Genomic DNA, 143,398 nt, shown 5'->3' with positions numbered 1-143,398 from the left:
GTAATCACACAGTCTGATGCCTGAGATGTACAGGCGAAGTCTTTCAGAGACTCTACTCATCTCAGCCACTCTCTCCTCTCACAAAAAAAAAGGAATGTTGTGGAGACGATGGGGCGTGATTAATACCAATAATTAATAATGGCCTGAGAGTGGACCCCCAGACACAGAAAGGAAATACAGAATGTGAAATTGGATGATGGGATTTCAGCCTACTGAAAAATCTGGTCGCTGATGCAGGTCAGAGACTTGGTAACTCTCATCTTCCCTTGTCTCCTGTTTGTGCCTTCCCTTTCTTCCCTAAGTAGCACCACAAGGGTATTTGGCAAGTGTAGTGATATAGTTTTTGCCTTGCATGCCTAGGTCCTAGGTTCTATTCCTGACATCTTCAGGTAGGGCTGGCAATATCCTCTGCCAGTCCTAGCAGACCATACTGAACTGGATGGAATGATGGTCTGATTCACAGAATAATAGAATTGTAGAGTTGGAAGGGACCCCAAGAGTCATCTAGTCCAACCCCCTGCAATGCAGGAATGCAATGGCAATAAACCATTATTTTTATGGGTTTGCTTTGCAAGGCCAACATACTGTAGAAAAACAATGTATAGTTCATGGTCTTGGAGAAAGCAATAAACTAAGACAGGACACTGTGTCCTATTATGACATGAGGCGTAGATTATCTCAATCTCTCCACATCCCATTGACATGAACTAGGACCTTGATTTCTTGGGAGAAAAGCAATGACAAACCTAGACAGCATCTTAAAAAGCAGAGACATCACCTTGCCAACAAAGGCCTGTATAGTTAAAGCTATGGTTTTCCCAGTAGTGATGTATGGAAGTGAGAGCTGGACCATAAAGAAGGCTGATTGCCGAAGAATTGATGCTTTTGAATTATGGTGCTGGAGGAGACTCTTGAGAGTCCCATGGACTGCAAGAAGATCAAACCTCTCCATTCTTAAGGAAATCAGTCCTGAGTGCTCACTGGAAGGACAGATCCTGAAGCTGAGGCTCCAATACTTTGGCCACCTCATGAGAAGAGAAGACTCCCTGGAAAATACCCTGATGTTGGGAAAGATGGAGGGCACAAGGAGAAGGGGACGACAGTTGGACAGTGTTCTCGAAGCTACCAGCATGAGTTTGACCAAACTGTGGGAGGCAGTGGAAGACAGAAGTGCCTGGCATGCTCTGGTCCATGGGGTCATGAAGAGTCGGACACGACTAAACGACTAAACAACAAAGGACCTTGATTAAACAAGGGCACTTCTCATCTCCAGGAGAGCTATGTGAACTATTAGCCCAAACAGACTGAATGCCTCTTGTTAGCTTCAGGCAGAACTCATTGGCTACAACTTGAAATTTTCATTAAATTGAACAAAATAACAAGGCAAGGAGGAGAAGAAAAAATAGATTACAGAGGATTCCAGTTTAAAGTTGGAAGATTTACATTCTTGGAAGTCGAACAGCTTAGTTTCTGAATGTTTTGGCTCCCGAACGTCGCAAACCCTGAAGTGACTGTTCCGGTTTGCAAACTATTTTTGGAAACCAAATGTCTGGCGGGGCTTCCGATTGGCTGCAGGAGTTTCCTGCAGCCAATCAGAAGTCGTGCTTTGGTTTTCAAATGTTTTGGAAGTCGAACAGACTTCTGGAACAAATTCCGTTCGATTTCCAAGGTATGACTGTATTAGGCAACTTCCTATATATCTTCAACATACACACCCTACAAATAAATCACACTCCGGTCTCCCTTTCCCACCCTGCTGAAGTAGCCCCTCTGGGAGCAAAGGCATAGGGGTCAGTAAAATTGCTACAGCTGAGTGAGACAATTATCAGACAAATGCAGAGGCCACAGAGAATTCTTCAGCTATTGCAAGATCCCAGCTTCTTTCTGCCTTTGCGTGATACCAGCAAACACTGGGCAGGTTTGACCTTTACCCATAAGGACATAAGAAGAGCCCAGGTGGATCAAGCCAAAGACTCATCTAGCCTTGCATCCCATTCTCACAGTAGCCAACCATAGATGCCTATGGGCAGCCTGCAATCACCACCTGCGTGCAAGAAGACTCTCCCCACCTGTGGATCCCAGTAACTGGTATTAATCAGTCAAGTACGAAGTTAGTGCCTGCTTCAAGTTTCAAAATCATTGTTTACCAATCACTCAGTCCCGAAGGAGAAGGCAACATTTGGAATGAAAGCAGCAGCAAGAGAAATCCCCAACTGACCTTGCCAATCAAATAATATTGAGTGTGTTCACCTTAGGCTTCCTACATTTTTCCTTGAACTGCTTTGCCCATGTATGACATGTGTTTTGCTTCCTCAAGACCTATGCTCTATCCTTTGCTGTATCCCATTTGTCTCACGTTGCTACTGCTTCTGTACATTATGTCCTCTAAATACCCCTTCAGGTCCTGGGATGGATGGAGCCATCTATTATCAGTTTGTGTCAGTTTCTCATGTTTTCCTTCATCGGTCTGTTCTGTCCTGTTTCTGCATTTTTTTTAAATCAACATGAAAATTCATATGTAAATACCACTTTATCTCACTGAGAGTGGGAGGGCAAATTAGGAACTAGTCTTCATATAGATAAATTGTGATCATTATGACCATCCTTTATCAGCAGCTGCAGATCTCTGTCTTTCCAGCAAAAGTTGTCTGCATAACCAGTCTGTATGAAAATATATCATTCAAAACTTCATCCTGTTAAATATAGAACTCTTGCTACTTAATTTAGCAAACACTGTCTGCTGACCTCTCAAATAATAGCCAGACAAAACTGAGCTGAGGCATGCACATTCCCCAAAGCCTGTCAGGTATTATGCAAAATGACTGGATTATTACAAAATTCAGTTGCTATGTGCACATTTCCCAGGGTGTGTTGAAGTTTATGCTTATTGACCAAGAAATGTGTACAATTCCTTCTTCTGGATTATATGCACATTATCCATGAGGCTTGGTGAATGTGCACAATGACTGACTGTTATGCACGTTAACTGTTCTATAGTGACCCTGGCACCTCACTCTGGGAATATTGCCTTTAGGATATATCTGTTCCAGGGCTTCTCTGTGCTACGGAGCCATCTAGGGAAAATCTATGACTCCTGTAGCGATTTAGCTGTGCAGAAATGTGTGGAATCAATGTAGGCCATGCAAAGATGCCATGTAGCTTGTGTGTGCTGAATGAGTGCATATGAGCAAGGAAAAATTGCTGTCAAGGAAGAAAATAAGATATTGGTGTGTCATTCTTAGAGTGGACCCACTGAAATCAATTTCTACATTTACACATTTAAATTTAAATGGTAGGAAAGAATTGTATGTGGGATACTGCCCCAAATTTAATCACAGGAAATTACAATGCAAAACTTCCACCATTTTCTGAGTTAGCAGGGCTACAAATTGACCCCCACCCCTGGAAACAATTAACATGGAAATTAGCACAGAACTTCCACTAGATTTCAGGAAGTGGCTTTTTCATTGTGTGAAAGATCACATAAAACACAAAAATTATCAGGCAAGGAAACATCAGGAAAATGAAATGAAGGCTTTCTTAATGCAGCCTAAGTCTGGCTCCAACCCATATATAGATAGATCTCCCTTCCCTTCTGTTTAGAAACATTGGAAGAGATAATGCAGAGCAGCTCCAGCACCCTCTAAAGTTTGTAAGTGATTGTCTGCTATCTGTGTCAGCATCTCTCTCTTAAATATTTATTATTATTATTTTTATAGCCCTCATACTGGACCTATTCTGCAGCAGTTTTCAGGGCCAAGAAGAAAGGGTAAAAAACCCCACAAAATGAAATCCTTGGCTTCTGACAAGCCTACTCAAGACAAGTCAAGCTAACCATTGTTATTTCACCTGCTGAGAGTCCCAGCAGAGGGTGGAGAGGTTAATTAATATATTTGTTTTTCCAATTTACAATGATGTGGTTGGAGTGATCTCTAAGCATACATGCAAAAAATGATAAAACCAGATATGTACATACTGTAATGAGCGGAGACAATGTCAAGTATCGATGGTAACAGAGCAGGAGGAACAAAACTTAGCAACATAGGAAGCTGCCTCACTCTGAGTCAGACCATTGGTCCCAGCTGCCATAGCCTCTACTTTGACTGGCAGGCTGGCCTCTCTATGGCCTTCCGCAGATGTTCTGCTTTCAGAGTGCCTTTTAGCTGGACATGTCTGTGATTCAACCTGAAACTTTATGTGTAAGGGATGGGGAACCTCTGGTCATCCAGGTGTGCTTGGACTACAAGCTCTATATGAAAGTCATTTGCTCTACTACTGATTCATAGGCCTGCTGCCATCATCTCCATCATCATCAATAACAGACTGCTTCACAGCATTAAGTCATCAAATAATGATAATAATGTTATTTTTTTAATATACCGCCCATCTGACTGGTTTGCCCCAGCCACTCTGAATGGCTCCCAACAAAATATTAAAAACACAGTAAAACATCAACCATTAAAAACTTCCCTGAACAGGGCTGCCCTCAGATGTCTTATAGTTGTTTATCTGTTTGACATCTGATGTCAAAGCAATGTACAGGGTAGAAACAGAAGGAAACACAGAAACAGAAACTCAAAGAGCAATGGCATCTGTTCAACAAACACTAAAACAATGAAACTACCCATACAGACTCTTAAAAAAAACCATGAAAACATTTCATCAAATATAGAATTGGTCTTCCATAAATGGCTGGGGAGAAATTTCCTGGGCAAAATGTATTCAGTTGGCCCTAACTAAACTTGGAATTAGAGACCTGGGATCCAAAAAGCAATTTAGCAAAATAAATTCAAGGTCCATTCATTCAAGGTGTATCCATCACTCAGTGAAATGTTCAACTTACTTTCTTTGGACAGCAGACTTCAATGCAATATCATCAACTTCTTTATGAAGCTGCCTGAAAAGCAGTTTCCTGTGTGGGACGAGGGGCTGTTGTTCCAGCAAGTAAGTTTCAACTTTCTATGGACACACAGGGTGAATGTCACAGTTCTTTAGCTACTGCTTCTTAGTCTTCCTACCACATGTGTCCCAATTGACAACATGTTTAAATGAAGAAGGGAACAAGACTCAAAGTCAATGACCTTTCAGCTACCCCATCTTCCTCCCTATTTACACATTTAAATCACCTTCTAACCAGGATCAGGGTGCTTTACAATTGTTGCATAATGTATATAAATTGTGTTGTTGTTTAGTCGTTTACTCGTGTCTGACTCTTCGTGACCCCATGGACCAGAGCACACCAGGCACTCCTGTCTTCCACTGCCTCCCGCAGTTTGGTCAAACTCATGCTGGTAGCTTCGAGAACACTGTCCAACCATCTTGTCCTCTATTGTCCCCTTCTCCTTGTGCCCTCCATCTTTCCCAACATTAGGGTCTTTTCCAGGGAGTCTTCTCTTCTCACGAGGTGGCCAAAGTACTGGAGTCTCAGCTTCAGGATCTGTTCTTCCAGTGAGCACTCAGGGCTGATTTCCTTAAGGATGGAGAGGTTTGATCTTCTTGCAGTCCATGGGACTCTCAAGAGTCTCCTCCAGCACCATAATTCAAAAGCATCAATTCTTCGGCAATCAGCCTTCTTTATGGTCCAGCTCTCACTTCCATACATCACTACTGGGAATCACTATATACATCACTATATAAATTAGTATCTCATAAAATAAAGTCAGATGTGGTATAACTCAATTCCAGTGATCTAGGTGGAATGGAATAATGAAGAGATCAGGATTTTCCAAAGGCACGTACATGGGTGTTTCCATGTGCAAAGGATATGGTATTCAGCAATTTCATTAGGTGTGAATTTGACCCCAAAAGGGGCTTACAGGCTGGTTGTCAGGTCTGCCAGAGGGCTTTGAAAGGCACTTTGTAGGCTGCACAGTTTGATCTCAAACAGTACAGGCAAAAAGGGTTATGTGATATCATAGTGACACCTGTCAAATTTGTCCCTCAGAGCTGGGGGAAATAATGATCTGATCTCCTGACCAAATCCAGATCCCCACCCCTTTTATAAATGACATAAGTATCCCTAAGGCTGCAATACCCACAGTGGAACTGACTGCTGAGAAGACTTGACTAGGAGTGCACCATAAGTCTTCCTTAGTCTGTGATGGTCTGAGTTGGAAAGATGATAATATAAAACAGGGAAGGAAACTCAATCCACAAACATTTTTGTGGCACATCTGCACAAAGTACAGAACTGATCTGGCTAGGTTTCCATGTGATGGTGCCCTAAGGGCCAAAGAAGACATAACAGGGACAAAACTGTTCAACAAAGCAAAATTGATTCTTTAAAACAACAGCAGGAGTGGAGTGGTTCTGATTTTTAGAGCAAAAGTAGTATGTGGGTCAGAGTACCCAAATAACTTCAGAGTTATGGTTCCAACTTGGTCTTCAAAAGACTTGAAGGCTGCAGAATTTCTTTAACCATCATTAGCTTCCCTGCAGTCTCTCACCCCAACACCCATCTCTCAACCAAATTCACTTATTGTAATTTTAGTGACAGACTGGGGGAGGGGGTAGTCATGGGAAGGGAAGACATTTTGCTATCCATGCCTCTCCTGCTCTAAAATTAGACACACCCACTTCATCAGTATCTGAAGCAGATCTGGCTTTAAACCAGGGGACTTCAACACAGCACCCACAGTTGCCCCTGGGTGTGCAAATACTTCCCCTGGTCTAGAAACCTAGGTAATTGTCTTCTGCTGAGTTTGACCACAGCCCTACCTTGCTCAATATTGCCTACACTATCAGCAGCTCTCTAAAGTTTCAGCGAGGGTCCTTTTCTATCTCTCTGTGAAGAGGCTATGCATCAAACGTGGACCCTTTTACATCCAGTGAGTTGTCAATTCATGAGCTACTGTATTATTTTCATTATTTGTGGGGGGGGGGGTTGAGGAGAGTTTTCACTGTTATATGGATCATACTGAAACAGAATCTGGGGCTGTAGCCTGTTTTGCCTTAATACAGCACTTGAACTTCACAGCACAATATGCACATGATTCTGATACACGATAGTGGCGTTAACTATTTGATCTTCTCACTTCCCCATTCAAACCAAACCATTTCCATCAATAGGACCAAATAGGCTGGATTGCAAGTATTTTGGGGCTTAATTGGATTGTAGATTGGGCTGCCCATTACAGAGCCCTACTTACTTTCACAGCGCTGGAAATGGGAGTGCAAGTTTGCTGTGCCCTTTCTATGCGCTTTGACAAACCGGGTGAGTTTTTGAGACATAACGTTAAGGGGAGAAAGGGAGAGAAATCGAGGCCTGCAAAAATCCTTGCACTTATTTGTTTCTTCTTTCCCCAACCCATCTGTAAACATTTTGTTTTATCCATTTTCCTAATGATTTCATTGACAGGCAACTTCAAAAGGCAAGCTCCAGCCTTCTTGTTGTACAGGCTGCAAAGGGATCTGTCACCCTCAGCAAGCCTCCCTGCCACGAGCCATTTATCGCAACAAAAGGCACCGTGTTAACGACATGGCTCATCATCAGTCAGTCCTGGTGCAGAAGATGTCAAATCCACTGCTGGAGAACAAGGATAATGTGGTCTTTGCTTTTTTTGAAATGAAGAGATGGCAGGGGCTGGGAAGAAAGTCATCGGCAAATTGGTTGATGATTCTCTCCACCGTCAATCCCCACCGCTGACCCCATTTTGTGCGAGAAGGTTCGCCGGCTTCTTAAATCGACGTTTTATTCTCCCCTTTAAATATTTGAAGGAAGAATGTAAACAGATAATATCTCCGTGGCGAGCTGTAGAAAAGGTTACTTTCGGTTGAAAGTTCCTGGCAAAATGCAGAAATTAAAAATAACTGTACAAGCTGATGCTGGGAATCCCCCACACATTATGTCCCTTTTGAGAAAGTGGTGCGGAAGAAGGAATTGTCCTCCCAGGCCCAATCATGTTGACAGACAGACAAGAAATAAATTGCATTAGAGGGTGGCTATGCTTGGCCCATGGTTCTCACACAAATTGCCACTGTGAAGCAGTGTCTGTCAGTCTTAGTTTTGTGCAGAAATCTGGGCTTCGGTTTCTCAGTTTTCTTCATTTGCAAAAGGGGCCTCCATTTTCCTGTCCTACTCTCAGGGTACCTTATAGTTGTGGGGTAACCCAAGGGTCTTTATGGTAAAGGTAAAGGGACCCTTGACCATTAGGTCCAGTTGTGGCCGACTCTGGGGTTGTGACGCTCATCTCACTTTATTGGCCGAGGGAGCCGGCGTACAGCTTCCGGGTCATGTGGCCAGCATGACTAAGCCGCTTCTGGCGAACCAGAGCAGCGCACGGAAACGCCGTTTACCTTCCCGCTGGAGCAGTACCTATTTACCTACTTTAACGTGCTTTCAAACTGCTAGGTTGGCAGGAGCAGGGACCGAGCAACGGGAGCTCACCCTGTCACGGGGATTCAAACCGCCGACCTTCTGATTGGCAAGTCCTAGGCTCTGTGGTTTAACCCACAGTGCCACCCACGTCCCTTTTACTTTCCAGTAAACGTTCTTCCAGCACTCTCCAGCACTCAGTTCTTTATTTGATAAAGCCCTTCATAGGAAAAGGAAGCTCATGATGTCTTCCCCTGAGCTTTGATTGCTGCCCAGGCACCTGGGAGGTGTGCAGAGAGCAGGCCAGGGGTGGGATGATTTGTAGAATGAAAGAAAGTCCCAAAAAGAAGGTAAATGCAACAACTCCCTTGTATCCCAAACAGGAATATCTCACTGAAATGTTATTTTGCCTTGGGAATTTTTTGAATGTAATCTTTGTTCTTTTTAACTGATGGTAAATGGTTGGAGGGGGTTGGAATTTCAGCACAGTGCTGGTCAGAGTGGCTCAGCCATTCATTCTTTCATGCTACCGCACTCACAGGGACACCCCAGGTCAAACTAGGTATGACATTGATTACGTGATTGCAATTAACATGGCCATGGGGGGGGGGCATAAATAGCCTCCCAGGAAACCCTTTGCAACATCAGGGCAGTGGAAGTGAGGGGTCTGTGGTGTGTGAGAAGAGTTTATCCCTTTCCCTTCTATCCTAGTCATGACAAAATGACTCCCCAAAGCTGAATGAACTTTATTACGGTCATAGACCAGGATTAAGAAAAGCATATAGATAAAATAGCAGTTGGGATTTTTGACCAATAATTGTTAGGGCAAAGCTGCTTTTGGGGTTTTTAAGGGAAGCCTCCACTGACACAGTGGGAGGTATCCTGAAAATGTGCATAGAAGTGGCTTTTTTGTTGTTGCTCCCATGTCAGAAAGACAAAGTGTTAAATCCTTCTTCCTACCCGCCAAATCCTGAGGCTGCTGACATCTCCCTGGGACTGCAATTTTCATAATGGGGAACCATGGCCATTGATTCTGTTCACACAATTAACAAGATGCCTAGCTTTACCCTTTAGCACTGTAAAGGATCTATGGGTATTTAATACAGGCTTAGGAGTCCCATTAAATGAGGACCAAAGGATTGACTCCTTAAAGACAGTAAAAAGGAATTTTCACCTAACGAAGAACTAGGACTTGCTTATTGCTCTGTGGCTAGAAATAACCACAAGTGCTTTGAAATAATATATTTGCCCACCTTTCCAATTTACCATTTCAATTGTACCATGTATATTAGTCTAACTTTCCCCCTCCATTGGATTAAACTGCTGGGATAGCTCAGTCACTTTAAGCCTCACGCTGAATGAACGATTCCTGCATTGCAGGAGGTTGGAGCAAATGGCCCTGTAGTCCCTTCTAATTCTACAATTCCATGAAAACAAACCAAAACCTCATTTCCTCCTGACATTTGTGTGACAATTAACCACAGTAGGACAATAGCTGGCCTATCCATTATGGTTGCTATGGGGACTTTGCCAGGCAAACATTATGTCAGCAGAGGACTTCGAAACCACTGGTGAAGTACCATGTGCTGATAAGATGTTTCAAACATGTGAGAGAGGGGGGCAAGAGGGCTTGTAATGGAGGCTTGCCCATTAGGTTGAGTGGGACAAAGACTCACAAACTGCAGGTTGCCTTCAGCCAGCTTCCACCTGCCTGCCTTCTGACTTACAACCAGTCGGCGCTTTGGTTATTGGTTCTGGCATCATCTATGGTTAGTCTCCCTGCCTTCTACCCTATCAATCCCAATGGGAACTAGCCTCCACTGTTCCACCACACAGAGGAGCCCGATGTCTCTTCTTGTGTTTGATCCAGACTACATTAGTTGCATCTAGCTCCCACTGATTTCACTAGGGCTGAAGAAAATGTGTTCAGGATTGCAGCCTTAGTTCGTGTCCTACCAATGATAGCAATCTTGCGAAATGGGAAGTCTGAAATCTGTTGTGCATGCGAAAACAAAAAACAGTTTCACTCCAAATACTGCCAACCTCAAAAAAGTAGAAATAATAAAAGAGCATTGTTTCAGAAGTGTTTTGCAGTTCTCTGCCACCATAACCTTTGGCGTTAACAGTTTTACTTTTTAAAGTGAATCATAAATGCATAAACTGAAAGGTAATTACATTAGATTTGGTTACCCATCTGAAGTTTCCCAGGGCTGAATTCATGAACAATTGATGGTGAGCAAAATCTGGGATCCCGCTTGCGAGATTCTCCCAGGAAGATGATTTTCTTTTATTTATGAACTTGTGAGAGTGTTTTTCAAAAGTGAATCTGTGGCCACAAAATGTCGTGTTAGAATCAGCACTTCAAAAAACAAATATCTTCCCTGGCTTGTGATTACTACTTATAGTGTGATCCATCCTAGCCATGCTTACTTTGAAGCAAGCCTCATCAATTAGCAATGGGACTTTTAATTAAAATGTGATTTCAGAGCTGGATTCTGTGTATGCTTAGTTAAAAGCAAGCCCTGGTGAGTTTACTTCCAAGTAAGCATGCACAGGATTACAACCTTAGGCTTAAATAAATGCATATGTTTTTGGAGAGACAGAGGTGTTAGAAGATAAATGAAAGGATGGATGTAATATATTTGGATTGAGCTAATGCAATCGAAATGATGTCTCCTGAAACTGTTGTCTTTTAATGAATTCAGTTTGGTTTCGATGTGCATTCTTTCTTGTGGCTGGAAGATTGTTCAAAGAGCTTGACAATTTAGTATTTATCAAGTCGAGGTGAAGCGTCTTGTGAGCCACAGTAGGGAATCTGCATTGTCTTCTTTATTTAATATTGTCATTAAAGTTCCGGGATAATTCTGTTAGTGAATAAAAATGATAATGGTTACATAATTCAATAGACACATTATACGAGACAGAGACGAGTGAGGACAAATCATACAGGAAAACATAACCATAGAGACAAAATAAAATAAAATGATAGTTGGCTGGAGGGGGGATCAAAGCTCAGATAACAGGAAGTAAAACAAAACAAAACAAAAACCTACAGTCCAAAATGCAGATGTTGCAAAGTAATAATAAAATGATAATACAGAAAGTGATGGTCAAGTGATGGTAACCAGCAAATTAAAAGCAAGTTATCCTTTTAAGATGGATGGTTAGAAAAGCATTGCCTGTTTATCAGATACCCATCTTTTATTTATATCTGTATATCTGTCTCTGTCTTCCTCAGCCTAGTTCCCTCCAGATGTGGTTGGGTTGCAACTTCAGCCCCAGCCAACAAAGTCAATTGCAAGTAGTGATAGAAGTTGTGGTTCAACAACATCTGGAGGGCACCTGCCTGATCTATACCTATGCATAGACAAGACTTTCCCAACTCAGTGCCCTGCAGATACGTCAGACTGCAACCACCAGCCGGCATGGCCAATGGTCAAGGATGATGGGAATTGTAGTCCAGAAACATCCAAATTGGGGAACCCTAGCAAACTATTGATCTTTGAGCATGTTGATAGGTGTTAATACAGAAGTGAAATTGAAATTAAATTAAATAATACAATGCAACTGTATCAAAAGCGGGGGAGAACTGCATGAATCAGACACACAGAGACACATGTCGGCACACACACGAGTCTGTTCTTGGAGTCCTTTCTGATTGTATGCTAGTGTTGACTTTAATGCACAGATGCCCACTTGTGTGAGCGGTTTGCTCATATGAATGGTCCAGCAACAGAATAACTAACCTCTATGAGACTGCCCTTCTCTTCTGTGAACTGGAAAGGAGTCAACATTCTCTTCAGTCCAAATCTTCTCTCTGCTTTGTCACAATAAGAATGGCTGGTGCCAGGGCTGGCCCACCCATGAGGCAAGGGGAGGTGACTGCCTCAGGTAGCAGGATCCATATGGGCAGCAGATCCTGATGTAGGTCTTTATTGCTCTCTTCTTCCTGCTGTAGATTGTCACTCACCCCTTCTTCCATGGTGGGGAGGGAAGTGCTACACTTTGGTCCACCTCAGGTGTCAAAACGTCTCAGGCCAGCCCTGGTTGGACCCTTCTTCTTTTCCTTGATGGACCTGTCAAGCAGGCTGCCAAAAATACCCTTTCCCTAGATCATTGGAATGCAGCTTTTCAAAAGCAAGTAAAACTTTTAGGCATGAATTATGCCTTTGGCCCTAGCCCAGTCTTCTCACACAACTTTTTAAAGCAATTCTCTCTTGTCTATTGCTCATGAAGCTTAATTATACCCCTTTACTTACTGTTCCTCTGAATTCCAACATGTGTTGAACCGACGTTTCTATTAATAAATTCTCTTACTTTTTCCTGGTTCTGATTTTTCAGGGTGGGTTCTCTCTCCCCCCCCAACGCTTTCTCCTTTTAAATTGAGATAATGTTTTATAAGGTATGCCGGGGGATGGGGGCGGGAGGAATTTCCTCTGAAGAAGGATATTCTTACACAAATACACACACACATGCATGCATAGGCCCATTACTTTTGGAGGTCATGATCACGCCACTGGTCCATGTGCAGCAACTTCCACATGTACGCCGGAAGGAACATAGAGATATCTGTTTACATGAGTAGCTGGGAACTGCTTAACCAGAGCACCCTATTTTTCCAGAACACCATTCGTTTGATTCTAATCTGGACAATAGGCCACATATTGCATATTCTCTCTGATGCACGCACATCTGGCACATGGAGAAAGCAGAGTTTGCTGTCATGATCGAGAACACCCACTCTGTGTGTAAGTCATATGGGGCTCTACTCTCATACAAGTCATCTGGAAGAAGAATACAGTTTAACGAGAAATAAATGGCTAAATCCTGCCTTTTCAAAAAGCCTGTCTTTGGTAAGCTCACCAGTGTCCTGTGGTTCATATCTTTGTTTTCCTCCACCCAAGTAATTCATTGGGGATAAAAAAAGAAACAAAGCCCTTTGAAAATCAACAAAGAAGGACTGAAATTGAAAGACTACTTGACATTCCAGGCTGTTCAGATACCCCCCCCCCTGCCCATGTACCCAACATGGAGGGAGAAGTAGAATGATGCCCAATGGCACTGCAAATTTGGGAGACAATCAGAAATTTGGGAGACAATCTCTCCACAGACTCTCCATGCCAGAGGGAACCTAGATGAGGTTCCGCTGATGTAGAAAGACTAGACACATGCAGTTACACAAGCATAGGCACACTTTACTCAATACTCCATTGACTGTTCAGTGGTTGGAAACAGGGGATATGCAAATATCAATTCCAACAAGTAGGGATAGGCAAATCTGCCAATTTTGGTTTCTCGTTTCTTCCTTAAGTTCAGTTCTCCACATCTGTTAGCGATTTTATTGATATATTTTTGAAATTTGCCTTTTGCTGCGACTTTCTCCTAACAGACACGTGCTTGCATGCAGTTCTCCCTTGTGTACACATTTCTACAAAGCCATTTCTCCAAATATAATGCATTTTTTATCAACACACACATTTTTATGCATGCTTCATTCATTGTTGGGCACAGTGCTTGGCTGGATAAATACATTGCAAAATTCAGAGAAGTGTGACTTTTGAAGGGCGACTGTGTTTTGGCTCATATATTTGTCTTGGAAGTTGCGAATTAGGTGACTTTGCTTTCAGGTGTGAAGCCATTTGAATTTCTCCCCAATAACTCCCAGGAAGCACAGTCACCCCCCCCCCACACACACACTACATGCCTTAGGTATGAGTACTAGGTATATCATCTGCACAGCCCATCACTATGTACAGCTTGCTAGGAGACAATGGAACTCCTCTAGGGAAACTGCAGCGTAAGAGGGTCCACTGTTGAGGCTACATTCTTGCAACTTCACGTGATGAAAACTGGGGCAGTGTTCTGGCAAACAGTTATTTCCTGCCACTGAAAATTGAAGACAACATGGCGGCGCATTGATTAAAAACAGCCACAGTTCCATAACACAACAGGCAATGCAGTGTAAAGGGAATATTAGCACCCAGGATGGAAGTGTGTAACCTGGAAAACTAACACAATAACCCCCATGTCCGAATACATCCTCAGTGTGTCTCTGGCTCCCTCCTCCAAAACCTATGTCTATTCTTTTTGCAGACCTAGATGACATCATTCTTAGCTGGAAGGGAAGTGTGTTCTCTATCCCCTTCAGAAACCTCAAGGAAGATCCAGCTATTTCCTGGCAATTCTGGGTTATTTATTTGTAATTTTCCTGACAAAAGATCTGGCTGCTACACCTGGTTGCTGTCTGTTTAAAATGTCCTCCTGGCCACATTAATTCTCCTCTTCTCAAAACCCAGACTCTTTCACAGCAATCATGAAAATCCTATAACAATACTTAGCATAATGGTTAATCCACTCTTGACAGTGCAAGGTTATATCAGTCAACTTCTCTGCATCAGATCAAGATAGTTCATCCTTCAGTCTTTTTTAAAAAAAACCCTATAACAAGCAATAGACTTTTTTTATATATAAAGCAAAAACTTTTTCTCCTAACCATCCATTTAGGAATGCATGGATCTGAAATTCGTCCTAATCCTGAATTTAAGGTTGAACCTTATTTTTAATGTCATTAGAATCCTTGCACAAAGCTTCTCTAAACACTTGAACTGCAGCTTTGGAGGAAAAAATACAGTTGATCCCAGACTAAAGCTCCAACTTTGGGGGCAAATGATTCAGGTGCGTCAGCTTGCCCCGAGATTGAGGGAGCTGTTGCGGCGCGATGTGCCCGTGTTATGCGTGCATGCCACATAATGTGCAGACGTCTCTGTGGGATACTGAGGGGACTCACCCCCTTCATGAAAACTTGGGGGAGGCCCAAGGCCCCTCAGCCCTCCATAGATGGCACCTCTGATTTAGCTTATATGGTTCCTTCTCAGCTTCATAGCCAAGTAATTCATGTTGATCCATTTAGTACCGTTGTTAAACCTCCACCTCCTTATTTTTTCATTATTCATTCATTTTTATCTATTTAGCAAATGTGCCTTCCACCCTTCATCCAAAGATCCCAGGGCAGTTCACAGAATAGAAATACAAAATAGAAATACATAAAACACTCCCTTCCCCTTTACAAGAGTGCATGTTCTGCGCATTGCCATCCCTCTCTTGCGCAAGAGTGGGGAAACTTGCAGCTCTCCAGGGGTTGTTCAGCAAAGCCAGGCATCCCCTGACCACTGGCCGTGCTGGCTGAGGCTGGTGGCGTTGGGAGCCATGGGTTCCTCATCCCTACAATCCAAAGGTTTGAAGGGCAAACACTCTGGAGAAAGGAAAATGTGGCAAAGTAGGGAATGGAGGGTGGGGAATGGCGTGTTACTTCTGTTTTCTGTTTCACTGTTAATGGCACAAATTATAAGACCTTGTGGGTATAAGTATCTACATGTAGCTCAGTGTGGATTAATCATATAATAGTTTGATCTTTCCAGCTGTGTTGCACTCTAGCCCATAAAGCAAAATGCTTTAAAAGAGGCACTTAATCTTAATTGATGAATCGCATGAAAGCCACCCATAGCTGATAGGCCTGGTGATATGCTGAGACTGCTCATTGACTTTGGAGATGATAAACCTGCCACTCAGTTCATAGCTAGGATGGCAGGGCCATGAAATAAGTTCAAATGGACACAAGCCAAAAATTACATATATTGGAACGCAGAAAAACCAAGGGCTAAAAGTCTGATTTAGGCATCTGTGGATTGGATTCCAGCAAAGGCTGCACTCCTATGTGCATGTATCTGAGAATAAGTCCTGTTATATTTTGTGTGTTTCATTCTGAGTAAACGTGAATAAGGTTCACTGCAAGTTCACTGCAAGTCCCATTGAAATCTGTGAGATGATGACGAACCTGCAGACTTGATTTCAATGGGGCCTTAATTTAATTAACTTACTCTGGATCCAACCAATTGCATTTAAATGGCGGGGGGGACACCATTCAAATTAGAATGGGAGGAAGAGGATTCAGAACTGGAAATCCACTCGTTTTAACTGTGATTCCCGGGAGCTGAACAAAGATGTTAGGTAAGTAGTTCTCTTCTAGTAGCATTCATTTTTGGTTGGTATATAGATCATGTAAATGAATTAATAAACAACTGCCTCCCACTTGGTAATATATACTTCATTCACTGTTAGCATTCCAGAAGTTGTTTAAAATTTGCTTCTGTTGCTAATCTAGGGAAATATTGGGGAGAAGCATGAGACAAACAGACAGACACGTTCTTTGGTAATTGAAGTACTATTTGTAGTCCACACTTCTTCCTTAATTAACTCCCTCTTCCTTCCCCCCTCTCTAATATATACACTTCCCATCTGACTGGGTTGCCCCAACCACTGTGGGCAGCTTCCAGCTGTGTGTGTGTGTGTTTGTGTGTCCACAGTCAATACATACCAGACACCTCCTAAGTTCGAGTATCTGGCAAAGTCAGCTAGCAATGGCCAACTGCTAAAATGCTGCAGGATCATGGTCATTGGCAGCCAGCTTTTGGGAGGCAACAGTTAACACACTTTTCTGAAGGAATGGGAGGTCTTTTCAACTGCTCGGGAAGGTTTTAGTTGATCCAGTTTTTATTATCCCAAGGCTGCAAGTGTTGGAGGCTCACTATCCAGGCTCAAGGAAGAGATTGCTGCCACAGGGGGACAAAGTGTGGGGAACCAAGCGTAGCCTGGAACTTCAGCAAAGACCCCCTACAATTTCAAAATAATATTGTAGACCAAAAATCACCTCACGGGTACCAATTGCCCATCCCGGGTGGAATTACCTGTGAAAGTTCGTGCCAGAACAAAACAAATAGCCTCTACGCTGATACAGGAATGTTTGCATTCCAACACCAGACAAGAATATCAGCGAGAGCTTGCTGAGTTTTTCTTTTCCTTGTCTGGAAATGAAACTTAAGAGAAAAAAGCAAGAGGAAGAGTTCTGCTTCCACCTCCTGGATGCTAGTGAGCACTGCATGCTCTGCATGCTGTGTGAGCAGAGGAGATGATGGGTGGTGGTGGGTAGCAGCCGTACATGTGTGGGGAGAGTGAGTTTTGCAGGGATAACAGATTTCAGAAAGTCATATTAAGGGACCCCAATTCATATACTTTGGTCCCCGATTCAACCCCTGGCATCCCATTTATTAAAAAAAGTCAGCTAGCAAGAGATGTGAACATCCTCTGCTGGGAATTGACTGTCAGTCAGAGAGGATAACACTGGGACAGATAGACAAATAACCTGACCTAGTACCAAGCATCTTCCTGTTTTCCACAGATGCTCATCTGTCTTAGGTCATACCCACAGCATACTTTTCAAAGCACATTCAACACACCTTTAAAGTGCATGGTTTCCTCCAGAGAATCCTGGGAATTGTAGTTTGTTAAGGGCTCTGGGAATTATACTCTGTAGGAATCCTACAGTTCCTAGGATTCTTTGGGGGAAGCAACATGCTTTCTAACTCTCATTTCTAACTTAGCTTAGCATTTCGTATGAACCAAGCCTATTTACTATTGAAATTCTGGGGAGCTCTTGAGAAGGTGGTGGAAAGAATTAGGAAGATCTGAAATTATTAAAGCAGGGCAGTGGGTGCAGGAATGGCTCGTGCCTGTTAGGTTAGGCCACGAGATACCATGATTTACTAAGGACCACTGCAAGCTTCTTGTTTGCACAGTTCAGAGCAGGAAATTCAGGAGTGATGGAGACCTAGCATTGACTGGCAGACTGAGATAATGCAGGAATAATGTCCAGGGACTATAGGCCACCTGTTTTTCTCAACAGCCCACAAATCCTCACAAATATTATTTGAAAGTGGTCTACCGTAGTCTTAAATCTCGAATAATTGTGAGAATGCAAGCTGCCTGCTCTGGCATGCTGGGTCCCCCCTCTCCCCAGTGTCTTTTAAAATAAGAACTTTAAAACTGATAACTTCCAATGGGAACGTTACTTGTTGTCTACCTTCTGCTAAATGTGAGGTTCTTTTGTTTCCCCCACAGCTGATCCACCCAATGATATTCTGGCAGATCAGCATTAACAGAGAAGGGTGTGGGTTGATTTGTGATTTCGCTGAAGGCAATTCAAAAGGAAATTATGAATCAGATCTTTGTTTCAGTCCTCAAGGGACTATTTCTGAAGCTCTTATCTTTGGGTTGCAGGAAACAGTTAAGGTGAAGAGGAGATTGTGCAACTAAAAAAAAAAAATGTTCTGGTTCCAGGCAGCACTGCTTGAACTCAAGTGTGCCAGCCCCACTGTTGGCATGACTGAGTCAGTGATCTTGTGCTGGTGGCTGCTAGCTTGCCCTTTGCACTGTTCCTGTATCTTGCATGAGCCTGGGGAGCCTGGCTAAGCTATGTTGCAAGAGGGAATTGACCAGATGCTTGCCACATTGGAGGTGGATGCAAAGGAGTGGCACAATTCCTTACGTTGTATCCTACAGGCCATGGACTGCAGAAGGGCTTGCTCTGAACTGTGTGCCTGGCACTTACCGTATTTTTTGCACCATAACACTCACTTTTTTCCTCCTAGAAAGTAAGGGGAAATGTCTGTGCGTGTTATGGAGCGAATGCCTACGGGTGGCGGGGGGATCTGCTGCAGTCATGAGCTGAGGATCCATGGTTCCCCTTCCTTCCCTCCTCCGTGGCTACAAAGCATGGATCCACATGGATCCTCAGGATTTTTGCATTGGGCTACTCCAAACTCACTGTCAGATCACATGTCTGTGGCCACAGCATGAACCACAAAAATCATATATCCACTATTTCGTTTAGAATATTTTTTTTCTTGTTTTCCTCCTCTAAAAACTATGTGCGTGTTATGGTCTAGTGCGTGTTATAGAGCAAAAAATATGGTATATTTTCAGCTTAATCATTTGTGTGCTTTCCCAGAAGTAGGGTTTGCCATACATCTGGAATTTCACAGACATATCCAGAATACTGCAGTTGGCAGCAGTGTCCTGGCAGAAATCGGCAGAATGGCTGGGGAAATCCGGACGTATAGCTGCCCATGTTGGCAATGTTGTTTTTGCCGATTATCCATAAAAATAGCTCTAGAACGGCAAGCTCAACAACTTTTCTTTCCGGATTGTCACTGTTTGAAATATGGCAACCCTACTACTGAGCCTGTGGTGAAGGACAAGATAGCTCTGCCTCCCAGTGCCAACCGGAGAGGCAGTTGACTCTTGCTTTAGTTAATGTAGGAGGCCTGGGACAGGCTGTGTCCAGCTCTGTCCTCCAACAGAAGGGAACAGCTGTTGGCTGAGAAGGAACATTCAGGAAGCTGCCATGGCTGCCTCCCAGTAACTGATGCCTGAAGTGGTTGGTTCTTTCTGCCTAATGATAGAACCATCCCAACAGGCCTGGGGGTGCAATAGTTAGCAAAATGGCATGATTTTGGGGGGTGGGGTGGGAAAGACAACATATTCCCACACTACACTAGGCATGAGTGCATCAGTGTGCATGAAGCAATATGGTGGAAGGGCTGTAATATCCATTAAAATTAAATGATGTCCTGATTTCCTTTGGGCTGGTGCCGTGTTCTCTTTGCGAACGATGTTTGTCAAGTGTGCTGTGCTAGTGTTCCCAGAGGTATTTTGCTGCTGACACACTGATGGTAATCGCTGTCAGGATAAAGGCTGCATCTGTCTCCATATCCTTGGTCCCCTGCTTCCTCCTGTAACAGTCATGGCTTTCCCTCTAAAGATCTTGGGAATTGTAGTTGGTTGAAGTTCTCCTCACAACTGGCATACACTACACTTCCCAGGACTCTTTGGAGGAAGCCATGACTGTTAAAGTGGTCTAATAGTGCTTCAAATGTATGGTGTGAATGTGACTCTGGTTAGAATTTCCTTCGATGATAATATAGTGATTCCTTCTAGAAATAATTTGGTTGCTGCCGTTTAATGGCAGTGACCAATGTTTCTTTGGGATATCTGTGTTCTTCTGCCCAGTACAGAGACACTGAGCTGAGCTTAATAAACAGGAGTAGCCCTGGAGCCTCATTTCTCCCAAACAGACTGCTTATTCAGTTTGTGTTTTATATATGTGCGTGTGTGTTTAATCACATCATCCATCACAAACATTTGTTGCCGCTTGTCGCTACAGTTTTCAAACTGTGCTGGTTCACTTCATTACATGGCTTCACGTGCACAAAGGAAGTTTTGTGGTGTTTTATCATTTGTTTGGCGGACATTTTTCAACCCAGCGTAATTGGCAGTCGTTCTGCTCCAGCCTCTTGGGTGGGGTGAATCAAGGCAACGACGCAGCTTGTTACAGCACTGCTAAGCAGGCCTTGTTTATTTCTTTCTGGGTGAAACATCATGTAAAACAGAAGTCCCTATGCTGCAAAAACAACCCTGGGCATATTAACGTGCAGCCTGACCTGGAGCCAACTTGTTTAATCAAGAAGCTCAGTAAATATTATGCAGTCTCTTAAAAAAAAAAAAGAGGTCTATTTGCATACTAGCATCCTCATATTGCATTTCAGCCAGTGCTGGTCTTCATCAATCTGTATAGCACTGAATCTGTTTTGACAAAAGCTAGTGCTGGCTTGAATACTTAGAGCACCCATTATGGGGCTGCTGTGAATGCCTAGGACAAATATATTGCTTTTGAGACCATTAGTGAGCTTGATAGTCAAGCACGTAAACTGCATAGCACAACATTTTTAGTATGAAGAATAAACGAGTACGCTTTAGTTTTGTAAAGAACTTACATCCTTTCTTTTAGCATATGTGCATATGCTCCAAGTGTCCCTATTTTCCAGGGACAGTCCCAGAAATATGAAAGCCACCCCAGCTTCTTATCTGATCCCAGAATATCCCTATTTCCCCCCACAAACTCCAGCACCACCACACTTGGGAAGGAAGATGAGCCAGTGCTTATCCTGAGCGGTGACAGAAGCAGCAGTGGTGGTTGTGAGAGAGCATCCTGTTGCCTCTCCATTGCCTTTCCACAGTGTCTCCATGACCATTGCTATTGGCCTCCTCTCTTAGGCCATTTGCAGTGGCTACTGGAGAGCATGCGAGGCGGTGGGGAGGCTGCCTCTGCTGAAGCCCAGCCTCGCATGACACGCCCACTCCGAGGTGTAGGTAGAGGGCAGGGCCCTGGTTCATCTAGCTCAGTATTAGCAGCAGCAACAACAATAACAACAACAACAACTGATTATTTATACCCTGCCCATCTGGTTGGGTTTCCCCAGCCAGTCTGGGCGGCACCCAACAGAATATTAAAAACACGATAAAACATCACACATTAAAAACTTCCCTAAATAGGGCTGCCTTCAGGTGTCTTCTAAAAGTCAAATACAGTGGTACCTCGGGTTACAGATGCTTCAGGTTACAGACTCTGCTAACCCAGAAATAGTACCTCAGGTTAAGAACTTTGCTTCAGGATGAGAACAGAAATCGCACGGCGGAGGCATGGTGGCAGTGGGAGGCAACATTAGCTAAAGTGGTACTTCAGGTTAAGAACAGTTTCAGGTTAAGAATGGGCCTCCAGAACCAATTAAGTTCTTAACCCGAGGAACCACTGTAGTTGTTTATTTCCTTGACATCCAATGGGAGGTGGTGCCACAGGTGGGCACCACTGCCGAGAAGGCCCTCTGCCTGGTTTCCTGTAGCTTCGCTTCTCCAGTTTCCAGGAGGGCCTGGTCAGAAAACACAATAAGGGGGCCCCGGAGTGTGCCCTGCTGCAACACTGGGACCTTGGCTCCTGTCCCAAGTGCTGGTGCTGGTTCTGCTTGGGAATAGCAGCATATACTAGTCGCTGCTGTAGCATTGGGTTCTGAGAATGTTTAAATGGAGCATCTCCTTAGGAAGTTTCAGGTATACTGGGCCAAGGCTTCACTGCCTGGAAGCAGCTCTCCAAGAACTGAGACTGGAGTCTCTCCTAACCCAGCTGGGGATACCAGGGATTGAACCTGGGACCTTCTGCTTGGAATGCAAATGCTCTGTCGCAGAGCTGCAGGGTGGCCCTTTCCAACGATGCTGAATGGACTTCTGAAGAAATGACTAAATTAGGTTACAAGCAGCCATTATACAGATCTCCATTGTCAAGTAAAAGCTCAGCCAAACAAGTCCATGCTTGTATTCAGGGTCTTGCACTTCAAATGGTCCCCAGATCCTAAGCATGTGCCTTGATTTCAAATGGATCAGTATGATTACATTGTTTGTGGTATGTGCTACTTCATCTGTCAATGTGCCTCTCCCAGCTCCTTATTTTCTGGATTATTTGGTTTGAACAAATGTATTTTCAAGAGTCTGAGGTTTATTCTCTTATCCTGAACACAGTTGCATCAATGCCAAGTCCCATTGTTGTGCTCAGTGGAACTGCTTCCAAATAATAGGTTTACAAGATCATGGCCTACGTTTGCATAGAGAAAATCCGGTTGAGTAAAATAATAAGCAACAGAATATCTTGCGCCTAACAGGATTAGTGGGCAGGGGTGGAGGAGAGGGAAAGGAAGTACTGGCCTCACCACAGAATATTTCAATAACAACATGAACAAGTAAAAATGCCTAATGACATTTTTAAAAGATAGTATGTTTCCATTTACTTTTATTTTGATAATCTTTCAATGTATTAAGCAATTATGACTTAGTCTTATACTGTAAGATCAAAAGGGTCTCTGTTTAATATTTTACAGGGGCAAGTGTCCATGTGGTCTGAGATTAGGTATTTGGAACATCAAAGTTGCTTTCCTCCAGCGTTGCCCTTGGGCAGCTCCTATGATCACATGGAAGCTATTGCTAGGACTTAGTTTCTTTTTTATGTGCATGAAATACCTCCCCACTAGAATGGGCTCTCAGGAGAAAGAAGGAAGGGGGACTAAGGGATATGAAGACTCAATGAGGATCCTACATGGACCTTGCCATTGGCAAAAAAAGGAATTTACTTCTAAATATTGTTTTCAAAAATTGTATTTTGAAACTCACTCAATATTAACAGCATTTGGTATCCAATAATAATATAATTTCTGGTTTCCTGTACAGTAAATCAGGAGTGATTGGGGAGGGGGGCAGGATGCTGTTTCACACCCATCCTACCAACTTATTTTACAGAGTGGATCATCTATGGGTCTCAGTATTTGTGTTTGATCCCCTCTAGCATTTGTTAGGTTAACCGAAAACAGTAGAAACATTTAGAAAATTTACTTTCAGATTAGTTTTTATTTTATTTTAATCAAAAGATTATAATTAAACAGACAACGGCAGGCTCCAGAAAGCCTCAGAATTTTGTTTCTGTACTTTTGTTTTGGATTGCATCTTGGATTGGGTGCTTTACCCTGAAATATTATTATTGTTACTGTACTTATTAAATTTGTTAGACACTTTATATTGCCCAAGGCAACCCAAAGCAACTTACAACCAAGATGGCTCTCAGTGAGTCACATAATAGCCTGTGGTGAAGAAGAAGAAGAAGAAGAAGAAGAAGAAGAAGAAGAAGGAGGAGGAGGAGGAGGAGGAGGAGGAGGAGAAGAAGAAGAAGAAGAAGAAGAAGAAGAAGAAGAAGAAGAAGAAAAAGAAGAAGAAGAAGAGAAACTATAGCAGGGATTATGGGAAGTGTCGGACTCCTTTACACGAAGCTGGCTTCAGGCACCAGGCCTGCCGGCAGACCAATTCTGCATTATAAAGATGTATGCAAATGTGACATGAAGGCTGGCAACATTCATCGCTTGCAGACAACAGCAGTGCCTGGAGACAGAAAGACAGACAGTGTGTATATTCATAGCAGTGGCCAGAGGAAAAACGGCTACTGGGAGGAGCACAAAGAGAGAAAATGCCATGGTGCATCTGTAGCAATGAAAGCAGATGTCTTCATCTGCCCCAGAAACATATATCTCCCATATTGGTCATTACATCCACAGCAAGTGCTGCAACTCTCCAACAGTTTGACTTTACTCCCAATGGTGCATTCATCCATTGTCTCTCAAGACAGACTGATGCCAGTGGAGTCCAATTACATCTGAAAGGCCTCCATGTCCTCACTCCTGCCTTATGCGTTTTGGTTGCTATTCAGTCTTATCATGGAGCCCTGTTCACATGGAGACATCCACAGTAATACAGCTCCCTTCTTGTGCGTGGTACACAGACATTTGGCTTAAATTAAATATCCATTATAAATTGGATGCTGCCAACGTGTGCAATTCTAAAAGTAAGGTTCTCGTGTACGGTTTCTGATTTCGCTTAGTAAACTAATGTGCGTGAGAAGTGTGAAGGACTCTCAGACAAAACAATGCAGGACTTTCTTTGCTGTTCATTTTTCCAAAATACCCGTAGGCGCTTGACCACATTATCAGAGCTAAAGCAATACAGCTAAACATCTGCTATTACTATTGTGTATTTTGCCTCTAAGCATGTGTGTGTGGTCTGATAAGTTGTAGACATGCAACATTATCGTTTTTCTCTGGAGGCAAAGATTCTGTTACAAAGCTTCTGCCTACAGAGATCTGCTTAAAAGCCAAATTATTAACATATGGAAAAGCAAGAATGACACATAAGCCAATGCATAGAAAGAGCATCACTGCAATTCATACTCTGGTCTTACTGGAGACTGGATGTCCAGTGACCAAGTCAAGTCCTTAGAGACTACCATATAAACCTCTGAAATCACCACCATCTTGTACTTTATTACAGTCCATGCATTCAGTTGGCTTCATGATCATGCCCTCTACCATGTGCAACATCTGGATGCTGATGGGACATTGAACAATGTAAGTTTTATGTGACTGCTGGTGAGCTTTGAACTTCTCTTCCTTAACAAACTGACAACGCAAACCTGACTATTTTCTAGAAGCTGAGGATCTAAACCAGAGGCCACAGGAGCTCAAGTCCAACAGCATCTCAATAGTCATAGGTTTGCTAGCCCTGATCTAAACATGAACTGTCACTGGACCTGTAAAAGGGTAAAAGAGTATTGGGAATAATCCATAATGACTTGAATTTTTTTTTAAGTACTTTTTTTTATAAAAACACAAAAATCCAGAGTCCTTTTCGTTGGGGATAATTCAGATGTAAATTCCTAGGTGTCAAAAAAGGTTATTTATGTATGCCACTACTGCGGCCCGTGTTTTATTAGCCTCAAAATGGAAAACGAGTGAAGTCCCAACTAAAGAAGAATGGCAACTTAAGCTGATCGAATATGCGCAGCTTGCAGACTTAACATATAGAATATGAGAACAAGAACAACATACATTTAGAGAAGATTGGAAAATGTTTATTGAATGTATAGGGGGAAATTGGGTACACTTGAAAATGTTGACAGCATTAAGATAAATTCAACAGTTTAAATAGGTTTTGATTGATGTAATGATAGAATACTGAATGGTTTAGTTTATGTAAAATATGCAAGGATTTATGATATGCAAAATGAACCAGGGAAAGAGAAGAAGGGAAGTCGTTGATATTTTAAGGATGTTTAAATGAGTATTCTAAATTGTAAAACAAAAAATTAATAAAAACTATTAAAAAAAACATGAACTGCCTGTTCTCTAATGCCCTTCTCCTGTCTTCATAATTTATGTGCCCATGTGCTGAACATGTGAAGTGTGCATCTGTGTGGTCTGTAACGTGTAAGGGTGTGCTTGTGTGTACACACATTAATTTGGCATAATGCAGAAAACTAACATGGATTCCTCACAATTTTAACTGGCCCCTCTTCCTCTTCTTGTTTATCCAGTTCCCAGATGAAAAGCCAGCTCGTGCAATGGACAGGCTAACATTCTACATGAGGGACAGTTCTATATTAGGGACCAGTTAGATCTCACAGTTTTCAAGGCAGAAGGGTGGGAAGGGAAGAGCTTTCTTGCATTCAGTGCAGTATAGGAGAAACAAAGAAGATCTCTGACCTCATTAGTATTGAGATGAATTTACAAGAGAAGAACTCAAAAATATACCAATCAGTCTACTCCAAAGCTCATCGAGGACTGGAATCAGTAACACAGGGATATGTTTTAGGCATGGCTGAATATCTACACCCTGCATAAACTTTACACTGCTCATTGTAACTTGGTGCACCATATAGACATGTAGTACATGACAATCTTTGCATAATGGAAGCAGCCTTCTATTAACCAAAGAAGAGGAGATGTGTGTTTCTTTATTTTGAAACAACAATGTGAGTCAAACAACAAAGAACAGGCAATGGTTATGCATTGTCTCCCTGAGTTAGTATCATTGATTGGCTATTTCTTTTTATCATTTGTGATATGAGTATCATTCAACATCCTCTAGAATGGCTATTTACATATCATCTACCCAACTTACATGTCATCTACCTCTTCATTTCTCACTGTTATTTAATACGCATTTGACACTCAGAAGTCTTCTTGGCAGAGGATCCACAGATGACACAGAGGACACGGTGGAGGGAGGACGGAGATAAGCATGTGAGCAAAGTTGGGTGGTTGAAATTGTGAGAGCGACCTGTTGATATTGCCTTCAGTGGTTGCATAACAAGCATTGACTCTGAAGTTCTGGTACACGTTGGACCCCTTCAGTATCTTCTTGATTGCCTACCATAATAACATCAGGGAGGGGGAACATAGTGTTATGCATTTGTGGGAGGTAGGCTGTATATCTGAGCCCCCTTCCAATTCCTGGATCTGGCATGGATTCAATTCCTGGAATAGCCAGGCTAGCTTCCTCGTGATGTAATGGCCCCCTAAGCACGGACCATTAAGGTATACATGGGTGCCTCCCACCTCCCACAACTGTCTGTTAGTTAGAAAGAAAAACAGTTAGAGATTGAACTATGTGAGCTTTAAGCTGGAAGCAAGGGCTGGGAAGCCAGAGAGACAGAGCCATGTCTGATCTCTGCTTGTATCCAAGGCTGTGGCGATGGGAGTAGCAAGACCCTCTTGGGGTGCTAATGCTATGAGTCCTTCCATTGTGGGTTCAGGTTGTACATATGTGTAAATAAACAATATCTCTTAAAGAAACAACAGTCTTCGGTTTTGAGGAAACAGAACCCTGAGTAAGCACCTGGAACCCCTAGAGTCTCACAACATTTGGAGACTAGGGTGGCATGCAACAATATTGAGAAAACAATGATGTCCTGAACATATTCTGTGCCCCAGTTCATACATTCAATCAGAGGAGGTGCCGAGACAGTAAAGAGCCCTCCCTACCATTGGACAAACTGACATTGTGAATTGGACCCTTCATATGAGCAGTCAACTGCATGTAAACCTGGGTCCTGAAGTTTTTTCTTCTCCTTTTTGAGGGAGAGAACTGTGCAGATTTCAAGAACGTTACCTCTGGCTTATACTTTGGCTCCCTGGAAATCTTTTCCTTCTTCCTCTTCAACTGCACATAATTCTTCATCATCATCATCATCATCATCATCATCATCATCATATTTTACCTTTGTTTGAACCAGCACATTTTCTGTCTTGCTAATCCATTCCTTAAAAAATGTGGACATCATCATTTGTTTAGGCAGAAATTTTTCCTACTAGATAAACTCATTAACACAAGCCAGAGGGCTGGCTACAATAGTCTGTAGTTTTCATTACAGTTTTTTATAATATTATACTTCGTGCATTAAAATTCTGCACCAGATGTAATTTTTTCTCTCTTCCTTTCAAGATGTGGTTTTCTATTCCAGTATTTGGGTACCAATGTATTACCATTTTCCTATAACTTTTCTAACAACATTTATTTCTCCTAGTATGACTATGGGGTCTGTACTTAATTTATGTCCTGAAATCTTCTCAATTTTTATCACCTCAATCCAAAACATTTTTTTACAACCTCTCTAAATATATCTAAAGTTTCTGTGGCTTTACACATTTGTAATGTTTACTTTTTGCAACTTATAAAAAGTACAAAATCTTGTAAAAAATAAATAAATCTTTAACTGCAACATCCGTAAAGTATTTTGGGCTTCCTTGAAAAATATTGATCCAGTGTTTTTTGGTAATTGGTAATTGCTTTATTAGGCTTAATAAAGATGTGAGTCCTTTGTTGCAGCAAGATAAAACCATGGTTCTAGATTTGCTTTCCTCTCAATAGTCACATATTCTCTGGGGTATTAAAAATCACTAAATGTGCAGCTGGGAACACAAAAACGCATGCATATTTCAGAGGGATCAAACTAAGTTTGAGAAAAAGAAAATCAGAATACAAGGGAAAGAAACCTAGAAAAAATATGATGCTCTACCTGAAAGTTCCCATTATGATCGCTGAACAAATCATAATATAGATGTTTGGGGTCTGGTACAGAAGGCATTAGGATCTTCCTAATTCTGTAAAAAAAAAGAAATGAGTTAAATGATTACAATAAAAACCATAAAAGAAAAAGAAAAGCTGTGTTCAAAAAGTAGACATTAAATATAGGATCTATAGCATTTAAATAAAAGCAGAAACAGACATTTTATGCCCCATATAATTTGAAGGGTCCTTAAAAACAAAGAAGGGAAAATAGTTTATTCTAAAAATTAATGGCACATATAGCAAATGGGATGGGGAATGGCACCTTTCAGCTGATGAAAGACAATATGCCAGGCTTAGAGATTGAAGTCAGAGCCTAGTTCATTTAAAGGGATTTCATAGAACCAGGCATGCAAATTCCCTTACACTTAAAGTCAGATTGGGGACAAACTTGGCCCAAAAGTTCAGGATTTCACTCTCCCTCATCATGACCAGGACAAACATCTTTGGAAGTGAACATGATTTTGGACCCCACATATATGAATCCACCACAATCTGATCATATGGCTCCATCACAAAATCATCATACTCAGTAATATTTTCTTACTAGTAAAGTGTCCATCTATTATGATAAACAGAGTCTGTTGAGTTTCTCCAGAGAGAGTACTGATTCCTTGCCAAGGAAGAATGGACAGCTAAAAGTTACATCCACTGCAAATGCAGTTCTAAAAAGAGGGGTTTTAGATACACGCACCCATAGAGCATGTTAAAAAGATGGGCAAGGGTGGTTACACTTAGGAATATAGGTAGCCACCTTAAAACGAGTCGGGCCTTTGAGCCAACTAGCTCAGCGTTATTCATACTGACTGTCAGTCGCTCTCCAGGGTTCTGGATGGGAAGTCTCTCATACCTACCTGGAGATGCCAGGGATTGCTTGCCTCCCCCCAACAGTAAACAGTGGCTCTTGTTCTCCTGTCCTGTCCCCTTTATAAAGATCTGAGGAATGAAATCATTACCCCACTCTTACTTACCATCCCAGGCCGCCCATCTGAGGCCACATTGTTCTTTCTTTTATCAGATCAAAATGATCAGACAACAGCAAAGGTTGCTAGGTTTATCAAGGGTGCAATGAGATTAAGGGCCACTATCTGAATGATAATCTTGGTCATTTGATTGCCCTCTTTACCCATTTCTGTCTTTTTTATTTGTATATATTTTATTTGTATATATTGCTTGTTTTATGTTGCTATGGCCGTTGGCTAATGCGAATAAAGTTTACCGATCTATCTCTCCCCCAACACATGCAGCTGCAATGCCCCGATTGGTTGGCATGTGAAAGGACTCTAAGCACACACATCAGTATTCGCACAAAGCCCCTTCACACATTGGCCAAAGTGTGGAGGCATGCCTTCTCCAACTATTGGTGGTGGGGCTAGCCAAGATGGTTTCACGATGCTCCTCATGCATTCTTTTATGAACCCAATCCTTAATTTTATCCAGGATGAGTGAAGGGAAGCCACTCCATATTCTGATTGGCTAGAAGACTTTACATAAACTTCCTGTACCACCTTGTGACTATTATGTTACTTGTTGGCCAGAGGGCTTCCATTGAATCTTCTCTAGAGTTCCACCCTTTGTCGACGCCCCTTTCTTTGCCTTCAGGCTCAGCTCCTGCCTATCCAATCTGTCCATTCTTACCTACACACAAAAAACTTCACACAGCTTCTCCGGTAAGGATTTACACAGTAAATCCTGAAGACATAGTTGGCCCCACTCTGACTCAGATCCCATGCATTCGTTCTCTACTATTCTCAAAATTATAAACCTGGAAGACCCACATCATATAGTGTATATAGCAAATTCCAAACATTCCATCCCATAATCTGTAATATGGGAGTAAAATTCCTGGGGGCGGGGGAGTAAACTGCTGAAGGTATATCTGCCACACCTTGATCATCCTCATCTCCAACAGCCAAGATCCAATGGATAGGTGCAGTTCATCCTTTCTCAAAATGCACACTGTACTCATTAGATCCCTGAAATGTGTAGGCCTTCCCGCCACAAATATTGTTCTGCCATTTTGATCATTTTGATCAAGGGTTTGTGAGTGCACAAAGCAGCATTTACCTTTCCCATCTGCAAACGCACAACAGAAGGGCAAATATTACCAGGACGCCAGCCATCACCAAAGTCAAAGGAATTACTTTAATTGATTTGGGTTCAGAGACATCTATATCACAGGAATCTTTGAGGAATGACAAAAAGAAAAAAGTTCAAAGTGTTTTCTAGTATATTTGAAAAAAAGAAACATCAGATTCTTTAAAGCATATTTTGGCCAACTCTTTCTTTCGAAAAGCAATTATTAAAAAATGGAATAATATATACTATTAATCTTTAGGCCACCATTCTTTTAAGCTTCTACATTTCACAATAATGTGGAATTTTGTGTTGTCCACTGAAGTACCCTTCTGCTAGGATGAAAGAATACAAGAATACCGGTATGAGATTTTTCTGCTTTGTGAATAAAAATTAGCTCTTTATATTGTCATTTAGCTCTTTATATTGTCATTTATATAACTAACCTTCTTCGTTCCAACAGAAAGCGTGACTATACTGGAATAGGAAATATAGTGTCATGTACATGTGCTGATGCCTGCTAATGAATGCTTTTAAAGGAATATATTATAACAAAATGTTGTCTGGAGAGAATATCAACTGAAATTCATTTAAAGTCCTGTGTCCAATTCTCTGCTGTTTCCCAGTTGTGAAATGGGCCACTGGGATGTCACTGAAAACAGGTCCCTGTGTTGACTAATCACCATCAGTGCTGTAGCATTTGGAAATAAGGCTTGGGACCGTTATGGGAGAACTCTGCTCAGTTTGGATCTTGACTTTTATAGTCACTTACTGGGGTTGATGGGGATTGTAAATCCACAATATGTGATGAATCAAAGTTTCCCTCACTAAAGCGTGCCCCACTTCTGACGCCCTTCCCCAAAACACACCCTGAATGGTAAGGTAGCAGTACAGTGGCATGGTTTCGCTGGAGTTGTCTGTGCAAAACCTCCCAGCCCCTAGAATACTGCAATGGCAACTTTCCAGCGGAGAACTACATTTCCCAGACTCCTCAGTGCCTGGGAAAAATAATTGAAGGGATTTTGGCATTGCCCTGTTATCACTGCTAATTTGGGAGTGGGGGGATTTGACAGCAGGGCAGGGGAGGGTTAGTTGTTGGTTCTTAAACAATTTAAAATCAAATAAAACAGTGGATTTGTTGTGTTATGGTGACTGCGGAGTATAAATAAAATGATGATGATGATGATGATAAACTTTAATTGTGCAAACCTAAAACTTATGTGCTTGAATCTGTACTGCAGAAGAGTGGCAGTCTGGGGACACCCTGTATATAAGACAGCCTACCCTGAACACTAAATAAATGACAAGGAGTAGGTCTACATGTTAGCATTATCTAGAAATAGAAGTTTCAGAAAGAAGATTTACAGTAGCAGTGTATTTTATTTTATTTTTACCTACAGAGCTGCCATTTTTCCAATGTGTTTCTGCTCCCCATTCACTGGAATAAGCAAATACACTGCAACTGTGATTCAGCCTGAATCGAAAGGAATAGCATTTCGCTGGATCAAATCCTTGGTCTTTAATCTCACAACATTCTTTGTCCCTAGACTGAACAGCAAGAGTACCAGTCATTAATAATTTTGTTCACTGTATATTTTCTAGGCTATTCTAATAGGTTTTCATTAGGCATTAGGTTTCCATCTTACCTCCCTTTGTATCATATTTTGTTCTTTATTTTTCCCCTCATTTCTTATCTCAGCCTGTGCTTGCCTTGCACAGAGTGGACCCATTGAAATCAATGGACATGATGAACTTAGTTTGATGCAACCCTTAGTTCATTATTCTGGCAATGCTTTGAAAGAAAGAAGCTTGTACACCATATGAATTAGAACAATGAAGTAGCAACTTGGGGATTTCCCCAGCTTTCTGGCATATAAAGTCCCCAAGGAATTATCAGATCTTTAGTTGCCTAAACACAGCTACAGTGGTGCCTCGCAAGACGAAATTAATTCGTTCCGCAAGTTTTTTCGTCTAGCGAATTTTTCGTCTTGCGAAGCACGGTGTCAGAAAAGTTTTGGAAAAGCTTCAAAAATCGCCAAAAACCTCAAAAAAGGCGTTCTATGAGTTGCTCCTCGAAGTCAAGTCGCAACTGTATTAAGGGTGTTAAGAAAAAGGAAACAAACTTGCAAAAAACGCAAGACGTTTTCGTCTTGTGAAGCAAGCCCATAGGGAAATTCGTCTTGCGAAGCAGCTCAAAAACCGCAAAACCCTTTCGTCTTGCGAGGCATTCGTCTTGCGGGGCACCACTGTACTTAAACACAGTTTGTGAAATTAAGTTCCACTCAGATAATTGGGACTGTGTGTCAAAATACACAGATGAGGGGGATGTGAGCAACAGTCCACTGGCAATCAATTTAGAGTGCACTGTGATGTCATTGCATAACCGCCAACATTTCTCCAATGAGAATTTTTGTTATTTATACTCCACCCATCTGACTGGGTTGCCCCAGCCACTCTGATTGGCTTCCAACAGATATAAAAACATAATAAAACATTAAACATTTAAAAACTTTCCTATACAATGGTACCTAGGGTTAAGTACTTAATTCGTTCTGGAGGTCCGTTCTTAACCTGAAACTGTTCTTAACCTGAAGCACCACTTTAGCTAATGGGGCCTCCTGCTGCCACCACGCCACTGGAGCACGATTTCTGTACTCACCCTGAAGCAAAGTTCTTAAGGTACTATTTCTGGGTTAGCAGAGTCTGTAACCTGAAGTGTATGTAACCTGAAGCGTATGTAACCCGAGGTACCACTGTACAGGGCTGCCTTCAGATGTCTTCTAAAGGTTGTATCCCATTGGATCAGGAGTCATATAACTCCATACCCTCCAACATTTCTCCGGTGAAAATAGGGATGTCCAGGATCTAAACAGAAACCGTGACGGCTTCTGTAAATCTGGGCCTGTCCCTGGAAAATAGGGACATTTGGAGAGTCTATCCTTGCTCAGATACTGTATTTTTCACTCTATAAGACGCACCTGACCACAAGACGCACCTAGTTTTTGGAGGAGGAAAACAAGAAAAAAAATATTCTGATCCTCATAAGCCAGAACACCAAGGGGGATCGCTGCGCAGTGAAAGCAGCAATCCCTCTTGCTGTTCTGACTTCTGGGATAGCTGCGCAGCCTGCATTCGCTCCATAAGACGCACACACATTTCCCCTTACTTTTTAGGAGGGGGAAAAGTGAGTCTTATAGAGCAAAAAATACGGTAATTGTTTTCCCTGCATTCTGTGTCTTGCATAAGTTCCAAGTTGAAACCAATATCAACTAGCCAACAATAAAGCTTACAAGGTTGAGGCATGAAATATTAGGTGCCAAACTGCGGCAAATGCAGGAGAATTGATCTGCACAATAATCAGCCCACTTTCCACAGCTGGGCCTCAGCGGTCCATTTGCAATTCTGGACATCTCAGCTTTGCCAGGCTTCAAGGCCTTCTTTTTTGCTGCTGGCAACCCAAGATGATGAGTTTCAAATTCATCGATTCAAGACTACGTTGATGTGGTGGAAAACTCCTAACAAAAAACACCCACATTTATTTCTGCACTGCAAAAGAAAAAGTCCCTTTCCAGGTTTCCATTCTGCAACGCAAAGCTGCACTTATCTACCCACCTGCCAATCTTTGTCAAGTTGGCTTTTGTACTGAAGTTCAAAGTGAAAACAATGTTCCTTGTCAACTCCCTTGCACTGCACAGTTACTTTGTCATCTGCCCATTGGAAAGTAACGTGTTCAGGTGGGTTGGGCTTCACTGGTGAAGATAACATTAATACACTCAATTACACAGTCGAGCTACAAAATGTTTTAATTGAACATATTGTACTTGTTAGCATCTCATGATTGAAGCCTGCTCAAATAACAACAAAATATGAAATCACATAAGCTATCAGTCAACTAATAACTGCTACGGCATGTTGTTGCATGCTATATAAGGGTAAATATGTGGCGAGAATACTTCTAAATGCAGTCAGATAGCAAAAGCTACTGCATACTGAGAATCAAATGCTGTTGTGTGTGATAGTTATGAACTGATTCCTGGGGATTCCTGGGTTCTTTGAAAGCATGAAAGGCAGTCCCTCATTGAAAAGATGAGTGAGAGAACACAAGGTTCTTGGAAAGACACTTTGTCCCCGTCATAGATTTTTCCCCCAATATGGTAGTCGTATTTGTCACAGTGAAACTCCAAAGCATTCTGTGTTAACTGAGTGTGTGCCTTAGAACATTAATCAGAATCCTCTACAACACTGAATTCCTAGGCAGAGATTGATGTGGAAAGGTAGAAACAGCAGAACAGCTCTCCGTACTATGAAAAACAAGGTACTACTGCATATAAATGGCATCAAAAATGGTAAAAAATTGAAATTAGGCAGCATTGGGGATAGAAGAAGGAGAAGGAGAAGGAGAAGGAGAAGGAGAAGGAGAAGGAGAAGGAGAAGGAGAAGGAGAAGGAGAAGGAGAAGGAGAAGGAGAAGGAGAAGAAGTAGTAGTAAAGGACCCCTGGATGGTTAAGTCCAGTCAAAGGTGACTATGGGGTTGCAGCGCTCATCTCACTTTCAGGCCAAGGGAGCCGGCGTTTGTCCACAGACAGCTTTCTGGATTATGTGGCCAGCATGACTAAACCACTTCTGGCACAACAGAACACCGTGATGGAAGCCAGAGCACACAGAAATTCCGATTACCTTCCCGCCACAGCAGTACCTATTTATTTACCGGTACTTTCACTGGCGTGCTTTCAAACTGCCAGGGTGGCAGGAGATGAGACAGAGCATTGGGAGCTCACCCCGCCGTGGGGATTTGAACAGCTGACCTTCTGATCGGCAAGCCCAAGAGGCTGTGATTTAGACTACAGCATCACCCATGTCCCATTATTATTAATAATAACAACAACAACAACAACAACAACACAGATATTTACTAAGCAGAATTTGAAGAAGTCAAATTGCTGTTGCTTCCCCTTTTTTTCCTTTTGTAATCCTAGTGAGGCACTGACACCTGAAAAGATTACTGCCAGAGTGATAATAGTTGTTAACTTACACAAATTGCTGCTCTCTTGTTCATCAAAGTAAGCCTCCTCTGTCTGATTTGGATTCCTAATATAAATGTGCAGATAACTCCCTTCAGTAGGAAATAGACACCCACTGTTGTATCCTTGGTCATGCAAATATTCAATGCACTGCTTCTCTTCTTGTTCATCAAACCTGCAATTGAAATAATCATACTCAATAAGATGGCAAAAATATTTTCCATTGAAAATCAGGATATTTGGAAATGCTTTAAAGGGGATAATCCTTGCCTAGCCCTCTGCACTCTAGAGCAGATTCCTGTCCTGCCAGGTCCTGTCCATGAAATGTAAGATACTTTTATTTTATTTTATTTTATTTAAATAATAGAATGCAGTAGTGTTTAGTTGGCCTCCTTTGAAACACTTTTTCCAAAAAGCAAGGCAATTGACAGGATTTGACAACTACAAGTCATGTGTTGTTCCTTTGAGGTAGGGACAACATGATTTCCAACTATACTGGTTTTGACCATCTATTTAATTTCCACCACTTCAATATTAACAGCTTCACTCTACAACAGTTCACAGTTTTAAATAAATAAAGTTATTGTTTTGGATATTTACAATTCTGAGAGTTCAGCCAGCACAAAGATGCTTGTCTTCTATAGTAACAGGGCTCATCTGCCGCTAAGTTATCAAAAGACAGTGCTTACATCTAGAGCAAGAAGAGTGAATAGCAAGGTTACTGCAAGAAGTCTTGCCTGTTCCAAGGTAGCCTTACTCTGCTGGTTCTGCAGCTTCAACGGGCAACTTGCCAGAGAGCATGAAAAGCCCCACCAGCCAGGAGAGAGGGGTGTTGTGTGTGACATATTCCAGCAGCTCAGCCATTTATTCTTGTACTTTTTGCACTGTCTGGAGGCTCTATATTCCACTCAGTGGCTTTAGATACCACCGACTATCCTTCGGGAGTGACTGTTCGAATTAGGGATGGGTGGCACCACTTTGTGGTAGTTCCAGTCCTACTTGGATGGTCATTCCCAGAAGTTGTTGCTTGGGGAATGCTTTTAGCCCCCTCGAACCTTCAGTCTGGGGTTCCGCAGGGCTCAATCTTACCCCCTACATTGTTTAACATCTACTGTACATGAAACTGCTGGGTGGGGTTATCTGGAGGTTTGGAGTATGTTGTCAGCAGTATACTGATGACACTCAGTTCTATTTCTCCTTTACATCTGCAGGTGAGGCAGTGGAAGTGCTGGACCAGTGTCTTGCCTCAGTAGTGGACTGGGTGAGAGCCAACAAACTGAAGCTCAATCCAGATACGATTGAGGCACTGTTAGTGGGTTGTTCCTTAGACTGGATGGGTGAGAGATTGCCTGCTGTTGATGGGGTTACACTTCCTCTCAAGGAGCAGGTTCATAGCTTGGGGGCACTCCTGGATCCTTTGTTGTTGCTCAAGGCTCAGGTGGCCTCAGTGGTCCAGAGTGCCTTCCATCTGCTTTGGCTGCTGGCCCAGCTATGCCCCTGTCTGGACAGGGATAGCCTAACTACTGTTGTCTATGCTCTGGTAACCTCAAGGTTCTATTACTGCAATGCGTTATACATAGGGCTGCCTTTGGAGACGGTTCGGAAACTTCAGCTGGTGCAGAATTCAGTGGCCAGGTTACTCACCGGAGCAAGATGGTTTGAGCATATTACACCGAGCCTCACATGCTACAAGAAAGTCCAGTGAAACCAACAGTCACATTTAGAATTGGCCACCAGAACTGGCCATAGGTTGTAGGTTTTTAAAAGTGTTGAGGATACAGCTTTCTCCCAACAACCAAACAGAAAAGCTATTTGTGGCCTCCAAACAATATGGAATGGACAGTGAATATGTGCAATAAGAAGGAAGCCAGATCAATGTTCTCACCAGCCTGAGTTCAGAATATAAATATAAAATCTTATCTATCTCATGCTTTAGTTCCTTTGGATAAAAGGGAGGGAAAGGAAAGGGAAAGGGGGGGTGCATTTATAGACCAATTTGTTTGAAAATTCCCAGCATTCAAACCTAGAAATCCAAAGAAAGTCTGTTTGCCAGTACTTACTTATAAGACATCGTCATGTTCCTGCCTGGAAAATTTTTTTTTGCATGCCATGAAATCTCCATCCTCTTACCATTGAGATTCTGTATTTCGTATTCTGGGCAACCATCTAGCAAAAACGAAGGGTTGTAATCGTTTAAAATAATCTGCAAAATAAATGGCTATCAGTCTCATCCAAATTAGATCTTCTAAATATACATGTTTCTGCTGCACCTCTCGGTACTAAAAAGGAGAAACTTTGGGCTTGGATTTATCGTATAAGGCTAGAAAATAACCAAGCAAGCTTAAGTGCATATACTGGACAACTTGCATACATTAGACCACCCAGAAAAGGGTCAAGTACTTCACTAGGTAATAGTAATTACCATTTGCCAAAAGCTCTTTGCTTTATTTCATTCCCACCACAGCAGAAAAGGTCTCCTTTTTTGGCACTGCACTTTCCATGCTCCTCAGGAAGTCCTGAGGGACTTCCAAGGTATTTAGTGCCATTGATGTAACATTTTCACACAATATTATTTGACAGCTCAAGGTTTGATATTGCTTAATACAATAAGAATGTCCAAGCATCTTCTGCTGAGAGATTATTCCTCCCTGTCCCTGCTAGAATGAATGCTCAGGTCCAAATGCGAGTTGTCCTAAAATGGCAACACCAAAGAGAAGCCTATTCTGCTGAAGCATGGAGATTAAGAGGAGGGTTTCTAGGTTGTGTGTGAATATATCTGAGAGCTCTGTTTTTGTATCATTACCTGCTAAGACGTCTTCAGAACCATTAAATTGATTGATGGGGTATAGACCTTGAAAACAAAACAAATAATAAGACTGAATGTGAAAGGAAGAATGGCAAAAAATCCCACACTGCAGATGAAAAGCATGGGGGGGGGGAGGGAAATCCATGTAATTTTGTACAGTATTAACTAGCAGATCATTATTTCCCATCATAATCGTGATTTTTAAATGGTAGGTTGTTGTTTTTCTCTAGAATTCATTTAAAAGAAAAAAGAATAACCAGACCATGGATATAACATTAAATTACATTTATTGAACTACTTCCAGAACACAAAAGACACAAATTCCCATGGCTTTTAGTTATAAGTAATGCTGCTTAGAATTTTTAATGCAAAAAAATCCCACCCCAAAACCAAGTAATAAGAAAACACTTAATTTATTTAACATTTTTTAAGAAAAATATTTGTTGCATGTTACATATCTCTGTAGTTGTAATGAGATCTTCACCTTACGTAACTATTGCATAACTACTGTGTTCTGTCCTGAAAATTGCAATATATACTATACTGTTTGAGCTTACTTTATATCGAACATTATGAATTTTGCCTCTGACATTTAATGGTACAAAGACTTGGTTCAAATAAACCTTTACAATTGATTTAGCTCTAAATTTCATTCAAGTCTTTGTAATTTTTGTACATTATAAAGTGAATGGTTGCTAATACTGAGTTGTTAATACTGGTATGTGTGCTAAAAATTCATATTGTCAGATTTTAACTTACATGGTGCCCATGACTGAGAAACCCGCAGGAGGATGCAGAGCAGAACAGCGGCAGAGGACTTAACACTCAACCCCATACCTGGAAATATAGTGTATGATCAAATTATTACCAATATAAACCACAGCAGTACTTCTCTAGGACTGATCTTTACTACTGAATAGCTTTGTATCAAAAATGAAAATCTAGAGGAAATGACTATAGGAAATATTTGCAAATGGTGAGATAATTATAATCTGTTCTCACAGATCTTAAAAGTTGCATAGATTAGGCTTCCTTTTTATTAAGTGACTATGGGTGTCAAATATAAGTCCTCTGAAGAACCTGAACTGGAAATATATCTTGAACAACTCAGCCAGGAAGTTTCTTAGGTATCCCAGTGCCCCTGTCACAGCTTAGTAGGGGAAGGCATTTGGTAGGATCCATAATTTAAGAGGGATTATCATAAGGGATATTAGCTGTGGCATAGCAAGTGCCTAGCTCCAGTCAGGGGAACAGCGACTGGATTCCACACATCCAAGTTGCTGTGGGACCCACCAGATCAGTCTGTGTTGCAGAGGGAATCTCCTGTTGGCAATTCCTATGGGTTACCCAGCAGGCAAGCTGGGAAGGAGATTAGGCCAGCAGTCAGGCTGCCCGGGCATAGAGGAGACAGATCCTTATGTCACGCCATGCCCCAATGTTCCCGTTACCAATAAAGTTGTGGCCTTGTTATACCCTGCATTGCCGCTGCTTGTCATTACTCCCCACTGTGGCGTTTGCGCTCCTAGGTGTGTGACATCATACTGGGTTCATAAGGAAAGGGTTAACTATTTTTTTAAATAACAATTTTTATTAATTTTAACATATGAAGTATAATACATACCACAAAACTTCACCACTTGTACAATTGTTTTATGGACTCCCATCAGCACCTCTGATGATCCCCCGTTTTGACCACTTCTTAAATTCATATTGCCTTTAATTATCTTAACTAATCATCCTCCCCTTTATCCATTTTTGCAATAATTCCAATAATTCACCTCACAAAACTTCTTGCAAACCTACAAACATAGTTTGATCATCACTATTACTTTTCAAATAGTCTGTAAATTTACACCACTCTTCTGTGAATTTCTGGTCCCGCAGATTTCAAATCCTTCCTGTTAGTCTGTCTAATTCTGCATTGTCCATTAATTTCATCCTCCATTCTTCTTTCGTCGGTAATTCTTCTTGCTTCCATTTTTGTGCTAATAATATTCTTGTTGCCGTCGTTGCACATAAAAACAGCTTACATTCTTTTCTATTTATATCACTTCCTACCATGCCCAGTAAAAGTGCTTCTGGTTTCTTTATGAATGTATATTTCAACATTTTTTTCATCTCATTATATATCATTTCCCAGAAGCTTTTCACTTTTTTACATTCCCACCACATGTGATAAAATGTTCCTTCTTTTTATTTACATTTCCAACATTTGTTGCTAACTTCATACATTTTAGCTAATTTAACAGGTGTAATATACCATCTATACATCATTTTCATCACATTTTCTTTTAAGGTGAATGCAGTGAACTTTAAACCTTCTTTCCATAGTTTTTCCCAATCATTCAGCTGTGTATTATACCCAAAATCTTTAGCCCAATGAATCATAACTGACTTTACCTCCTAAGGAAAGGGTTAACTAATTGTAAAATGACTAAGCAATGGGAACCCAAGGGGCAGAGTTAACTGTGTATAAGGTTTTAGCACAGAGGTTTTTTTGGAGTGAGAGAGTTAGAGTTAGGGTGGTTGAGAAGACAGTCTGGAGTTACAAGAGACAGAGAAGATAAGTCTGTGGGCTGGGCTAGTCTGGTGTGAGAGAGTGAGAAAATTTGTTAAGAGGAGTCAGTCAAACAGTTGAGATAATCAGTCAGAAGGTATTAGGAAGGTATAGGCCGGTAAAGAAACTAAAGTTAAGATACTGACATGAATATTATACAATAAACTTGTTAATATTTGTAAAATAAACTTGTCTTTTTGGTTCACTTTTAACAACTGTTTGGACTCAGTGTTTTACCAGAGAGTAACAGGTTGGTGGCAGCGGGGAAGCGAGCACAGTGGTGGCACAGGGATCAATAGACCGTTAAACGTCCGGGAACCCTGTGTGATCTCCACACCCACCCACGTGCTTCCCTGTGCCTAGTGGTCAACTGCAAGCATGGTTTGTTGTACACACAGACGAACAAACTCAACAACATAAGTGAATGCTGTTTTAATAGAATGTATAGGATGAAAATCTGATTGATTAGGGTAAGAAAGCAGAAACGGGGTGGAAGAAATTCTAAAGTATGGTTACCAGATGTCCCCATTTCCCAGGGACAATCCCTAGATTTACAAATCTATCCCCAGACAAAATCCGTCCCCGGATTTCATTTAATGTCCCCGGATTTATATTTTAAGTGTTGTAGATTTATTAGCAGGGAATGAATGTTGTGTGATTGGTTCAGTGGCACAAGACACATCATATGGGGACTTCTGGTGAGGCAAAATGGCGGGTGCCATGGCAGTGAGCAGCTCCTGAAGCCAGCCAGAGCCAACTGCACTACCAGGCTGGCTCTGAGCTGCTGCCACTGCCACTGCCAAGGGGGAACCAGGGATGCCCAGTGCATCAACTGGGGGAACTGCTGGCCCCCCGTGATCCAAATCAAGCTGGGAGCGAGAGCACCCAGCCACCCGGCCGATTGCCCAGTGACGCTCCGGGGCCAAGAAAACCCCGGGGCTGAAACACGGAGAAGGAGGAGAGGAGAAGGAGCCCTGACCTTGCCGCACCACTGCTGCCACCGCCACTGAGGAGGAGAGGTAGGAGAGCACCGGGAGGGCAAGGACACGTGGCTGAGCCCAGGCCTGACCCGAGCCTACTCCATGGCAACTAGCGTTCCAAGAGAGCAGGCCGGGGCCCAGAGAAAGGCTGCATGACAGAGGAGACCACAGAAGAGAAGATATTACTTCTTAATTACTATTATTTTAAATAGCTTTTTTAAAATAACTTTTTTTTCTCTTTTCAAAAAAAAAAAAGTGTCCCCAGATTTTTTGAAAAAAATCTGGTAGCCTCATTCTAAAGACTATACAGATGCAACTTGCTCCAAGCAGCTAAGGACAGGAGGCAGCAGGATGGCTGATTCTAGATGGTTCTATCCAGTGGCGTAGCGTGGGGGGTGCAGGGGGGGGGGCCGGCCGCACCGGGTGCAACATCTGGGGGTTAGGGTTAGGAGGCGCAAATTACTTGCCTTGCCCCGGGTGCTGACAATCCACGCTACGCCACTGGTTCTATCTGAAGTAAGAAATTTGAGAAGCCAAAGGAAACATCAGTGATCTCCGATAAGTTCACATGCGTACAGTAATCAGACAGAAAATCTCCAAAGGACCAAAATTGTGCTTAGTTGTAAGTTTGAAAGCTTAAACAGCAGGCAGGCTGTTTTATCAACGGGGGGGGGGGCATTTTCAAATAAAGAACACATTTCTGATATCTGAGAAAAACCACATCAGCTATTATTTATTTATTTGTGTGTGTGTTTTTCAAAGGTATATACTGCACCTTTACCTAAAAATTGGTTTCAGGGCAGAATGCATAAGAAATAGAATGTAAAACATAACCAACAGCAATGCAACAAAACTAAAAGGAATAAAACTATTCAACCAGCTTAAATACACCATAATTCTCAATGCCTGGGTTAATGAAAAGGTTTTAACCCAGCAGTTGGAAGAATACAGTGCCAGCACTAGGCATACCACTCTTGGAGAGCATTCCACAATTGGGGCACCAACACAGAGAATATTGTCTCCTTTGTATATGTGTGCTTTCCCTAATGATGGGACATGGGAAAGGACCTCCCGCGACTCTCTCAAAGCGTAGGCAAGTTGATAAAGGAAGAGGAACATCTTCAAATATTTGTGTTCAAAGCCTTTTATGTATCTATTGCAACATACATTTTCCTAGGAATCGCCCCACTAAACACAGTATGTTTTACTTCCTAAAATACACTGAAAGTTCATTTAAAAAAAATGTTCCAATTCAAGTTCACTCACTCCAAAAAGGAATGAGTTCAAGTTCAAGTTCACCCCCTTCAGAAGGGAACCGATTCTGCTCCAGTTCAATTGACAGCTTGACCCTCAATGCATCCCTGTCATCCTTGGCATTTTTATTTCAGGCCTTCCTAATTTTATAAGCTTCTCTGATAAAGTGTAAAATATACTTGAAAAGACCAATTAAGAAAACATCAAAGCACACACAGTGTACTGTGAACAGCAAAGATGCACTACAAAATGAACTTCATTCTCATTCAGTTCTCATGGAAACTTCAGAAACTGCATCAAGTGGCTTAGAAAATCATAGAATCCCAACTATCACCCCTTTAGCTTTGCTTTTGCCTTTTCAAATTATATCTATCTATCTATCTATCTATCTATCTATCTATCATCTATCCACACACACACACACACACGTGCACACACACACACATATACACACACACACATGTATATACATATATCTCACATTATTTTCTTGGAGGAAAGAATCCTCAAATTCGGGTGTCCTTTTAAGAAAGAATAGAATCATAGAACAAGCCAGTTCAAATGATACAAAGATCTATCAGACCCAAAGTCATTTAAGATCAATCCAAACATTGAAAGTGTTTTAATAGAGCGTTCCATATTTACCAAAGAATTGATGCAGTTTTACTTAGAAATGAAAGAAGGAAGTAGTAAAATACCACAAGAAGGCGTTTGGTTTTTAAAACATTTGTGCGCTCTCTCTCTCTCTCTCTCTCTCTCACACACACACACACACACAATTTAAAAACAGATTTGTGTAAGAGCAGCTTTCCAGATACAGAACTGTCTGTTCTTATTTTATCAGTTAATGATGCCCCTCACCACAGAGATAAGTACACACACAAAGGGAAATACCACAATTATTTGGCTAAAACAAGTGGTGCTGTTCCTGCTGTGTTTCCATGAACTTTAACTTTTAGCAAGAAATTTCTCTTTTATAGTCCCACTCAAACTCTGTGAAACGTTTCCGCACCCAAGTGCTAACAATAGTTCAGTCACCAACCTCTTTGAGCCTGTGGGCACAATTGAAATTTTGAGAAAGTGCTGTGGGCGTCAGTAATAAAATGAATGCAACTGAGAAAGTAGAAAAAAGACAAAGGACCACAAAATGGTGCAGACATGTTGCCACCTCATCTTCAGGTCCCAACCATGTGGAAAAGGTACCTCCAACAACCACCACTGTGCTCACTCATATGAAAGCCTTTGCACCTCACCTTTGTTCAGACTGAGCCCTATGTGTTCAGTCACTTCATCAGAAAAATGTAGGCATGTTTAAGGTGGCCAGTTCAATGGAGAGGAGGCCCCCTTCCTTGGAGGTTCTTAAGCAGAGGTTGGATAGCTGTCTTGTAGGGTTTAGTTGAGATTCTTACATTGCAGGGGGGTGGACTAGATGCACCTACCAACTTTATGGTTCTATGATTCTATTATAAGGAAAGCATTAGGTGAAGTATTAACTCAGCTGGGTTATTTATTGTGCGTGTTATTCTTCATGAACCTTAAAATCACCATCAGCAAAACATTTTGGCAAGGACCTCTCTAGGGTTCAGTGGGCCTGTTTAGGGTGAATTATTCTTCATGCACCATCAAAAACATAAGGAAGTCACCAGAAGCAAAAGAAAGCGCTCCATTATACTTCCTTGTGCAATGGGATTGGAAGCGAAAAAGGAAATTCATGAAAGACTGATGCAACACTCCTCATGAGAACAACATATATACCCTCGCTTTCTCAGTAAAGCACACTTTGCAAGTGCACTACCAAAGCTTCTCTCAACTACACATCTCTCTGAGCCCATATGAGGAGGAGGTAAGAATAACACTCATCAGAAAAGGGGCTACATTCACAACCTTTACGACAAGCTTGGTGGAGAAGGGGTGGGCAGCAGCAAGAGTAGTTCCCGTAACCCCACCACCCAATCCCTATCTGCTAACCTTCCATATGCTAAGTGCCCAATCCCTCCATCAGCATGGCAGCAGTCACCAGTCCTGTCCCACCCCAGGTCTTTGCCACTCTCAATTCCTCCTCATCAAAGTTCAACCCCCCCCTTCAAACTTCCATTGTTTTGGCCCTCCAGAATATTCCCACAGACCCAAACAGGTGCTTCAATCTGTTCTGTCAGTCTCAACATCCCTGCCATCCTTCTGGCCTCAAACATCCACACATCCACCAATCCTCTAAGCTGCCAAAACTGTTCAGTTGCAAGTTCTACACTCTCTGTACCCTTAGATTGCAGCAGTTTCATGTTGGGGAAATGCTTTCAGGTTCATTTGGTCCTTGCTTGTGGGGGGGAAGGTTACTGCCATGTTCTATGAGTATTTCTTTCCAAAGCTTCATTGCTCACATGAGCAGTCCCCATCAATGTATTTATTTATATTCAAATATTTATAAATGACATTTTCATATAAAAGATAGCAAGCACAGCAGAATACTGGGGAGGGGAACACATGATAAGAAAACTGCCTGGTAAATAATCTATCATCTGTCTATCTGTCTATTTGTCTATCTATCTACCTATCTTATTAGCCAGCTCTAACAAGAAAGAACATTTTTTAAAAAGCTGAACTTCAGTATTGCATGTCCCATTGAGGGAACATTGTAGAACATTAAAAAGAAACCCTCTTTATAAAAGCTACTGAACACAAAACACAGTAGCCATCAGAGTTGCTTTGTCCACAGAAAGTCTGCACAAAGTCTTTCATTTATACAACAGAACTCCTCCCCTTCACTCCTTTCCTAACACACCCCACAAATCTGTTCTGGAGGCTTTGCTAACCCTCCAACCCAGATTTGGGGAGAGCACAGGAAAAGGGAAGGCAGTTGTGTTACACAAATGAAAGTCCTTGCGGCGTGATAACAGAATGGCTTTGCAGAATACCACTCAAAGGAAAAATGTACCAAAGCAATGAAATAAAAGAAATCCTCCTCTTTCACTTTAGGACTCATTGCTCCCCACTTTTAAAGAAAAGAAAAATAGCATGGTAGCCACTCTAGGATTTGCTGACACAGTTCGGCTCATTGTTCTGTTGTACTCTATTTTCTACAGAACCTTTGGACAGGAGGAGGGTAAGTATATATTTTCAAGTTGATTAGCAGGTTATATTGCAGGTATTAATATTGCAGAGATCGAAGTGGCTGGGTGCATAAGAACTGACTACTTTTGGAAATAAACATTGTCCAATCCCGTAAAAATATTATTCAAAGCTTACTTGCAGAAATTTTTCGAAAACAGAACAAAATACATCAAATGATACATCCAAAACATCCGTGCAATGTCTTGTGCTGTCCAGCACAGGCTCAGCATCTTAGAAATGAAAGATAATTCCAAAAATCCAAACTGTATCTCTGTTCCACATTCTAGCCCCCAGTGGCCTTAGCCTATGGATGTCTTGGTGATCCATCTACATCCTTTTGTTCTTTGTGGCATCCAGAGAAAGGCTAAAAGCCACCATTCTTTCAAGATGGTGATTTTACAACTCAGTAACTTCATCACATGCTCAAAGGTTACATTCAGAGTAACAGGATACATTAGAGAAACAGAAAACACTCAATGGGTAATTATTGTCCCATTTAGGATCTTAGAGTACTTTAGAAAACTGTGGGGGAAATCCAAATTAGAGATACACATTTATCCATTCTCCATGTTAAACTATCATTAATACACAGGCATTTGCTCATTTCTGTGTAAATAAAACCAATTACTGTATACTTAACAGATGATACCGGTATACAGGTATATGAGTCATTCATTCCTATACCATCATGTTTGAGTACAGAACTGCTGCTAGGGTATGCATAACTCTGGTGACAAGCGGTGTGATATGGGGTTAGCATTCTGACCTCATATTGATTGAATTTAGAACACCCTAGGGTGAACATTGGTAATGGAACTTGTAGAGAAACGCCACTTGACCTTAAAAAGGAAACACTTTCATAGAATCATAGAAATGTAGAGTTGGAAGGGACACCGAGGGTCGTCTAGTACAGCCCCCTGCAATGCAGGAATAAGAGCTGAAGAATCCCTGACAGATGGTCATTCCATCTCTGGTTAAATGTCTCCAGTGAAAAAGAGTCCACCACCTTCCAAGGTAGTCCATTCTATTGTCCAACAGCTCTTGCCATCAGAAAGTTCTTCTTCATGTTTAGTCGGACCTCATTCAAACTTATAGGATGAGCACATTAACTTAAGGTTACCAGATTTTTTCCAATGAATCTAGGGACACTTTTCAACCAATGGATTTTGTATGGGTACTGATTTGTAAATCTGGCGACTGTCCTTGGGAAACGGGGATGTCTGGTAACCTTACATTAACTCTTCTCAGAAGAACCCATGAAGGCAGTGGCGGAGCAAGCCGATCGGGCGCCTGGGGTGGCGAGCGTGCCCTGTACCCAGGGGCGGGGCCAGCCGGGACAGGACGCTCTGCAGGGCCTCCAAGGAGTCTGCCTGCCTCCTCCCACTCAGCTGCCCTACAGCTGAGGGGGAGGCAGTGGGCAGACTGTTTGGGCCGAGCGGAGCCTGCGGGTGCCCAAGCCACCGTGTCACTTCCAGGAGAGACGTGTGGCTCGGGAGCGCTGCAGGCCCTGCAGTGAATGCCACCCAGCATTTTGTCACCCCCCTCAGTGGTGACACCTGGGCGGATCGCACCTACCCGCACCCCCCTTCCTTCACCGCTGCATGCAGCTACTCAGACTCAGAACCAAACTCATGCACATGGATGACACATATATGAGATGGTGATAAAAGTACTCTGAGCACTTCAATGCATGTTACTAAACATGATCTTTCCTAATTTTTCTCCCCAGGACTGGAAGGGACATCAGCTGAAAATTTATCCTGTGTCATTTACACAGTTCATGTTACCTCAATGGATTGCACTTGGGAAGCTGGCAGGAATGCCCCTAATGACGTCCAGTATTTTCTCAACTTGATATATTTGTAATTCATTTTCATTTGTTAAACGGGGGTGGGGAAGGGAATGGTTAGAGTATGCTACTCCTGGTTGGACTTTTAACAAAATATTTTTGCATGCAGCGAAAACGATGGAGAAAGCATTGAATGTCCCCAATACAAAAATAATGAACTTGGAAGACATGTTGGGTGCCATTTTCCTAATATGAAAGTTCCTGAGAATCATATTACCCTCCAGGTGACTGGCTCAAGCAAAGAATCACCAATTCAGACTTTGGATCACCAAGCCTGGCCTTTCGATTATGGTAAGAGAGGGTGGAGTATATTGGTTTACTTTTTTCTGCCAGCAGTACTAGAAATTTTGATATAGCTATAAATCTGGGATGGGAAAATGTGGCCTCAATATTAGATTCTGACTCCCATCGCCACTGATCACAGGTTAGGTTGGCTGGGGCTGCTGGGAGTCCAACCACATCTGGAGAGTCAGATGTCGTGCAACCCTGCAATAGGCCTTTAATTTAAAATGCTTGTAAAATTATCATTAAACAACCTCAAAAACATATCTGACTGCTTCTACATCACAGCTTTTCAGTGGCAGATACACCCACTCCCATCCTGTATCCTTGCATGACCTCACACCATAACATTCCTGGCTATAAACCTGGCCACACTCACCCATAGTGTATGGGAATCTAAAATATTTAAGAGAGGGATGGAAGACTGACCACTCTAATGCCCTTGTAATCTCTACCGTCAAGTAAAAGATGGGTTATTTCATTCCAGAAAAACTTGCCCCACCGCAATTTATCACTGTGAATTGTCGTGAACTGCTATTGTATTGTAAAGTAGAATGGAAACGTCCTCCAACTGTTACTACAAATGCAGATTACTGTTTTAAGTACCAGATAAAGGTAAGAGGCCATTGTGGTTCTCTTCGTTGAATTGTTTTTTGTCATCTTTGCTCGTCCCATGTGCATATTTCAATTAGACATCCAAAGGGGGGGGGGGGAAACGACCATTTCACATTCTGAAATTGTTATGAGTTGAATAGAATCCAAAATGCAGCAGTCTGATTGGTCCTAGAACAATGCAGCAGTATGATTGGTCCGCAGGAGCCACCCAATCCAGCTCCAGGTGGAAGTGAATCCACAACCTGATTGGCCTACAGGAGAATCCTGGAATTAGCCAATCACGTGCAGCCCATTGTGTAAATAATGTATATAAAGCAGATATTTGGGGGGAACTTTCATTCCTCCTCACCACTATGAGCTGAATAAAGAGCATGAAATCCACTCTCGGCTCCGAGTATATTTCAGAAATATGTCCAGCTTTCAAATGTATATAGAATTCAGTTTTGCAGAGGACCCAGTACTGCTACTCTGGGATTGGTGAGGCACATGAGGAATCAACAAGATTCAACAAGATGGATGGGCTAAGAGAAAAGGGTCTAGCTGCAGTGTAGAATTACCATCAGCAAAATGCCCCAAGCCAATCCAGTTTGTCATGTCAAACAGTGGAGCAAAGAAAGGATTGGGAGGAAAGTTAAACCATCTACCCACAAGTAAGTCACAGATACATGTAATCAATTGCTGTTGACAACTTTTGCCTTCCTTGCTGATTAAAGTATCCAGCTGAATTTGTGAAATCAAGCATACTTTGAAAAAACCACAAAGAAAAATTGACACCAGTACCAACTAAAAATGTTACCTTTTTCCCTTAAGGATGAACTGAGAAATGGAATTATAACAGTAAGTATTGTTACTTTATATAAACACTTACACATGGGGGAATGAATTTAGGAATGAGACAGCCACGTGTATGTTGCCGTGGGTTACATACTGGAAGAAAAATTGGGTATAAATGTGCGGTATGGTAAAATTTGGTCACAACATTCTGAAATAGGGCCAGTCTAGAAGTTCTATCTAGGTGTCTCCCTGTTTGTTTTGGTTTTTTAATCTACTTTGCTTTCTGATGTCTTCTAATCTGGGTTAAAGGGGTGCGGGTGGTGCTGTGGGTTAAACCACAGAGCCTAGGACTTGCCAATCAGAAGGTCTGCGGTTCAAATCCCCGTGACGGGGTGAGCTCCCGTTGCTTGGTCCCTGCTCCTGCCAACCTAGCAGTTTGAAAGCATGTCAAAGTGCAAGTAGATAAATAGGTACCGCTCCGGCGGGAAGGTAAACGGCATTTCCATGTGCTGCTCTGGTTCACCAGTCATGCTGGCCACATGACCCGGAAGCTGTACCCCGGCCCCCTTGGCCAATAAAGTGAGAAGAGCACCACAACCCCAGAGTCAGTCAGGACTGGACCTAATGGTCAAGGGTCCCTTTGTTGTTGTTGTTTAGTCGTTTAGTCGTGTCCGACTCTTCGTGACCCCATGGACCAGAGCACATCAGGCACTCCTGTCTTCCACTGCCTCCCACAGTTTGGTCAGACTCATGTTTGTAGCTTTGAGAACACTGTCCAACCATCTCGTCCTCTGTCGTCCCCTTCTTCTTGTGCCCTCCATCTTTTCCAACATCAGGGTCTTTTCCAGGGAGTCTTCTCTTCTCATGAGGTGGCCAAAGTATTGGAGCCTCAGCTTCACGATCTGTCCTTCCAGTGAGCACTCAGAGCTAATTTCCTTAAGAATGGATGCGTTTGACCTTCTTGCAGTCCATGGGACTCTCAAGAGTCTCCTCCAGCACCATAATTCAAAAGCATCAATTCTTCGTCGATCATCCTTCTTTATGGTCCAGCTCTCACTTCCATACATCACTACTGGGAAAACCATGGCTTTAACTATACGGATCCCTTTACCTTTACCTAAAGGGTCCCTTTACCTTTACCTAATCTGGGTTAATGATAGATGGCTGGTGAAAGAGGAAGAGAAGGGAAAATCTCCCAGGGTGGGAGACTGGGAACATATAGAGGGAATCTCCCAGGTAAGAGCTGGGAGGGTCCACCCCCTACTGTGTGAGACAAAGGTTAAGATATGCTTATGAGAGAGGCGTTTGTATTCTCCACCCATTTCTATTTCTATTATTTCTATTATTTCTATTATTTCTATTATTTCTATTATTTCTATTATTTCTATTATTTCTATTATTTCTATTATTTCTATTATTTCTATTTCTATTATTTCTATTTCTATTTCTATTATTTCTATTTCATTTCCCTTTTTTCTTTTTATTCAGATTATTTTGCTTTTTAATGTATGGCATAATGAAACATTTTAATAAAAATTTCAAGGCAAACCCCCTCCCCACAAGAAGGCTTGGGAGAATCACAGAAGTAAGGCTGTGGACCATAGTTTGAATTGGCTATGCATACTCAAGTAAATCTAGGAAGGACCACAGTTCTCCTCTCCCTTGCCCTTAAGACAAACATATTGTGACTTTTCTTGAGTTTCGACTTCTAATCTCTTAATAGTAGTTGTAAAACCGAAGAATTATTAATATCCTGCTACTGAGCATATTTACTTAAAAGGCAGCTATAGTGATTTTCCAAGGGGAAAGTATTTTCCTAGTGAGTGAATTAAGGCAGCAGCTTGTTGAATGCTTTTGCACAAGAGAAATAGCCGTCTTTACATTACACAGTGGAATTGGGTGGGCACCACTAATACTATTTAAAAAATCAAATCGTTGAATGCAAATTGGCATGTAACTTCACCTACAAAGGAATAAACCAGATTAATATCTTCCTTTTAAGAAAAAAACTGGGAAAACCTACCACTTGTTTCCAAAGGATAAAGAATATATCTTGAAGCTTCGTGTAGCTGGACAGTATTGCACTGTTGGAGAAGAATGGAGTGACTGGAGTGAACTAATTAAATTTGGTAAGGTTACAGATTTTTCTCTCTCCGTGTTCTTCTTCCTTTGCCCTGATCTCTATCATTCTGCCTAAGTGGCTAACTCAGGTTTGAGAAGTGCCTCTATCAGTTTGGGAAACAAGGCAATCGAAAATGGTTTTTTGCACATTAAACAACATCCTTGGTATTCAGAAATATATATGGGTTTTTAAAAATAATAATAATCATTGTTTAATAAGCAAAAACAGCTTATTCTTCCAGTTTCCAAGATTTATGGAGACCTGTGTCAGGTATCAGGGAATCCGATCCCCCCCACGGTAGGCTGCCAGGAACAGATAGACAAGGAAAGTTGTTACCAATGTCTTTTATTCAATATTCACAGAGAGGCTTAGAAATGCAGCCTCTTGGAGTAATGGCATTGCTCCGAGTAATCTCCACCCCCTCTCTTCTCTCCTCAATCGTCAGCAGCAGCACCCACCCTACGGTGGCTGCTTAGGGCCATTTGCCGCCAAGCCCTTTGCTCTCCTACTTTCAATGTTCACCGGGTTCTGGGAGAAGGAGTGTCTGGAATGCTTTCTAGTAATAATGTGTCAGCCAGCTGTTCTGGCTCTTCCTCCTCCTCCTCCTCCTCTTCCTCTTCCATTATTCCCCAACTTTGCCCCTCATCTGTTTCTGAGCCGTTACCTTCCGCAAACCACTGCTGTAAATCTATACTGTCTTCCTCTTCTCTGGAAGGTTCAGGAAGAGGGAGAAGCGGTCTCCACCATTCCTCCTCTGTCCAGTCCCTGACAACTTGATGCCAGTTGAGTCTACTTACTTATTATTTAATTATTTCATGGAAAATGTACACTGCTTGCTTGTAAATAAAACCTTAAAGCAGTTCACACACACACACACACAAATATTTATTAAATTTTGATACCACCCTTCAGTCAAGGGTCACCGGGTGATATAAAAATATAAAATATATAAACATAAAAATATGTAACATAGTAACAAAGACAGTTTAAAAGGCCATAGATTGTTTAATTAGCCAAAGGAATTTAGTTTGGTCACACAAAATCCGCTCCCAGTTAGTCAAAGCTTTCTTTATCTGAACGGTGTAATTTTGGACCAGAGGGTGAGTCATTTCGTTGATCCTACTGTTTGGAGTCAGAAAATTTCAAATGGACAGTCCCCTTTAACTCCAATGGGATTATTCTAGGGTACAAAGTTTAGAGCTTTCACTTTCCAATAGGTGAAGGCTGCAACGCTTACTTTACTTATATGAGAGCATTCCCCCCTTGCTATTTTGTAACAGAACTTGGTGTTTTGTAACAATTGTCACTGGATTTTCAGGATGCAGAAAGAAACTAGGAAAGAATACATACACCTGTGAAGAAGGTTAAAAACTCAAAAACAATGCTAAAAGATGGATCACATCAACAAAATATTTACCATAGTCATGCAAAGTCAAGAGTTTAAAACTTCTATGGAAACCTGAGACCTGAAGATATAGGGTGGCATACAAATTTATTAATAATAAAGCACTGAGATTTCTTGCTGCAAGTGGTGTTCATTAACTTATGTCTGAGTTCCATCGTGAAATGTATCAGGTTTAACAGTATGCCATAGAGCTCGCAAGTAAATTTGTGATTCTTTCAGAAATATATTTCATATATTTTTGTACCATAATGGAAGATCTGTATCTTATAAAGTTTTCAGTTTCTGTACAATGGATAACCAAGCAGCTACCAATAAAGAGATCAAGAGTTATGCAAACAAAATGTATCTGATGTTTCCCTCAGTGATTTGGAAAAGGGACAGGTTGAACTATTTCTTATATGATACTCACTATTTTCCTTTAGGGACGCGGGTGGCGCTGTGGGTAAAACCTCAGCGCCTAGGACTTGCCGATCGCATGGTCGGCGGTTCGAATCCCCGCGGCGGGGTGCGCTCCCATTGCTCGGTCCCAGTGCCTGCCAACCTAGCAGTTCGAAAACACCCCCGGGTGCAAGTAGATAAATAGGGACCGCTTACTAGCGGGAAGGTAAATGGCATTTCCGTGTGCTGCGGTGGCTTGTCAGAGCAGCTTCGTCATGCTGGCCACGTGACCCAGAAGTGTCTGCGGACAGCGCTGGCTCCCGGCCTCTAGAGTGAGATGAGCGCACAACCCTAGAGTCTGTCAAGACTTGCCCGTACGGGCAGGGGTACCTTTACCTTTACCTTTATTTTCCTTTAACCCAGTCGACCCAAATCAAATAGTTGGTGTGGCTGTCCATAGTACCTATCAGGGGCCATATTTGACATAATGCAAGTTAATTCAACCAGGGTGTAACAGGTGTATTATTTATTTGGAAAATTGCACACCTTAAAATTTCCTTTAGCTATCCTTTGCCAGAACTTTCCTCAAAGTGGGCTCAAAAAGAGCAGGGTGACAATGTAACCGTGTTAGAGGTGAACAGACTGGCAAAATGCAAGACTGCCATTTCTCCATGTCAAGAAAGTGCACAAAGTAAATGGGTTATGTATTTTTGAAAGGTGAACCAAGGTGAGGTGACCTGCCTCAGGCAGCAGGATCCACAGGAAACCTTTCCTTTCAAAATTGTTTTTGCGGGTCTTTGTACTGTCATAAAGAATGTGTGTTCACTTCCTCTTTCCTGGAGGGGAGGGACGTCAATTTGTTGTTTGCCTCAGGTGGGCAAGCCCTGGGCCAGCCCTGTTGAAAGGCAGTGTCCACAAAGGGCCCTGGCCTAACATTTTTTCCTCCGAGGCTACCCAGGGTTTTCGTACCGTCATCAACCTAAGAGAGGTTTAATGAAGCTTAAAAGCTTCATAATATAGCATATTGTTTAGGAGCACCCCATCTCCTTCCATTGGGTTTTTCATACAGAATTTTCCATGCCATGTGTGGATCAAGCATTGTAGATCAAGCACTGAATCAAATGAAGTGGATTAGCTTCTGCACACCTACAAATTAAGCTTTCAAAACAGGTATTTTAAAAGGAAATTCACTTCAATTGCCAGACAGCTTTGTAACAGTCAGCTGTCATCTGCAGATATTTTCATCCATAAAACCACACCGTCAGAGCCAGCAAAATTATGCAACACTGGCTTGTTAAGAGGCTTTCCTCATCAGATAATGATAATCATGCTTGCAGAGAGATCTACAGTATTCTTTAGACTGTGGTGCAGTATAAATATTTTAATCACTTGGGAGTGATCTCTGAGTGTTGTGAGCTTTCAGGGAAACACTTACCCAGGGTTCATATTTCTCTTTTTTATATATAATTTTATTTATACAATTAATTTTACAACATACAAAAATTCAAAAAAAGAAAAACTAAAAAAATCAAACAATGTATCATTTACTGTATATATATGACTTCCCTCCTCCTCTTTCTGTAGTTCATTTTTTATCATATTTTACTGCATTTCCAAATTAAACCAATTTAATTTTTATCCCCTATGTTCCATATACATTTTATTCTACTACTGCACGTTTTTATATTAAGCCTGCTAAACTCTTAATGTGTTTACAATAATTCTGAATATACTCTATAAATGATTTCCATTCTTAAAAAACTTGATCATTTTGATTTCTTATTCTTCTGATGAAAACCAGCAGCGCAATGAAAGGGAAGCGCTGCCACGGCGGCATTTGACCCCGCCCCCAAGCCTCCGCCTGATTGGCTGGCTGGCTGTCAGGGGGCATGGCGCAGCAGCCCCGGGCAGCTGAGCAGGGGCCAGAACACCCCCTGCCAACGCGGGAAATGGCTCCCGCTCACAACTCCTCCCCTCTGGAAGGAGGAGAGGCTTTGCCTTTATAGCTAACAAATAACAAGGCACAGGTTTTGAAAAGGGCAAAATTGGAGCTGTGCTGCTCTGATGATCGGTTTCTGTGGCTCACTGGGCTTTTCGATCACCCACACAGGTCAAGATGTTGTTCCATCTCTCTACTTTTTTCTTTTAGAATGGCCATTGTAAATAGTCATCATGACACTGTCTGTACTTTTCTCACCTTACTGTTTCATAATTCTACCCAGCATGTAGCTACACATCAGGATAATGCTTCATGCATCCGAAGACATGGACTTTTGTATGCCATCTTCCCCATTACAAATGGCCCAGAATTTTCCCCTCCCTGTACTTTCTCCATCTTCATACTCTCTCTCAAACACATACATTTTCTTTCTCTTCCCCCCTTGGCCTGTCTAGACATAAGGAGGTCAGGGTTTTCTTTTCCCGTATCAGAGAAGCCAAACCCACAGACACAAGTTATCCAGAAAGCTTTACCTTCCTCTTCCCCTCCCACACCAGCAAAATAATGATTTTGTGGCACCACTCCTCTCATTAAATAAGCAATTCATAACACTCCAGCTTAATGAAGCCTATCTGGAAATGTGGGGGTGGGCGTAGAGGAGGTGGTTCACATTAGCATGAGATTGGCCAAATATATCCTTCTCAGTAAGCAAGCACAAAAGATTGCTGATAAGTAAAAAATAAGTTTTGGCTGTCTACACCAATGAAATTTATCTGATGGCAATGTTCAAGGGATTCCACAAGGCAAAAATCTGAATCTGTTACTCCTTTAAGAGAAATTGCAGCAGTGCATTTGAATGTCCTGCAGATGTAAAATAAATGCCCCCATGTCTCTATTTTCCTTCATTTTCCAATGGCATTCAGATCAGCTTTTTCCTTTTTCCAGATACAAATCATTAAGATTTCAGGAGGCTTTGGCTGAAATGGAGGCAGTACAGATTACCTTCCCTCACACACAACTGCAACTTTTTAACTATATGGCACACATGACCATCACAAAATAATTAGATTTGTTTCATGAACAATCCTGCCAGTGTTTCTCTCTGTGTGTGCATATCTATCTATCTAATCACTCTAGGACTTTTGCCACCCTGAATACTGCACATCTGAAAGTACTTTGACTCATGAAACGTCTTCCAAACTTCCTAAGGAGATGTTCCATTTAAACATTCTCAGAACCCAGTGCTAAAGCAGTGACCAGTGTATGCTGCTATTCCCAAGCTGAACAAGCACCAGCACTTTGGACAGGAGCCAAGGTCTCAGTGCTGTAGCACAGCACACTCCAGGGCCCCCTTATTGTGTTTTCTGACCAGGCACTTTTGGAAGCTGGATGCAGCTGCTCTTTTAATTTCCTACCATGGCCCCAGCTCTAAGAGTTCCAAGGCATTGTGTATGTTTCTGAGCACAATTCAAAGTGTTGGTGCTGACCTTTAAAGCTCTAAACAGCCTTGGCAGTATATATCTGAAGGAGCATCTCCACCCCCACCGTTCAGCCCAGACACTGAGGTCCACCTCTGAGGGCCTTCTAGCAGTTTCCTCACTGTAAGAAGTGAAGTTACAGGGAACCAGACAGAGGGCCTTCTCAGTAGTGGCGCCCACCCTGTGGAACGCCCTCCCTTCAGATGTCAAGGAGATAAAGAACTACAAAACTTTTAGAAGACATTTGGAAGTTTGATGTTATGTTTGATGTTATGCTTTTATTTGTGTTGGAAGCTGCCCAGAGTAGCTTGGGCAACACAACCAGATGGGTGGGGTATAAATAAAATGATGCTAGACTCAAATAATTGATAGGCACAGTGCCTGAACAATGCCACTGCAGCTAAATATGCCAAGGCCACCTGAGGCAGGTGATACCAGAAGACATTTTGACCAGCCTTTTCCCTCAAACCTGGAGCCAGGCCTGTTCTCAAGTGGAGCTCAGCTGGGTGACAGTTATGGAGGAAAGTCAGTGCACACACCACCTGACTTCCATAGCATTGCCATACAAACTGGGCTGCCAGCATCTGCCTCTCTTGCTCACAACATGTGATGAAGCTGATTGGGGTACCATTAATGGGGACGCGGGTGGCGCTGTGGGCTAAAGCCTCAGCGGCTAGGGCTTGCCGATCGAAAGGTCGGCGGTTCGAATCCCCGCGGCGGGGTGCGCTCCCGCTGCTCGGTCCCAGCGCCTGCCAACCTAGCAGTTCGAAAGCACCCCCGGGGGCAAGTAGATAAATAGGTACCGCTTACCAGCGGGAAGGTAAACGGCGTTCCGTGTGCGGCTCTGGCTCGCCAGAGCAGCGTTGTCACGCTGGCCATGTGACCCGGAAGTGTCTCCGGACAGCGCTGGCCCCCGGCCAATAGATGTGAGATGGGCGCACAAACCCCAGAGTCTGGCAAGACTGGCCCGTTTGGGCAGGGGTACCTTTACCTTACTAATGCCATTACATAGTTTATTCACTAGATGGCACAGGCCTTAGTTGTTTCCTGAGTTTGTTCTCTTTCGCTGCTGTATATAATACAATAATTATTGTCTTCTTCTTCTTTGGCGATCACTTGTAGCCAAGTCTTCCATGAAAAATGTTTTAACAATGAGTCCATAAGTGACTGTGGAGGCCAATTCTGGATCCACACGTTCTTCCACAGTGGGGACATAGGTTTCTGGGCAGGAGTTGATCATGGTAAGGGTTTGCTAAGTATGCCTTCCTCTTAGCACATTTCTCCCTTTCGTCATGGGTGTCTTCAAAGCCCATGACACCTTTGGTAAAGTCTGTTCTCCAGTTGGAGCACTCGCAGGCCAGGATTCCCCAGTTGTTAGTGTTTAAACTACATTTTTTTAGATTTGCCTTGAGAGAGTTTTAAACCTTTTTTGTTCACCACCAGCATTACGCTTTCAATTTTTAAATTCAGAATAGAGTAGTTGCTTTGGAAGATGCTAATCAGGCATCCGCATAACATGACCAGTCCAACAAAGTTGATGTTGAAGTCAATGAAGTTGATGTTGAATTATTGTCCTGCCTTAATGATTGGAATTCCCTCTGAGCCTTCCATCAATAAGAGTTTTGTTGTCACTGCTCCAAGTTGCAGAAGGATGAAAAAAGTGAAGAGAGGTAGGTAGATTCCCTTCTTCCCAAACCACTCCCCAAATTATCAGAAAGTTCAAACTTTCAGCCCACCTTTAGTTTATATACCCAGGGATTTGCCTAAGGCTATCTTCTAGGAATGTAGTTTTGCAGCAAGCATGTGATTTGAAGAGATTTTGAGATTATAATTCCTGCACTACATTTACTCAAGCATTCATGTGTATTTTTTATTATTAGTAGTAAGTAATTTCCATACTGAGATTTGAGTTGATTAGTGTCAGTAAGAAATGTAATTTGTTGCAATGGGATTATTGTAGTGAAATTTAAAATGCCATGTTTCTAGGAGGGGGCAGCAGTGGGAGAGAAAAAATAAGCTGCAAACTAGTTAAGTGTTTTTATAGGTGTTTCTGTATCAACAATGGGTGTGTGTTTTTATTTATTGTTTTAGTTTTGTTTAGTTGGGTTTTAAAAAGTGGGGGGTTGTATTCTCATATTCTGGTACTTGCATGGCACTTGGGCATGAAAACCTATTGGAGAGAACAGCTGCACCATCTTGTGGTGAATGTTGAAAGTCTCACCAGTTAATACGAAACTGTATTGCAGCTTCATAGATACATGGCTGTTTTAGCATTATCAAACTCCTGGAACTGCTTTTAGGGTTTGATTCTACACATAGCAGAACACACAACATGAAGGGGTATTTTTGTAATACTTTAAAAAGCATTGTGGAGGTTAGTAAGAGGAGTTTAATAAGGGGTTGGGTTAATAAGCCTCTTAAGGCACACAGAAAAGAGCCCGAAACAACTGGGAAGACGAGAAGTGATAAAATTGCACATCCATAACTATATCAGCACCAATTGCATTCATTCTGAATTAATGTACTAATAATGAAGTGGGCACGTGTATATGAATAGCTCCAAAGAGTAGTGTTTTATCGGTTTGGGGCCACATTTACCTTCTGCTAATTTGCTTTCTGTGTACAAGGCGAAAATATTGAGATTAAGCCAAGTAGAAAGCAGATTAACAGCTGGATGGAAATACAGCCTTGAAATGCAAAGCTATAGATAGAAATTACATGGAAATTCAGCTTCTTAGAAAGATAAAAACAGGAAATCAAACAGTGGCCATTCAATTAGTTTTGTACTCAGAACTAGGTTTTCTGTAATTAGACCAGGATATGAAGAAAGACGCTGTTCTGTGAAAGGAGGAAAGAAGCCTCTTTCTCATGACAAGTTCGTCTCAGAACAAAAATGAAGCAAGCTTCCATGCAAAGTTACACCCTCCTCTTGCTTTGCATGCAAATTCATCTTCTCTCTTGCCCCACTTTTTCATTCTTGTTGGATGTGTCATTCCCTATGTCCACAGCCTGTGCCGTGGTTTATTTTAGATTCAATTCTCAACCCTAGCTAAGATTCAAGAACAGTTGGACTGTAGGACAGTCCATGATTGGAGAAGGACTCTCTGTCTAAAGGACTCTCAAATGACCTCTATTTGAAAGAGCCCTCTTTTTGAAACACTGTCTGGTTCAAGTCCAGTTTAAAGACCAGTAGGGAAAGCAGGCATGCAGGCCACCTGGCTATCCGCACCCCAAGGTGAGTTGTGTTGTTTGGATAAAAGTAAAAGTAAAGGGACCCCTGACCGTTAGGTCCAGTCATGACAGACTCTGGGGTTGCGCGCTCATCTCGCTCTATAGGCCAAGGGAGCCGGCGTTTGTCCGCAGACAGCTTCCGGTCATGTGGCCAGCCGCTTCTGGCAAACCAGAGCAGCGCACAGAAATGCCATTTACCTTCCTGCCGGAGCGGTACCTATTTATCTACTTGCACTTTGATGTGCTTTCAAACTGCTAGGTTGGCAGGAGCAGGGACCAAGCAACGGGAGCTCACCCCGTCACGGGGATTTGAACTGCCAACCTTCTGATCCTAGGCTCTGTGGTTTAACCCACAGCGCCACCCGTGTCCCATCGTTTGGATAAAAGTACTAGCTAAATTTGCACCTGTACATATATATGTACCTTTGAAGGTGACTCGGAAACTACAGCTAATCCAGAATGCGGCAGCTAGACTGGTGACTGGGGGTGGCCGCCGAGACCACATAACACCGGTCTTGAAAGACCTACATTGGCTCCCAGTACGTTTCCGAGCACAATTCAAAGTGCTGGTGTTGACCTTTAAAGCCCTAAACGGCTTCGGCCCAGTATACCTGAAGGAGCGTCTCCACCCCCATCGTTCTGCCCGGACACTGAGGTCCAGCGCCGAGGGCCTTCTGGCGGTTCCCTCATTACGAGAAGCGAAGCTACAGGGAACCAGGCAGAGGGCCTTTTCGGTGGTGGCGCCCGCCCTGTGGAATGCCCTCCCATTGGATGTCAAGGTGATGGACAACTACCTGACATTCAGAAGACATCTTAAGGCGGCCCTATTCAGGGAAGCTTTTAATGTATGATATTTTAGTGTTTTTTGGTTTCTGTGGAAGCCGCCCAGAGTGGCTGGGGAAACCCAGCCAGATGGGCGGGGTACAAATAATAAATTATTATTATTATTATTATTATTATTATTATTATTATTATTATATTAGCAAAAGTAAATTTGATGGCAATGCATAAGTGCAAGGGGCAGCCCATCCCATTTCGCCGCCTGAGGCAAAACAGGAAAGTGTCCCTAGCCAAAGCCTTGCTTACCCTGCTTGCACAGCAGTGGCTTCCAGGGAGATCTCTCCTACTGCTCTGCATTCCCCAGTGGCGGTAGGGGCAGGCGGGGTCCCTGTGTGGGCACTGCCCCATGGGATTCCACTGTCCAAGATGGCTGCTTCAGCCTGCCTCGTGGGCAGGACAGCCCTGCATAAGTGGCGACCCTTCCCCATTCCTAGTCTTCTGCTGGACCAGTGGGCCAGGAACACTCTGGAAAGAATGGCTTCTGTGGTTTGCTTGTATAAAACTGGAAACAATAAAACTATCCAACATCTTTTTAAAAAAAAAAACACACACCAGGCCTTTATTATTTCTGAGGCTCCTTGTGTATGGCAGCACTCCATTGCCCACCCAGTGTCCTATCACTACCCTGAAAAAAATCTGATTGCATTAACAAAACCTCCCCTCCACTATCATATCCTCACGCCACACCTACTACTAACAGGGGCAGGCACTTATCCTATCTGGAAACAGGTCCTCTGGCTACAGCAAGGGCTGTAGCTTAGTGGCAGAGCATCTGTTCTGTATGCAGAACATCTGGGCTGAGGTGGGAGAGAAACTTGCCCTCAGCCCCAGAATGCCACTGTCAGTCAGTGTAGATAATTCTGATGTAAATGAATCAATGGTCTGGCTCAGTAGAAGGCAGCTTTCTGAGCTCCTACGCTTCTTCCTAACAATGGTTATAATATAAGCTCGCTCGCATAGAAATAAGTATTTTCCACTTAACATGCTCCAAATTAGGTTATTGTCCTGTCTTTGACAGAGTGAATCACTGAACTCCAAGTCAGGGCTCTCAAACCGGCTGTGTCACATCAGAGCTTCTCTATGTTCCTATCAGAGTTCCTATGTTCCTATGTTCCACATCAGAGCTTCTCTATGTTCCTGTCAGACCAGAGGAGCTTTGCTCATAATCCAGCCAACCACTTCTCACCAGTTCCTTTTCTCTTCTCAGTAAGAAAGCTCCACCTTTGCCCTGCTCCCTTCCACGACTCTGTCTGAGGCTTATAAATAAGCCTTTAGGACAGGCATAGGCAAACTCGGCCCTCCAGATGTTTTGGGACTACAACTCCCATCATCCCTAGCTAACAGGACCAGTGGTCAGGGATGATGGCGGGCAGCGGCGGCGGGACCAGTGGCAAGAAAGGGCTCCTTACGAGCCACTTGTCCCTCTGCTGCCGCCTCTGCCGCTTGCAAGAGCAGAGATAGGAGCCGCAGTTGGGAGAGGCACAGCACAGCGCAGCGCCTCTCCCAACCACAGCTCCTGTGCCTGCCCTTGCGAGAGGTGGGAGGCAGCAGTGGGACCAGCAGCAAGAAAGGGCTCCTTTCGGGCCGCTTGTCCCTCCGCCGCCACCCGCCTCACTCAAGTATAAGCTGGGGGGGGGGCTTTTTCAGCATAAAAAATGTGCTGAAAAAGTCAGCTTATACCCAAGTACAGTCATACCTCAGGTTGATGTAGCTTTGGGATGAATATTTTCGGATTGCGCCCCGCAGGTAATGGAAGTAATGGAGTCCGTTACTTCTGGGTTTCGCCGCTCGCACATGCGCAGACGCTCAAAATGACATCACACGCATGTGCGGAAGCGGCGAAACGCGACCCGCGCACGTGCAGTCGCGTGTTACGTTTACTTCAGGATGCGAATGGGGCTCTGGAACGGATCCCGTTCATATCCAGAGGTACCACTGTATATACGGTAGACAGAAATATTCTTCAGCTTTAGCCACATGTTCCCCACTGTTTGAGTCACAGCTGTTTCCTATAATTTCTGCTGCTTCCCACAAAGAGGAAGAGGTCAGTTGGGGTCTATCCATCAATTGTGTAACTGTGTGGTACCACACTACCTGATGTTACGTTAATTTGGGCATGGGTTTTAATCCAGGGAGATCTCCCTAAACTCACGTTTAGAGTAGACACAGTGAAATCCATGGATTTGTTAGTTAATGAGTCTACTCTTAAATATGATTTAATTAGATCCAACCCTATAGTTATGGGAGCGGTTTATTATGCAAATCACTGAATATTTTGTTAAAACAGCTCAGTCTTGTGGTACCTTATAAAACTTAGGACCAAAATAGACACGAAACAGGAGATCCTTATCTTCCCATGGGGTTTTTTGTGGGGTGTTAATAGCAGCTGTGGAAGATGGAGCTTATTCAGATTGGGACAATGACACTTCCAATTGAAATCATCCCTTTTCCATCACCACCCAGCTTTTATGCACCACTCAGAACAAAACTTGCAGGTTCTCTACAGGTTGGCAATTTTATTGTGCCAAAGTAAACCTCTCTATGTCTTAAGGGCAGCTTCAGAGGTCTTGCTAGTAGTCCAATTGGTAAGATCAATTAGATTGGTGAGCATGAGAGAAAGGAGCTATTCGGTGGTGTCCCCACAGTTATGAAACACCCTTCAAAGTTGTTCGTGTACAGCTCCATCAGGACAGACTTTTAACCAGGCATTGGAAACCCACTGAGTACAAATACTATTGGCCTGTTTGGGTGAGTTGGGGTTCTATCTTATTATCTATCTATCCCCCCTATTTTTGGGGTTCGGCAAATCTTAGAATTCTTCCAAGCTTGCTGATACCTCTCTCTTGTGCATCAGCTACATAAGCAAAGGCTGAATATCAGAAATAAAGGGAATGGTGACTAGATATGATACACGTCGTTTCTGTTGATTAGAATATTATTTTCCTGAGCATAACAGTGGAAATATCCTGGGTTGAGTTCCCAGTGGATATCCATTGCAGCCTCAGGAGTAAAACTGAAGCTCTCCCTCATGAAGTATACTATATTGACAGAAACTTGTTTGCAACTTCAGAACGCCATGGTGACAACTGTCATTCAACGAAAGAACACTCTGCAGCCCACAAGCTATTGTCTTTCCTGGGCTAAGAAGATGTGAAAATAGGAACTCCCCAAAAAGGAAACTTTTGGCTGACATTAAAGACAGGAAGTGGTTGTTCTTAGTGAGGCAACTGTGACAACTGAGATGGCCTGTGATGAGAATTTCCTGAATTTCCCCATGTCTGTTACTTTAATTAGAAAACTGTGGGTGTGAAGGCTTCAGACACTTTTCTCCAGGTCCCAAGGATCCTCAGAACACCAGGAGGTCTCTTATGTCCAGAACCCCTTGGTGAACCCCGCCCATACACTGAATTTGGAGTTTTTAATCATCATATCATTTATGAACAAAAGCTTTTGACAATGATCTCTCTAGGAGATATATTTGTTCAGTGGGCCTGTACATGGCGAATTCTTCTTCAGGCAGTATCAAGAATATAAGGAAGGCATCAGAAAGGCCTTCAAGAGTAAGAGAAAGCATCCCACTACTTTGTTCTTTCTTATTCACTTACTGTAAATTGGAAGTGAAAGAAGGAAGTTCATGATGCAACGCTCCTTATGAAAGCAACATATATATCCTTGCTTTCTCTCTGCACTGCCACAACTTCTCTTCACTACAACCTTATTGAGCCTGTAAGAAGAGACGGTAAGAACAACTCCCCACCCAGCAGATAACAAGGGGCCACATTCATAACCTTTCACAAATACATCACCCATTTTTCATTGGTGGGGGTGGGGGGAAACACAGCAGGGATAATAGAATATATCTACTATCCCAATCCTTTCAACATCGTGAACCTTTCATACCTTTCCTGGGTTTCCCTCAAATCCTCTGGAGCAGATTTAGGGAGGGTACAGGGTGGACATAAAGGGAGATGAGAGGGAAAGAATGTTCCATTCTCCTAATAGAGTAACTTCAAAGAATACCACTCCAATGAAAATGTGGCAGAACAATGAAATAAAACAAACTCTTTTTTTCATTTTAGGATTTCTTGCTGTGTATTTATATAAAAAACGAAAAATCAGTATGGTGCCCAATATAGGATTTGTTCACATGAGTTGCCTCACAGTGTTCTGCTCTGTTTTCTTTATTACTTTTGCGAATAATCAGGGTAAGTATACATTTCTATTGAACTGTGTGGGACTTACTTTAGCATAGATATGGTTAGAATTGCGGAAGGTTGGAATTGTGGAAGCTCAGTTGAGTAACAGTGGAGAGCAGGCAAAGTCAGAGTGGAAGGAAATGTATTTATTACCAAAGTAGTTCATTAATGTGTGGGTGAATGAGGCATTTTAGTTTTGGGGTAGGGTTGGTTCTTATGTGGGTGTAAGATGGAAAATGAGGAGAGATAAAAAAGCATGTTTTCTTGAAGATTTCTCTCTCTCTCTCACACGCACACATATATAATACACATATGTAGGCACACAATACACCTCAGGGCAGATGGATACTTGAAGAAGATTAGTTAGGTACCATAAACAAATAACATATTACAGTAGGGAGCATTTGTGTCTGCTAAAGATGATACAAAAACAACTATGAGATATAAAACAAATCATGAAGTTCCCAGAAACTGCAGCAAACAGGAATGAAATTGCCATGAAATTACATGAACAAGCAGCTACATGAACAGGCTCAACGGAAGCTGAAATGAGCAGGTGTCAGACTTTAGGGACTCTGCTTCCTCCCCTCTTGGCTGTAGTTAAGCAGTACAAAGAGAAAGCAGTCTCTTACCAGTAACAGAAATGTTTAATGTACAGAGCAAAAGAGCAAGCGACCATTCTCAGAGTGCAGGTGATCCCAATTAAGGTTCTGTCCACTTCCCTCTAGTCACATCCGTCCTCTCGCCTCCTAGCCACCTGATCTCTCAACCTTTGAGCCTTTTGCGCAGTCACCTTATCTAATCTCAGAGCCTGCACAACTTCCAGTGAGAGAGTGTCAGCTAGTTCACTCTCTTCCCATTCTTCTTGCTGTTCACCTCCTAGTTCTGCCCAACTATTGTCTTCTGAACTGTGCCCCTCAGCAAATCATTGTTCCTAATCAACACTACTCCACTGCTCCTGTGGAGTTTCAGGATCCTGGCCATGAGCAGGGGGAGGGGTAGGCTCCCGCCATTCGTCATCAGAGTTGTACTCCTCAACCCAGTCTCTGACAGCAGGTAAGCAATAGAGAATCACATCCCCACTAGGGATAAACATTGGTGGTGGAAACTGTGTTGAAAAGCCACTTGACATTAAAAAAAGGAAGCACTTTGCATTGTTTGATCTCATAAAACACATATAGGATAATCAATGCAGGTATGCAGCCTCAGAGCTACACACACACACACACACACACACACACACACACACACTGACCATTCCTATTTTTTCTCCCCAGGACAAAATGGGACATCAGCTGAAAATTTATCCTGTATCATTTACACAGTTCGTGTTACCTCAATGAATTGCACTTGGGATACTGACAGGAATGTTCCTAAAGACGTCCAGTATTTTCTATACTTGATATATCAGTAATTCATTTTCATTTCTTAAATGGGGGTGGGGAAGAGAATGGTTAGAGTATGCTGTTCCTGGCTGGGTTTTTAACAAAATGTTTTGGCATGCAGCGAAAACAATGGCGAAGAGACAGAATGCCCCCAGTACAAAAATAATAAACTTGGAAGGCATGTTGGCTGCCATTTTCCTAATATAAAAGTTCCTGGGAATCATATTACCCTCAGAGTGAATGGATCAAGCAAAGAATCACTGGTTCAGCCTTTGGATCAGCAATTCTGGCCTTTCGATCATGGTAAGAGAAGGAGGGTGGGGTTTGTTTGTTCGTTTACTCATAGTGCAAAAAATTAGATATCTTGAGATACCTTATAAATCAGAGATGGGGAAGCTGTGGACCTCCAATATTGTTGTTGTTGTTGTTTGGTCGTTTAGTCGTGTCCGACTCTTCGTGACCCCATGGACCAGAGCACACCAGGCACTTCTGTCTTCAAGTCTTCACTTCTGTCTTCTACCTCCAATATTATTAGACTCTAAATCTCTTCACCCCTGATCACAGGCTAGGCTGGCTGTGGAGTCAGAAATCCCTCATCCCTTCTCTAGTCCTTTTTTAAAAAAATGCTTGTAAAATTAAAGAAACCTCAGAGATGTATTTGTCTGCCTGCATTCACATACCCTGTACCCCTTCAAGACCTCTCACCACAAAATTCCTGGCTAAAAGCCGAGTGACACCTACCCACAATGTATGTGAATATGAAATGCTTAGGAACTGGAAGCAGGGAAGTTGACCACTCAGATGCCCTTGAAATTTCACAGCTCTCCACCTGTCAAGTAAAATACAGGCTATTTCATTACAGAAAAACTTACTCCACCAGCAGATATCACTTGGAATTGTCATGAACAGCCGTGGGGGTGCAAAGTACAATGGAAACCCCCTCCCTGTGCCTTTAAAGATAACGCAGACTACTGCTTTAAGTATGAAATAAAGGTAAGAGGTTAATTGTGGTTTTGCTTGTTGAATAGCTTTTTGTTACCTTTGCTAGTAACATGCGGATATCTGATATAGAAATTCATGGTGAAAGAAACATTTCACATTTTGAAAATTTTTCCAATTTCAAAGTACATGGAATTTAGTTTGACTGCTATTTCCTATCTACCAGGGTGAATGGTAATTCTTAGATAGGTTTTGGTTGGTAGAGATGGAGTAGCGTACAGTTCTTTCATGAGTAAAGAAAATCCTCAGATAAAATAGAGTGATACTTTTCTTGTGGGATGACCTCCCAACAAATTCTGCATTGCAGCCTCGCTTTCCAGTTCATTTGTTGAGCCTCCTTATTAGAAAAAGCTTAAAGTATTTTATCTGAATCCAACTAATGTTTCTTGGCTCTTTTGTTCTCAGTCAAAAGCCAATGTCTGCAATATAGTCTAGAAAGTCCCCAAGAGGATAGACACATCATCCGTCTTTCATGGTGATGTCAAGGTTGCAATGTGTGAGCTACATTGACCAGCATATACCATCACCCCATACATGCAGGTGCCTCAATGTAACCATGTGCAGAAGCATCCAGCAACTATGTTAGTTTCTGAAATCTCACCCTTCCTAGCTTCATGCCGTGTGGCTCAATTTAGGTATGCATGTTGGTACACAAATGCCAGGTCTATCCTACATATTTAAAATAACGACTGGATTGTGGAGATACATTTATTTGCTGAGTTCCTATATACATCACAAGCTGGTCTTCCAAATCCTTGCACTATAACAATGGAGGCCTATTTGTGGTCCTCCTCTTAGCCCCAGTTAGCATAGGCCAATAGATGACAGGATCCCCCTACATCTGGTGGATCACAGTTTTCCCACCCTTAGTCTATAGGAATGCAAAATGGTTTCCTGGTGCTTTATGGTCAGCACTTGTGGGAAGCCAAACACCATTTTGTAAAGTTTCACATCTATTAATGTATGGAAAAATGTGAACTTCTATAACTCATTTGTCTTCTTTTAATATTTATGTTTATAATGTGTGTGTGTGTGTGTGTGTGTGTGTTACACAATGAAAAAGAGAGAAGATTGTGGGGGAAGTTAATAATCCACCCACAAGGAAGTCAGCCCTCTCTCCTCCGATATTATCGGTTACTCTTGACTACTTTTGCCTTCCTTGCTAATTAAGGTATACAGCCAAATTTGTGAAAGCTAGCATACTTTGAAAAAGTACAATGAAAACCAACTAAAAACGTTCCTTTTTTGTCTCTAAGGATGAAATCAGAGGCCAGATTTCAACAGTAAGTATTGTTATCTTATATAAACATGAGGCATGTGAACTGAATTTTAGAACGGGAGAATCATGTGTATGCTACCTTGGAAGAAAGCTAGGCTATAAATATTAAGAAGGCAGCATAGTATTCTTTGCCCACAGCATTCTGAAATTAATTAATTAATAATATTTTATTGCTTATACCCCACCCATCTGACTGGGTGTTCTATCTAGGTGTCCAGATTTGGTCCAAAAGGGAAAATATAGCAAAAAAAATATCCAGAATCCTCAAAAGATGGGCAACACAAAGTAAAATAAATATTTGGTTTGGAACCTGCTTCATTGCTTCAGATATTCAATGTGACATTGTGCTTCAGATCTGATTACCTTCCATTTCCAAAGCCTTAGGCGACTTCCCCATTATCTAGAATGGGGAAGTCAACAAGTGCCTATATACAAAATATAATAAACATACACCTAAGATGTGGCTGCTACAGGTGCCACATAAGACCCCTTCTGCATTTGTAAGAACTTAATCATTTAGTGTAGTAGCACTTGTACCTTGGAACTCCCTGCCTATTGAGATCAAACAGGTGTCCCAGAATTACAGACTTGTAGAAGGTGGGAGGGACCCCAAGAGTCATCTAGTCCAACCCACTGCAATGCAGGAATCTTTGCCTCAATGTAGGGCTCAAACACACAACCCTAAGATTAAGAGTCTCATTTAATCTGTTTCAGTATGCTTTAAAACATGCCTGTAAATTGTTCTTGATTTTCTTGTTTTATTTTTCTTAACTGTTTGAGGTTTGTTTCCTGGTGTGTAAGTTTATGAAATAATAAGTTGATGAATGTGAATTGGCATGCTATTTCACCTACAAAGACATAAAGCAGATTAATCTTCTACTTTTAGTTAACAAGTGGACAAACCCACCAAAATTACACAGTACGTGGGAAATACTCACTGAGGCTCCGTTCAGCTGGACAGTATTGTCCCATTGGGACACAGTGGAGTGACTGGAGTAAACCAATTGTGTTTGGTAAGATTACAGATTTATTTATATATATTTTTTTCCATTGGCCCTTTCTCTGTTATTCTCTCTAATGGTAAACTCAGGTGTTTGTGTGCCTCGATCAGCCTGAGAAACAAAGCCATCCAAAAATGTTTATATATATATATCTATTCAGAGGACTCCCTCAGCATGCAGAACTATATAAATTTGTAGATTAAATATTTTTTTGAAAGAAAACAGCCCATACTTCCAAGACTTCCAGCTTCTAGGACTTACAGAAAGTTTCTGGCAGTTGAGCCTTACAGACATCAAGAATGATATTAGTGTCAGTCCCCCTGTTGCTTAGAAATGGAACTTTAATAACAACGACAACAATTTATTTTTTTATTTGTACCCCGCCCATCTGGCTGGGTTTCCCCAGTCACTCTGAGTGGCTCCCAACAGAATATTAAAAACACGATAAAACACCAAACACTAAAAACTTCCCTAAAATGACTACCTTCAGGTGTCTTCTGAAAGTCAGATAGTTGTTTATTTCCTTGACATCTGATGGGAGGGAATTCAAGAGGGCGGGCACCACTACCAAGAAGGCCCTCTGCCTGGTTCCCTATGACCTCACAGTGAGCGAACTGCCAGAAGACCCTCAGAGCTGGATCTCAGTGTCTGGGCTGAATGATGGGGGTGGAGACGATCCTTCAGGTATACTGGGCTGAAGCCATTTCATGTTTAGAGATCAGCACCTACACTTTGAATTGTGCTCAGAAATGTACTGGAAGCCAATGTAGGTCTTTCAGGACCAGTGTTCTATGGTCTCGGCGGCCGCTCCCAGTCACCAGTCTGGCTGCTGCATTCTGGATTAGTTGGTTTCCAAGTCACCTTCAAAGGTAGCCCTATGTAGAGTGCATTGCAGTAGTCCAAGCGGGAGATAACCAGAGCATGTACCACTCTGGCGTAAGGTTACCAGATTTTTTCCAATAAATCCAGGGACACTTTTCAACTTCAGTGGATTTTGTATGGGGACTGATTTGTAAATACGGGGACTGTCCTCGGGAAACGGGGACATCTGGTAACCTTACTCTGGCGAGACAGATCAGTTGATTGACACTGCCGTACGTGTGTGCTTATATAAGACTGATGCTTGATTTGCAAAACACCATCCTGGTTGTTCCCCAAAAGCACTACTCTGGAAGCCCCCATCCCAGCAAGCAATGTGGACAGAGCCAAGGGGCAAGAGAGGCTGTGGTTGTTACCAGGTCTGGTGCTCCTTTAAGGACCAGAACCACATCACAAGCTGATGCTGGGCCTGTGTTTATGATACACTTAGCACTAATGCCTTCCTATCTTTTCAGGTACTGACCCCAATCCTTTTCCTACAGAATTATTAATATTTGTAGTACTTGGGACCGTCATAACAATCTTGCTCCTGATTTTGATCTGGAAAAGGTAAAACACAATGCATTTTACCTGCATCTAGAAAATGGCTAGCATTTTTAATTACCATTGTTCTGAGATTTGACAAGCCTGAGTATTCTTTGTTAGGATTTTAACCAAAAGATCTGAAAAATTCAACATTTCTAGAAGACCTGAAAACACTAAATGAAAATCTAACGTATTAATATTCTAATCAAAATGCTGAATGAATCTGTTATAGATTTAAGACAATGCAGTACATATAGTGCATAATTCAATATATGTCCTATCTGTGCATGCTGTTTGGGTGAGTGCTCCCCTTCTAAGCATGAAGCTCTCCATCTGCAGGCAAGAGGATATGGATTAGGGAGAACAGGATTTGAGACCCTGGTCAAAGCCCTACATTTTCCTCCCTGCAGATTCCACATATGGAGATGCCTAACTTTTCCAGTTCCACAACCAAAAGATGTTCTTTGGCAATATGAGAATGTGGTAAGTTCTAGAATGCCTTGAATGCAGTATTCTGCCAGTTTTTAAAACAATTTAAAGATGAATGGCTGTAATTCACAAAGTAATGCTATGTGATTGCTTACTGCCACATGGAAGGTGCCATGAAATTGCTGATCTAGCAGTTTCCCCCATTCCTAGAGATGTTTGCATGCTAGAATTTTGTCTAGTCTAGTAAAATATTTCCACAATTGTGTAATTATTATTATTTATAATTTATATCCCGCCCATCTGGCTGAGTTTCCCCAGCCACTCTGGGCGGCTCCCAATCAAGTGTTACAAACAGTACAGCATTAAATATTAAAAACTTCCCTAAACAGAGCTGCCTTCAGATGTCTTTTAAATATAGGATAGCTGCTTATTTCCTTCACATCTGAAGGGAGGGTGTTCCACAGGGTGGGCACTACTACTGAGAAGACCCTCTGTCTGGTTCCCTGTAACCTCACTTCTCGCAATGAAGGAACTGCCAGAAGGCCCCAGCGCTGGATCTGAGTGTCTGGGCTGAACGATGGGGGTGGAGACGCTCCTTCAGGTATACTGGGCTGAGGCCGTTTAGGGCTTTAAAGGTCAGCACCAACACTTTGAATTGTGCTCAGAAACGTACTGAGAGCCAATGCAGATTTCTCAGGACCGGTGTTATGTGGTCCCAGCAGCCAGTCCCAGTCACCAGTCTAGCTGCCGCATTCTGGATTAATTGCAGTTTCCGGGTCACCTTCAAAGGTAGCCCCATGTAGAGTGCATTGCAGTAGTCCAAGCGGGAGATAACTAAAGCATGCACCACTCTGGTGAGACAGTCTGCGGGCAGGTAGGGTCTTAGCCTGCATACCAGATGGAGCTGGTAGACAGCCGCCCTGGACACAGAATTAACCTGCACCTCCATGGACAGCTGTGAATCCAAAATGACTCCCAGGCTGCGCACCTGGTCCTTCAGGGGCAGTTACCCCACCCCATTCAGGACCAGGGAATCCCCCACACCCACCCGCCCCGTCCCCCAAAAACAGTACTTCTGATTTGTCGGGATTCAACCTCAATCTGTTGTTAGCCGCCATCCATCCTCCAACCGCCTCCAGGCACTCACACAGGACCTTCACAGCCTTCACTGGTTCATATTTAAAGGAGAGGTAGAGCTGGGTGTCATCTGCATACTGATGAACACCCAGCCCAAACCCCCCTGATGATCTCTCCCAGCGGCTTCATATAGATATTAAAAAGCATGGGGGAGAGGACGGAACCCTGAAGCATCGTGTATGAACGATGGAAGTCTCCAAACACTGTAACCACTTCCCCAAACCTATCTGTGTGGTCATAAAAACAAAAAATGTAAGAGTTTCTAGTTATAATGGGTGGGATTCACCTAACTAGCTCCATCAGTGGAAGGCCTGTGTAAGAAACTAGTAATTTTACTGACATTTTAGTGCCAAGGGTAGTTGCTTAGTTTCATCTAAAAGAAATGGGACTTTCAAGTAAGTTTTAATGTAATTGGAGATATTGAAACCATAATAATTCTACCCCACCCACCTGGCTGTGTTTACCTAGCCACTCTGTGGAAATTTGAAACAGGGCTGAACTGAAAATATATTACAGAGGAAAAGCTGCATTGCAAAAAGTGTTTGCTGCAGCTTCCATTTGTCATTTTTGTCATTTTCTAAATGTTGAAGGAACTGTGGAAAACTCAACCACCAGCACACCATTCTTCAATACTGGCTATGCTAGCAGAACTTTGTGTTATGAGCTGTAATAAAGAAGTGAAACTGAAGTGGTCACGCGCCTTAGGAATTAACCTTAAGGGGATTTTTCTTTTCCCTTTTTGTAGAAAACATGGGTGGACCTGATGCCAGCAGCAGATGAAAAAATAACAGTGGTTGAAGAAATGAATTGCGAATTGCAAAAACAATGAGATTTTCACTAGCCAGCTGCTACCCCAAATAAATTAGGGAAATGCTATTATTTTGGTGCTTCCTTTCGTCTCAGCTGCAAATGCATGTATACAAGTACAAAAGCTGCTACTCAAGCACACTGGAAGACAATGCCAAGGATAGGTTTCCTATGCAAGTAACAGCTAGAGAAAGAAGCTTGTGTGTGTGTGTGTGTGTGTGTGTGTGTGTGTGTATACACACACCCACACCCACACTTGGATATATATATATATATATATATATACACAGTGGAGCCTCGCAAGACGAAATTAATTCGTTCCGCAAGTTTTTTCTTCTTGCGAGTTTTTCGTCTTGCGAAGCACGGTTTCCCATAGGAATGCATTGAAAATCAATCAATGCGTTCCTATGGAAACCGCCTTCAGACCAGGTCCGGGGACAGTCTGTCCCCCGACCTCTTCTGAAGGCTGGGGGGGGGACAAGGGCTTTTCTTCCCACCCCCAGCATTTTAAAAAACCCCAGGACAGCGGAGGACTTCTCCGCTGTCCGGGGCGATTTAAAAGCCTCTGGGAAGGCAGGCAGGGGGGACAAAGACTTTCGCCCCCCGCCGGCCTTCAGAAGAGGTCCAGGACCTCTTCTGAAGGCCAGCGGGGGGCAAAAGTCTTTGCTTCCCCCCCCCCGCCTGCCTTCAAAAGCCGTCCGGGATAGCTATCCTGGACTGCTTTTTAAATGCTGGCGGTGGGGAGCAAAGCCTTTCGGCCCCCGCCGGCCTTCCTGGACCTCTTCTGAAGGCCAGAGGGGAGGGGAGGCTTTGCTCCCCACCGCCAGCATTTAAAAGAGGTCCCCGGAGATTTCCCTATGCGAAGCAAGCCCATAGGGAAATACGTCTTGCGAAGCAACTCGCAAACGGAAAACCCTTTCGTCTTGCGGGTTTTCCGTCTTGCGAGGCATTAGTCTTGCGGGGCACCACTGTGTTATATATATATATATATCCAACTCTAGGGGCCAACACAGAAATCAAGTCAGGTGTCATTTTGCTACACAAGGAAGTGGCAATGATGACAGCAAGGTAGATGCAGCTGAACTATCTACACAAAATTTCTGTCCCCTAAAATATAAAGGGTTATAGATTGGGTGCACTAAATTCAGAAGGGTTGGGGAACTTAACTGTTTGGGAAACACTACTCTAAAGGACAGGGGCTACTGCAATGTTTGTAGTCTATCTTTGCCATGCTTCATCGAAATCAAGATCTCAACATTTTCTTAAGATGCCCACTGCTCCAATAAATGAGCCTTATTGGCCAACAAGGCTTTTTGACGACAAGCCTGTTAAGACACTCAGTTGATTAGCTAATCTTACATTTTGCTGGTTTTTATTGCCAGCCAAGCTTTAAGTGATCATTATTGTGATACTTCCGCATTCATGTGTTGTGATTTTAAGTTTTAGTGTATTAATGTCTTGTGCCCTGCACTGAGATTTTACAAATATCATTAGCGTTTTTAGCTCTTAATTCCTCTTGCTAAAGGAGTTAATAAAGGTTTATAAAAACCATTTCTAATGTACTGTGTAATCCTAAGCATCACTAGAATAGTTGCATCAGAGCTAGTCATGCTATAAAATATTACTGTGTTGCAGGGGGTTAGAATAGATGACTCTTGAGGTCCCTTCCAACTCCACAATTCTATGATTTATCTAATGTTTTTCAAAGCAGAGAATCATGAATTTGGGCTATTAAAATGCTCTTCTTGTACTATGCATATACAAAGGAAACACTGAATATACCTTATCTATTTATGAATGAACTATATTGCTCTGAAGTGCTGCTTCATTCACTTTGTTAATTTGACAGCTGATGTCAAATTACAACCACCAGCTGTACAAATCCAAATTATTTCAAATCCACCTACCTGCTTTCCAATGTGGTTTTATACTGTGCTTCCCACCACTTCTTTTTTGGGGCCCAAATTATGTACATAAGCATTGCCAAGCCATTTTTTAAAAATTATTTTGCAGGTTCTAGCGTTACCATATTCAAAACAGGTTCCTTGGATTCTAAATCAAACTATTTTGCCCATTTGTCATAAAGATGTAGTCAAACCTCTGGAAGTCTCAGAAAGTAGATCTCATTTAATTTAAAAGTGGAAGTTCAATCATTAATGTCCAGTGATCAAATGTGGTATTTGCAGTGCCAAGCCAAGTCAAATTCAAATGTTACCCACCCCTCAGCTAGGCCCACTCCTCTACAAAATCCTGCTGCACCAATTTAATTTTTCATCCGTGTTCCCTCCCCTATATGAAGCTGGTAGAAGTACCATACTGCATAGCAGGCATGACCCTGAACATCAAGTTATAACAGTAAATTCAATACATCAGAGTTAATTTTGTTTATTTCACAGAATGCCTCAATTCTGAGAACACAAATGCTAGATGTTCAGCTGTGCAAACAGTACATAGTGCTTAAGTACAAGTGGAAAAACATGATTTGTTAAATGAATACTTCTCAAAACATGATTTTATGGTCCTCTAAGATAGGACTTGAAACTTCAGGCTGCTCTTCAGTGAAGTTCAGCTGCCTTGGACCCAGAACTGCTAGCACTACGATTATCACCAGAAACAGACAAACTCAGTAAGCTGAGTTGTCTGTTTCAATGCCGGAATAATGGTATCTCAAAGTGTTATCAGTTCACTGAAGGCAGTTTCTAGCCCTACTTAAACACAATCTGGCCCCGATAAATAAGACTCCACACAGGAATTTTTCAAAGATCAATGGTCCATAATGGCAAGTTATTCTACATGATCTGTCAATTTAACTTACAATTCTAGTAAGGGTATTTTTAGATGACTTTCTTGAACTCATCATACAACACAAGCACAAAAGCACCACCCATGCCTCGAAGAACATTAGACCATGCGCCCTTGAAGAAAGCCTTTCCACCTTCATCTTTTGCAATCTTCTTCCAACAGTCAATTGTTCCAGAGTACATGATGTCAGCTGTAGGATAAATAAGTTCATTATTTGAAGCATTTATTCTGTGAACCAACCTGAGATCTTTTGATGAAGGGCAGTATATAAATTTAATAAATAAAAAGTTTCAAGGACAGCAGGACTATCATGTTAATTTCTGTCCAGAGAAATGTAAAAGCAGTACAGAGCTAACACACTGTAGAACCTATGCACAGAAAGTTGTTCTTCAAATATTACTCTGAAACTAGATAATATACTGCTTTTATTGGGGGTGGGTGTAGGGTAGAAGAAGGATCCCAGTTGTTACTACTAAGCCGATTTTACAATGCTTATATGAGGGCAGTCTCGTCCGGTGACCCCAGAAGAACTAAATTACAATGAGTATTAACAGGAGTTAAATATTAACTACTTATGTAGAATCAATGCGAAGTCTATATATATGGTGTCTGAAGCTTAGTAGAACAGAAACAAATTTGAAACACAGCGCCAGATTCACCTAAACTAGTGTGCTAGTGGAAGCCAGAGCAATCACTTCCACTAGCGCAATGGGGCGTTTCCCCTCTCTCTTCCCCCTGCACCTCTCCCGGGGGGGGTTGGGAGAACACCCAGAACAGCACAATCAAGAGTGTGGTATTGCATTCCACCCAGCATAAAAGTGCTCACATATGCCACCAAAAATAATCAAAAGCCACATAGCCCATAGGTAAAGGGGTAAAGGTACCCCTGCCCTTCGGGCCAGTCTTGCCAGACTCTAGGGTTGTGCACTCATCTCACTCTATAGGCCGGGAGCCAGCACTGTCCGCAGACACTTCTGGGTCACGTGGCCAGCGTGATAAGCTGCATCTGGCGAGCCAGCGCAGCACACGGAACACCGTTTACCTTCCGGCTGGTAAGAGGTCCCTATTTATCTACTTGCACCTAGGGGTGCTTTCGAACTGCTAGGTTGGCAGGCGCTGGGACCGAACGACGGGAGCGCACCCCGCCGCGGGGATTCGAACCGCCGACCATGCGATCGGCAAGTCCTAGGCGCTGAGGTTTTACCCACAGCGCCACCTGCGTCCCCCTTAATAGCCCATAAACATTACTTATTACCCTGTTAAAGATGGCAAGTTCTGACCTTCTTGCAGCAACCCAGTGATTTCAATGTGGGAAATGCAGAAGAGATCTAGCACTCTGCTCTCTCCTCTGTTAGCCTGCTCACTAGGTTTCCATTCAATTTCAAGCAAACATCTGCATGAAATTCCTTGCAGCACAGGACTATCAGGCTGATGCTTAATGTAAAATTGGCTTATTTTTATGTGCTGCTTACCTGCTTTACGTCCAGACTGCATCATCATTCGACGTCGCACTGTATCAAATGGATAGGAAACCACACCAGCTACTGCAGTCACTGATTGTGCAATCATCCAGCTTATAAAAATGTGAGTGTTTCTAGGATCTGGGAGCATACCTATAATGAAAAAACAAAACTTCTGCATCATTTTGAAAATTGAAGAAAGGATCTGTTTACCATTACGCAACATTTGAATACGTATTTTGGGGCACTTTATGGTGTATCATGAAATAATGCTCAACTGTTGAATTTTGCCTTCCTGGTTAATATAGAAGATCATATTACAGGCAACTCTGTTTACCTCTGTTTTATCATTCAGCCATTAACACACAACTAATGGAGCCTTTTCTCAATATCTAGTTACTAGAGAAGGTGTATAATCCCTTGTGACTAACACTGCAGCTAGTATGTATGGTCAAATCTGAAGTTCTAGTCTGCTTGCGTCCTAATGGACAGTAACCTCTTTTACTCAGGGAGTGAATCCATATACAGTGGTACCCCGCAAGACGAACGCCTCGCAAGACGGAAAACCCGCTAGACGAAAGGGTTTTCCGTTTCGGAGGCGCTTCGCAAAACGAATTTCCCTATGGGCTTGCTTCGCAAGACGACAGCCCATAGGGAAATCTCAGGGACAGCGGGGAAGCGCAGCGCGTCTTCCCCACAGTCCTCGGACCTCCTCCCGCTGCCGGCTTCGGAACGAAGCTCCGATGCCGGGCGGGGGGGGGGGGGCGCCTCCTCCCGCTGCGCGGCACCGGAACGAAGCTCCGATGCCGGGCGGGGGAGGGGGAACGCCTCCTCCCGCCGCGCGGCACCGGAACGAAGCTCCAATGCCGGGCGGGGGAGGGGGAACGCCTCTTCCCGCCGCGCGGCACCGGAACGAAACTCCGATGCCGGGCGGGGGAGGGGGAACGCCTCCTCCCGCCGCGCGGCATCGGAACAAAGCTCCGATGCCGGGCGGGGGAGGGGGAACGCCTCCTCCTGCCGCACGGCATCGGAACAAAGCTCCGATGCCGGGGGGGGGGACACCTTCTCCCGCCACCCGGCATCGGATGGCTTTCCTGAAGACTTGGGGTGGGAGGAGGGTTTTCCTTCCCATCGCCAACATTCAGAATGCTGTTCTGAATGTTGGCGGTGGGGAGGAAAAACCCTCCTCCCACGCAAGCCCCGGGAACAGAGGGAAAGCGCTGCGCGCCTTCCCCTCTGTTCCCGTACCTGTCCTGAAGGCTTGCGGTGCGGAGAAAAGCCCTTCTCCGCACCGCCAGCCTGGCAAGCGGTTTCCCTAGGAACGCATTAATTGATTTTCAATGCATTCCTATGGGAAACCGTGCTTCGCAAGACGAAAAACTCGCAAGAAGAAAATACTTGCGGAACCAATTAATTTCGTCTTGCGAGGCACCACTGTAGGGGAATTCACTGACTGCTAGTTATGACCTACATTTTAATGTTTTGCTATTTTTCAACGACACCTCTGATCAGGCAACCTCAGTTCTTTTAGTAAAGTCTTGTTTTGTTTTTAAAATATGCTCCTCCCTGTCATCTCTTTGGTAGACAGTGAGATATGCGCTCCTAGAAAGATACTCCATTCAGGTGTCAACACCTTATTTAATTAACAAAAATCCAGAACATCTAAATACAGAATCGCCACTAAAATCCATCTCAATAATATGAGCTTTGGGATTACAGGAGTTAAATTTAAGCTCTAGTCCTCTGCCCTAAATGAACAGCCTTGGGTAATTTACATACTTGGTTACAGTTAAAATTATAGGAACAGTTAATGTAACCACTTTAGCTTTTACAACTTTCCCTTTAGTATAAGTAACATTTCATTTGATCTTTTTCCTCCTAGTCTCTTTCATAACCCTCTTCAACCGTGACTGCCCAGGGTTCCACTCCCTGCACTCCAAGAGAGGTTTCCATCATCGAGTACAGAACCAAATAGTGACACACAACCTAATGCCTATTTAAAGATAGTTCATTTTGTCAAACTGATTCACATGGAGTTTTCGTCCCTAGATAATCTGTGTGGCTTTGTAAACCAACACTTTCTGTGGTTTAGCTCCTTCCCCCCGCCTCTATGTGGATAGTATAGCAAATGAGTCTATCAGTTTTACTTGTGCTACTAGGCACATCTCAATAGTTACATGGTGCTATGCAAAAACACAAGGCCTGTTGCTTGTCAGTATCAGCCTGACCATCACATTTACCTTTTGCTGTGTCATAGATCCCAAAATAGGCAGCTCTATAGATGATTATTCCCTGGACAGAGACATTGAACCCTTGATATAAGCCCCGCAGACCATCAGACCTGAAGATTTTGACTAGGCAGTCCCCCAGGCCTTTGAATTCTCTTTCAGCGCCAGCTTTTCCAACATCAGCAGCCAGTCGGGTTCTTGCAAAATCCAAAGGATAGACAAAGCAGAGGGAGGTTGCTCCAGCTGCACCACCAGAGGCCAGGTTACCAGCAAAATATCTCCAGAACTGTGTGTGCTTGTCTACTCCGCCTAAGAATACTTGCTTATACTTATCCTTGAAGGCAAAGTTGAGCGCCTGAGTTGGGAAATATCTGATGACATTGGCAAAATTCCCACGCCAAAAGGACAGCATTCCTTGCTCTTTAGGAATGCGGACAACACAATCAATGATTCCTTTGTACTGCTTATCAGCAGCAATCTGTTGACTTGCATGTTGTACCTGCAAGAAAAAGATGTTCACAGTTACTCTAAATGAGAAATTGTATGGTTCCAAATAAGCTTTATTCTTTCAGGTTCAGTCTGAAGTATACATTTCAAATATCTGAAGTCACAATGGGAGCTAGAGAAAATGGGATAGAATAATTTAATCCAATTAAGTCATTAAAGGAACAAAATTGACTTTCTACTCAAACTATACTTTAGTATAGTGACATTAGTACACCATTCCTATTGAAATCAGGTAGGCACCTACAATTCTGGTTATGTTGTCATTGCTGAAAACATTTGTTTCAACAAGTGTTTCCAGAGAATTAATTTAATTCAGTGTTGGTTATTAGTTCTCTAATCATTTTAATTTCCCCTCATATTTTCTATGAATTGGCAGTTTAGAAATGCTCTTATTAGCTCACTATGTAGTTACTCTTCCAATGAGTCTTGTTAAAGCCACAAGTAGACTGTGAAAATATCAGCTTACTGTAAAAATTTAACTAATGAGCAGGGATATAACTATTGCAACTTAATTTCTAAAGGAAGTTAAACAAGTAGTACAGCCATTCCTCATTGCTAACTGTGGGATTTTCATTTAAATAAATATGTTTATATTTCTAAACTAAGTGCCCTTTTGCTTCCACTCATAAAACTGACAGCTTTGGTTACCATTCTGTACATCAGTGGTAGAGAATCTTTTTGGTCTGGTAGGCCAGATCCTTAACTCTCCCACTCATGGGTCAATTTTGTGTGGTTCAAACCCCACTGTCAATCACCTAACATCATAATGGTTCCCATGTGTGTCTGAGTATCAGCTGGCTGTTGAGTTCTTAGGAATCTCTGTATAATGGAGGAATTCCAGGCACTGCTAACTGGCAGGGCCTACAAAGCCCTGTTTGGCAAAGCCCCACCTTTAACTTCCCCACACCTAACATCAGATGCACAGCAGGTAGCTATAGCTTGCCCCAAAACAGCTTTGTGGGCCAAATGGGGACTTGTGGCAGGTTCACCATCCCTGCTGTATGCAGTTACCACAGAGTGAAGACCCAAGGAACTCAGTTGGGGTCGGCTTTTTAAAACAAATGTGCATAGGATTGTACTGTTCATCACAGGTTCTGAAGCTACCAAAGAACAATCTCTTCCGCCTTGTCCTTTCGTGGTTTTTGCCCATACTGGTAGCGTAGGGTGTAGATGCAGGACACACCTTATACCAAGTCAGTGGCAGTGTGGCGTAGCGGTTAAAGTGTCAGACAAGGACCTGGAAGACCAGACTTCAACTCCTCACTCTGCTAGGAAGTTGACTGGGTGACCTTGGGGCCAGATACTGTCTCTCAGCCTAAGCTACTTCACAGGGTTGTTTCTGGACATTAAATGAGGATGAGGAGAGACATGTAAGCGACCTTGAGCTCATTTGGGGGGGGGGGAGAGAAAGTGGGATATAAATGCAATAAATTGAAAAAATAAAGTCAGCCACTGGGTCAACTGTCTACAACGGCAGGCAGTGACTCACTGGGATTTCGGGCAATGCCGAGGTTTAGCATTAAACTCATGCCCTTCTTCGTGCCAGCCGGATGCTCTGGACGGCCCCTCTCCGTCCAGAATATATCCTCCCCATTTCAAAGGAGAAAGTGATGTCCTTTGGATGTACATGGCGGAACTAGTCTGGAAAAGGTCGCGCTCTATGTGTCTCTGTGCAACGCGAGGCCTGCTCTGCCCGCCCGCATAGGGAGTCTCACAGCCCGCCCCGCCTCAGTCACGCATCCGCCCGGCTGCGGCCCGATGGGAGGGGCTTGGGCTTAGGCCCCACTGCAGCACAGGCGTCGGTGACCTCGCGCGCTCCGCAGGGGTCACCCGCCCAAGCCTCGCGAGACGAGAGCAAGGGCGGGACCCGGAGGCGGGAGGCCGGTCGCATCCAATCGGCGCGGACGCCCTACGCCGCCGTCGCACCAATCAACGACACGTCGCCGCAAAAGAAGATGGCGGCGGCAGCTTCCTTCGACCTCTCATTGCGTTCCCGCCCTCTACATCTTAAGTACACCGCTACACAAAGAGGGGGGGGCATAGGAAATGAAGCGGGCGCGGCCCCCCCCCCCAGCGCATGAGGAGAGAACCCTTTCATCTGCGTGTTGGTTGGGGCGGGGGAAAAGGAGGGGAACAACGCCGCGCGCGTTCAAACTGCCGCCAACGAACTTTCTACAGCGGAACCGGCCTAACGGCAGCCATGCGCGCGCGCGCAGACACACACAGAGACTCACACGGGGCGGGCGCCTCTCTTGTCCTTGCCGCAGCCGTCGTCACGAGCGGCCTTTCGAGGGCATAAGTAGTTCCTCACAAGCATACACACATGAATGCGTATTAAAAACAAAATAAAGCAGCGCAGTGGGGGGTCTGGGCCGCGCACCCCAAACGCCTCATTCCTAGCCCTGCCCCCTCTTTCAGACTCCCCCCTCCCACAAATAAAAGCGCCCCGCGAGGAGGCCTGACCTGAAGCAGCAGCTTGACCCGCTCGATGGGCGCCACGGCCGTCTTGCTGATGGCTGCCGCCACGCCGCCTGCCAGGAAGTCCTTGGCGAAGGAGAGGGCCTGGTCTGCCATGGCGGTGGTGGTAGTGCTTGGTAGCGGCGAGTGTGCGGGGAAAGGGGCTTGCGAGGCGAGAGACCACAGGCGCTGTCGCAACTCAGGCCGCCGAAAAGGGAAGGGCCAGCCCGGCTCGTGAGCTAAATGGCCGGCTCAGGAGGCTCCGCCCGCCGGGCTCCATTGGCGGGCCAGCCGCAAGGAGGAGGGATCCGCGGCCTCGCAGACGCCGGTGGAGGAAGAGGCGGCCTCTTGACGCGCTTCCTTTGCCCAGGAAACCCGCCCATGAAGAGCTGTTGAGTGAATTTATTATTATCATTATTCTTTATTAAATTGGAATGGCGGACCCCGGTGGGTGTTATGACTGGGCTGCGGTCCTTGTCGGAGCTATATTCCCGTTGTGGCTCGAGGGGGAGTTACAGCGGACTTACTCCCGTGTAAAGTGCACGTGTGAGCGCTCCAAGTGCTTTGGTGCGGGGGGCGGGGAGCGGAAGCGCGGGCTGCATTGTGTCAGCTCATGTTGACTCGGGCCTGATCCCCGCTAATGCCCCGAGGTTGCAGCACCAAATTCAAGAGGTCAATCCCACTGAACTCGTCGGGACTTAATTTGTGTACCCGATGTGCGTTGGGTCGGGAAAATATTCCGCATTGGGCTTGCTGTGCCAGCAGTTCACCCTGTTGGTTATCGTGGGTTACTTTATCAGGACTCTTTTAACCTGGATTGGAGGTAACTTCATCCTTTGGCCTGAACGAGCAAAGTTGAAATGGGTTCTAAACGCATTACAGGAAAGCACTCTGAAATCCCTAATGTTAGTAGACTTCGTTGTGCATGACAGTGTTGCAGTTTAATTCCTTTGTAGAGTCTATCTGTATATTACATCCGTTTTAGATTATGGTCCCGAACTATTAATATTACACTGCAAATAGTGCTGAGGCCTGACAGCTTCTGTTTCAACAGGACATGACAGGGAAGGGTAGAAAGATTACAGTGTTATCACTTATGAAACACTGCACTTTCATATATATTTGTTGCAAGTCCTTGGATATTTCCCTTTTGTATGTAATGTTTCCTTATATACTCAAGAGGACCAGCCTGTTTGTAGTAACCAAAACAAGAGAGTCTGGAGGCACAGCTAGAAGACTAATAGATTTATTGTCATGGCATGTGTCTTTGTAGACTTTAAGATGCTGCAGGACTCTGTTTTTACATACAGTATTAAAATATGTACACATTCACATTGACAGTTACTGCTTTACTGAGCTGTGATTCCACCCCACAAGCTGGGATGGTTCAAAGTTTCACGTAATATTAGATTCTCCTTTACTATTTTTAATTAAGCACATACACCTAATCTTCATCAGCAGATGGGCTTGGCTTAAGCTTTATCATTTTCACTTGTTAGCTTGCTTTCACAATTTTTTGTAAAACCCTTATTTTTTCAGAAGTACCCTTGGTTTTATGGGATTTCATAACTAGAAAATAACACAGGATTGCAGCCAAACTACTAAACAACCTTTTTATTTGAAAGCTGCAGTTACCAAGAAAACATCTCATTTAACTCAATGGGCCTTCTGAGTAAACTTGCCTAGGTAAAAACAATTTATCAAAAACTGTTGATTTGTTTTGAATTGATACTTTGAATTGATACTCTGACTGTTACTTAGCACTAACAGTGAAATGATTACCGGTAAGTGATTTCAAAAGAAAAAGGAAATTTAAACATAGGCTAATTGTAAACAATGATAATTTATAGTTTCGCTAATTTGCACAGTGCTTTTCAAAGAACGAAAGAGACTCCTTTTGTATTAATAGTAAAAATATCAGGAGGCTCATTTTTTATTTCAGAAATGGTTATGCAAATATATGGTAATAAATCATTTTTGGAACTTAAATCGTTAACACACTGATTGGAAAATTTCATTTTAGATATCTTTGAACAATCTTAAAAGGAATAAGAACTAAGTTTTTGACAGACAAATAAACAAGTACCACCACACATTCTGAATATATAAGTTGCATGTGGAACATGAGGGTGCACAGAGAGGAAACACAATGTAAAAAACAAACAAAAAGCTTTCAGGAGAAATTTTCTATGGTTGAAATGCAAATTAAATGGTTACAATATAAAGTGTTCCTTGTTTGATTCATCAGGGAGACCTTTGCTCTGCACATTGCATGTTGTATGAAGGAACTTTGCTAATGCTTTGTATTTATGGTTTCAAGATTAGCTCAAGAAAATAAAAATCTGTAACTCACCTGCTGATAATCTTTGGAAAGTTACTATAGTGAGCTTTGAGTAGCCCTCTTCCCTCCTTTTATCTGATGAGAGGAGATAGTATTCTGAACGATTGTATAGCATGGTTCAGGGGGTGAACCAGAGGTCAAAGAGAAAACTTGCATGCCTTCCCTGAAAAACCCCAGTCCTGTCAATTTTAGCAAAGTAAACTGTGTATATAATCATATTTTGAAACCCACAAAACAATAGAACTAGCACAAATTGTTTTGGCAGATCTAGAAAGCAATTTATACCTATTGTTTTAAATAAAAACGGTCATTTCTCTATACAGCTTCCTAGGACAGAGAACTGGGAAGGAATACTGCACTGAGAACATTTGATTGAATTCATTTCAAGTTCTCTGAAAAGACATTTTTGAAAAAATCAAAGAGATATGTATTCATGTCTTTTATTGAAGTGTTATTTAACTAAATTATTCTGGATCAGAGAGGAGGGCCTCATCACCCACCTCCATCTGCACATTTTGATGCCATTACTGAAATGGAGTGGGATATTTTATGGTATGAAGTTTTATTCCATGCTGACCTACTCCAAATACGGATGTAGTTTCTCTTACATGCCCACTAAACCTGGCAAGAATGTTCACAGCAAATTGCTAAGTCACTTATACCTGTTCAGTTTGGGTCCCTAGCTGTTGTTGGACTACAACTCCCATCATACTTGGCCATTGGTCCAGCTAGCAAGGGTTGGTGTGAGTTGTAGTCCAACAACTGGGGAACGCAAGTTTGAGAAACACTGCACTAGTGAAACATTGCTGCACAAGAGAATGTGTGATCTGGTTTTTGGCAACTTTGTTGCACAATAGATTTCACAATCTGTTGGGCAACAAGTTTCCGCTAGTGCTACTGTTGCATTGGATTCTTCTTCTGTGCCACATTTAACATTACACAGACAGACAATATCTGATACAGCCCTGAATGCACACCTATCCCTTTCAAAAACTGCTGTACAGATTGCATGAAAAACTACATAGTAGTCCCGCTGAAGTTAGTGGAACTGTAGCTTTATGCACAGTTTGTTCTCTCTTGTTTCCTTGATGTTTCCTGAGTTTTAAAGAGTGGTTGCAAGGGGCACATGGTAAGAAAAAATAAGCATTGATTTGAAACTAAATTGTCATCAATTATATAAAGGGGCAAGCAATGCTTTTCCCAGATAGGGAAAAAAATAGGTCACCGGATTTTCTTAGTACTGTTTTAATCAACAAAATAGGACAAGCTTTTATGCATAGTTCAAACTGTAACATGACAACCATTAGTGCAACCCCAAAACAGAAACATGTATACTAATTCCAGCTGATGGAGGCAGTAAATCAAATTACTTGCTCCATCTAATTTAATGGGTAGATGTTTTCTTAAAGCACAAAATTGCATCTAGCAGGTTTCCTGTTATCTTAATCTGCACATTGGTGAATCCGTGTTTCTCCAATAACTGCTTATACTCCAAGCCAGTTCTTTGCTTGCCTTCCGTCATACTAAGGGACTGCAGGACAGCTCTAGCAGGGCTTGTTCGTTTCTCATCAAGCACAATTTCTGCTACCAGCAAAGCACTGCCTGCATTTAAAGGAAAGAAAGAAAGCAACAACACCGTTTAGTTACAAATTTCTAACTTCAAGTTAGCATTTTTTCTTCTCTTGCTCTACAGGAAGGTTTTTATTTTATTTTATTAAGAGTCAGGAGATTTGTTTCTTTTCCTAAACTTGCTCTATCTGACTAGAGGTGTTTGTACAGCTAAACTAGAAATGTGCAGTTTGAGCTAAAAAGAGCAACTGCTGCAGGAAAGAGTCTCACCAGGACTGGGATTGCTGCATGTATGTATGTGTGTGTGTGTGTAGGGAATTCAACCCTTTCCTCTGCGCCAAGAGCAGCTTCATCCCACTCTCAATTTTTACCTTGACCCCTAGTGTGGGAAAATCCTGATTACCTACAGGTGTTTAATTGTTGTGGGCAGCGGGTGTGTGTGTGTGTGGATGTGCTTAAAATTTACATTCCTCAAAATTTACATTGCTATCTGAAGTGCTGTAGGCACTTTAAAGGTACGCTTCACTGTCACAGACCCTAACTTTTTTCTTTTACATGACGATTTAGTTTTAAATATATTGTTCTTGATTCAAGAGACTGACTGCTTTGTACTGTACCACTCCAGTGCCTTTAACCTTGAAATTTTAAAATAACAAAGTGCCAGTGATATAAGGCTTCATTATCACATTCATTCCTTCATTCACCACACTCTGGCAGGGCAGTAAAAACCTGCTTTAATTACTGGCTGTACTTGTCTCATTTCCAGCTCTAGAGTTTACATCACCATGTCTAGATATACCCCCCCTTTTTTTTTAGGTGGGGGAGAAAGCAAGTGATCTCCCTGCATCATAATCACTCCACTTTTTCTTTTTTCTTTTTTGAGAAGACAAAATATGTAACGCACAAAGTTAGGTGTGTTTAACAGAAGTCCTACTGCTTTCATTTGCAGATAAGTGTGCACAGGACTGCAACTTAAGATATGTCAAGGATGTACTTCAAAGCCATTCTGTGAAGCTCTAATCAAAACTGTCATTAGAAGGATGTTAATGGTTCTTAAGAGCTAATATTCAACTTTTACATGTTTGCAATTGTCCTTTGATACACTACTTACTGCAATTTTACAGTGAAAAGGACAATTCTCCCCAGAGACTCTGTGTGGAGTTAAACATCATAGGGGGAAACACAGACAAGAGGTGGCCACATGTAATAGCAACCTTACACTCTCTTTCAGTATTTAATTTTGCAATCTTTGGGGAAATGACCCTTTTCACTAGTGCTAAAATAAACTTATTTCATGATATACTAATACAAAGGAAAAGGGGAAAGAGCAGTCAAATCTTACCTGGCTTGCAAACAGCATATATTTTGCTAAAGAGTATGGAAATCTTCTCCTCTGAACAGTCATGTAGAACTCGTGAAAGTATATAAAGCTCTCCTTTTGGAAGATCATCTTTGAAAAAGTCACCTGTTTGAAAAATGCATTTTCATCAATTCTAAAACGAATGAACAAATCCTCATCTCAGCAGCCTTATATACACATCAATACCCCAAATATCAAGTTAGTTTTTGAAATAGATCTAACAGTCAGGTTCATTAATTTTAGTGGACCTACTCTGAGTTAAACTTGGTTGAATATCACTCTATATGTTATAAGCAGCCCTTTAACACAAATGTTCATCACATATATTCTTTACCAATAATACTTTCACAAGAAACTGAGTATTCAAGGAAGGAAAGATGACTCAACATACAAACTTTGCCTTGTGATAAGCCTCATTTTTATCCACATATGCCAAGATTCTATACACACTGTACCTAAGAGGTATGTTTACCTGACATGAAGGAAACCTGAGCTGGGTTTTGTCTTGAAGGCTGACAGCTGGAGACACTTGTGATGATTTCAGGAAGGTCAAATACTGTGACTTTCATCTCTGGGTAGATATGGACCAGCTCATAAGCTAAAGCTCCAGTGCAACCTGAAGAGAGCAAAATATTATCACAATAGCTCCTGTATGTAGTTCCTCATTTAGTTAAAACTTACTTCTGATGATATTAGCACTCAGTGCTTACCCAGCAGCAGCTATTAAAATCTGCCTAATTATAAAACTTGCAAGATGCTTTCACATATATTCTTTTAGAAGTGAGAAAATGCATTTAAGCTGGTTGTATGGATCATAACATCCTCAACCACTGAGATTTGCTTATAGTGGCTGTCAGGCTGTAAGATTTTCCAAGAAAGATCTTAGCCACTCTCTCTGAAAACAAGAAAAGTACTCCCAACACTGAGCTGTTCCAAGCTGCTATGCATTTGCTGTTAATTCTAGAAAGTAATAGCTTCATTTCCATCTCAGTAGCTTCATATGTACTTTGATATTCCACCATTAAGTCTGTATTTAAAATTTACCTAAGTGAACCATGAACAGGCTTAACTACACCCACAAGAAAACAGAGAGTTTTCTTTTCTATTCCACGGATTCTCTTTGAAGTTCAACACTTATAATAGGACCAAAGTTATAAGGAAGGATACCCAAGAGGAAACAAATAATAGAGATTACATATTCAATGACAACAGGAATTATAATGAAATTTTCCATCAATGCACCTCGATGTTGGAATGCCTACCTCCCAAATCACAAGCAGTTCTGAACTGTGAAAGGTCAAAAGCCACGGCTACATCTCTTGCTGTTAGTTTGGAAATGCTGTGCATGGCACTCATAAAACGTTGCTTCGCCTCTGTAGTTTGGCAACAGAAATCCTTAAAAACAGCAGACCAAAGTTTCTAGACTCATTCAAAAGAATTAGGATATAAGCAGAACATATGCAGAGGTGTTAAAAACACACACCTTGAAAACGACTTGCTTTTTCATCCTAAAAAAGAAATAGCCATAGCCACACCACACAAAAGAGAAATGTCATATTTATTTTTATTAATCTTAATATGACCCAAAAAGTGAGTTTCCTTCGCAATTTAAGAGTGATAATTCAGACATTTCAGATTATTCTGAAGACCATGTCGATAGAACAGCGAAGTCTACTCTCTGGATCATGTCAGAAAGCAGTGTTCACTGAATTCACTATATATAACATTAGGATTGTCTTACACAACTATTTGCTGATGATGATAATTTACTATGATGTAAATAAAATTTTTGTTGATAATTATAATAAAATTCATTTGGAAAAAGTAAGAAAGAACCCAGAGTGTTTCTGGAATTCCTATGGTTTTGAATAATCTTCCATATAAAACTTCTTTCCACACCTAAGAACTAGATGACAGGGAGAAGAAGATCTCCTTAACATGTCTGTGTCCTACAAACATAGCTGGTTTGTTTTCTGTTATACAGGAGGGGGCATTCTACCACGTGATGGGCAGAAGTGGTACAGCCCAACAAAGTTTCCCACCTCAGTAAGAACTAAGATAGGACTCCACTTCATTGCCCAAGAGCTCCAAATAACTGATGGAGGAAAATAGTTTGCAGATCATAGTAATTTTAGGATCTGACATTGAATCCTTGATTTTAGCTTGCATTCAGAGTCAGGTATTTTCCTCAATTTAACTACTTCAGTGGTTTACACAAAGCATTTATTTGTCCACTGCTTAAACCTTACCAGCATAGGATTTTGGGATTATTTTTTGGCAGTTTTCTATTAATAGATAAATAGAAACTTTACTTGCATTAGCAAATTAACATATACCAGCCCTTATGGTACTATACTGGGGGGGGGGGTGACAGAAAGCTATTTAATTCAGTTGTCTTCTGTAGGTGAAACAAGGGTCAAGGTGATCTTCAAAGATTTGCCATTCCTGCTACAGTTCCCTGCACATCCCCTGAACATCAGTTCCAGAGGTTTGGGAGAGCATACACCAGGGAAGGTGGTGAGGAGAGCTGAATGGGAAGAAGGACTTGACAAAATGGCCACCTTCCCTTTTCTTCTTATGGATGGCTCTGCTGGCTCAAAGAAATTTTCCAGCACAACAGGAACCCCAGTTGCATTATAGGCACCCAGCTCTTCAAAAAATTAATTCCTGAGCATACTGTGGCAGCTCACAATCAAAAAAATGAAAGTTAAACCTGCCCAGTAGTGACCATCTCCAAAGCATGTAATGTTTTAAACCAAAGCTCTATATAAAGAATGTGTGGATTCTACACTACCTGAATACAATCTTCTGCTTTCTTCTCAAATATTTGGTTCAGCGGAGTCCCCTCTTTGACTGCCAACTCCAAATGTTTATACAGAGGCCATGTGTGATCATTACAGTAGAGAATGTAGTCATGAAGTGAACATTCGCCATCTGATGCTAGATATAAATTTGCCATATCTGTATTGCTGTAACCTTTGAAGACAGAGAATTTTGCAAGAGCCGTATTATTTTCCCTTAGTGTCTCTTTTTTCAATTCAATAAGCTAAACCTAACCAGCTGCAAGGGTTTCACAGCTCAGTTGACTTCCACAGATCATCACAGCTCAGTAAAGAATTTAATTAAACCCAATATTATAATTGCTTCTTATTATCAGTTTGCACATTTCCTTGCCACTGAAAGATGCAATGTGATGTTAAGAAAACGACACTGCAGCCCTAAAAACGCATTGTTTTCAAATGACAAGTTCAACCTGAGTGCAGTTGTGTAAAAGTGGAAACATGGGAAGTGTCGCAGGGCCAGACAGGCAACTTCTACCCACAGGACATACTCGCACTGACCAAAGTGTTGGCTGGGGTAGGAAATACAACCTTCCTACTACATGCCCCTAAGTTAAGACCCCCACCAAGCTGTGATTTATCTCTGAAGAATGCCAGTGTAGCATGTTTGAAGGCAATAGCACCTTTTGAGAAACTTAGGAAATGGCTTCTCCTCCCGCTATCCTGAATAAGATCAGGAATCCCTGTCCCCCATGGCTGCTATTTAAAAACAAAAAAGGGATTCACAGACACCAGAATAGTTTGGCCTTAAGTGTTGCTTTCTCTAAGGCTGTGCTAAGTTCACTTGGAAATCATATTTGACTCATTTCTCTAGACACACTTTTTTGTTCTTCTCCATTACATATGCCCGTAGTCTAGCCAACAATCCAATTGCATTAAGGTCCTGCTACAAGTTCCTTTTCGTTCCCCACCCCCAAATGTTTTAGAGAAGAAGACTCACCTAGATGGTTCTTGTCCAATAGGCCAAGAGAAGTACAGGCATCAAGTAATCTTTCTGTGCCACACACCGAGGTTTTAAGTTTATTAGCAGCTTCCGTAGCTGTCAAGGTGCCCTTATCTTTCAGAATATCAAATACTTTCAGTTTAGATGCCACAAACAAAGCCTGGGGACATGAAATGTACATTGATTACTAAAAGAAAAATTAATCAAGGCAATCCATAAGCTACTAAGTCACATCAATGCCTGGGTTAGCTGCTCCAGCCCCACTTTGGGTTGCACTATTTTGGATGGAAGTTCAGCTGCTGAAATTTGTTACTGATCACAACATCCAAAAGATTATGGTAGACAAACAGCCATGGTAAGGATATTACAGAGGAAATGATGGTTGCTATCCTTGGCTGAACCAGACACCTGTTCACAAGACTTCATGGCTGCTTAAATTTTTTAAAGCTGAGCAGATACTCAAGTGTTCTAAAAATGTACCTTGCTGAATACTGAGGGTATCCAAAAAACTGTGTAGTTGCCAAACATTCACAACAGAAGAATATAGATATATTTTTAAAGAGAAACAGGTGGTCTATAAATGCATTTTTAACTATGAAGCAGTTGTCAGTGAGTCAGTAGGTGTCAATTTGTTTTTCATTCTGTACCAAAGCTGCCTGGTATAACTAGGTCAGACATTTTTTTTCTATCTGTCCAGAATTGTCTATTCTGATTGGCAGGGACTCAGGACTTCAGGCAAAAGTCTTTCACATCACCGTCCATCCGATTCTGGATAAGCAGGGGATTGAATCTGAGACTTGCAGCAATAGACTTGGGCAATATATGATGGTTTGCCCAACAACCAAGCGGAGAGAAGTGATAATTTCAACTTTTTCTTAAAAATTAATGACCAGCTTCAATTTACCTCATTGCAGTTCCAGGTAGGGTAGGAGAATGGAGAAGAGAGAAGAGAGCCCGCACTGGGTGTAGCATTGATGAGTTAGGGCACTGAGTCTATGTCGTGTCAACAGCCACCTCCCATTTGCAGCAACAGAGGGAGAGGTTTGTAGTGGTATTTACAAACATCTCAAGCTGCTTTCAGATCTTCACAAAAGATCTCTTATTTACCCTTGACCAAGTATTTGAGCCACTAAGAAATGTAAGAACCAGCATATAAAGAATTGCAGCTGTAAACATACTCTTGTTCACTAAAAGTTCATTGTATCCTAATGGATAAACCTGTACAAACAAAATAAAACCTGTTTATTTCAAGGTCTCTAGAGTTCAGGTTATTGTCCTTAAAATGCAGGCAAGCCCACAGGTGCCACATTCCATAAAATTAACAAAAACTTTTTTTACAATCTATATACAAAAGAACAAAAGATGGGATACCTTTGATGCTCTGAAGCCATCCAGAAGGTGAGTGAGTTTAGATGGGAATTGTGTTGCATTTTCTATTACTCCATTCTGACTTTCCACAGGTGTGTTGCAAGAATGACTGCTCTTTATGCACTTTTCCAGGCTGTGGGGGACTCCACCGCAGTTTCGCTTCTTAGCACCTTCAAACTGTGTGTGATTATCTGAAGAGTCACATTCCCCATCACTTAGAATCTCAAAAGTCTCTACTGAAGGGATAGAGTCATGCTTTATGTGATGGATAGTGTGCTTTGGGGGCGGATAATATAATTCTGCTAACTTTTTGCAGAAGCGATTCAAAGGAAACCCCACCACGTTCAAGAAGTCTCCGTGAACATATTCCACTAACATTCCCCCAAGTGCCTGGATCCCATAGCCACCAGCTTTGTCCCTAGAGAGAAAGTTAAAAAAATAAATTGAAGCAGCACTTGGATGGAAAAGGATCGGGTATCTTAGTTTCACCTAGACATTATTCTGCATTACGTATTTCAAAAGCTAAACATTTTGTCCAGGATCTGAAAATATAGAGAACCAAATAAAGAGTTTATGCTAGCTTAGTGGATTTTTTGTCTTGTATTTTCATTGTGAAGTTGACCCAACCATGAAACTGTTTGACACTTCCCTTGAGTTTGAAAGCAGTTCAGGTGGTGTAAGGGGCAGCCATTTATGAAAAACATGTCTAAAGCCTTCTGGAACTCGTGAACTAGTCTTGCATTTTGGACTCACAGTTGCCCATGGAGACGCAGGTCAATTCTGTGTCCACAGCAGCTGTCTACCAGCTCCATCTGGTATGCCAGTTGAGACCCTACCTGCCCGCAGACTGTCTTGTCAGAGTGGTACATGCTCTGGTTTATCTCCCACTTGGACTACTGCAATGCACTCTACGTGGGGCTACCTTTGAAGGTGACTCAGAAACTGCAACTAATATAGAATGCGGCTTCCAGACTGGGACTGGGAGCGGCCGCCAGGACCATATAACCTCAGTCCTAAAGGATCTGTATTGACTCCCAGTACGTTTCTGAGCACAATTCAAAGTCTTGGTGCTGATCTTTAAAACCCTAACGGCTTCGACCCTGTATACCTAGAGGAGTGTCTCCACTCCCACTGATGTCCAACTCCAAGGGTCTTCTGGCTCATTGCAAGAAGTGAGGTTACAGGGAACCAGGTAGAGGGCGTTCTTGGTAGTGGGGTGATATGAGCTAGAGGAGTAGATAAATCAGTTTCAGTACACACTTTCATTACTCTTAATGGAAGGCAATAAATCCAGGAAGCCCTTTGGATTTTTCCACTGCTCATAAAAGGAGAAGAAACGGTACACAGTCATCTAAAAATAAATTCAGTTGTGGAGAACACATAAGCTTGCCTAAATTCTTGTTGTAAAAGACTTTTCCCCTTTGTTCTAGTCAGGCAGACAGAACTGTAAGGCCCTAATGTGCCATGCTGAGGCTGATTTCTAAACCCAGAGGGTTTGGGTCATTCCATTTAAAGGCTGATTGACTTCTGTTTCATTTTGAGATCTCATGAACTTTTGACCCGTCTAAAGCACACGAGTTTAATTATGGGCAAGCCACAAAATCCTGGCAGGAAGGGAATCAGCTAAATCCATCGCCAATCCCTCCCAAACACTGTGCCAGGGCAGCATTTGCTTATTGATTTGCACAGAAAGATCAAGGCCTGAACATCTGTAGCCTAAACATCTTTCTCGGTTGCAAGACTGAAGTTCATCCTAAAAATCCCTAGCATTTTCTATGCAAATGACACAATTCTGATCAGTCACATGCTCTCAACAAAGATTTAAAAACATGCTAGTTTGAGTACTAAAAAAACCATATCAGAATCTCCCACCGGCAAAAATGGCAATACAAAGGTCCGTATAGTTAAAGCTATGGTTTTCCCAGTAGTGATGTATGGAAGTGAGAGCTGGACCATAAAGAAGGCTGATCGCCGAAGAATTTATGCTTTTGAATTATGGCGCTGGAGGAGACTCTTGAGAGTCCCATGGACTGCAAGAAGATCCAACCTATCCATTCTGAAGGAAATCAGCCCTGAGTGCTCACCGGAAGGACAGATCGTGAAGCTGAGGCTCCAATACTCTGGCCACCTCATGAGAAGAGAAGACTCCCTGGAAAAGACCCTGATGTTGGGAAAGATGGAGGGCACAAGGATAAGGGGACAATAGAGGACAAGATGGTTGGACAGTGTTCTCGAAGCTACCAGCATGAGTTTGACCAAACTACGGGAGGCAGTGGAAGACAGGAGTGTCAGGCATGCTCTGGTCCATGGGGTCATGAAGAGTCGGACATGACTAAACGACTAAACAACAACAAAGCTTAGTTAGCAACCATTTGCATCTCATTTTTTTAGTCACCTAGATATGACACACAGACACCAACATAAGTGAAGGGTTCACAGGCACTAGGAATTCTGAGCTCCCTGCCTTCCTAAAGCAGTTCCCTGTGATGTCTCCAAAAACTCAGAGGCCTTTGATATAGAAGGGAAAACTACAGTCAGGATGGGGCATCTTGTATGCCTCAAGGTAGTTTTTAAAAATCATCATCCAATGTGATGTTGGTTTTTCGGGGACCTTGAAAAATCATGTAAATTCAATAGGCTCATTTTTAATTATATTGGATGAGACTTTCACTCAAACCCCACAGGAAAAGGAAGTATGTGTATGTGTGTGACTGGTGGAAGAATAACCCAAGAGAGAGAAGCCGCCTTGAGTCCCATTAGGAAAAAAGGCAGGCAATAAATAAATATAGTAATAATAATACCTACTGGTTCCAAAAGATCCAGCCCTGGCCTAGATGTTCAAATCATGTTTAATAATGCACAGGGTATCATTTAGGAAGGATGGGGGGCAAGCTCCTCTTCACTTTGATTTTCAGGCCACATGTGGTTATTCTTCAGGAGAACCTATGTTTTTGGCTATTCTACTCCCCTGTATGACTGTCACATACTACTAAAGTATGTCTGCAAAGCTGAAACATCAAAGGCACAAATCCAGCTTTCCTCAAGATAAAAAAAAAGGAGGGCGAGAGAGAGACTGGTAGTCTTGATAATAGTGTTATATCTATGATGCAGACTAAACAAATGCTTTTGATATATCCTGTTTTCCACATTCATTCTTTAACATATAGTAGGCCTTTGAATTCTGCTACCAATTTTTTCCTGCCCTCACCCTCAAAATCCAAAACTGTTCCCTCTCACTCTTGCTGGATGACAAACCAAACATATTATTTTATGCAATGTTACATATTCCCAGACTAAACTCCCTTTTTGTTTCATGTGCTACATAAACAGCCAGTTTTCCCACACAACAAGCCATCTATAGTGATTAGGTCTGCATTCAAATCCGCTCCCAACTATTGTGCTTACATGGGCTCACCACTGTGAATATACTCCCATAAGAGTTCTTCGGAGAGTGCAGAAAACTTAACTTTGGTTTCTTCATAGAAATCTGTGACTTCAGTCTCTAGCTGATTATCTAGAAAAATAAAAACCACTGGTTAAAAAAAATGACATATCTGATGAACACCATCAGTTTTAAAGCATTTTTATTATGAATACGTTACACTGCAGTCAGTAGGCCTGCATTTCCAAATCCAAATACAAATTATGCTGCAATGAATACATGGTTCTTATACACATAAACATCCTTCCAGTTACTTCAGTAAAATAAGATGCTAGTTTATAAATATCCCTCTAAATATTGGTGAGGCATTTGACGCAATCTGTTGAAAACTGGTTTTATATTTCTCTTGCCCTTCAAGTCAAGGATGTTCTTCTGTACTGATCTGCAGTGCAGATCTTTGTTAACATTCTGGAGGCAGCAGCAATATACAATGAGCTAAATAGCTGCAGCATAGATTGGTGCAAATGATAGTGGAAGAGAAGCATGTTGTAAACATTATTACAGACTGAAGGAACATCATAATTTGGTGTTAACTAAAATGCTCCTCAGTACCAGCATGCATAGTTTAATAAAAACAAAACATGCTTTCCAAAGGCTCACTCATTTAAATTGGATAAAATGCAAAACAGTGGGATAAGTTATATTTGGCAGCTGTACTACGAACTCCTTTACACAGGATCGGGCATACTCAAGTAGACTTTTGACTCTCTCTCCTTTGAACTAAAGGCACATTACAAACTGCTTTTAAAAACATGTTTCATTTTTTATTTTATTTTTTAATGGGTAGCCTTTGGGTACAGAGGGGCTCCTTTTTGAGAAACAATTCCAAAGCAAAAACAGAAACCCAACCTTTGGGCATGTGAAATAAGTTGCACAGCTCTTTGGACACTAGCCTTTGTTTTGCATTAAAAAGAGAAAATCTTATTCAGGTTGAAATGTTATCTTTATCCGAATAATCAGTTCTGGTCCCCACCCAGAATCTACAGCATGTTTCCCAACAGTCAACACTAAACTCTTGGTGCTGCTGCTGGAAAGGAAGCCCATTGCAGGGCCTGTGAGTTAAAATCCACCTGCCTCCTGGGCAGAGCGCCAGCAAAACTATCATCGTAGGACCTGGAGCTGAGCTTTGCTTTCCACCCAGCCCAGTCTGCAGAACCTTCTCAAAGAGTCACCGTTATCACTTTTTGAAGAAGGAGCAGCATTGCTGGACCTAGGCTGCCTTGTGGGATGTTCTCCATATAAACCAACAACAACCCCATCAATTATGCAGCAGCTCTTTTAATGCACAACTAGGCATTTCGAAGGTGGTTGCCTGGCAAGAGCACTGCCCATTAGATATATTTTTGTATCACTGCTACGGCTTGCTTGTTGCTGCATCATTTTCATTTAGTTTGGCCTCTTTTATCCCACAGAACATTTGATTTCCTAAGCCGGAAAGCCTTTTGGAAGCAGGCATATTAGCACCAAGGAAAAACTACCGAAAGGCACTTTTGAGTCCTTAAGATAGAAATAAAATGAATAAATACAACTTTATTGTTGTGGGGCTATGATATGACTTTAAACTCTTCAATGCTGCAACATACATTTTTAAACCAGCCCCTTTGGTCAGGACCCTTTGTTTGGATTTGAGATTTGGAGTTTATCCCCTGTTTTGACAAACACTGTGGCTGTGATCCTATAGATATTTTCCTGAAAGTAAATCTCCTTAATCAATGGGATCTGCCTGAGTAGACATTCAGGGCCGCAATGCAATGCAATAATCCATTTTATTTTGAGGGGCAAGGATTGCTGTGAAAAGGCAAAGATTCTGATTTATGCTGGTGATACTGACTGCATGTTCTGTTTGGTGCTTCTGGGCTGCCTTCAGCCACTGGAACAATTCTAGTTGCTAAGATGTCTGCCTACAATCACATCTGATTCTGCGATTTACTGCCATTGTGTTCATGTGGGGGGGGGGAGTAAATAAGTGTGAAGTCACCTTGCCAAAATAATCCCCAAGGTTGGCTTTACTGTCTTTTGCCTGATCAATCATATGCTCCTCAGTGACCTGAGGGGAAAGGGGATTAATTACTGGGAATTTCTGGAAAGATAAATACATGAATCTGGGTCACGGTATGAATGTCAACACGTTTGCAAGCAGAATCAACATGGAAGTTGTCAAGTCAAGTCACAGCCAGAAAGGCAACAAATTGGCAAGGACAACAGATACCAACCCTAACTCAAAGAGTTTTACTATGAACAGGAAGTTGACAGTGCCCAGTTCTATTCTAGTTAGATTCAATTTATTTCCAGATCTGAGACCTATTTAAACTGCTTGTTATCATTTTGCCTGTTACTGTGTTAGTTCTCCTGTCCTTCCAGGGTCAATTTTGGGGTGGGCACGGGGTTTGGGGAGATGGGGTTCCACTACACTAGCAGACGTCCTTGAATCCAGCCCTTTGTGTCTTCCAGCAGATGCCACAAGCCTCTACAGAAACCACTGAGGTGCCATCACATACCCTTTGGGCTGGGGTGTCTGATATCCACCCACTTCAAAATGAATTCTCAAGAAGAATTTGGATTTGATATCCCGCTTTATCACTACCCGAAGGAGTATCAAAGCAGCTAACATTCTCCTTTCCCTTCCTCCCCCACAACAAACACTCTGGGAGGTGAGTGGGGCTGAGAGACTTCAAAGAAGTGTGACTAGCCCAAGGTCACTCAGCAGCTGCATGTGGAGGAGCGGGGAAGTGAACCCGGTTCCCCAGATTACAAGTCCACTGCTCTTAACCACTACACCACACTGGCTTTCAAGACTTCTAAGCAATTCCATTCATCCCAAAGTGGTGTCCTCTAAAAACAGTGGATGCTACCCAACTCAGAGAAGACCCAGTGAAATATGAGTGGACTTAACTCAGTCATGTTCATTAATTTAAATGGATCTACTCTGAGTAAAACTTAGTTGGATATCCCAATGTAAGTACCCAATGTACTCCTCAGTGTGAACAAAGAGAGAAAAGCCAAACTCCTGCAGTCTTCCGATTTATGCGCACACTAAAGTCCCCCACTTGGTGACTTTCAAATGAGGTTAGACTACAAATACCATCATTCCTTACCCTAATGGCCGTATTGACTGGGGCTAATGGGAGTTGCAGCCCAACAACATTTGGAGGCTTCCGGGTTGGGGAAGATTTCACTCAAAGCCTACTTACTACAGGGTCAAATGAGACTTTGATTCGCCACAAGCATCTGTATTCGTTCTTCCCAATTACCTTTACTGCTGCAATGAACAATTGCGACACCTGTGAAAACACTGTGCTCCTTGCCACTCAGCCTGCGAGAAAAAGCAGATATATTTAGGCTGCAGCCAATTTGCACTAATTTTTTGGAAATCTAACACTTGAATTTGTTTGAAAAACAAATTCTGCTTATTTACGAACGATGTAGCAATGTTGGCAATCTACTCAATTTTATAGCCTTACAAACAAGGCAAAGCTAGGCACTTAACTTTGATTCTGTTTTATTCTCCCACCAAACTGAATGGGGCTTCAAAGTGCTTGACTTTGGCTGGATTGCGTTTACATTGATTGCTACCTCTGAACTGAAGAACTACTGAAAACATGAAAAAGGGACGAGAACCAGGCACAAAATGATACCTTTCTCTCCTTATCTAAATGAAAAACAGACATAAAATTTGAAAGCATTGGTGAGAAAAACTAACTGGTGTGCTATACTTTGGGGTTGGTTGCCTCTGACTCTGATGGACGTGAGGTCTCATTTTATGTTTTTAACAATTAGATTTATAAACTACTTAATCATGAAACTCTCTAAGCAGTGCACATAACAAAATATTGGTAAGTTCTCTTCTAATGTGTGACTAGGCAAGAGAAACTTTTATAGGAAACTCAACTATGCAATAAATAGCCAAGGTCAAATTAGGTCCAATTTGATTACGCAAAACAATAGGTCCAAGCATGGATTAAAATAAAAGCTTGATGCTTTCACAAAAATGTATCACAGCCTGCCTGCTGTGATTCACACACAGGTGTGTTTATGGTTGTATTTGACAAGCAGATTTAAAAAGTGATCCAGAGATTAATCTGAAACAGAGCTAGCCTGTTATGAGCTGTGGGAATAACTACACAAGAAATGCAGGTAACTGTAATAAATGCATTTCCCCAACAAATGAAACTACATGCTTATCATTCTTATGAAGGGCAACTGAAAAGCATATCCCAATCAAGTAATTTTTCATTTGCTTTCCATATCCACAAATAAGGCCGACAAAGGCAGTATAACATGGTTAGAAATAAGCAGTGATTTGAAGTACAAACTTTGAAAGCATCCTATATGCATCTTGTTTGTCCACTGGTTTCTCCAAAATCTGTTCTTCTATTGTCTGAAATGGGAATAAATATATTTAAATATGTATATTTGCATACACTTGTCAAGGGAAAGCCTAGTTCTCTCCCATAGAAGAGTTGCTACTTGAGGTGAAATAAGGACATAGGAAGCTACTTTATACCAAGTCAGTCCAATGGCCTATCTAGTTCAGTGTTGTTGACACTTACAGTATTGGCAGTGGTTCACCAGCATTTCAGACAGGAGTTTTTACTATCCTGCTCTGGACTTTTTGCATTTAAAGTGCCGTATTTTTTGCTCTATAAGACGCACCAGACCACAAGACGCACCTAGTTTTTGGAGGAGGAAAACAAGAAAGAAAAAAAATTCTGAATCTCAGAAGCCAGAACAGCAAGAGGGATCGCTGCGCAGTGAAAGCAGCAATCCCTCGTGCTGTTCTGACTTCTGGGATAGCTGTGTAGCCTGCATTCACTCCATAAGACGCACACACATTTCCCCTTACTTTTTAGGAGGGAAAAAGTGAGTCTTATAGAGCAAAAAATACGGTATCTACTGTACAACTCAAGCTACAGTCCTTCCCCACTTAAACTCCTTTTCACCCTGGGATATTTTTACATATTAATGATTAGCTACTTTGCTTTCTGTCTGTGTACAAAGCGCTTAAAGTAAACACTGCAGGTGATAAGCGTTTAATTCCATGCACAAGTAAAAGCAGGAAGTCTAGGAAAGAGCTATTTAAACCCTAGAGTTAAAAAAAGCACATTGATGGAAGCTTGGGCTGGGTGGTTTGGCATACCCAATCTCTATCATGCAATTATAAGTACATGCAACTTCCGCTTTCCGAACAAAATGTGTTTCTAGGAAATTGTTCATTAGGTGAGTGTTTGCATGACGAGCTGACGATTTCCATTATTGGCTGCAGCCAATCAGCAAAAGAGAGACAAAGGAAAAACTGATTTGTCCCATCCCTCCTCCTCTCTGATTTGTCTGATCTCTCCCCCATCCCTCTCTCCGTGGTTTCTGCCCCAAAACGATTGCCATCAACCAGCAAAGCACAAATAAGTAAGGAAGTGGCAAACTCTGGCTGTTCGAACACCTGAATCAGTGGGGTGTGTCGCATGGTTTGGGAGACAATTCTTTCTGTTTGGATAAGTGAATTTCTGTATTGCGAGTGAAAGCAGGACCTGCGTGTATTGATAAAACAAAAGTTGCTAATTAGAGAGATTCTAATTTTCAGCTGCTGGTGTATATGACTTACCACTATGGTGTCTGCCCCTATAACGACATCGGGTGTTCTAAGATGTTTCTGAAAAAATAAAAATGCATTTTGTTCAGTTTTCCACCTTAACCATCGCTTAAACTAACAGTTGGGAAATTAAACAGCAAGTGCAGAATCAGCACAATAGAAGCAATCTTGAATTGATTTAGACTGCCTCCAGCTTCCCCACCAACCATTATGTAAAACAGTTATGCTAAAGGTGCCACATGAGGGGGTTCTGTGATGACTTGGCACTTGCTTGGTCCCATCACTAGTGTACAACTGTCTGGAACAGGAAGCCTTCCTGTACTACTGTACTATAGATTAAATGTCAACCTAATGTCACATGGACACAAGTAATTGTTTGCATGCCCCATCTCAAACACTCATGCACTTCTGTAGTTAAATAGATCGTTGTTAATAAGCCAAGTTCAATAAACCAAGATGTAGGGATCTGGACTGCCACAGCAAAGAGTTTGACAGCATTTTTAAAGCACCGTCTCAGACGAGGTCCCTATATGGCTTACCAGATGCATTCTGTTTGCCACTTCAAGTGCCTTTTGCCTTGCAGTTTCTACAGCATATTCAAAAGGAGCTGCGAAAGATGACTTCTCAAGCGTCTCTTTGAACCAGGAGGGAACAACTTCAAACCGGAGGCCCTGTTAGAGACACTAAGTTATTTCAGCAATAAATCTTACAAAACTTGAAGGCTATGTGGATGCTCTCTGCTTAAGGTGCTGGTGGAGGGACTACTGAACTGGCTAGCGGCTATCTCCACGACTCTGGAGGCATGGTTGGAAACCAGCTGCTGGAAATCACGGGAGGGGAGAGAGCTCTTGTGCCTGAATCCTGTTTGCAGGTTTCCCACAGGCATCTGGTTAGCCACTGCGAGAACAGGATGCTGGCTTAGACAGGCCATTGGCCTGATATAGCAAGATCCTTGCATGATCTATTGTCTAATCCTCTTTTAAAGGTAAAGGGATCCCTGACCATTAGGTCCAGTCGTGGCCGACTCTGGGGTTGCGGCGCTCATCTCGCTTTATTGGCCGAGGGAGCCGGCGTACAGCTTCCGGGTCATGTGGCCAGCATGACTAAGCTGCTTCTAACGAACCAGAGCAGTGCACAGAAACGCCATTTACCTTCCCACTGGAGCGGTACCTATTTATCTACTTGCACTTTGACGTGCTTTTGAACTGCTAGGTTGGCTGGAGCAGGGACCGAGCAACGGGAGCTCACCCCGTCACTGGGATTCGAACCGCCGGCCTTCTGATCGGCAAGTCCTAGGCTGTGGTTTAACCCACAGTGCTACCCGGGTCCCTTAATCCTCTTTTAAAGCCATCCAAATTGGTGACCATCACAGCCTCCATTGGGAGCAAATTCCACAGCTGAACTAGTGGATCAAGTACTTTCAAAGACTTCAAAATGTGTGAGAACTGAATGCACCTTTGAAGACCTGCCATCTCATTGCACTCTGTGCCACTGACTTTCCCCCGTTCACTCCCCCCTGGAATGTTGTGGGGGGTGGGAGCTGTCTTTAGTGCAGCCTGCTATCCTGGGTCTGAGTCCAACCCATGGTGAACTTGCACAACAGCACCTTTATTTCATCTCATGAACTATTTTACAGGCTGCAGACATGAACTTTCCATCGCACTCAACATCCATTTATTTCCTCGCCGCACTTTTAGCCAGATGAACTTGAAAACTTGCTCCTTTCTTTAGAACTTGCTTTTAAATCCCCACAATAAATGACACAAGGGTGTGTCTGAATTTTTTGTCCCCTTTGAAACAGAGGCTCGTCCAAAGGACAGATGTGCTATTTGTGGCTGGGGCAGTGGCTCCAACACATGCCAAGTAGGATTTTAGGACACTAATACAGTGGTACCTCAGGTTAAGCACTTAATTCGTTCCGGAGGTCCGTACTTAACCTGAAACTGTTCTTAACCTGAAGAACCACTTTAGCTAATGGGGCCTTCTGCTGCCGCTACGCCGCCGGAGCATGATTTCTGTTCTCATCCTGAAGCAAAGTTCTTAACCTGAAGCACTATTTCTGGGTTAGCAGAGTCTGTAACCTGAAGCGTATGTAACCTGAAGCGTATGTAACCTGAGGTACCACTGTATATCCTGAGCACTTCATTGTTGCTTCCCAGGACCAAAAGCAGAGGCCTGTGTGTGAGATTGAGTGAGTGAGTGAGTGAGTGAGCACATTAAGCCCTGGCTCAGAGTAGGGTTGCCACAAAACAAACTTATTTTGTTGGGGGGGTGCAGACTTTTGTTGGGAGGGAGCAGAACCGCAGATTTGTATTATTTTTTCCTGATAAGTAGTTGGAAAGAAAGTGGCTGCCAATGGGATTGTCAGCGTCCCCTCCCTCTCTCCCTCTTGAGCTGTCAACCTGGCAGGCAGGAATTCAAGCGGTGCAGCTTTTCCAGCAGCCAAGATGCAGTGATGGGCTGTTTATTAATAGCATTACAAGTTATTTATCAGTCGCCTTCCAAACCACCGTCTCAAGGCGACTTACACGTGAAGTCGCCACCTGTGCAGCCGCCCAAAACGCAGCAGCCCCCCTGGCGGAAAGGAAGGCAGGGGCCACCCGGGGGGCAGGCGGTGCCAAGCGGGGTGCAGGAGCCACGAGAGCGCACAGGCTGCCCCGGCGCGCAGCGAAGGCGGCACACTCACCGCGTTGGTGAGGATCTCCTGGCGGCGCGGAGAGGCGCTGGCCAGCACCACCCTCTTGTGGACCAGCTTCCCGATGACGGGGTTCAGGACCATGGCTGCGGCGGGACCGGACGGCCGCGGGAAGGACGAGCCGACGGAGAGGAGAGGAGGGAGCCAGCCGGCGCCTTTATCGCGGCGCACTTGGGGGAAGCGGCGAGGGGCGGAGTCCTCCAGCCTCTCCTCCCCAGTTTGCGCGGAGGGGAGGGAAAGGAGGGACAGAGCAGCTTCTCCTTCCTTCTCCCAGTGGGCGGCTGTTGCTGCTGTGGCTTAGGAAAGACGTTTTTCATGCCTTGTAGACCTGGGGAGGGAGGGAGGGAGTGCCCTAGAGATTAGTGAGCAAATAAAGAACAAGATCTGTTTGAAACACAGACCAACCAACAGTATCTCAAGGGGGTGGGGTGCATTTAAAAACGCAGCAACTAAGCATGGAATTGTTTTCTATTTCACTTGGTGGCACTGGCTTAAAAGTAAAGGGACCCCTGACCATTAGGTCCAGTCGTGACCAACTCTGGGGTTGCAGTGCTCATCTCGCTTTACTGGCCAAGGGAGCTGGCGTACAGCTTCCAGGTCATATGGCCAGCATGACTAAGCCGCTTCTGGCGAAGCAGAGCAGTGCACGGAAACGCCGTTTACCTTCCCGCCGGAGCGGTACCTATTTATCTACTTGCACTGGAGTGCTTTTGAACTGCTAGGTTGGCAGGAGCTGGGACCAAGCAATGGGAGCTCACCCTGTCGCGGGGATTCGAACCGCCGACCTTCTGATCGGCAAGTCCTAGGCTTAGTCATTTCCATTTAAGGCTAAGCAGTTCCTTATTCTGTTCTTGCTGTAGAATGAGGGGGCTTTCCTTCCAAGGCACAGCAATGCGCACACAACTTTAGTTGGAAAATAAGCACCACCTAACCCCAGCCACGTTTGGAACAAGAGGGCGGTCTCCCTTTCCGGGATTCAAATTGGGAATCTGCTTTGGAATGCAGGATGTTTTTAGTCCCACGTTTTATAAGGGAAGGAATCCCCACGAGCAGGTGCAGAAAAAAATCTTTGTACACGACTTTTATAAATCTACAAACAAATGTGACAAGCCCATAGCACATGAAAATCAGCGAATCTCAAAAGAATCTACCTGGGGACCAGCGACAGCAGGGAGGATTGATATTCTGGTGACCAGGAAAGCAACCAAGGAGCTGGGAAACCTCTGACTCAAAGATTGCCCTCACCATGAATTTACAGAGTGGTCTTAATTTAAGTAAGAAATTATTCCACAGTATCGGACGTCACCACACCTCTGCCACACAGTAATATGGAGATAATAAATGCCTGTCCCCATAAAGTTGTTATAAAGCTTTTCATTTTTAGAGAAGAGATACTGTACTAGATGGATCCTTAGTCTGATCCACCAGTACTACTGAATCAAGTTGCTGTAATTCAAAGTGGTGTTGAAACCCAACGGAAACAACTATTTGTTTATTTATCTATTCGTTTCTTTCAAATCTCGCTCGCTCATTCCTTTGGAACTGGCAGCTTGGAGTGTTTATTGCCACATTTTGTATCCAATCTTTGCATAAGCTTACATCTAACAAAAAAGTGTCTTTTCAAAGTACCAGAATCAACATTAGGAAGAACTTCCTGACAGTAAGAGCTGTTCGACAGTGGAATTTGCTGCCAAGGAGTGTGGTGGAGTCTCCTACTTTGGAGGTCTTTAAGCAGAGGCTTGACAACCATATGTCAGGAGTGCTCTGATGGTGTTTCCTGCTTGGCAGGGGGTTGGACTCGATGGCCCTTGTGGTCTCTTCCAACTCTATGATTCTATGATTCTATGATTCTATTCTACTGGTATTCAAATGCATACTGCCTCCAAGCAGTTGCTAAATGTTCCAAACGGACAGTACCCAGGAGTTATGATTTGTGTTGTTCTGAGCATTCAAAGCAAGCTGCATTCTAACTGCCACAGAACTCCAAGGAGCAGTTGCTACAGTGCTCAGACCAGCTTCACTCTTCTCAGGTCTTCTCTGAGGTCAGACACACAAAGAGAAAGCCCTGGGAAAAGTCCTCACATACCAGAGACTGGTTGAAGAACTGATTTCATGTAGGTGTATATATTCAGCACCCCTCAGTTCCCCACCAAGATAGCAGTGTTTTCTCGGATAAGAACAAATTGACTTTTATTTCCTTTTGTCCTGTCTGAGAGGCACTTGGTAGGTTTTTCCACGTTTTGTGTGTGTGTGTGTGTGTGAGAGAGAGAGAGAGAGAGAGAGAATGAGGATTAAAGTAAGAAAGGATTCTGTCCTGAACAGTAGCTGTATTGGTCCGTTGCACCAAACTTTCTTTCAAGGGTAGAATGAATAACTTTGGTTGGCTCATGCCTGACATTTTAACAAAGAGAGGGAAGGGAGGGGAGCATAGGAATGCAGAGGAGGGGTGGATAAGACAAGAGTCTAATTATCTGCATGAAGGGGGTCCATGCAACAAAAGGGGTTGTGCGGTTGTGCAATTTCTTCACCCCTGGGGAAGTCTGATTCCTGGCACTTATGATTGCAGGTACAGCAGACTTTTCCATTCCTATGTCTCAAGGGGGAAATGCAGAATTTGCCCTAGAATGATGGCATTGTTTTAGCAGCACATCACTATTTGCTCAAACTTTAGGAGAGGTCCATATGATACTGTGCCTAACTATCTAACTGTTATCTTTTGTCTGTTTTTCTCCAGCATGCCTTCTATCGCCAGCCTTCCCAGTACCAAAGCTCCCGTTCTACCCCAGGCACATTATGGCTCCTTTCCAGTATGGGTGTTGTGCAGGGTGTCCTGTTTTCAATTGGGTGCTTTTGTCCTGGCTCTTATCGGCTACATTATGGAGCATCTGCTCCACAGCCAATCTTGAATGGAAAGTGTGGCAGGTTGAGAACATCATGGGCAGCAACAAACCTGGCATTGAAGGGATTGGGATCTGGGGCGCCTGTTCCGTGCGTAGAATTACAATGAAGAAAATCAACATTATATGCATACCATTAAACGATGAGGAGTCCCCACCCTCTGAAATAATCATTGCCCAGGACTTGATGCCATTGGCCTCAATTGCCAATGTGGTGACCGTTTTTTGTATGGCCTTTGTGCTATATAGCATCTTTAAGCCTGGAAAACACGATGATTTCATCACTACCTTCTTTTTTACCTTCTTGTGTGTGTTTGCAGTCCATTTTACAGAGAATACTAGCCAAGGCTTTGAGTACCTGTGTGCTGCTTTCAGCCTTGGCCAGCAAGAACAATGATCAGGGAAACTCGGTTTCAGTGGTCCAGAGTGACCTAGGTCACTTCCAGCTTTAGGCAGAATAAAAAATTAAAAATGATGGAACACAAAACAAAATAGCGCCACACACCAAAGAAGTGAGACTTAATTACCGTATTTTTCGCCCTATAGGACGCACTTTTTCCCCTCCAAAAATGAAGGGGAAATCTGGGTGCGTCCTATGGGGCGAATGCAGGCTTTTGCTGAAGCCTGGAGAGCGAGAGGGGTCGGTGCGCACCGACCCCTCTCGCCCTCCAGGCTTCAGGAAGACATCCGCAGCCTAGGCAGCCCTGTGGGATGTCCCGCAGGGCTGTCTAGGCTGCGGATAGCAGCCTGCTTCCCGGAGCGTCAGGCGCCCTGAAAGCAGAGTGCCCGGTGCTTCGGGAACACATCCGCAGCGTGGGGAGCCTTGCGGGAGGTCCCGCAGGGATATCTAGGCTGCGGATAGCAGCCTGCCGCCTGGCGCGAGGTGCGCCCTGAAGCAGAGCGCCCCCCGCGCCAGGCAGACATCCGCAGCGTGGGGAGCCTTGCTGGACTTCACTGCAAGGCTCCCCACGCTGCGGATAGCAGCCTGCCGCCCAGCGCGAGGGGCGCCCTGAAGCAGAGCGCCCCTCCCGCCGGGCAGACATCGGCCAGCCCCACAAGCTCCGGGGACAGCAGGGAGGCGCAGCGCCACCATCCCGCTGTTCCTCGACCTGGTTCGGTTTCCCCCCCGACCTGCTTTTTGGGGGGAAATAAAGGAAATTTTTTTTTCCTTTATTTCCCCCCAAAAAAACTAGGTGCGTCCTATGGGACGGAGTGTCCTATGGGACGAAAAATACGGTAAATGTGATGAAATATCTGTGAACAAAAAAGAACCATGTCTTTTACCAAATCATATCTCTCATTTGCTTAAATTTTCAGCTCTAAGCTGAGAGGGTATGTCACATTTTGGTCCGCTGCAGGTAGAAACAAGTTGAGAGAAGAATCAAATACCAAAAAATTAAGAAGTGACTAAATCTAAGGCCCACATAATTATGCAGACTATAATTTTGAACATATCCATATATTTTTTTTAAAGTCCTGTAAAGTTTTCAGTTTTTAGGCTTCCAGAAGGTTGGGTTTTTTGCCAAATTTCACCAGATCTTATTTTATTTTATTGCTGCCATAAATACAATTCTGCCCCTTACAGCTTTCCCACAGTGATTTGCTACTAGGAATGACTTCAACAGAAGACCACAGGTATTTAGGAACAAATTTCCCTGTACAACACAGTAAAATTGTTATCTATACAGACTGTGCTCTCTGTGTCTATAATCCATACTGTGAAAGGAAAAATACATTACACATTTGTAAAAGTCAACAGTTTCATAACGAAACCTTGGACGTAGTAATCTTTGACCTGCGTATCCAGCCTAGGCCACTACTTTACTGATAACTCCTGGTGTCATTGTTCTTCATCTCAGTCAACTTGCTCACTTCATCCTTTGGTTTCTCAAAATTTGCTCTGGAGTAAGTTATAATGATTACCTGTCAGGGTCACCTGGTCCCTGTGTTAGCTTATTAGACATGGTTTACTTTGTTGACATTGGGGTATTTGAACTTTTCCATAGAAAGCCTAGCAGGGAGGATTTGGTTTCCTAACACAAACTTATTTTTGCTTTGCTAGAACATAGCAACATAACATTTGTATAGAAAAGCATACAGTTACTTTATTATTTCATTATTATTTATTTTAAAGCATCTTTGTCCTTCACAGCCCAAAACACTCCCAAATGTCAGCTTACAAATGACAGTTCCTGCCCGCAGGATTACGATTTCTATTCCACTCATATCTCATCAAGGCTCTCCAAGGAACTCAAGGTGACAGAAACACAGGCAGATTTAGGGACCGGTTCTCTTGCCCCAGGTGCAAAACTAAGAGGGTGCCACAGGGGGCAATGCAACAATGATGAACAATGGAAGGTGATTCTGCGAGATGCGAGGGGGGGGGCATCAAATTTGGGTGTTGCACAGGGAGCCATTGAAAGTCCACCAAAGTCTACCTCTGACATAAGTGATTTTCACTCTCCTTGTAGCCTCTCACCAACCCTGTGAGATATGGAAAGCTTAGAGGGTCTCTCACTGAGGACTCAGCTACATTGGCAAAGAAAAATCGCTTTATTTTCGTTGTTTATGCATTCTAACACAGTGGCACCAGATGGCGCTGTGGAGTTTTGCTTTTTGCTCCCCTGATTTCTCACTGAGGACTCTCACTGCTGAAATTTGAGATTCTGAGGTCTGCCACTGGGATGGTGGTGGGTGTAGCGGAATTTGTAGAATACAGTAGAATCTGTAGAATACAGATTTTATTTCTAATTTTGGAAGCCTCATTATCTGCTGATACCTCCCTCTTGCACATGGCTTTTGACTTTTTTGGCTGCATTATTGATCAAATGTGGCTGCATAATGGACCCCACGTAACTGATCACATGTCACGGCACACACACACACACACACACACACACACCCATTTGAGAAAAACGTTTCCAATCTGTGACAGAATTCCAGAACTACTACAGGTGCCTACAACTGGGAGAAAAATCACTTGGGGTTCTTCATTGAATTGACCACAAGAGGTCAGTCTAATTCAACAGTGATATTTCAAGACTATTCTTTTTTCCCCTGAATCGTCTGCACTCCCATGTGGCAGCCCATTGTGGTCTTGGTTCTGCTCATGCTTGCAAAATGTGCACAGCATTCACATGCCATGCTCATAAAAATGCTGCCACATATTATTTCCCTCTTTAATCCAGATTTACCATTTCAATAAATAGAAGTACTTGTGGAAACTTGTGGTAAATCTCGAGTACATTGGGGGTGGGGGTAACAGCAGATGGCATTTTGCTGAAGACATCATCCTGTGGGTGCTGTAAGAAAACCCAAAAACTTGCATGCCTGAGGTGGTTCCATGCAGCAGTCTGTTGCGGACTTGCTGCACTGACATACCATTCATTTGTTCAAACAAGTGGCTAGGCAGATGGTATCTCTGCTGCTTCTCAAATGCAGTAGAATCAGCAAGCATTTTTTTTTTTAAAAAAATCCCAATTGATTAATGATAGCAACAACAAAACGTGGGCATTCGTCCTGGTTTGTTTTCAGGGAGATTAGATCACATTGGCTCTTTCAAAACCATCTGTTCAGATTTGTTTACAAGGAGGTTAGATGATGTTGTGTTAAAGCAAGTGTTACGCCACACACTTTTCAATGCAATTTCCCTTCACAGTCTTATTGCAAAAAAAAAAATTAAAAAAAAATCATTCTTTGGGGGAAGTGGTTTTGTTGCATAAGACCTCTCAATGAACTATAAGATACACTTCAACGTTCTTCAGATAGGGACATTTCTTACTGTACCCCAACTACCCACCTCAACCCTGCCATTTTTTGTTCCCCCCAAGCATTTCCTATCGGAAGAAGGGCAATTGCCGCCACCATCACATGGGACTCAGCACACATGCCCTGTGCCATCCTGAGAAAACCCCTTAATTCTGATTTTATTTTATTCTTTGGTAGATTTACAAACACACAGAGATAAATACGTTTTAGAAAGGGGCAAGATTAGACATGGATGCACAAAGTGTTCCTTAAAAATATAGTAATCAAGACTCCATGAGGTTCGCTCCGCTCCCCCTTTCTTCCCACCCAGGGTGGCCCTGCCCTCTGCCTCTCCCTCAGAGCCAGTGTGGTGTAGTGGTTAAGAGCGATAGACTCGTAATCTGAGGAACCGGGTTCGCGTCTCCGCTCCTCCACATGCAGCTGCTGGCTGACCTTGGGCCAGTCACACTTCTCTGAAGTCTCTCAGCCCCACTCATCTCACAGAGTGTTTGTTGTGGAGGAAGGAGGGAAAGGAGATTGTTAGCCACTTTGAGACTCCTTCAGGTAGTGATAAAGTGGGATATCAAATCCAATTTCTTCTTCTTCTTCTTCTTCTTCTTCTTCTTCTTCTTCTCTCAGGGCTGGGCCTTGGTGGCAGCAACCTCACCTCCTCACCTGCTCTCTAGCAACCACTACGAGCTGCTGAAGTGGGTAAGCCAGCAGCAACAGCCATAAAAAGAAGAAGCAATGGGATACTCCCTTTGCTGCCACTGCTCAGGACACACACTGATTCCTCCTTTTCCTCGGCAGCAGCAGTGGCAGGGGAAATAGGGACATTCCAGGATCAAATGGGAAGCCGGGTTGGCTTTTGTAATTCTGGGACTGTTCCTGGAAAATCGTCACGCTTGGAAGGTATGCTATAATTGCCCAGCCCAGTATGTTAACAAAGCCCACCTGAAAGTAGTGAGAGTCTGAAAGTGCACTGAGTCTATATAAACACACACACACACACACACACTTCCTGAGATTAAGAAAGCTGGGCATGGTGGGGAGGTAACCATGGGTGGTTTTTGAGAGAAAGAAGGGGAGTTCTATTCAGACAACTGACCCATCTAACTCTGCAGAGATGACCAGCAACAACCACCAGGACTTCAGATGGAGGTGTTCCTAGTCCTACTCAGAAAGGCTGCATACTGAACTCAGGATTTTCTGTGTGAGAAGCACATGTTTTGTCACTGAGCCTTCCCCCATGCATTGCTCGTCTGCATGTCTGTGAAGTACCGTTCAGACATGCCTGTGCTACCTTTTCTACAAGGTGTCCACTGCAGTAACATTGCCCGCTGCTTCCTATCACCCAGGGAAAACTTCTCTTTAGTGCTCAATTGGAGCAAACAGCAATTGGGGTTTCCACAGATTACTGTTTGCTAAAGAGCCATGGGTAAGGAGTGGGGCAAGGGGGGAAAGGGGGAAAGCATAGGCCAAGTGGAAAACAGCTCAGACCCATGCTTTCTAGACATGGGACAAGTGGAAGTTTTTACTTTTGAAATTATCACACATACACGCGCACACTAAAAAGCAAGCAAACTTTTTCTTTGGATAACTGGCTCAGGATAATAAAGTGCAATCCTACAATGTCTTGTCTACTCAGAAATAAGTCCCATTGAGCTCATGGGAGGTTACTTCCAGCAAAGCTTGGGTAAAGGAATACAGCCTATTTTTTTTCTAAGCACTTCATGTAATTAAATCAATTCTGCTTATGAAATTGACATCATTCACCATTTTTTACCACAGTATATTGATTTTAATAGGAAAAACACACACCCAGAAAATCCCAACACTGTACTTTCAAAGAACTGAAAAACTTACAAAACTTTCACCTTTAGTTAGGACTAGAATCTTATAAATGGCTTCAGCAACTTCTAAAATTAGCTATAGGATTAAACTCAGCTCAGATTCACATTTTATACAACCATGGATTATACATCGGAGGGTCCTCACACTTCTGGTTTCGAGATCTGTTTGTTGCACTTATCATCCAGAAGATTTCTGAAAAGATTGCAGCTGTGGAATCAGCCACACCTTTATTTATTCCATCAATGAAACACTTAATATGAAATCTCAAATCTCAGTTTAAATCTCATGTAAGACTGCCTAGTGTGTCTTAATATTTTTGTTTACAGTGCCACCAAAGGTCAGTAGTGCTTGCACTTACTGACTTCTCTATGAAACAAGGAAATATACTTTATTGATACCTCCATATTAAGCTTGAAAGTTCTGTTGATCAAATTGTATAAAGCATTAAGTGGAAATTAAAATTGGAAATTAAAAACAATTACTCAAACTTAGAAGGCCGGAAATGATTTAAAAAAAGAGAGAATAATTCAAGAGACAATAGAACTTGTATTTGTACACATACAAAAGTGCAGCCATTGAATATTTCATAGTTAAGTAAGTGGGTGAAGGTGTTGCTGATCTTTGGCGGCACTTTCAAGCTTAATATTAAGATCTCCATAAAGTAGATTTCCTAGATACTATAGCCACAATATGTCAAAACAGAGAGGATTGAGTTGCAAATGGCTTGACTGCCATGAGCTGAAAAGAGATGTGAAAGTGGTGAATGTTAAACATTTATTTTCAGCAAGTAAGTGAATGTCTTTTTAGAATTGGTTCCTTAGGGCAGAACTCCATATTACAGCACATTTGGGCTGCCATGAAAGGCCGTAACCCTGTCTCAAACTCTACTCCAGTCCCTCATAATTTATATTACTTATCCCTTGATGTAATGCCATCATATCATAGTTTTTCCACCCTGGCCCCATATCACTGGGTGATGTTGAAGCAGGCATTGAAATGCATGGCACGATGACATTTCTTCACATGATTAGCTTACTGCCTTTTAAGGAAGGTTTGGGGAGAACATAATATTTGGGTGGATATTTAATAAATAATAAAAATAATGCCATTTGAAGGGAGCAGCACCATGTCTCTCCAGTAACATGTAGTTCTGCCTTTGGTGTTCCTTGATATCTATACCTTCCAATGACACCAGCAGTGGCTTCATTCAATGACACCAGTGCTATGGTTTCATTTTACGGAGCAAAGATGGCACCCGCTTCCCATTTGAACCCCGGTGTCAAAACACACTTTCACTTCTTTGCAAACATGGTCTATGTTCCGCCACCCCTTCCGCGTGTCCGCTTGACATCGATCTTGCCGACGTTGTCCTGGCAGAGAACATGCTTTCCCTTCTACTTTCCCAGCTTTCCATCAGAGGTACCTTCTTGCCGATCACCTGCATGAATGTCTGATAGAACTCCTTGGATGCAAAGTAATAAATGAATGGATCAATGCAGTTGTTGAGGCAGCTGAGGCACAAGGTGAGTTTGTAAATGTAGTAGTAGCCTTCCTGTTTACGGAGGCGGCTGATGATGTGCACCAGCAGGACAAAGTTGTTGGGAGCAAAACAAATGATGAACACCAAGACGACTATGGTGGCCAAGTAGATAGATCGGTTCTTCTGCCCATTGCCATATTTCTTAGAGGCCTGGATCAGCTTCCGAATAATGCTAAAGTAACAGATTATGGTCACTATAAACGGGAGCAAGAAGAAGAAGAAGAAGGGCAGTAAAAGGAAAGCTGCCCATGCCCCCATGCTAGGAAGCATTTTCCACTTAAGCACATCGAAGCATGTGGTAATGTTCAGTTCTTTCACTTCAAAAGTCAGGTCTTCCGCTTCTAATGGCCATAGGGCTAACAGAACAAGAAACCACATTCCAAGGCAGCAGGCAATCGCGTATCTCTTTCTTCTCCATTTCTGGGACGTCATTGGTTTTACCACTCCCAAGTATCGCTCCAAACTGATGCAGGTCATAGTGATTATGGAGCAATACATGTTTGCGTAAAACATCACTGTGACGAAGCTGCACGTGCGCCTGCCGAAAGTCCAGTTGTTCCCATCATAGTGATATTTAATTTGGAAGGGGAAACAGGAAGCCAGTGCAAGATCAGTGATGCTAAGATTAATCATGAAGATGACCGAGGTGGTTCTGGGCTTGATGTGGCAGAAGAGTATCCAGAGGGAGAAAACGTTTCCAGGGATGCTGATGATTGCTGTCAGGGAGTACACAACTGGCAAGGCAACCATGATGACTTGGTTCTGGAGCATGTTAATGGTTGCACTGTCCAGAGTTGAATTGGTACTATTTAAATACATTTCGTATGATGGGCTTGTTGGCGCTTGAATTCTGCAGAATTCTGTCATGTGACTGAGGTCTGCAACCTAGGGTGGAGAAGAGATAAGTGAAAACAACATGTAGCAACAATTACATCGATTTTCCAGCTTCCTTTATGGCTAAATCCATTTCCAGCTATATAAAATCACCACCACCACCAAGTTGCCCTTATATCTTACTATTATGCAATATTGTGATATCTTCAGATTGTTCAGTAAAAAATACTTACATGATTCTTATAGCTGATGTTGCTGTCATAAGTAAAATGCAAAGGCAAGTTGTTCCTGCTATGAACATAATACAAACACAAGCAGTGCTAAAATGCAATATTGCATCAATAGGCACACCCTGAGATTATATTGGATGATATAAAAATAACTGCTTTTATTATAATTATGCTTAATAATGCATCAATTAGGTAGCACTGAGGGGCTGATCAGTGTATACTCAAAGGGTTGGATGCCATGAGCTGTCCTGTCCACTGCAATGAATGGGAAAGATGTTTTGGGGGAGGTAGGACTCTGTGTGTGCCAGTGGCGTAGCGTGGGGGGTGCAGAGGGGGCCGGCCGCACCGGGCGCAACATCTGGGGGTTAGGGTGCGCAAATCCACGGGTTAGGGGGGCGCAAATTACTTGCCTTGCCCCGGGTGCTGACAACCCACGCTACGCCACTGGTGTGTGCATTTCAGTAGGAATTAAAACCCTCAGGAGATTGAATGCTTTCACTTAATTATTTAAGACTTAATTAAGAATTCTCCTTTTGACGAGAGAATTCTGCATGCAGGGTACCACAGGGGAGAAGGCGCTCTCCCCAGGTACTGTCCACATCCTCCCAAATGATGGCAGAATGCCATGGCTCAGCCATGCCCAGACCTCAAAACCTGAGGTTTCATTCTGCAGATTAGGAGCAAGGAGTGCTGGGCCTCCCAGCAGAACTTTGCACTGCCAGTGCCCTGAGGAGCCATCAGATCTCGGCGTCCCCAGGACTAGAGATCTCCACACTAGTTGTCTGGGTCCCTAGCCAACTCTCAGATACTTCCATGTGCTGCCTCTTCCTTCCAAACAGCTCATGTGCAGCTAAGCAGGCGCTTGGGTAGCTGCCTGTTCCATCTACTTGTGCAGCCCTGGGGGAGGATGGGTGGGTCTGTCTGGATCGGAAGGCTCCATTCCTCTCATTCTGAGCTGCTACACTGCTGAAGCAAAAGCAATATAGGGGCAGCTGAGAGAGTTTCTCAAATGCACAGGTCCCAAATCTATGAGCATGTTTAAAGGTTGTGTCAGACCAGAACCACCCCCCTCTTGTACCCTCATACCTAGATGGCTCAGTTTAGGGTGAGGATTTATTGTGGGTAGTGTAGACATTTTTAAAACTTACTAGATCATTGTTTATAACCTATGTTTTGAATAAAACATCCAATTTAGGAAGCTGAGAAGTTTCACAATTTAGGAAGCTCAGACGTTTTGGCATACATGGCCCCAAATCCTTAATGTTTCTCTGTTAAACCAGTCCAGTTTTAGTGGAACTAGAACCAACCAGGTTGACAAAGGTACATTTTCACCAACATTTGTAAAGAATTCGGGGCTGATCTGGCCATAATGAAAGACTTGTTAGGTTCCCGGCAATTTACTATATTATTGTCCCTACCACCACCACAGAATGACAGGACTGGAAAGGGTCCATCAGTTAAGCAGACTTTGTTGCGGTTTCTTTGCATTGGTCAAGTGACAGATTGCTTCCTTTCTTCACGTAACCAATACTGAAGATGGCAGCGATTATAACCATACACCATTTATTGCCAAAACAGAAAGGTCAACCTCAGAGATTAAGCCAAAGATGTAAAAGGCAGAGATTTCCACCCCATATATCTGACTTCACATGACATCTGTGCGTTGACAAATGCAAAGTAAATCAAACTGACCAAAAAATAACCTCACAGCTACCAATTAAGTAATGAAATCTTCAAACCACAGTGTGGATCTTTTGATGAAAAGCATCATATCATTGTGCTACAACTTGAGTCATGCACAAGTGCATCTTATTAGAAAAGATTAAATGCTAAATATTAAATATTATATAGCCAATGGAGTGACCAGAACTGCCATTGTGGACTCAGGGTGTGAGCACACTGTTGATATTTACTGAGATACTATGCCATCATCGTACTGACATTAAATATATTGGCTTTTGAGCTTAGAAAGGAGACAACTAATTCAGTGCACCCCCTCCAAGACCTACTCAAGAGGAGGTGCACCAGCTTGCTGCTTGGAACAGGTCAAGGGATGCTTCTTTGCTGGAAATGCTCGCTGCTTGAAATAGCAGGCAGTTTTTTTGCAAGAAGCAGGTAAATACCTGAACCTTCCACACCAAATGGCAGGCTGGAGAGCCTACACTAGTGGTGAAAAGTCGCTTCATCTTGCTGCTTCATTCTGCAAAGGAACACTGTAAAGTAAAGTAATGCAGAGGGGTGGGGCAGGCTTCCCGTACTGTTATCATACATAAGTTTTAACAGTTGTATAGAAGGGAGGATTTGGAAGGTTCCTCTTTCTGCGTCCCTCAAATGATAAGCAAGCTACACATGCCAACATTTGTAGGTTATCATTTAGGGCAGGGGTCACTAAGCTGCTGCCCATATAGATTTCACTGCTGCCCCAGGGCTCAAGGCTGTTTCTTTTTTAAAATAAGTAAGTCTCTAGGTTTTCTAAAAAGAAAGTTATGTGGCAAAATGTGCAGGTACCTTCTAAGTGGTTTCTGTGAAATGAGAGGGAGTGTGGTTTAGCCACCTTGTGTGTTTTTCCCTGGTACTGAGAAGTGCTCTCTGTTGCTTTTAGGCAACAGCAATGTGTGTGTGTGTGTGTGTGTGTGTGTGTGATTGTATGTGTTATGTGAAACATGGTGTGATCTCCTCCAGGCAGAGGGCCTTCTCGGTAGTGGCAGCCGCCCTGTGGAACACCCTCCCATCAGATGTCAAGGAAATAAACAACTATCTGACTTTTAGAAGACATCTGCAGGCAGCCCTGCCAAGCGAAGTTTTTAATGTTTGATGTTTTATCGTGTTTTTAATATTCTGTTGGGAGCCTCCCAGAGTGGCTGGGGAAACCCAGTCAGATGGGCGGGGTATAAACAATAAAATTATTATTATTATTATTATTATTATTATTATTATTATTATTATTATTAGTCAGGACCAGCAGGACATAGCCAACTTACCATGGATGGTGGGAGTGGCTGCCTCTCTAGTTTTGTGTTACGCCACACACACCAGCTTTTTTGTGACAGCACCCCCAGCACTTTCTCAAAATTCAGAATGTACTCGCTGGTCCAGAAAGATAGGCAACCTCTGATTTATGGGCTCCAAAAGTGAGACCTTCCAGATTTCACCTCTTCTATGCAACTATTCAGAGTACAGGAGGCAGCTTGCTCTGTTGCAGATGCTCACTGTGAAATCACATCCCTCGCAATGCCTCTTAGACATCACAACACCCATTCTGCGGAAATTATTGCCTCTTTGATGTGATGCTGCCTTCCCCACAACAAAGCCCAGAAGTGGGGTCCTAGGCATAGGCACCGCCCTGAACCAGGTGCTGAGACTTGCACCAGCTATTTCTCGTGTGCCATTCTAAGACATAACACACTCTGTGCTTTTGTCTCATATCTATTTGTGCTGCTTGAGAGAAACCAGGTTGACAAATGAAGTATAGCACTTGCATGTGGGGAGGGAGGGGAGAGAGATGAGAAAGGAAGCTTGGATGTGGTTTCCTGTTGGACCACGCCTTAACATATGACCCTTCTGCTGCCAGTTCTGCAAATACACCTGATTTGTATATCCGCTGCTCTTTCAGACAGTAATTGGCAATATGAAAATGGTAAGTCTAGGGTAGAATCTACACACGTATAAAAACCATTCTGAAAATGCTTCTTTAAAAAAATGTTTTTAAAACTACACTGAATTTTCCATAAGGCTCACCATCGCCATGTAATATCACATTGTATATTGCACTTAAAATACACTTAAAACATTTTATTTGCAGCTATATAGATGAGTCCTAGAACAGTTGTGGATTTATTTATGAAATTGCTTGCACATTTAAAAAGGTCTGTGCCAGCACGAGATTTTCTAACGGCCGAAGTACTTTTTCACCGAAATATGTTAATGTTTCAAACGTAGTTGACAACAAGATGTTGGCTTGTTGGTTTCGCTGTTAGAAGTACTTTGACACATTCTTAGAAAAAAATGTGAAGAGATTCAAAACATTCATTTACAGGGGAAACATTTTGTTCTGTTATTTGCATGATTAATTCATTTTATTTATGAGAAACCATAATGTGTCTATCAGAGAAAAACAGGGCAAAAGAAAACATCCAGATAGAAGGCTTTGTGTATATACAAGACAGAATCTCAGAATTGTAGCGTTGGAAGAGACCACGAGGGTTATCTAGTCCAAACCCCTGCAATGCAGGAATCTTTAGATAGAACAGTGTTTCGCTTTTTAAAATAATAGTGCTTTGGATTTTGAAGCAAGGCATCTAAGTCCAAGACCTTGGAAGTAGCCTGTGACTGTCAGAAAAAGAAGCAGCAGTCATAGGCTACCCCTTACCCAAGAGTAAGCTATATCTATCACATTCCCCGACTGAAGTTGAATTCTGAAGACCAGAACTGGTGGCCAGAGACCTTTCCTTTTGTGTAATCCATTGCTGGATCCAACAGATGAATGAGTGAAGTAGCAATCAGGCAAGAAAGGGAAAGGATGTGAGGGAGGAGAACTGCAGCTGAAATAATTGTCCTTCTCAAGATGGTCCTCACACACATAGATGGATGCATTTCACGATATTCATTACACACATCCATCCACCATGCAGATTGCTTAAGAGAGATAGCTATGTCCTTTTTACAACAGCAACCAGTCCACCAATCACAACTGTCACCTCAGTCTTATTTGCATGTTTAGCAACTAACTGCCCACTAAGGACAGGTGCAAAAGCTGTCATCCTTAATAGACCTGGAAGCGAAGAAGAAGAAGAAGAAGAAGAAGAAGAAGAAGAAGAAGAAGAAGAAGAAGAAGAAGAAGAGTTTGGATTTGATATCCCGCTTTATTACTACCAGAAGGAGACTCAAAGCAGCTAACATTCTCCTTTCCCTTCCTCCCCCACAACAAACACTCTGTGAGGTGAGTGAGGCTGAGAGACTTCAGAGAAGTGTGACTGGCCCAAGGTCACCCAGCAGCTGCATATGGAAGAACGGGGAATCATACCTGGTTCACCAGATTTCGAGTCCACCATTCTTAACCACTACACCACAAAGGGCCAAGAATGAGTGCAGGCATAAAGATGCGAACACCTATTACCTGAGAAATAATTGGATGACAATGCAGGGCTTTTGAAGAACAAGGATATTTTCTCTTTAGTTGAATAGTACTGAAAGGGGAAAGGGAAGAAGGCAGCTGAAATAAGGGTGCGTATCAAGCCGCAGACAGAGGCAAGAATCCCAAGGGGATTTACAGGAAGTAAATGGGTCAAAGGAAAGAAAGAGGATGCAAAACAATTTGGGGAGGGAATCTGGGTCTGTGCACTCACCCACTTATTCAGCTGCACTCCATCATGCTGGCCTCATTTCCATCTACATTCCCACCATTTGGTGGGCATCTCACTAGCACATGGCAGTACACGTAATGAAACATTTAGGCTAGCGCGACAGGAAATATTTCTACAGGGTCATGTGCATCACAAGATAAAGGGAGTGTTTTTGACTGCTGATGTTTTTGACTTCCTTTTTTCATAGATTATATCATGCGCAAACTGTCTGGTGCACAGTTTTAAAAACAAACCAAGAAACATCTGTCCAGGCATGCAAGACGCTGATTGTTATTATTATTATTTGCTCACACAGATTGATGGCACTGAAATGGCTGCCACGGAAAGGGAGAGTCAAGTCAACAACCAAAGTTCTCAAAGGAGAACTTACTATAGATGCAATAGATGCTGGGAGAGGGGGAGGCATGGGCATGCAGAATAAGAGGGAAAAGCGGCTTCAGAAATGGGGTTTGGGAGGTGAAGAGCGAGCTTAGTAGTTGTAAGCTTAGAGTGGGAAGAGGAATCTGTAGGACATTAATGGGGGACAGGGGGGTTGGTGAGTGGAGAAGAAGAGAAGAAGAAGAGTTTGGATTTGATATCCCGCTTTATCACTACCCAAAGAAGTCTCAAAGCGGCTAACAACCTCATTTCCCTTCCTCCCCCCACAACAAACACTCTGTGAGGTGAGTAGGGCTGAGAGACTTCAGAGAAGTGTGACTAGCTCAAGGTCACCCAGTAGCTGCATTTGGAGGAGCGGAGATGCGAACCCGGTTCCCCAGATTACGAGACTACCGCTCTTAACCGCTACACCACACTGGCTTCACCCCTGGAGCCAGCAGGGGTGAAGCCCCTAGTTATTGTTATTAATTTATTGCATTTCTCTCCTGCCCATCCTCCCAAAGGTGGCCCAGGCAGCAAATGTTTTTGATGAAAGGTGCAAAAGAAGATTTGCATGAGCCTGGCTGTTTCTGAATGTGGTACACGAAAGGATGCAAAAGCAACAGGTGCCATAGAGACAGCATGCACGTGCTGTTCAGGACTAAAATAACCTGGTCGTTGCACCAAATTGTCACCAAGAAAGTTCAGAAGCCATTTCACTGCAGAACCTCAAATAACTATGCAAATAACGCTTCTGGCAAACAACACACTTCGGGGAACACCGAATCAGCCGCTAAAAGCTACTGAGGACAAGGTGCACTCAGATTGGTGCAAATGAAGTTGCTCTGTTCTAGGATTCTGACTAAGGATATATGAATACTGTATGTCAATCTGAGTTTCTCACTCTGCCAATCTTAATTTCAGTTTCGCGCATTCCTGCACCGGCTTGCAATTTATTTATTTATTTTAACTAGTTAATGTGAAAATTTGTTGGCGTTTTAGTGCAAACATCTCACACTATGCACATTGTTTTGCAAGAAACTTCTCTAATATAATGTGCTTTATATATTGTTCACACAGATATATGTATTTTTGTGCACGTTATTTGATTGGCGAACTGCATCGCAAAGTTTGGAGAAGTGTGAATTTCAAAAGATAGCTGTGTTTCGGTTCACATATCGTTTTGGGAAGTGCATTATTAGTTAGGTTCATATTGAAATTCAAACTAAACCAAGTTTCTCGCCCATCCCTAGTTCTGACCCAATGCAAAAATTATAGACTGAGATTGAGATGAGGCAAGGCTTTCAGAATTCAGTGGCATCCTGGACAGCTTCACGAAGGGTTCAGGCTGAAAACTCCATAAAATAGGGCTGGCCATTGTGGTGGCTCCCCTAGGTTGTTGACTCAATTCCATAACCCCTGACTATTGCTGAGAATTCTTGGGGGGCCCTGTTCCTATCCCAGAGCTACATTTCTCAGAGTTCCCTGTGAAGAGAGATTGATTGCTAAACCACTCTGAGAATTATAGCTATGGGAGGGGAAAAACAAGCCTGCTCACAACTCTCAGCACCTTTAACAAACTATGAGATAGCTCAGTCAGTAGAGCAGGAAACTCTTAATCTCAGGGTCGTGGGTTCGAGCTCCACGTTGGGCAAAAGATTCCTCCATTGCAGGGGGCTGGACTAGATGACCCTCGTGGTCCCTTCCAACTCTACAATTCTATGAGTCTACAAAGTTCCTAGAATGCTTTGGGGGAAGCCATGGCTGTTTAAAGTGGCATCGCAGGTCTTTAAATGTTGGTGTGAATGTGGCCTAGGATTGTTTTTTACTCGGCGACCGAATGCATGCACTTGCGTTCTGGTGTCTTTATTCGACCTGGCTTTACCGTATTTTTCCGTGTATTGGACGAGGTTTTTTGACACAAAAATCATGTCAAAAAACTGGGGTCATCCAATACACGGATAGTGGCATGGGGGGGGGGGGGAGCTGCTGCTGCGCACAGGGAGCGATCTTGGGGCACTGGCTACTGGCACACAGCTTCTCCCGATGCCGCAGCAAGCAGGGAGCGATCTGGGGGCGCTGGCTGGCGGTGCGCAGCTTCCCCCGATGCCGCTGCGTGAGGGAAACACTCCCTTCCTGCACGCAGGAAATGATCTGGGGAGTGTTTCCTGCCCGCAGCTGCGTGGGGAGAGAGGCTCAACAACTTGGGGCCATCTCCCCTCATTATCTTAAAAGTGAGTTCCCCAAATAGGGGAGGTCTTATACACGGTGTGTGTGTGTGTGGAAGAGTTACAAGCAAACTATTTCCATTGTAAAGGGGTTGGCAGGGTGGAGCGGAGAGGAAAACGATATAACCTACGCTGTCTACTGAAAAGTGGCAGACTTTTCCTTTAGCAAAAGTCATTTGTTGAAAACGGGACATTGTGGTCAGGCTTGGTGTTACCACATAGAAGGTAAAATACTGCCAAATGCAGGGCGTGGAAATGCTTTTTGAGTGCATTCAGTGGCGTAGCGTGGGGGGTGCAGGGGGGGGCGGCCGCACCGGGCGCAACATCTGGGGGTTAGGGTTAGGGGGTGCAAATCCACGGGTTAGGGGGCGCAAATCCACGGGTTAGGGGGCACAAATTACTTGCCTTGCCCCAGGTGCTGACAACCCACGCTACGCCACTGAGTGCATTTTGCATTTTAACCCTTTGTCAGAATTGGCATCACCACCCTAAAGGCTTTGAGACTTCCTGCAGGTGAAAAGGCTAGAGGTACTTAGGCTGGACTTAGTGTAGCTCCATTTAAGGGAATATTATATTATGCAGGCAATGAGACTGGGCAACTGTATAGCAGAATCACTATGCTAACACTAGAGAAATGAAAAGGATTAGATCAGGATTAGACCCATCAGTTGGAGGAAACCATAGTCACGTTTCGCTTGTGTTTTCTTCAGAACGTGTCCATAAGCACATACTCTGAGGAGACAGAAATAAGAACTGTGTTTGCTCCAGTGCTTTTTCCTAGAATTTACTCTCTGTAATACAGTGATATAGTTTTCTATGTCCCTTTCGCTTCTTGTATATACATTGATCCATATACAAAAAAATGGGGGGGGGGATAGTTCAGACCCTCCAAGTGCCCCTGTTTTCCAGGGACAGTTCCAGATTTACAGAAGCTGTCCCGGTTTCTGATTTGATCCCTAAATGTCCCGCTTTTCCTTAGCACGTCTATTTTCATCAAAGAAATGTTGGAGGGCATGGAGTTAACCAGCCAATATGTCAACTGAAGGTAGCCCTGTATAGGGAAGGTTTTTAAAAATGTTTTATTATGTTTTTATATATGTTGGAAGCTGCCCAGAACAGATGAACAGATGAATGAATGTAATGCTGGGGAAAAGGAAGATGGAGGACTGGCTGGAAAACAGGCCAAATTAGATTCTAGCCTGATGGATCTGGAATTTCAGTGGCAATAAATCAAACAGACTAAGGACTTTTCCAGCCCGATCCCTATGTATACAAAGAGCTTGTGCCCCTTGTGAAAGAGTGTGCACTCTAGAGCCTTGCAGTGAGGCAGGCCACGGAATATGGACTCATCTACACAACTGCAAATAAAACATTTTAAACGTGTTGTAAAGTGGAATATGCAAATGCGACACTGGATGGGACAATGAGCTATGCAAAATTCAATGCATTTTTCAAAATGGTTTTTTAAAAGCATTTTCACCGTGTTTTTATATATGTGTGTAGATTCTACCTAACTCTATGATGTGCAGGAGGGTCTCCCTTTCCTGGTAATGGCGAGAAGCATTCCACTGTGCCCAGCTGAGGGATAGTGGAGTAGGGGCTTCACATACTTCTTTGTGGGCCACTCACTGTATGTAAAATGAAGCACATAAATAGCTTCTTCCCTCAACCATTTCTCTGTTCAAAATCAACCTCAACCCTTCTTTCCTTCCTTCCTTCCTTCCTTGAATCAAGGCTCTGAACAAAATGTGTTTGAAGGTAAACAGCCCCTGCATTACTGAAAGTTTTCATCCAGGGGCAGCAATTACTCCTGGTTAGCCAAGATGACTACGTATATAACTATATTGCAAAAGAAAGAATGCTAGCGGGAATGAGTGAGCCAACAACCATCTTTCTGGCAACATTATTATTGAGAAATTTCAACACTCCACTTCCTAATTGCCCGAAAAATATACAATAGACAAACACACAGAGAGATCATGCTTAATTGTCACCTACATTTGAAAGCAGTCCTCCCCCCAAAAAAATCCTGGACTGTAGTTAACCCCTTAACAAACTACAGTTCCCAGGAGAAGCCATGTGCTTTAAATGTGTTGTATGTACACGACCTCAAAAAGAAAAATAGCCTCTCCTTTGATTGCCATCAGAGAAGCAAGATAAGGTCACTTCCAGACTTACTGTTTATGAGCAATTATCCTGATTTATTTATTTTTTAGACAAGCGTTTGTGGGGAGAGGTTAAATACCACAGACATTCATTCTGATTGGTTTGCAAGGAGGCTATATGATATTTCATCAAGCATAGCCAGTGCATTTTCCTGTCACTTTCTTTACTGCAAAAAGGTCGCGGTGTGAGGAGCAAGAGCACCAAATCAACTTTAATTGCGGAACTAGAATGTACCGGCATGTTTCTGGATCCCACCCCAAAATAGCGATGATCTGGAATCAAGTGTTCTAAAAATAAAAACCTTCAATTCTGATGCATATATAGCAGCTGCCACAGAATGGCCATCTTTGCAGCCTGCGGCATTTGCCTTTGTGCAGTGGACAATGGCTGATTTCCTCCGCAGCACTGTAAGACCTCACCTTTGAGGCCCAGAGCCATCATGCAGAGGATTGCCTGATCTGCTGATGGCAGCTCTGCACACAAACAACTTGCCACGTGGGAGCCGTCACCTCGCAGAGTGGTTTGAAAACAGTGTGGCAGCTGCGCGGGCGCTGCTCGCTCTTGAATGCTGGGGTGTGTTGTAAAGCTGTGAAACAGAAGCCATGAGCAATGAGGAAGTGGTTGCAATGATTTGTATCAAAGTGCAGCGCAAATTGGAGGGTGCATGGCTAAAACCTGTATACAAACTGGAGTGGAAACTTGAAAGTAACCTTTAAACCCTGTTTTGCTAACAAACGGATATGCTAAATAAATATGGCTGTAAACTAAAGAGAAAGAGTCTCTTATACTCAGAGTAGACCCGTTGAAATTAGTAGATTTAAGTACATATATTTCAGTGGGTCTGCTCTGAGTATTAATTAGTTGGCTGTTACTTGATGCACGTAAACTCAGAGGCATATGCAGTGCCGGATTTACGTGTAAGCTAAATAAGCTATAGCTTAGGGCCCCACTCTCTTGGGGCCCCCAAAAAATTTTAACTGGAAAAACCCTGTATGTATATTTCTAAAATATAAGGTAAAAAACAAATAAAATAAAACCTACATACAGCAACAGTGTTTTGTGTTGTGTAGGCTCCTATGATGTAAGTAATGGGCCCCGCCTGCTAGCCTGTTCCTTGAAATATTTGCTCATTTCTATATATAGGGTGCCTACATTCTGCATGGACTGGTTGCATGGCAACCTGTGCAAATGGCTTTAGATACCTATTATGGATTTATTAGCTCCATAAATTACCATATAGCATATATTCAACACACACAAAACAGCGACAATTTGTTGTTGACAAAGGACAGCTGGACATATAAAGGGCCCAATTACCTTCAGTAGCTTAGGGCCTCATCAAATCAAAATCCGGCTCTGGGCATATGCAATATTGTTGAATGGGGCTTATCTGGATTGAGCTTCGGTTTATTGGCTCTCACCCAGTCCATGACTGAGGCAATACAATGGTTCAGAACATCCACTGCCACACATGCGGATGTAAAGGAGAAGTAGAGCTGTGTATCGTCAGCATACACAGCTGGCAACGTGCTCCAAAACTCTGGATAACTGCCCCCAGAGCGATAAATCAGCTGCCTCAGAAGGATAAATCAAGGCTGCAATTAAGTGCAGAATGGGTGGATAACTCTTTAGCCTTTTTATCTCAAGTGGAAATTCTGAGCCTGGTCTTGGATTGGGGCAGTTAACTCCAAGTGTTCAAAAGCGACCCTCAGAACTCTGTCCCCTCAGAACTCTGTAGACTACTCTTCTCACTGTCTATGCTCCCCACCTTCCTCAGGTGCCTTTGCTTGTGTCATTGAACTGTCATAATGCCTCTTGCTTGCCTGGTTGGAAGATGGAGAGATGCATGGTTTGGGTGGGATACCTCTGATTTTGGCATTGGCGGAATGCAGCCTACTGTACAAAGATTAGAAACACATCTATAGCTGTGGCCTCCACTGCTTCTGCCTCTAGTCCTACCTTTTACCAGTAGGCAGTCCCTAGAAGGTTGTCTGTAAGGGCTGAAAAGGGTTCCCCACCCATGCAAGACCAAGCCTTTAACTCAGGTTTCCTCATCCTCGGCCCTCCAGATGTTTTTGGCCTACAACTCCCATGATCCCTAGCTAGCAGGACCAGTGGTCAGGGATGATGGGAATTGAAGAAGAAGAAGAAGAAGAATAGTAGTAGTAGTAGTAGTAGTAGTAGTAGTTTGGATTTGATATCCCGTTTTATTACTACCCAAAGGAGTCCCAAAGCGGCTAACATTCTCCTTTCCCTTCCTCCCCCACAACAAACACTCTGTGAGGTGAGTGGGGCTGAAAGACTTCAGAGAAGTGTGACTAGCCCAAGGTCACTCAGCAGCTGCATGCGGAGGAGCAGGGACGCGAACCCGGTTCACCAGATTATGAGACAACCGCTCTTAACCACTACACCACACTGGTTCCAGATGCTTTGTAGTCTCAAAACATCTGGAGGGCCGAGGTTGAGGAAGCCTGCTTTAACTTGAACCAAATAAGCTTTCCAAGTTCATTAGTGTTTCCATAAAGAGTAAACTTGGGGAAAGGTGATTTCCATTTAAACCTTACAATTTGGCAATATGGAGTGTCAGGCAGTTTGCAGATTGCGTACATGCATGCAAAGCATCCTTGCCTGTGGATTTCTAAATGTTATCTCTTTTATCTATAACACCCTTGAATGCTGAAGGCTGTGCTAGCAGTTGAGATCTGTGAACTAACGGGTAGTTTCTAGATCTTGCTCATGCCAATGAGCAACTTCAGTGAGTGGGGTAGAGCCTGAAGTAACATGTGAATCAGCTCTGAAGTGACCACTTCTCTATCAACCAGCCCCTCCCTTGTTGTTACCAATCATTTCAATTTTCCTGGGTTGGAAGAAGAAGCTGGCAGAGGGGTGCTGGACCATCAGCTCTTCTTTCTGATGATAAGTAGAGAAAAATCACGATTGACATTTATTAATGACTAGAAACCCCTTACGGACTTTCTGCGCAACAAGGAAAAAGAACCTGTGGTATCAGGGTTTGAAGACTATGGGGGGAAAGGTTGGTTTATGGAAAGCAGAAGAGTTGGATGTTATTGTGGAGTAAGAATTTTATACAGGTTTTTAAAGCTGATAGGGAAAAAAAACCCCTGCTGATTCTTCATCTTTTTCCTTCTCATTTTTATCTATTTTATTTTAATTCTTACGTTAAAAATCCTTGATATTTGATGTTTATTTCCGTACACTGATTTTTCTTCTTTCTTTCAAGCTGATAACAATTCAAAACGGCAAAGCTTTTTTGATGATTTCCCACACAACAAGGGGCAGTTAAGTCTGAAAACACCTTTTTGCCACATGCACTTTGCAACAAGGACAACTTGGACAGGATAGAACAAAGGCTTTGGGTCACTTGTCCTGCACCCATAAATGAGTTAATACTTCTGAAAAAGTGGGTGGGGCTATCCTTAGCATGGTGATCATTCTTACTCCTGGGTGATATAGGCCTTCGTTAGTGGAGTGTTCCCTTCATATACACAAATATTGCTGGATGCATTGATGATACAGGAAAGCTGTTCCTGTAGTATACTTTTGTTGTAGTTTGCACAGTCATAACTAATATTCTTACCCTTGCTGCCCACTCAAATAAACCCCTCTCTTGACACTTATTGTGAAAGACAGTCACATGATTAGATCAACATGCATGGCTCCTGAAGCACATAGAATACCATGCTGCAGCAGGGCTGCTGCTGCTTTTTCTCTCACATTTCAAGTCAAATCTATCGAATTTGCCCTGACTGAACCACAGCCATCCTTCAAAATCCACACTGATTTACCAAAATCTATATATTCAGGAGAAATGAAGACACTGGTGAAAATTACATAGAACGGTGCATTATATCAGGAGAAATGGCTTGCAGAAATCTATACATTCATCAAAACTGCATAAAAAATTGTGTTTATTGGGAGAAATAGACACTAAAATGCTGAGCTTTTGAAAAAAAAATGCTGCAGAACTATGGAGAACTGAATTTAATATTGGAAAAATGAGAAACCAAGAGAACAAAAATGATACTAGTTGCAGTATAAGACAATCAGACTGTGTATGGTGTAGCACAAATATATTACCTGCGTTGTTCTTCACAACTGCATTGCTCCTGTGTGTACCATAGTAGGCTTGCATGCACAGAAGGAATGTGCAATATTCACACATATATACCAGTGAATATTGCAGGAGATTTATTGGTGGGGACATCCTCACTACAGGAAGGTCAAGTCACACGATTCCTGGTGAAAGAAGTATTCTCTTCTTTTGAATCCACTTGTGTGAACTGATGGTGCAAACATGGTCTCAGACTATACTTATGATCTTTCCCCTGGGTGACTACTCCAGCTTCAGCTGCCTGGGAGTTTATTCTGAATACCGGTATGTGGTTTCCTACAGATGTACTTTGCTTATCCGAACCCAAACTTTCCTTTTTTTCATTCATGAAACTATGTATATGGTAAATCACAGTCTTCCCACAAAATGCATCGCACCTGGTGTTTCTGTGTTTTGCAAGAATAAACCAGCCAACGTTATAATGGGGGTGGGGGGTGGCGACAACGCTAAAATGCTATTTGAGGTCCTCTACAAATAAATTGTAGGAGATGTCAAAGATATTTACATCATACTCAAGTACTGCAAGTATTTGTTTCGTAGTGAAACCCCAAAGGTAACTATGTACTAATACAGAGGTTTTCATTCTTTTTGGGCCCATGGCTGCCTTGACCAACTACATTCTTTCTGCAGCTGTGGAGCCCAGAAGCCCTGTTATGTTATGTTATGTTATGTTATGCAGAGCCAACAGCCCCTCACCCCTTTTCAAACACCCTCCCTTGTGAAGTGTTCCCTCAGCCTCCTCTCCTCTCCTCTCCTTGGGAGTCCTCTGGACAGTCACAGCTGCTGCCCCTGGTCTCTGAGCTGCCCCACCCCACCCCAAAGAGAGGTGCATCTTCAAACTGCCCCACAGGGGTCTGAGAAGCACCCCTGGCCAGCTCCAGAGGCTCCATTCACCGGGGCAGCTTGTAGCCAGGGCTGCCGCAACGAACAGCCACACAAGCCTTTGGGAGACAGGGAAGCAAGAGGGCATCAGAGGAGGGAGGAAAGGAAAGAGGGACAGAGTCTAGTGTTGCTTGCAGCACCCCTGACCATCATTCAAGGCACCCCAGGGTGCCACGGCACACTGGTTGAAAACCACAGTGGTGAATGGCACGGTTTAGCAGGAAGACACTCCAATGAAAATTTCTGTTACTATATATGGCTGCTTCTTTGCATGTATTTTTAAATGTTTGTATATGAATCTTTTAAGATGGTCTATATCTGTAATGCCTAATAAAGGTTTGGAGAAAGAAAGAAAGAAAGAAAGAAAGAAAGAAAGAAAGAAAACCACTGAACAACTTATAACAGCCTTCCTCAACCTCGGCCCTCCAGATGTTTTGAGACTACAATTCCCATCATCCCTAACCACTGGTCCTGCTAGTTAGGGATCATGGGACTTGTAAGCCAAAAACATCTGGAGGGCCGAGGTTGAGGAAGCCTGATCTATAAGATATACATATATGTGCAGCATATATATAATGTGCATCAAGGATGTGCCTGAACACCAGTCAGTATGCACTTGTACCAGATATAGCAGGGAAGGTATACATATATCATAAGAAGTCAATTAACAACTATTGCATGTATCCAACTAGCCAAAGAGTACATGGGTTTAATCTTGTCAGATTCCTATCTCATCATTACTTAAAGAAACCTATTTTACCTGCATAACAACACAATATGGTAGGTTAGCTTGAGCGACTGGCCCCAAATTGACCAGTGAGCTTCATGCCTGAGTGTGGGGTGCCAGGTCTCCCTAACTCCAACCACTACGTACAGAATGGATTAAAGAACTAATAATAAAAATAACATTAAAGGCAGATAAGCAGATTGGCTAATTCCAAAATGGTACACAGATGGTGAAATGGACTTAGAGGAGCACTAAAGACCGTAAAAACTTTCCTGTACCTGAAATTTTCCATAGGTCAGCAATTGGCAATTATTTTACAATTAAGACAAACTGTTTTAGCCTATGTAAGAGACAATAAGCACAGTTTGCTTTTATGCACTGTGATTTTAAAAATTGCGGTTGAATTCTGCAAGCAACCAAGTTCTGCTTTCGTGGTGATTAAGAGACTGAAAATGTTGCTTTTCTGATAAAGATACATACTAATAATTCTTAAAGGGGTTGTGCGAAATGATTGTCTCCCACACTCTTTCCCCACTAGAACAGCAGTTTCAAAATTGCTACAAATCATTACTTCATTTGTTTGCCTGTCCCAAGTACAGAAAGGTTTATGAAATCATTTGTGTTTAAAATGCAATACAACTTCGCTTTAAAATAGTCAGCTTATACACAACTAATTTAATTTTAAAAGCAGTTCCTAATTTAATCTTAATAATACTTGTGGCTGTTTAATAACACAGTTCCTTTCCCTGAGTTAGTTATTGATTGCGAGCTGTTACGGAAGTTGCTTTGATAGCAATGTGCAATTGGTTAAGCCATCAGTGATCAGACATGACATAATTCACTGCAAGAAAACTTAGGCTCAAACAAGGGACATGAAAAATCACACGTATCTCATAGAATGTAGGTTTTAGATGACAAAGTAGCACTTACCTGCTTTGGTGTGTAGATCATAGCATGCAAGAGCCACATGTGATGGGAAGTAAGTGAGAAGATGTTGTTTTGGCAGCACCCCACAGCTCAGGAAATGACCATACATACATATATATTTTGCAACGGTTAACTGTTTCCTCACTTGTGTGCTGATCACAGATAACTCATGAGACCCCAGTCTGTTTAGCTAGTTATCAAACAGGACCTCTCCTTCTCATCCATAAATGTCAAACTTTCTATTATTAAAGTAGATTGGAATGTTTGGTACCATTTCAAATTATGAAGCAGGAAGATGTTTGTTGGGCAAATGAATCTTCAGATGGGTGTTTCCTTTGCATGCGTCTGTTTATCTGATCTAACAGCTGCCATTTAGTGGTGTATTACATCAGTAAATAAAAGGTAAAAGGTAAAGGATCCCTGGATGGTTAAGTCCAGTCAAAGGCGACTATGGGGTTGCGGCACTCATCCTGCTTTCAGGCTGAGGGAGCTGGCATTTGTCTATGGACAGCTTTCTGGGTCATGTGGCCAGCAGGACTAAACCGCTACTGGAGCAACAGAGCACCATAACGGAAACCAGAGCACACGGAAACATCATTTACCTTTCCGCTGCAGCGGTACCTATTTATGTACTTGCACTGATATACTTTCGAACTGCTAGGTTGGCAGGAGCTGGGACAGAGCAACGGGAGCTCACCCCATCTTGGGGATTCAAACCGCCAACCTTCTGATTGGCAAGCCCAAGAGGCTAAGTGGTTTAGACCACAGCGCCACTTGCATCCCTATCTAGCTCAGCATCCTGTTCTCACTGTGGCCGACCAGATGCCTGTGGGAAACCAGCAAGCAGGATGGGAGCACAAGCGCTCTCTCCCTTCCTATGGTTTCCAGCAACTGGCTTTCAGAAGCATATGGCTTCTAAACTATAGAGACAGAGCATATCATGGCTAGTAGCCACTGATAGACTTGTGCTCTGTGAATTCATCTAATCATCTTTTGAAACCATCCTAGTTGGTGGCCATCACTGCTTTGCGAGAAAGCAGGTTCCATAGTTTAATTCTGTACTGCATTAAATGCTTTCTTTTATCTGTCCTGAATCTTCCAACATTAACCTTTATTAGATATCCACAAGTTGATTTAAGTGTATCACTAGAAACACCTTTCAGACATGCATTTGAATTCCCTTTGAATTTGTTCCCAGCTATCTGGACTGGGAGCCCTGTTGATTTTCTATTTATTTATGGAAGTTTTGACCTCTGCTGAAATAGGTTTGTACAATATTCTTCCTTGCTCATCAGTGATAGGCTATAATTTACGGATAGCTAGTTTTGTAGTTTTATTCATTAAGTTTCAAGGAACTATATAATTTAGAATACTATTTGGTAAAGGTTTTAATTAATTACTGACTGTCAGAAAACACTCCACCTTTCTGTTTTATAGAGAGAAATGTGCATATTTTTTCTTCTTCAGCATATCAGTTAATGGGTTTGAGTTTCAATTCCCAGCCTGATAAAATCAATGATTAAAAAAGTTTAAAGATTTTGTAGCTGAGTTTTTCAGGCTTCACATTCTTTCATTAGACTGAGTAATAATTGCCTATACGCTTTACTTGAAGCTGTGGTCTTTTGTTTAATTTCCAAAATTGAGATGCAATGTAAAAGGTGTTGTTTGATTAGAGTGATTATCCTATTAAATTTTCTTTTTACAGCTATGCACATCCTTGGTTTGTGGCCTTCATAGCATCCCCTACAATAGTTAAATTTGGATTTGAGCCTAAATAAAATGTAATATATTCCATTATCAATTTCTTAATACGTTCCATGGAGCTTTTCCTGTTAAATAAATTTGAGTCTCATCTCCAAACCTATTGGACAGAAGAGTCATAGTTAAGTTGCAATGTAGCCCATAGAGATGAATGGTCTGACATAGCATTAGGAAGAATTTGGCATCCTATAGCTACACCTCTAGGGGGCCAGAATCCAGCACATACCGTACTTTTCCGTGTATAAGACTAGGGTTTTTTAACTAAAAAATTATGTTCAGAATTATGGGTCATCATATACACGGATACAATCTTCCCCCATTTTCTCAATTTGGAGTCCCCCAAAATATGGGGTGTATTATACATGAGGGCGTGTTATACATGGAAAAATACGGTAATTCAATTGTAAGAATGAATAGGACCTAGAGATAAATAGTTGTAGTCCCTGACCCCCTGGGTGCACCCACCAACAGGAATCCACCAGGCGATAGTGCAGTAACAAAAGATGGAATCACATTTCTAATGTGTTAAAAACAAAAGAGAATTGCTTTGCTTTGACCATATAAGAGTCCATCATTCAATTCACAAAAATATATCTTCCCTTCTTGTTTTGGCCAAAATAATGATGACCCCTCTAAAATTGAATTTTCCAGCTGCTGTGAAAAGGTTATTGAAGCATGGATGTTTAGGAAGCCTAGTCTTACTATCCATGTGATGTGTTTCCTTATATAATTGATGGTGTTGTCTCGTTCTGTTAGGTAAGGGGGGCAGTTTCCATTTGTCCCTTCTTGCTTTAGGCTCCTGCAGGTCTCCTATGTTCAATTCATCTTCCTCCCAGGGGACCTTCAATTTCAGTAGTGTTAAGACAGGTTCCACTTCTCCTTTTCTGGTGCCTTTGTGTGGCATGCCATCAATCTCCGTGATGGGAGCAAATGGAAATCCCCATTTATATTTGATCCCTGCCTCCCTGAACTGTTCTGTAGCTGTTTTAAGGGGCTGTGGTGAAAGGGAAAGGGGGTTAATAAGGCTGGAGAGAAGATAGAGCTCCAAAGTTTGTGTGAATACCCATGAAAGGCAGCCATCTGAGCATCAGAAGATGCACACAGATAATTGTATGCCAGAAGGTATTTTTTTTATCAGTTTATCAAACCTTTTAAAAACAGCCATGGAGGTTCCATCCTAAGATGCTGCACGTGCTACAAATTCCAAAATGGACAACTTGGATTGCACCTCCTATAACTGAATCAGAAGAATCTTGCACATTGTGAGGTTGAGAGCCAGTATGGTGTAGTGGTTAAGAGCGGTAGTCACGTAATCTGGGAAACCGGGTTCGTGTCTCCGCTCCTCCACATGCAGCTGCTGGGTGACCTTGGGCCAGTCACACTTCTGTGAAGTCTCTCAGCCCCACTCACCTCACAGAGTGTTTGTTGTGGGGGAGGAAGGGAAAGGAGAATGTTAGCCGCTTTGAGACTCCTGAAGGGGAGTGAAAGGCGGGATATCAAATCCAAACTCTTCTTCTTCTTCTTCTTCTTCTTCTTCTTCATGTTTATTTATTTCCATAGTGAACAGTGCTCAAGGCGAGACAGGTGGGGGGAGGAAGTGAGATCTTTTTTTCTTTGAATTAGGTCAGATTTCATGGCATTCATTGAGAAAGAGTGAGGTGGTTATCGAGCTGCTTTGAAAGAAGTTGTTGCCTCTTTACTGTCAGTGATTTGAGGGAGGGTTCGAGCGTGTACAAGGAAATTTTGGCTTGTGCAGTTGAAGTGGATTAAAGCGTTCCATCACCCTAGCACAACAAAGCAAGCAAATAGACCTTTTCGTTAGGAATGTGACAGGGAAATGCATTGAAAAGTGTGGGATGCTGTGCGGCTGACTGCAGTTCATCGCTAGAAAATGGAATTAATTGAGACCTGGATTAATTATGTCTTGGACACTGCCCTCTTAGAACTTACTCTGTAGAGAAGGAGGACCATATGGGGTGTGTCAAAAAGAGATAGGTTTGAGGAGGTTTTTGGTTCTTCTCTTTTATAGATAAGGGACAGCATACTTTATATCCCCCAGTTTCTCAAATTCCTAGGTGGAGAGGCCAGTAGGAGCTCATTTAAAGTGTGGTTATGCATCAGGCATAGGATCATTGCATTGAGATGAATCTCCAAATGCATGAGAGCAAAGTGCTCATAATACTCCACATACTTTTCATCCTTCTGTACTCTGCTTGCTTTATACAAGCTTGTGACTGCAATAATTATGTGTGGTAATAATTGTTACTTTCAATGTAATGAAAGATGGGTTGCCTCATCCACTCTGGGCATCTTCCAACATATATAAAAGCATAATAAAACATTATACGTTAAAAAGTTGCCTTCAGGTGTCTTCTAAAGGTTATATAGCTTTACCTTGGATTCCGAACACCTTGTGAGTCCAACGTTTTGGCTCCCGAACACCGCAAACCCAGAAGTGAGTATTCCGGTTTGAGAACGTTCTTTGGAACCCGAATGTCCGACACGGCTTCTGCAGCTTCCGATTGGCTGCAGGAACTTCCTGCAGCCAATCAGAAGTCGCGCCTTGGTTTCCGAAAGTTTTGGAAGTTGAACGGACTTCTGGAACAGATTCCATTTGACTTCCGAGGTACTGCTGTATAGTTATTTGTCTCCTTGGCTCGTGGGCCACATAACTCCACACCCTCCAACATTTCTCCAGTGAAAATAGGGACGTCCTACCATACCCTCCAACATGTCTCTGATGAAAATAGGGATGTCCTAAGGAAAAGTAAAAAAAGTAAAAAGTAGAGATATCACCTTGCCAACAAAGGTCCGTATAGTAAAAGCTATGGTTTTCCCAGTAGTGATGTATGGAAGTGAGAGCTGGACCATAAAGAAGGCTGATCGCCGAAGAATTGATGCTTTTGAATTATGGTGCTGGAGGAGACTCTTGAGAGTCCCATGGACTGCAAGAAGAACAAACCTATCTATTCTTAAGGAAATCAGCCCTAAGTGCTCACTGGAAGGACAGATCGTGAAGCTGAGGCTCCAGTACTTTGGCCACCTCATGGGAAGAGAAGACTCCCTGGAAAAGACCCTGATGTTGGGAAAGATGGAGAGCACAAGGAGAAGGGGACGACAGAGGACGAGATGGTTGGACAGTGTTCTCGAAGCTACCAGCATGAGTTTGACCAAACTGCGGGAGGCAGTGGAAGACAGAAGTGCCTGACGTGCTCTGGTCCATGGGGTCACGAAGAGTCGGACACAACTAAACGACTAAACAACAACAACAACAAAGGAAAAGTGGGACATTAAGGGATCAAATCAGAAACCAGGATGGCTTCTGTAAATCCAGGACTGTCCCTGGAAAATAGGGACTCTTGGAGGGTCTGCCTAGGGAGTGCCAGGTAGGGAGGTATTGACCTAGATCATGGGAAAGGGCTATCAAGAGAACATGTCATTAGGTACCCCAAGGGTGACATCACCACCTGTTGAGGTGTCTCCAGTGGCTCTACCTATCAGTGAATAGCCATTCCCTTCTGTGGATGAGTACAAAGGCAAGTGGACCCTAATGACTCCACCTTTGCCTCCAAAGACATGGAGTTGACAGCATTGGCATAAACAAACCTTGCATGCCCAGCCTCTAGGGAGGAGTAGCAGCTTGCTTGCCCAGTCCTGGGACTTGGGATGTCAACCATGTGAATAGCTGTGCCTGACCCACAGGGCAGAGCATGGAACAATGTTGGAACAATGTCCTAGTTTATGCCTAGCCAAGTATCTCAAATCTCTGTTGTGCCTTGTAACCTGTAGACCAATGTTGGGATGCTCGTTTGACTTCCTAATAACACATTTAAATGTTCCAACTGTGATGTGTTCTGAGTCTGATAGAGAGAGCCAGCACACAAAGAGCCACATATGACAGTGAAGTGATCCTTAGAGGCATCCAAGAGCTTGTAAAAGTGCATATATATATATATATATATATATATATATATATATATATATATATGCTTTCGTAGATTTTCACGGGTACAGGAATGCAGGTTTTGGTGTCTTCGGGTGTCTTCCCGTGTAAGAGTCGGGGTGTCTGGGCGACGTTTCGACGAGGTCTCACTCGTCATCTTCAGGCTGGTGCTTTCGGCTTCTTGTTACTGGAACAGAGCAGAATCTGGAGTTTGAGTTCCTATAAATACTGTTGAGGGGTGTGGTGTATAGCCTCCAACGTTCTGGGCAGAGAGGAAGTTCCTGGATTAGTGTGCCTTTTCTTCTTTTGTTCCTTAATTACTTGAGGGATATCTTGAGTGATTTCATGAGTGATATTCTGAATACCACTGGGTGGGTCATTAAGTGTAGATTAGTTGCTAAAGCTTTCGTGTCTTGACCTCTTGAGCTTGTGAAGAGTTTTTCTGAGAAGATGGCTGTGCTGCATTTAGTTGTGCTCTGGCTTGGCTTCGTGTATAGGGGCGAGCTGTGATTTTGTGCCTTGTGCCAGCCAGATCTGTGTAGGGATTGCAGGGGGGTGCAGCATCCGGAGGTGCCACTATAGTTTGGCTACTGGATGGAGTCTGTAATATGTCTGTGGAGAGGGTCTGGGTTTGGGTCTGGTGTGGTTGATTGGTGACGGCGTTCTGTGTGCCTCTGGTTCTGGTGTCGGTTTTTGTGGGGAGGGCTAATTTCCAGATGTCTGGCAGGCGGGACGTGTCGTCACGCTTGTTCATGTTGTGAGGGTGTTTCTCTATCTCGATGGCTTCCATGATTATTCTCTTGTGGTGATGTTCCAAGTTAAAGAGCAATTTGGAATCTGCAAAATTAATTTCGTGTCCTGTTTCTTTCATGTGTTGGAAAAGAGAGGAAGTTTTTTCTTCTTTTTTGACGGCATTCTTGTGTTCTGCGATACGTGCATTTATTCGTCTGTTTGTTTGTCCAATGTACGTGGCTGGGCAGACTTTGCAGGGTATTTCATAGACCCCTTGGTTTTCCAGCTGGATTTTGTCTTTTGGGTTTCTGAGGATATTGGCTATTTTTTGGTTGGAGCAGAAGGCTGTTTTGATATTGTGTTTATGGAGGATTTTGCTAATTTTGTCTGTAGTGCCCTTGATATAAGGAAGGAGGGCCATGCCATTGTTTTCTTCTGTGTCTTGGTTTTTGGGGGGTGTTTCTTTTTGGATTAGCTTCGTAACCTTGTTTTTCTGGTATCCATTGGCGATTAACACATTTGAGAGATTCTGTAACTCAGTTGTCAAGTGGTCTTTGTCAGCCAGGCGTTTGGTTCTGGAGATGAGAGTCTTGGCTACGGAGTTTATTTGTGCAGGGTGGTGGTGTGATTGTGCATGTAAGTAGCGGTTGGTGTGGTTTTTTTTCCGGTAGATAGTGTGTCCTAGGGAGCCATCAGGTTTTTTGTAGATTAGGACGTCAAGAAAGGGGAGTTGGTTGTTGTCTTCTATTTCCATAGTGAATTGTATTTTGGGGTGTAGGCTGTTGAGATGTGTGAGGAAGCTGTCTAGTTTTTCTTTCCCGTGTGGCCAAATTACAAAGGTGTCGTCAACATATCTGAGCCAAAGTTTGGGTTTGTGTTCTGACTTGTCTAAAGCAATGCTTTAACACAAACCCAAACTTTGGCTCAGATATGTTGACGACACCTTTGTAATTTGGCCACACGGGAAAGAAAAACTAGACAGCTTCCTCACACATCTCAACAGCCTACACCCCAAAATACAATTCACTATGGAAATAGAAGACAACAACCAACTCCCCTTTCTTGACGTCCTAATCTACAAAAAACCTGATGGCTCCCTAGGACACACTATCTACCGGAAAAAAACACACACCAACCGCTACTTACATGCACAATCACACCACCACCCTGCACAAATAAACTCCGTAGCCAAGACTCTCATCTCCAGAACCAAACGCCTGGCTGACAAAGACCACTTGACAACTGAGTTACAGAATCTCTCAAATGTGTTAATCGCCAATGGATACCAGAAAAACAAGGTTACGAAGCTAATCCAAAAAGAAACACCCCCCAAAAACCAAGACACAGAAGAAAACAATGGCATGGCCCTCCTTCCTTATATCAAGGGCACTACAGACAAAATTAGCAAAATCCTCCATAAACACAATATCAAAACAGCCTTCTGCTCCAACCAAAAAATAGCCAATATCCTCAGAAACCCAAAAGACAAAATCCAGCTGGAAAACCAAGGGGTCTATGAAATACCCTGCAAAGTCTGCCCAGCCACGTACATTGGACAAACAAACAGACGAATAAATGCACGTATCGCAGAACACAAGAATGCCGTCAAAAAAGAAGAAAAAAACTTCCTCTCTTTTCCAACACATGAAAGAAACAGGACACGAAATTAATTTTGCAGATTCCAAATTGCTCTTTAACTTGGAACATCACCACAAGAGAATAATCATGGAAGCCATCGAGATAGAGAAACACCCTCACAACATGAACAAGCGTGACGACACGTCCCGCCTGCCAGACATCTGGAAATTAGCCCTCCCCACAAAAACCGACACCAGAACCAGAGGCACACAGAACGCCGTCACCAATCAACCACACCAGACCCAAACCCAGACCCTCTCCACAGACATATTACAGACTCCATCCAGTAGCCAAACTATAGTGGCACCTCCGGATGCTGCACCCCCCTGCAATCCCTACACAGATCTGGCTGGCACAAGGCACAAAATCACAGCTCGCCCCTATACACGAAGCCAAGCCAGAGCACAACTAAATGCAGCACAGCCATCTTCTCAGAAAAACTCTTCACAAGCTCAAGAGGTCAAGACACGAAAGCTTTAGCAACTAATCTACACTTAATGACCCACCCAGTGGTATTCAGAATATCACTCATGAAATCACTCAAGATATCCCTCAAGTAATTAAGGAACAAAAGAAGAAAAGGCACACTAATCCAGGAACTTCCTCTCTGCCCAGAACGTTGGAGGCTATACACCACACCCCTCAACAGTATTTATAGGAACTCAAACTCCAGATTCTGCTCTGTTCCAGTAACAAGAAGCCGAAAGCACCAGCCTGAAGATGACGAGTGAGACCTCGTCGAAACGTCGCCCAGACACCCCGACTCTTACACGGGAAGACACCCGAAGACACCAAAACCTGCATATATATATATATGGCAAAATTCTTCAGTGGGAATTGGCTGGTGTGCCTGAACTGAGCAGAATTTAAGCACCCTGCATATTGCAGGATTACTGGTAGTTTGCTGCCCTCCATCTGGCCTGGCAGGGGAGGGGAAAGGATGAGTCATCTCACCACCTCCGCCACCCCTTTGCAAAAGTAGTAGCTGAGCATGAACGTGCCTGGGCATGCCTGAGCAAAGCTCTTGCCAGACCATGTCCAATAACTTTTCTAGTTGCTAATCATGGGTCTTTTACATGCTTCCTTCACAGAAATAGTGTGGGAAGTGATGGTTGCATTTATATTCCCAGCCTTCTAAGCAATAAATCGTGCAAGATGGCTATTCATTGCATCACAGGATAGACTGCCTTAATGTCATTCTTTTTTTCCGTTTTAAAAAGGACTGCATGTACATTTCACTGTTTGAGAAATATAGTGAGGCTGTGCTTCCTCTAAAGAAAAAACAACCTTGCAATAATTAAAATAAATGTCTCAAACGTTACAAAATTGTCCAGGAATGATAAAAGTTGTGTAATCGCTAACTATGTCACAGACACAATCCACCACATGCCCATCGCACTGGCACAAGCACATTACACAAGTTATTCACTATCACAATGAATAATCTGTATATTTGGGCATGGGGGTTTACATTTTTACAGTGACATAGGAATTTTTTAGGGGTGTGGACTAAAAACAAAATGGAAAATATAACAATGCCTTCATATAAATGCAGTAACCAGAAAATAGAAACTCAAGTGGCCAGAGGACTGGAGTCATTTCTCTCAATGTAAGGCTGAATGTCTGGTGTTTTCAGTTAAGGGAACTGTAAGTAAAGGAAAGGGTATGACAGAGGTTTATAAAATGTTGAATAGCATGAAGAAAGCACATAGAAATATTTGCCTACTTCTCAGAACACTAGAACTCAATTTCACCCAAAATGGGCAGTGGCAAAAGGAAGGTACATAATATACAATTGCTTTATGGAGTTTTCTACCACAAGATGTGATGACGGACCACTAGCCTAAATGGATTTTTAATGAAGACTTCACATAGTCAATGGAAAGTGAACATGGACCGTTCATGTTCAGAATCAGTGTGCCTTCAAAACACCAGGTGTTGAGGGACAAGCAATAACATGTGGCTATTGTCTTCATGATTTGCATATAGGTTTCTGGCTCTTCACTGTT

General features: G+C 42.8%; 6 protein-coding genes and 1 long non-coding RNA gene across 11 annotated transcripts; 3 read left to right on the top strand and 4 right to left on the bottom strand.

Moving 5' to 3' along the window:
• Window positions 1-25,462: 25,462 nt before the first annotated feature.
• Window positions 25,463-66,672, bottom strand: CRLF2 (cytokine receptor like factor 2). Its single transcript, XM_082220147.1, has 11 exons — window positions 66,024-66,672; window positions 39,143-39,220; window positions 38,381-38,428; window positions 37,638-37,743; window positions 35,589-35,752; window positions 34,169-34,305; window positions 31,951-32,104; window positions 30,548-30,665; window positions 28,431-28,515; window positions 27,524-27,674; window positions 25,463-26,781 (listed from the first exon to the last, which is right to left on the bottom strand). Exons 2-10 carry the CDS (start codon window positions 39,216-39,218, stop codon window positions 27,531-27,533), a joined length of 1,032 nt encoding a protein of 343 aa, XP_082076273.1. The 5' UTR covers window positions 39,219-39,220; window positions 66,024-66,672; the 3' UTR covers window positions 25,463-26,781; window positions 27,524-27,530.
• LOC309531153 (granulocyte-macrophage colony-stimulating factor receptor subunit alpha-like) lies at window positions 44,986-53,632 on the top strand. The gene is made up of 8 exons (XM_082220482.1): window positions 44,986-45,017; window positions 46,148-46,274; window positions 48,012-48,144; window positions 48,241-48,422; window positions 48,901-49,028; window positions 49,839-49,865; window positions 51,805-51,931; window positions 53,243-53,632. The coding sequence occupies exons 2-8, from the start codon at window positions 46,187-46,189 to the stop codon at window positions 53,290-53,292; spliced, it is 735 nt and encodes a 244-aa protein (XP_082076608.1). The 5' UTR covers window positions 44,986-45,017; window positions 46,148-46,186; the 3' UTR covers window positions 53,293-53,632.
• LOC309530898 (interleukin-5 receptor subunit alpha-like) lies at window positions 65,096-73,901 on the top strand. Its single transcript, XM_082220143.1, has 9 exons — window positions 65,096-65,400; window positions 66,669-66,801; window positions 66,898-67,079; window positions 67,639-67,769; window positions 69,032-69,058; window positions 69,941-70,067; window positions 71,390-71,483; window positions 71,870-71,942; window positions 73,771-73,901. The coding sequence occupies exons 1-9, from the start codon at window positions 65,178-65,180 to the stop codon at window positions 73,852-73,854; spliced, it is 1,074 nt and encodes a 357-aa protein (XP_082076269.1). The 5' UTR covers window positions 65,096-65,177; the 3' UTR covers window positions 73,855-73,901.
• Window positions 73,902-76,201: 2,300 nt separating this feature from the next.
• On the bottom strand, window positions 76,202-83,513 carry SLC25A6 (solute carrier family 25 member 6). Its single transcript, XM_082220168.1, has 4 exons — window positions 83,293-83,513; window positions 80,335-80,821; window positions 78,107-78,247; window positions 76,202-76,824 (listed from the first exon to the last, which is right to left on the bottom strand). The coding sequence occupies exons 1-4, from the start codon at window positions 83,401-83,403 to the stop codon at window positions 76,667-76,669; spliced, it is 897 nt and encodes a 298-aa protein (XP_082076294.1). The 5' UTR covers window positions 83,404-83,513; the 3' UTR covers window positions 76,202-76,666.
• Window positions 83,514-86,856: 3,343 nt separating this feature from the next.
• On the bottom strand, window positions 86,857-105,618 carry ASMTL (acetylserotonin O-methyltransferase like). 2 transcript variants are annotated; one of them, XM_082220091.1, is made up of 13 exons: window positions 105,423-105,618; window positions 103,276-103,407; window positions 102,749-102,796; window positions 101,463-101,527; window positions 100,401-100,462; window positions 97,113-97,221; window positions 93,711-94,125; window positions 92,337-92,499; window positions 91,351-91,532; window positions 89,819-89,975; window positions 89,029-89,172; window positions 88,539-88,661; window positions 86,857-87,229 (listed from the first exon to the last, which is right to left on the bottom strand). In XM_082220091.1, the coding sequence occupies exons 1-13, from the start codon at window positions 105,513-105,515 to the stop codon at window positions 87,012-87,014; spliced, it is 1,911 nt and encodes a 636-aa protein (XP_082076217.1). In that variant the 5' UTR covers window positions 105,516-105,618; the 3' UTR covers window positions 86,857-87,011. The 2 variants fall into 2 exon arrangements, with proteins under 2 accessions (XP_082076217.1, XP_082076218.1); XM_082220092.1 differs by having other exon boundaries at window positions 89,819-89,951; window positions 105,423-105,616.
• A 1,737-nt stretch (window positions 105,619-107,355) lies between these two features.
• LOC309531254 lies at window positions 107,356-108,498 on the top strand. The gene is made up of 2 exons (XR_014219176.1): window positions 107,356-107,545; window positions 108,166-108,498. It is a non-coding gene; the product is annotated as an uncharacterized lncRNA (long non-coding RNA).
• Window positions 108,499-113,853: 5,355 nt separating this feature from the next.
• On the bottom strand, window positions 113,854-133,467 carry LOC309531289 (P2Y purinoceptor 8-like). 4 transcript variants are annotated; one of them, XM_082220662.1, is made up of 2 exons: window positions 133,319-133,467; window positions 113,854-116,354 (listed from the first exon to the last, which is right to left on the bottom strand). In XM_082220662.1, exons 1-2 carry the CDS (start codon window positions 133,355-133,357, stop codon window positions 115,209-115,211), a joined length of 1,185 nt encoding a protein of 394 aa, XP_082076788.1. In that variant the 5' UTR covers window positions 133,358-133,467; the 3' UTR covers window positions 113,854-115,208. The 4 variants fall into 4 exon arrangements, with proteins under 4 accessions (XP_082076788.1, XP_082076791.1, XP_082076789.1 ...); XM_082220665.1 differs by lacking the exon at window positions 133,319-133,467 and adding an exon at window positions 127,965-128,085; XM_082220663.1 differs by lacking the exon at window positions 133,319-133,467 and adding an exon at window positions 121,879-122,002.
• Window positions 133,468-143,398: the final 9,931 nt, after the last annotated feature.

The sequence above is a fragment of the Podarcis vaucheri genome, assembly GCF_965113315.1.
Source record: "Podarcis vaucheri genome assembly, chromosome: 4".
In the NCBI taxonomy this organism is placed as follows: Eukaryota; Metazoa; Chordata; class Lepidosauria; order Squamata; family Lacertidae; genus Podarcis; species Podarcis vaucheri.
The sequence above is the reverse complement of the archived record's forward strand: the minus strand, read 5'-3'. Positions and strand labels throughout refer to the sequence as shown.

Coding starts and splice junctions, on each gene's coding strand:
- LOC309531153 (XM_082220482.1), top strand. CDS start 46,187: ATGGTAGCCACTCTAGGATTTGCTGACACAGTTCGGCTCATTGTTCTG. Junction 48,423..48,900: donor AGCCTGGCCTTTCGATTATG/GTAAGAGAGGGT, acceptor ATTTCATTCCAG/AAAAACTTGCCCCACCGCAA. Junction 49,029..49,838: donor GTTTTAAGTACCAGATAAAG/GTAAGAGGCCAT, acceptor TTTTCCCTTAAG/GATGAACTGAGAAATGGAAT.
- SLC25A6 (XM_082220168.1), bottom strand. CDS start 83,403: ATGGCAGACCAGGCCCTCTCCTTCGCCAAGGACTTCCTGGCAGGCGGC. Junction 80,822..83,292: donor GGGTCAAGCTGCTGCTTCAG/GTCAGGCCTCCT, acceptor TTTTTCTTGCAG/GTACAACATGCAAGTCAACA. Junction 78,248..80,334: donor GATCTATGACACAGCAAAAG/GTAAATGTGATG, acceptor TTTTCATTATAG/GTATGCTCCCAGATCCTAGA.
- LOC309531289 (XM_082220662.1), bottom strand. CDS start 133,357: ATGTGGCTCTTGCATGCTATGATCTACACACCAAAGCAG. Junction 116,355..133,318: donor TGATCTACACACCAAAGCAG/GTAAGTGCTACT, acceptor TCTCCACCCTAG/GTTGCAGACCTCAGTCACAT.
- LOC309530898 (XM_082220143.1), top strand. CDS start 65,178: ATGTTCCATTCTCCTAATAGAGTAACTTCAAAGAATACCACTCCAATG. Junction 69,059..69,940: donor TCAGAGGCCAGATTTCAACA/GTAAGTATTGTT, acceptor TTCTACTTTTAG/TTAACAAGTGGACAAACCCA. Junction 71,484..71,869: donor CTGATTTTGATCTGGAAAAG/GTAAAACACAAT, acceptor TCCTCCCTGCAG/ATTCCACATATGGAGATGCC.
- CRLF2 (XM_082220147.1), bottom strand. CDS start 39,218: ATGGGGTTGAGTGTTAAGTCCTCTGCCGCTGTTCTGCTCTGCATCCTC. Junction 38,429..39,142: donor TTCTCAGTCATGGGCACCAT/GTAAGTTAAAAT, acceptor TTTGTTTTCAAG/GTCTATACCCCATCAATCAA. Junction 35,753..37,637: donor AACATGACGATGTCTTATAA/GTAAGTACTGGC, acceptor TTTCAATTGCAG/GTTTGATGAACAAGAAGAGA.
- ASMTL (XM_082220091.1), bottom strand. CDS start 105,515: ATGGTCCTGAACCCCGTCATCGGGAAGCTGGTCCACAAGAGGGTGGTG. Junction 89,976..91,350: donor AAGCAGAAGATTGTATTCAG/GTAGTGTAGAAT, acceptor GAATGAGTCTAG/AAACTTTGGTCTGCTGTTTT. Junction 88,662..89,028: donor TCAGGTTTCCTTCATGTCAG/GTAAACATACCT, acceptor TTTTTCAAACAG/GTGACTTTTTCAAAGATGAT.